The sequence below is a fragment of the Akebia trifoliata genome, chromosome 14 (assembly GCF_017979445.1).
Source record: "Akebia trifoliata isolate Shusen 1 chromosome 14, ASM1797944v1, whole genome shotgun sequence".
Taxonomy (NCBI): Eukaryota; Viridiplantae; Streptophyta; class Magnoliopsida; order Ranunculales; family Lardizabalaceae; genus Akebia; species Akebia trifoliata.
The window spans coordinates 4,546,957-4,691,135 of record NC_141388.1 but is presented as its reverse complement, the minus strand read 5'-3'; the positions used below and the strand labels follow the sequence as shown (position 1 = coordinate 4,691,135).

Sequence of the window (144,179 nt, the reverse complement as noted above, 5' to 3'; positions counted from 1 at the left end):
ATTTCTTAAAAATAAAATTAATCTATTATTTTATGTTATAACATACTCATTCATATATTAAACTATTTAAATGATTTTTTTTCTATTTAAGTTTGATGCCTGATTTCTTAAATTATTTATGACACGCAAATTAAAGATTAAAACAATCTTAATTTCGCCGAAAAACTCAGATTCTAAAGTGTGGAAAAAAAAACATTATGAATGATAGTTTTTCATGCAAACTTAAAAATTTTACAATTGAAGTAAGTTTTTCATAGGGTTCTTTTGTAATTTGTTAAAAATGACTCTTCAATGGTCATTCAAAGTTTGTTTTTATAATTTAAAAAAATAATAATAATTACTTTTAATAGAAATAATATATTTTTTATTTTTTTTTTTATAATTCCCATTGTTAAATGATCTAAATACCCTTATTTTCAACTTGTAATAGATAGTGAGAAATAGAGATGGGGTTATAGGGACCGAGGACCACATGTCCACATGAAACCCGATTGAGCACCACATTTACATAGAGCATAAAATTTATAAATTCCAAAAGAAATAAAAATAAAAAAAACACACCAAAATTGGAAAAAATCAGATTTCGACATAGTTGGATTTAAATTTAAAATTTGAAAATTCAATTCCCGTCCAATATCAAGCTCAAGATCTGGGCAAAAAATATATTTCTTTTTTAGATTTTTTTTCAAACACAATCTAAAAAAATCTAGATTGCTAAGGTGTCATTTGGGCCACGTGCCACTCGCGCTGCCAATGTAGAGGTATCCACACATTATGATTTGTATGGTCCTTGTCGATCAAACTTGTAGAGGTGTCACTCCTTCGTATGTTGTTTTCTGTCATAATGTTCATATTTTAACGTCGAACCATGGATTAGAGAGTGACCGTATCCCTCCTTTAACAAACAGGGAAAAGATATACCACATGCTACCTTGACTACCACAGTTTTCATTCTTTATTGAAACCCAGAAGATTGTCTTCAACTTCAAGCCGGGAAGGGAAGGGTTTGATCGATGGCGATGGCAAACACAACTGGTAATTTTTATAAATCTCGTTGGTGATGGTATGTTTTGACGGTGGATGAATCTTAGTTAGGCCTTTTTTTTACTTACTAAGTCAGTAAGGTTAGTCAGACCCAATAAAAATCCAATGGTGGTTGGGAATGCCAATGCAGGCCCAGAGCTCATAACCCATTCAAAATTTATCAAATCTAAGCCGAGGTGTAATCCGTGGTCCACACCACCTACGCCTAGTACTTAAGCGACGAAATAGCTGGAGGTGTAATCCGTGGTCCAGGCCGCCTACACCTAGTACTTCAGCGACGATATAGCTGGTGACGATGATGGTTCAACATCTATTTTGTAGAGTGAATGGCCGCCAGACAATAATAGCTATGTCGAATTTTACAACTGTAAAAGAATTCGGTTTCACTCATAATCAACTTACCTATGCAACAAAAGTTTGTTGTATTTATGGACCTCTCTGTATTGTACCAAAACAACAATAATTGTTAACCAAGAAAATAATTTGTGGCAAAGAGATCTCTTAATTAATAATGCCACTGTACTTCATGTGTACTTCATGTTTAGATGATAACCCAAGTCATTACTTCCAACTGTAAGACTGAATTTCATAACATGTATCCTTGATGAAAACTAGAACATTATTCAACAATTAAAAAGAGGAAAAACAAGATAGAGCAACCTCAACACTATTTCAAAATCCAAGTAGACAGAAACATTCAGGAATGCATTAGAAATTACATCAACAGTGCTTCTATCTTTCACATCTAAAGTCCAAAGTGAGTTCCATGAGAATTAAGAAATGGAAGTGAATTTGGGTCGCTCCAATATCTATGCTTCCTCACGATCTTCCTACTTTTTCAAGAAGATCAAAATCAGACCTCAATATAGAAAATGTACCGGCCTCTGAACTGCCATGTCATACATTTTGAGCTTTCAGAGGCAGCACCCCTAACTTTTCCAACTAGTTCTTTCCGAATTTCACTCAGCTTTGATTTTCAATGATTTCCTCGTGCAAGACGTGCGTAAACCACTCGTACACCGTCCCACAAACTTGAGAATCTCGTCAATCAGAATCACTGGGAATGCCACAGCCAACACCAAGAGCCATTCATTCAGGCTGAGAGGCACAATTCCAAACACTTGGGCAAGGAATGGCACGTAGAGTATCAAAAAGTGCAAGCCGAAGGAGACAGACATGGCTACAAGAAGCCATGGATTGACCCATGGGGGCATTGTCAAGAGACTCCCATCCTCAGACAAGGCATTGAGGGAGTTGAACATCTCGATAGCAACCAAAACAGAGAGAGAGAGGGTCATGGCTTTCACCTTTCCGGTCTGGAAATAGTCACATGGGTTTGCATCAAAGTCAAACACTCGATCCCCAGCAGTGAAGGGAGAGACTGTGAAACCTTCCCATGAAGGGCACTGTCCCCAGTTTGTGAGCTGGGAATAAGTGACGAGGGTGTGGCCATCACCGCTCAGGTCGATTCCCAAGAAGGAACTATGCGTAAACCATATGATGAAGACACCCACAGTTGCTAATCCAACATAGAGCCCAATAACCTGACCAGGTTCACAATTAACACATAGAGAGTAAGATTGAAATCAGTTTCAGAGAATAGCAAATCAGGAATCAAAATGAAATCAGTCGTGCGTGGGAGAAAGAAGACGGTCAAAGTACCAGATAGCGAAATAAAATCCAAGCACTTATCAATGAGTCATCACTTCTTCGAGGAGGCTTCTTCATTATATCTTTGTCTGGAGGATTGAATCCCAGAGCAGTTGCAGGGGGGCCATCAGTAACGAGATTGACCCACAGAAGCTGAACAGGAATTAGACCCTCTGGAATACCTAAAGCTGCTGTTAGAAATATAGAGGCGACCTCACCAATATTTGAGGAAATCATGTACCTGCAATAACATGAAAACAAAACCCATGGAAATGGCAATGGGGACATTCAAAATAAAATTCAACCTGAAAAAATACAACCCCCCACCCCCCTAAACACATTTTCCTTGACAATCCCAAAAAAAATATAATTATAGATGATGAAAATATAATTTTCCATAACATAAGCCTGAGCTCAATTTATAATTATTTTCCTCTACAAGAAAGATTGGTTCAATTCTGTGTTTTTTCATTAATTCATTTGGGTTAAGTCATAGATGATGATCATTGGGTTTTTTTTTTTTTTTTTTGCTAAGAAATGATCACAGGGTGTTGATTGGCTAACAAGTTAGTAAACTACATTTTTCTCTACATGGCCCAGTTTTTTAATGAAGAATATATAAATGTGAATGTTTTGTTCCTTGCTTTCCAAAATAGGAACAAGAGCAGGAGAGGATTTGGTTGCAGGATCAGGGACGAAATCATTCTTAAAAATGTAAGAAGTTATCCAACCTGTGAAGCTTTTACCAAATAACATCGAAAATATCATACATGTGCATTTTAGTTTAAAAACACAATGGAGCTTCTATTTCTAGAAGCAAGTTTAATTTAATACAAAAATAAAAACAAATAAAAAACTATAACTAATCAAACTAAAGGAGTTATTCAGGGCTTAATTTTCCGAAGAGCAAGAAAAGCCTCCATAGCCCCATCAAAACGAATTTCAATGATCATTTGCAGCAAATTGGCTGAATTGGTTTGGTGTTTGACATGCACCCGCTGTACAGAGGAATTAAACCTTTGATGAAATCACAGTGCAGTATCCGCTGTTCAGAGTAGAAATTCAAATGAGGATGGGGTGCGGAATTCAAGGTGAACCATACACCATCACTTCACTGATTAACCAATATTAACTAGCAAAGCAACTTGGGCATGCACTACCCTGGCCCAATTGGCATCTCTTCCCTCTACTATTGATGCAACTTGATGGACTCAAATAGCCCAAGCAGACGCTTTTGAAACTTGGGTTGAGATTTTTGAGAAATAGGGTTGTGCTTGGTCCAATGTCATATATAAATTGGGGCCTCCCTCATCTCTAGGCTTGGGCTAAGTTGACATGCTTTGGTTTGGGTTTGGCAGATCATCAAAGTTCAGAGGTCAGGATGGGTTCGGGCTTGGGTTGCCTCCTAACCAGCCAAATTGCACCCTAATACTAGCTGACAGAGATATAGATTATCTTTTCCCAGCCAATCGAGTACCTTTCTTCAGCCGTGTTGATGAAAACACGTACCAACTGCTCAGAACACATCTGTATTCCATCTAAACACTTAAGTTTCCTCTTCAGAGAATCGTAGAAATTCTTTTTCAGTTTTACAAAATAAAAAGTCCATGGATATCCAAGAAAAGAATATGATAGGATGAGATATTGACAATTTTCTAGTAAAACAAGTGAATCACTGGACCAACCTTTAACTGCATTTGTGGACATATCTATAAAGAAAAAAGAACGAGAGAAATACCTGATAAAAGCCTTCATATTGTTATAAATAGATCGTCCTTCGCCAACAGCAGCAACTATCGTTCTAAAATTATCATCTGCCAACACCATGTCAGAAGCTTCCTTGGCAACCTGAAAAGGAAAAGATAGATCAGTAAGATGTTTAGGAAAGAACTGTAACAAAAGAAACCAAAATGACTACAATGCATTTATGGCTCAATGTCTTCAGATGTTGAGGCAAGAGGCATGGCACTTGGCTGGCCAGTGCCTTGAGGCGTAAGCGTCATGTGCATGGGAAGCCAGCCACCACATATTTCCAAATTTCAATTCTCAAATCCACTGAAAAATTTATATTTGATTGATTGAAAGTTTAATATAACTCTATTATTTTCCAGTAACTTTCTCTGCATAATATTAAATACTACAAAAGTTTATTTATGAATCAAATAATTTCTCATATATTACTATTTCATTTCAAATTTATTTCAAAATGCTCCAATTATGTTGCATGCCAACAGCAAGAAGAAAACAAGAAAGAGAAGAACAGAAAAGATGATGAAGAAAAAGAAGAGAAAAACAAAAAACACTATTAAAATGTGGTTTTAAAAAATAGGAGAAAAAATATAAAAGTTAGCACGTGAGGGATCACGCCTCACTGTAAAGTGTACGTCTTTTGGACGACCACTGGTCTGAGGCATATGCCCGATCGTTTCAAAGTTTCTTCCTTGCATCTGAAGGAGTTTTTAATGAGCCTTGCCCCTTGTGCAAGTTAAGGCATACGCCTCATACACCATTAAACATGCTAGTTAGAACTTAGAAGGGAAAATAAAGAGTTAAGGTCATGATGTATTTTTGATCAAGAATATTATATAAAACATGCCGAAAAGCATTTAAAAGCAATGCAGCATGGCACATGAGATTATATACTACCATATTCAGAAATAATATAACATCTAAACAAAGAGAGGTAATCGTTTGGGTTGTTCCTGCCTAAATCACTAACTCAATGAAAGTTCATCACCATCTACACCTATCCCAATTACTAGGTTGGCCACATAAATCCTATTTCGCCATTTAACTCTATCATAAACCATATTTTCAGTCAAGGTATATGTTTCATATCATCTTTCGTGCTACGTCCACATCCATATCATTTTCAGCCTTCGAATTGCCTTTGATTTAAGATAAGAAACAATGTGATCAAATAGAAGAAACCCATTTAAAATTGAAAGATATCCTCATATGATATGATTGGAAGTTTGTAAAACTTCAAGAAGACAATAATGTATGGTCCCATGTGTAACAATTAAATATTTATCCGCATAGAGACTCGTAATTTTCTTCTTAAGCGAGGGTATGGATTCTGCATCATTCCACAAATAGAAAATAACCTTATCCACAACAAGATTCTATCAGACAACAATGAGAAAGTGAGCATGCAGACCTCAGTTCCAGCAATGCCCATTGCAATACCAATATCAGCCAATTTCAAAGCAGGGGCATCGTTCACCCCATCACCAGTCATTGCAACCACCTCACCATCTTCTTTAAGCAACTTCACTATCTCTTGTTTATGCTTTGGTTCAGCCCTAGAAAAGAGAAGCCCACCACTTCGCCTCAAATGACCTTTCTGATCAGGAAGATCCATGAACTCTCTTCCTGTTAAGCTTTTCAAACGAATGTCTTCTTCGGGTGCAAATACACCTATTTCGCGACAAATTGCTTCTGCTGTATTTTTGTTATCTCCAGTAATAACCATAACACGGATGCCAGCTGCTCTGCAGTCCTCAATTGCTATGTGAACCTCTTCTCGAGGAGGGTCCTGTGATGGTTTAAAGTTCAAATGCAAAGGAAAACTGATCATTAGAGAGAACAGATTGGAACAGGACTATCAAAAAATGTACAGTTGTAAATGAAATTAAAAATAACGTATACACTCACCCTCAGCCCAACCAAACCAACAAAAATGAGATCACTCTCAATACTTGAATAATTGGCTGGATTGAGTAAGAGGTCATGAGCTGGATGATCTTCATCACCATTATACGTAGCAAATTCAGGAAGCTCCTCTTTGTACGCAAAACCTAAACAGCGCAACGCAGTTGTGGACATTTCTTGAAGAGCACGTGAGATAAGGCTTCTCGAACTTTGATCCAACTGTACAACAGAACCATCAAGCAACTGGATAGAGGTGCTTCTCTCCAATAAATTCTCTACAGCGCCCTGTCAAAATGCAGCAGCATTTTTTTTTTCTTGCAAGTCAGGAAGGATTTTCCAACCTACAATGATCCCAGCAATGCACAAGAAAGCTAGAAATTGCTGAAAAGTAGTACATATTAAACTCTTAACTTAGTCATAGAAGAAAATCTTCCACTAGAAGAAATTAAATGCACATGAATCAGAATGTGACTAGACAAACTGTTAACAAACCATTTACCCCAAAAGACCAATTTGATGGGGAAGGCGCAACTATGAATATAAGAGGGCGACAAGTCGAACTGAGGCACAATACGTGAGCACATGACACCCGAGAGCGGAGGCGGATAACACAACATTCAACACTTCCCCCTCACCCATAGGGTGGAAAATTCCTTCGAGGAGACTCAAACCCGTGACCTATATGAACCTAGCTCTATGATACCATGTTGACAAACCATTTAGCCCAAAAAACAGATCTGATGGAGCAGGCGCAACTCTGAATATAAGAGGGTGACAGGTCAAATTGGGGCACAATATGTTAGCACGTGACACCCGGGAGCAGATGCGGATAACACAAAAACAATACAGATCATCCAATAGAAGCATCATTGCAGGTTGCGGTGTTAGGACAAAATACCTTATACATTTGCGTCTGCCGTACATGCATTTTCAAAATCTTACCCTTCACAAGCTTCACCCACGTGTTTTTATAACCATAAATCTATAATCATTTTGTACCAAAAACCAATGTTACCTAGACACGTGGCATGGGTACCAAATGTTGAGGTGTCAACATGTGCTTCGCACGGCAACTTTTGAAAATTTGAATATGAACACTTCCATATAAAAATGTAAAAAATATATATATAAAAAATAAAAGTAAAACATGGATGGATACAATATAAAAATTGTTTTAGAGATTATGCTTACATAAGCACCTATTACTTCCTTAAAATAGAGACAGCATAATGAAAGAAGAAAGAAGAACAAGATATGCAAATTGTTTGATATGGAATATATGAAACACATACAAATGAAATAAAACTAGAAATCTTCAAGAGCTGATTGTTAAGACAAAAAGATGAAAAGTCAAACTATATATGATAGTACCTAACATAAATTAGATAACAGACAAAGTGCCTTCTTAACGACCCAAGCATCTTTATTTATCACTGCAAAAGTTAAACTACATATGACAGCACCAAATATAAATTATTTGATATCAAACAAAGAGCTTTTTAATGACCCGGGCATTTTTATTTATATACTTTTTTTTAATAAGTATAAATTTATTAAGAAGAAAGGAAAAAAGCAAATACAACCGGTGGTCGAGATGACCAACCGAAAGAAAGTGAAAAGCTAACTATTACAAAGTGAATCCCATCTAAAAACAAAGTCCTCAAAAAATACACCATTAAACTCCAGACATAACTTGCACCAAAGATAAAGCAGCCCCAGAACATTTAAGACCAAATCATGAAAAGAAGTAGCCACCCCTTTAAAGATTCTCCTGTTCCTTTCCAATCATAACCTCCAAGTAGTAGCGAAAGGAAGAAACCTCCAAAGAATTTTCTTTCCCCCCATGAACATGGAACAGCCCCAACTTTGCAATGATACTTTTACACAATGTTTCCTAAAAGGACACTTTATTTTACCGCATCAAAGTGAGACATACTTCGATGATATCATAAGATGGTGTTGCATACATGTCTAGAAGCGGTGTGCCATGTTGAGGAATATGAGAGAATCCAAAGTGGCAACAACTATCGGCATGACAAAATTCCCCAAAGTAGAAGTACCAAGGTTAAGTTTTTATTTTCACTGATAAGTCTCTCTCAAGATTGATTTTTGAAATCAAGAAAACACGGGCACTCAGAGAAAAGGGAGACGAGAAAAACAGGTGTGGAAGTTTCATTGTTCCAATGAAAAATAAAAGAAGCACAAAAGTAACCCCTGAAGTCATAAATAACTTTTTTGGGCATATGACTTTCCAAAACAAACAACTAGATTCCCAAATGACTAAGTCTGAAGAAAAGAGGAAGAAAGAGAGAGAATACCTTCACCAATAAAGAGTTTCTTCCCGACTTTGACTTCACAATAACTCCCATGGACTTTCGATCACGGTCAAACTCAAGAGTTGCAATCCGATGTTCAATGGCATTCCACCATTGACAACAACCTTAAATAACAGAACAAAGTAGAAAGCAAAAAAAATTGAATAACCATGTGAAATATCAACAGAAAAAGGTACTTTAAGTGTATAAAGTTTCCACATACGTAATACACCACTAAAATCTGAAGATGAATGATCAAAGCCTTCAGGAAGCCCCATTTTCTCAACCAAAACCTGAGAAGAGAAAAAAAAAAATCAGATTAACTTCCTCTAACGGCCTAAGTACAGTGTGAAATTTACTTCCATAAATTTTCATTCATCGTGTAGTCAACATAGAAAAACAGTAACTGGGTGGCACTCAAGATATTCTGTCTCATAGTATGGTTGAAAAAAAAAAAGTTCCACAGTGATTCTAATTAACCTTATTGAAATCCGCAAAACTGGGGCTTACACTGTTTCCCCCTTTAGACCACATAAAGCACCAGACCTAAGATGATGTTTCTCATATAACTAAAAGTATTCTTCCATTTATTTGCATGGTTTTAAATCTCGTCCAAGACCGAGCCGACTCATCAGATTCGTCTCAGTATCGTCCACCAACGACACGGGTTGACAAGTAGCCTCAAACCTGATGCGTTTCTCAAAACTCAGTCTATTGTGTCTCAAAAGTCAGTCTATTTGTGTCATTGTTGAACGAGACATCTCAAATAAATTGAACGACCCATCCGAGACGACTCGGTCTCGGTCATGGACGAGACGTCAAATGAGTTTTAAAATCATGTTTTATGTACATCATTATTAGTTTTCTTCAAGAGAGCGTATTTCTACAAATTGTATTTCTTATAACAATGAACAAAAGGGAACTATAAAAGTTTTACCTTCAGTGCTGCCTCGGTTGGCATTCCATTAGAAATATACTGATGCCCTGATTTTGTAACACCTGCATCATTGCACAAAGCAGCAATCTTTGCCATCATTTGAAGATTCGCATCCATACGACCAGTCGGCCAGTCAACTATACTCCCATCAAAAGGACTATAGGTGGTCCCGTCCACTTTGAAGGTCCGGATTGTATCTGACCGATGCCCCATCGCCACAAGCTTTGCCACTGCCATCTGATTGGTAGTCAATGTACCCGTCTTATCGGAACAAATCACAGTTGTACAACCCAAAGTCTCAACGCTTGGCAATTTCCTTACAAGAGCGTTCTTTTGAGCCATCTTACGTGTACCAAGCGCCAAGCAGGTTGTGATTACAGCTGGCAAACCTTCTGGAATTGCAGCCACCGCCAAAGCCACCGCTATCTCAAAGTAGTATGTGCATTTCTCGAAAGAGAACGTAAAATTGCTCGGCCACCCATCAACATAATCCCAAGTTAAGAAGTATTTAACATTAATGAGCCAAACCAATGCACATATCACGCCAATTATGGCTGTGAGGGCTTCTCCGAATTCATTCAGTTTCTTCTTCAATGGCGTGTCTTCTTCACTCTGTGAAGCTTCGTGAATCTGAGAATGCACCTTACCAATCTCCGTGTCCATACCAGTCTGAGTAACCAAGCAGATACAATTTCCATTCACTACCATGGTCCCTGCAAAAACCATACATTTTTTCCCTTGAATGTCCATGTCTTCTGGAACAACTTTGGTGGTCTTGTTAACCGCTTCGCTCTCTCCCGTCAACGAACACTGATCTGCCCTAATAGTGGAGCTTATCAGACTCAAAACCCGCATATCGGCGGGGACCTTGTCACCTACTCTGAGCTCAACAATGTCACCAGGGACAAGCTCCTTCGCGGGCAGATTGGGAATTCGGTTCCCTTCACGTGTCACAGTGGCGTGCTCTGATTGGATTTCTTTCAAGGCTTCTAAGGCCTTCTCAGCATTGTTCTCCTGCCAGACCCCAACAATAGCATTCACGATCAATATAAGGAAAATTACTAGAGGTTCCACAAACGCTGTGATTTCCATCTCGCCTCCTTCGTCCCCATCGTACCAAGCGAGTACAAAGGATATAACGGCAGCAGCAAGCAGAATCCGCACCAGAGTATCGTTAAACTGATCGATAACTAGTTTCCAAATTGATGGACCATCATGCTTCTCCAACTCATTCCATCCATAGATTTTACGTCGTTTCTCTACTTCTTGATTTGTCAAACCAAATTCTCTATCCACCTTGTACTTCTCGATACATTCTTCAATATCTTTCGCCCAAGCTGGAAAGATTTTCGAATCAGAGGGTTTTGATCCATTATTACTGCGTTTCCCAAAATCTTCCCCACCTTTTCCCATTGAGATCCCGCAAAAAAAAACTCAAGAAAACAATAACCAAACAATAAGCAGCAAACAAAGTGAAAAAATGACGAATCTTCCAGGGAAATTTCTCCCGAAATAGATGAATTTCAACAGAGGAATCACCTAATCTCCTAACCTATAAGAAACTATAGCTAAGAATCAAGCTGAGATCACAGAACTGCAAAAGATCTTCAGCTTCAAATCCAGATCAAGAAAACAACAAAGCATCCAAATAAACCGAACAGTAGAGTTGGAGAAGAAGACCTGTAGATTTAGGATTTTAAAGAATTCTTGAAAGAAGAAGACGGCAGAGCAGGTATGACTTTAGGGTTTCGATGTACCAGATTTGCAGAGCATCCTTATATGCTGAGTCTGTGATGCCACTCGTCTTTGACGCTTAAAAGAAAACTTAAGAGTGCTCTCCAAACTCTATAAAGTCCAATCTGTTAATTAAAACTTAAAAAAACAGGGGGAGTCATGGACGATGGCTCGCGCCCTCGGAGAGTGCCAAAAGTTGGTCATGCCCATTCTAAGATGCCAATTCCTAAATATCTTGTGGGCCCATTGAAAAATCATCGTTGGAAAGTAGTAGAGATTTGCTATACCAAATGTGGATATTAAGAAGTTAAATCAACATAAATGGCCATGTGTTAATTACCCCCAAAATGTTAGTCAACCCTAAATATGGTGCTATTTGTTAAACTGAAAAAAATAAGTGCTGAATAGTATTAAGCGCTGAAATTTATAAGCGCTGAATTTAAGTGCTGAAAAAGTTGTTTGTTTAGATACTGAATCATGTTTGTTACACATTGCTGAAACTGATAAATTGTCTTTGTTACCCTTACAATCATATTATACATTGTTTATATGTTTCAAATGCTTATTTATTATCAAACACAATAAAATATATTATTTCTTATAAAATTAAAATACAATTTATTTTTAAATAATAAATAATACTCAAATGTTTAATTTATAAATAATGATTTCTATTTATAAAAGCCCACAAATTTCAAATTAAAAATAATAATGTCATACAAGTCACCAAAATTTGAAATCAACTTTAAAAGAACTTAATTTTGGATGAATAATTTTCGATGGAAATGAAGGATGTGTAATTATAAAAGCACCCTATGAATTAATAAGGGCAACCCACACTATAGTCATTTTTTGTTTTGTTTTATTTTATATGGGTTAAAGTTTTTGGAATATGCAAATTTTTAGTGAGGATAATCTATATGGTCTATGTAGCTACGTGGGTTTCGTCATTATGACGGCCACAACTACTAAAATTGGAGTCGCCACCATTCAAGTTGGAAGTGGGTGTGAATGGTCACCCGAGGTACATTTTCCAAAAGATGAGATCTTGGCATTTTAGTGACTCACGATGGATAAGGGGTAGTCAAACCTCGAGATTTGGGTAAGCGGCTCGGTTGGAGAAAAGGGAAGGTGTTAGGCACCCCTTTCTCCCCGCCACGTGGCGGTAACCTCAAATAACTCGGTCATTTTGATTTTTTTAAAAGAAAGTGGAAAGTGTGCCACATGGGTACATTTGTTCCCTAAGTAGGGATTTAATTTTGGTTTGATCATAGGATCATCTCATCAAGGGAGATGATCCTTGTAGATCCAAGCCTTGAGGTCCATTCATGCTCAACTCATTTAAAATAAAATGAAAAGAGGGGGATGATAGAAGAGGGAAGAGGAGAGGGTAAAAAAAGGAAAAAGGGGGGGGTGTTGATTGCTCCCACCTTGTACTCTTGGATTTCTTCTTCTTCTTTTTCTTCTTCTTCTTCTTCTTTGAATACTCTTTAGTCCTTGGTGAGTTGAGAGTGAGGTTATTTCTCTTAGAGTGAGTTGTGAGAGAGTGGTGAGGAGGAATAGATAGAGTAGATTTTTTTCTTATGGAGACTTGGTGTAACCCTTTTTGGGGTGAGAGGGAAGGTATTTATAGGTGTTTGGAGGGGGATTGGGGGTATAATGGGGTTAAAATGTGAGAGAAGGGGTAATGGTATAGGATTTAGGAGTGAGGGGTGTGAAATTTAAGGTGAAAAGGAGGGTAAATGTGTAATGAATGAAAATGGGTGAGGTTTAGACCCAAATGGGTTGGATCCTACCCAAACCCATTTGGGTAGAGTGCTTGATGGGTTGACATGAGTGATAGTTGGTGGTGGAGTGGGGGTGTAAGAGAGTGGTTTAGAGAATGAGTGTTAGGTTGGTTGATGAGGTGAGGTGTGTAGATTTAGGAGAGTGGGTTGTGTAAGAGGTTATTAAGTTAGTTTTTGGGAGGAGAAAGGAGATGATGCCATGTGGCAATCATGATGAGGGGGTGAGGTGGTGAGATTGGTTGATTGGTTGATGGGGGTTGTTTGATTAGAGAGAGAGAAATGGGTTAGTTGATTGATGACGAAGGAAGTATGGGTTGAGTTGATTTTATTGGAGTGTTTTAAGGAAAGTGATGGGTAGAGGTGTGGGTGATGATGTGGGTGGTTGATGATGTTAGATAATGGTGATGGGTTAGGGTATGGGTGAAGGTGTAGTTGGTTGTTGATGTTAGAGGATGGGGGTAGGTTAGGTTAGGGTAGGGTATGGGTTGAGGTAGTTTTGGAGAGAAGTGAAATAGGTTAGATGAGTTGTTTAGAGCATAGTGATGGGAGTGGGTGATTGGTTGAGGGAGGTGAAAGATGGTGATGACAAGTGTCATCTTTTGATGTTGAGGGGTTGATTGGTTGATGTGGGTAAGGGTTGATGGGTTGGGTTGTGGGTTGGATAGTGAATGGGGTATGGATAGTGGTTTATGGGCTTTTAATGTATTGGGCTTGGGTTTAGAAGGGTTGTGGGTTGTTTTGGATTGGATATCGGATTTGGAGATGGAACGGTGAAAGTTGGATGAAGGGGTAGGCATCCCTAGTCTCACTTTTTATTTTTTTGATTTTTTTTTTGATTTTTTGAAACTATCGATTTAATCAAAATGCCACGTGTTGGCGAATCGGGCTTCCGGGCCCGTAGGGGAATTTATCGATTTTTGCATGCGTGTGCGGAGCGACGATGTTGAACGACTGTAGGATGGGTCACTACTCTTTTTTGCAGGTCCTTGAGACCACGGGGTGGTCTCAGGGGCATCGATTTAACCGTGGTTACTACTTTTGATGTTTTGGGCCTTAGGGGCCCGTTGGCCCCCTTTTGTTGGGAAATCGGTATTTCGCATGGAGCGGGGTAGATGGGAGTGTGCCGAACCCTTTTGGTGAGCCTACTAACCCATTGAGAGGTGTTAGGGCTTGGGTTTCGGCGACAATATCATTTTTCGATGATTCGGGCCATTGAGGCCTGTTGGTCAATTTTATTGAAACATTATTGTTTTTGGGCCCTTTCGAGTGAGGGCCCGTTCAAATTGAGGTGTCTACAGTCTAGAGATCATCCTCACCAAAAATCAGTCTATTTTGAAACTTCTAGCTCATTAAAAATAGTTTTCAAAAAAAAAAAGGGACAACTTACGGTTCTTGAACTTGTTTTGATAAGGTTAGAAGTTTCAAGATGTGCTGATTTTTTATGAGGATGATCTTCTCATTGTAGAGATCATCCTCACCAAAAATCAACTAATTCCAAAACTTTTAACCCATGTAAGACAAAACAATTTAGCTATGGTGTGGGTATATTAATTTGTGGGGTGTTTATATACTTATCCATGGGATATAAAAGGTAATATCCTTTTAAGAATAAGGGCATACTTGTCCGTGTTAAAAAAAGCGAAGTGCTTACCGCTTCAACACTTTTTTTCAGCATCAAAATAGTGCTGAATTTTTTTCACTTATTTTCAGCAATAAGCACGAGTAAACAAACGCGCTATTTTGACAAAAGTGCTGAATTTAATTTTTTTCAGCAATAAGCACTGAAAAATAGCGCAAACAAACACCGCCTATGTTCTTGGGTTTTTTCGATGAAACAAGTAGGTCTACAATCTGGGTGGGCTTGCTCAAACTCAACTCAATTGATGAGAGAGCCTAGGCCTATGAGTTGAGAATAAGTTAGAATATCTCAACCCGACTTCAATTCAGTTCGAGGGTTCTGTAGTCCGATTCAACTTGAACCCAATGCTATATACTAATATATATAAATGTGGCTTGTGGACTATTAGATATTATAATGTAGGCTTTAGTTTAGTAAAATTTGTTTAAATATATTTTCAAAGATGAATTTGAAGGTTGTATGCTATTTAATTTATTACTAGTGACTTTGATTTTGATGTTGTGGTTCATTTTTAAAATATAAAATTTATTTGCTAATCAAAATGAAATGATGATTATTTAATAAGCCCAATCCCAACCAAATCACCCAAAACTCAGACTAACCAGAGCTGAACCAGATTTTAGAAGATCAAGCTCGGGTTGAGTTTGGGTTAGTGAGCTTAGGCCCGATGATCAAGTTGAGTTGAGTTCAGGTCGAGGGTTTTGCTACTTGGGTTTGAGCTTGGATTTATCCTCCAAGTTGCAACCCTATAAACAAAAAATCATTCATATTTTGAAGAGACGCATGGTCATTTTTATATATTTGTCAACTAACACTCTCAAGTCATTCACGATAAGAAAAATGCTAAAGTGATGTCCTACAACACTACGGTGGCAAATTCATAATGTGTAGAGAACAGGAGTATGGATAAGGTTCCATGCGTATGAACTAACATCGTGATTGTTATTTGTATGTTTGATTGGTCGATGTAGTTTTAATTGCCACCTAGATCAAGCTCCATCATCTTCGTCTTGAATGAGTATAAAGAAATAGAGGGAAGCAAGAGAATAATCTTATAAAGGGAATTAATGTTATTGAGAATGCGTTCATGACTCTAAATAACATCATATAGTGGGTTCGTCATTGATTCTTAGTGACTATAGGACAACTTGAGTTCGTTGCGATTTGAGAAGAAAACTCACTTCAATATGATTGGGCTCATAGACATTGACATGTATCAAGCTTGGTGACATGGTCCCTACAATATTTATCGAAGTATATGCTCATGTATTTGCTTCGACATTTTAGTGGCCTGACTGAGTAAACATTCTAGCATTTCGTTTCACATGATCTGGGAGATGAAGAGCATTATCACATGCATATTAATCTTAGCATATAACCATCATTATTCCTCATTGCTTCAATTTCATTGAGACTTAGGTTGGTATTAATTTTCAATAAATGTATGACGAAGAAAGCGTCAACTTGAAAAATTAAGTTCATCTATCATATCAATTACATATTACTTGGATCATACGATCCACATTACATTCTCAATTCGACTCCCAAAGGGGTTGGTGAGATGGCCAAGACCATGTCTCATGAAGCAGAGGTCTTGAATTCAAATCAACCCTTAGGGCCACTCGTAGGAACTTATTCAAGAAATTCCATAGTGCATGTCGAGGGTTGGGAATTGCAAATGTCTAAAGATTAATCAAGTGTTCTAAGAGGTTTGGATATCTCAATTTCGGAAAAAAAAATACAATCTCACTTCCTCAAAGCTCTATAATAGGATGTTTTTAGATAACAAGATGCATGAAACACATTACATTATTTTCAGTGTCTCTTATCACAATGGTGAGTTTTAATAGAGAAGTATGCATTGAGTGTACTTCAATTAGTATTTTACGTATTAATGATTTTGAGATTTAGGATCTTTATATTAGGTTTACTTTCTATGATATAATCTTTTTAAATACGAATGTCAATGTCCGAGACCTCTTGAGGATGTTAACATTGAGTATGAATTTGTTATTAAGAAATTTTTGTGTTAAGCTGATGATCCAATGGCATGTTGCCACGTGTATATGAAAAGCAAGTGTGATTGGTTGCTGGAGAGAAAATTTAAGGAGAAAAGTTATAAACAATTAGGAGTTCAGACTTTAAGTGCTTTTTAATACACATGGCAACATGCCATTGGTTCATCAACTTATCACAGAAATTTCGTAACAGCAAATTCGTATTTGTTAATATTTTATACCATATTTACTTTCCAATAATGTTTCTATTCATTTTATCTTTTAGTAAAAAAGACAATGATATATTGGTGTCTTGAATAATAAATGTTAGTTTACATAATAAATATTAAGGGGGCATTTTAGTATTTGAATTTAAATTTCTGATTTAAGTAAATATGACAATCAATGCTAGCAAATATTATTAAGTAGGGTCTTGTAAACATGTATCATAAGAGCACATATTAAACTACATTAAATACACTTTAGGAATAAAGCATTTAAGAGTATTTTTAGCATTAAAAGTCTTTTGAAGGCATATTTGGTAGGAAATTCAATTTTAAAGCATATTTAATGTAGTTTAAGGTGTGCCATTAGGACACATGGTAACAAAATCTTATTAAGTGAAAGATTTTGTTAATGTGTGACATTAAAGTACAATAAATACTCTTTGAAAATTAAATTTTATATCAAAAATGCCCTTAATTTTTTTTTTTATATCAAAATACCCTCAAATTTCAAATTCCAAAGTGTATTTATTGCATTTTAACATGTGCCCTTAAGTAAAAGATAAATATTTATTAAGTAAAAGATCAACATATCTTGTATCTTGCACTAAAAAACAAAGCATTTTGTTGGTGTGTATCCTAATGGCACTTGTTAAAGTGCATTTAATGCAAAAAAAAAAAAAAAAAAGCATTTGAGGGTATTTTGATAAGAAAAAAAAAATTGATGACAATTTTGACTTTCGAAGAATAATTTTCAAAGTGTATTTAAAGCACCTTAACCTGTGCCCTTAGGGTACATGTTAACAAAACCCATAAACGATATTTGAAAATATGTGCAATTTACTTGCAAAATAATCAAACTTCATTCATGTATGCTTTAGTTTTTAAGTACAAACTGAGAATTTTCATTATTTGTCTCTTTTGTCTCTCAACCAGTTCATCTAATTAGATTGCATTAAAGATTATTTTCCTCTATATTATTTTTTTTTCATAAAATATATAATAATATCATTATCTTATTATGTTATTAAGATTTAACATTAAAAATTCTATTACCATTAAGAAAACTATTTTGTCTTTTAGGAAAATGTTCTGTCGAAAAAAAAAAAACTTTCAAAATATTTAATTTTAAAACAGGTGAAAAAAAAAAAACTGGTCAATCGTCAGGCGCCTGTGGAATTGCGTGCTTTTACGTATCTTTTGAGATGGATGTCTGAACATGTGTCTTCTCTTAATTAAGGTCAACGGGAAGAGACGTGGGACCCACATTCTTATTGGTGTATATTATATTATAGAGTGGAGATCCACACCGTGAACCGTTTCTATATATACGAATAGCGTCTTACGTGGCATTATTTGATTACGAAATAAACCCATTGAACTGTGTGAGCGATTTGTTTTGGGAGACCATGTATGCCACGTAAACACTAATTTAATATACAAGAACCCGATACCGTATTAGATCTTGAGTTTTTTTTTTTTTATATGGGTGTTGATTTTCTAATTCAAAATCACAAAAAACATATTTCTCGAGATACACATTACACATATTATATATGAGTACTGATTTTGTAATTCAACATGGTGGGGTGACTCCAAAACTCAACTGATGTGTTCCTTTAAAGAATCATAAATTTTTTCTTCGAGATACACAATTGCATATGTTTTACAAGGATATGCAATTTTGCATTGCGAGAAAAAAAAAAATCTATGATTCTTGTAGGGAACACGTCGTATGAGTTTGTTAGTCACCCTTGTCAGGTTGAATTACAAAATCATTACACATTATATATCTCGAAGTATACCAAATGAAGGCTTTAAACAGAAATTGGTCCAATTCAAATCTACCTAATTAGCCACTGATGAACGGTTCAGAATTAAGTATATGTTGCAATGATACATGCTAATATTTCACATCTCCATGTTGAAATTTTTTTTTATTTGGTTTCGGCTTGCCTCCCCAGCTGACGAACTGATGACATTACCTGGGCCCACCAATATCTGAATTATGAAAGTTAAATCCGACACATATTTAATGTGGTCGGTGGTTGCTACGCCATTCCACTAAATTACAACGAAAGATCACATCACGCCTCCAGGTACCGCAAAAACTTTGATGCGGCCAGACAACTTCAAAATTTGAAAGAAACCACCTCCATCGAATTACACGTGGCATTTTCAAGGATGTATTTCAAAATGCCACTTGTCATGTAACGAGTAGGGTTTCTTCACATTTTGAAGCGGGCTGCCCACTTCAAAGTCGTACTCCATTTTGGGGGTAGACGTAGATGTGAGTAAGGATTTCACCCCTACAAGGGGTCCTGGACACACCTCGTGGCATTTAAAAACAAGATAAAAATGCAAAATCAGATTCTTTAACATTATAGAGGCGAAAATTATATGAACTTTGAAAAGTAATTATTTTTTACTATTGAATTTCAATTTTAAGTTTGAGAGTGAGGTGGAAGTTTGATAGTCATCTATTTTCAAACCCTTGGATCAAATTCAAAAGATTTTATTTTTTAACCTGAGTTTTTTCAATAAAATTTAAAGGGCTGTGGAGTTGAATTGTTGATACGGTAATTCATTTGAGCAAAACAACCCTTACTAAGAAAATGTTTCTCTAGAGATTTTTCTATAATTTGTTAGAATTGTTAATTAATAATAAAAATAAATTGATAAAGACATCTTTAATAATGTTTAAGTGATCTAAATTCGCTAATGATTTTCTAATTCAAAATTTTTCACTCGGGCTATACTTGACTGACGTGGTAAGGGCACAGAACCCTTGATCGTTTTCCTTGTGTATCTTGTAGAAAAAGATCTATGATTCTATGCCTTTGCCACATTAGTCACATACAAATTGAGTGAAAATTTCGAAGTCAAAAAATCACAATTCATCCAAATTACCACTTAGTGATTTTTGTCAAACCAAATGACCATGAGAATGTTTGGCCCACGAAAATTGATTTCATAATCGTGGGTTCACATTCTGGTCTAACTTGCATCCTTGTCATCCTTTTGATGATGATTTACGACTATCATTCCTTAGTTTCGTTAATTTGCGATTACAAGCAATTTGCGATTACAAGCAAATAGTTTAGGTATTATTATTATTATTAGATTTCAAAATTGAGTTTTTTTCCCTAAATGTTAGAATTTCATACATTTCCCCTTTTTCGTTACTTTTATATAATCTTTAAAATCTAATTGTATAGTATGTCTTCCTTCTTGTACCGTGCTTGAAAGCAATGACACGTAAGTTTCAAAATTTGTACAAAGGTTTCCTTAGTATAGTTGCTTGTAAAAATATTAGATTACGAAGTAATGTGATAAAGTGTATTGTGTTACATCCGATCAAATTTTAGAATAAGAATATCTAATTTGATTTGATTAAGAGTATAATATTTTCAATATAAACTCTATCATCGTTATTGTGATTCATTATCAAATAATATATCAATCTTCTAATTTCTCGTGGCATTAGAGCTTTGATCTTCTGATCAAGGTTAACTCTTACTTACATCCTCTAGCATGTGACTTCGCCACTCGTCGGATCACCCGTTCTACCATTCATTGTTTTTTATATACTATAGTTATTGAGGGAATTTCAATATTGAATAGATGACCGCGATATGTTGACTCATTGTTACTATTAGCCCATTTACGATGTCACATCCTTAATTGGGTAACACCACCATCGTCATTTTACACCCCTGAACTTCACATTTCTAAACATGACTTGTAAAGATGATCTTGTGTTTTTTTTTTTTTTCTTTTCTTTTGAGGGGGGGGGGGGTGTGTTAAGTGGGTATCTTGGTAGACATGGACTAGGTCTAGATCCGAATTTGACTTTGCCCAATCCATAGACCATGGTCTTGTCCAATGGCTAGTCCCGGGGCATGTGCAATGCCCGCATATGACATGCATCATGTAAGTGGATGTGTGCCTTCGTGAGTGGCCCCTGATGAATTAATGCTCATATTGAGTATTGAACTCATGACTAACATACATAAACCACTTGTAGGTTCGAAATTGCCATTGAGCCAACCCCTCAGGGTTGTCAAGATAATCTTATTGATCATCATCTTAGACAATAACAATGGGATTGAGAGTATGAGATTTTATTTTATGACTCTAAAGTCGAGGGATGCAATTTTCTTGGGATCTAACAAGTTATCAAAATTTTCAGATCAATTAAATTTTTGTATGCCCTTGCAATTAACTTTCAAAAAGTTTAGAAATGCAAACTCCTCCCATGAGAAAAACCATGCTAAACGTGGTTTCTGAATTTGCTATTTATAGACAAAAAAGTTTTTTTGGGTTCTAAAATTGCTTTCCCACTTAATTGATTGCACTAATTTGATGACATTCAAATCATTTTTGTTAGATAAAAGAAAAGACAAGTTATATAAATGATAGATTTGAATCATCTAAATAATAGTTTTAGTACATGTGCTCCAAGGTGAGTCATGCTGGGGTGACACAGGATTTATTGTGATTCTCACAATTATGACGTGGACATGCATACATAATCGTAGATGATTTTTACTCGTATCGCGAGGAAGCACATCTATGATTATGTGGTCATCCCACGTCAAACTTGTGAGAATCGCAATAAATACTTTTTGTCATTTCAACATTTTCCCTCCAAGGTCACACATTAAGATGCATTAAATGAACCTCCAAAATTTATTTTCCTACCTAAAAGGCCTTAAAAAAATACCCTCAAATACTTATTTTCAAGGTATATTTAATGCTGTGTATTTAATGCATCTTAACATGTACCTTTGGACACACATTAAGATGCATTAAATACACTTCTAAAATAAGTTTTTTTTTTAATTATCAAAAATACCCTTAAATATTGTTTCCTACCAAAAGTATCTTCAAATGCTTGTTTCCAAGGTGTATTTAATTTATCCTAACATCTGCCCTTAGACAAACGTTAAGATGAACTAAATACACTTCAGAAATAAGTTTTTCTAGTCAAAACACCCTAAAATTTTGTAGGCGTTTGGATAGGACTCCTTGGCTACTTCTGACTCTTGCGGGGAGTTAGAAGTCGTTTGGATGCGTTTGTATGAACTACTCCCTCGAAGAGTTACTCCGCGCAAGAGCAAGAAATTACTCTTTATGAAGAAGTCAAGAAAACCTATTTCTCAAAACTCTTCTTGCGGGGAGTCAAAATCTAACGGTTCGTTTTACCAAAATACCCCTAACTTTATTAATTTTCTATGAAAATATTTCTAATTCATTTGCCCTTAAATCAAACAAAAGAAACATTTATTAATATTAAATTTTTTTTTTTTTTAATTTTGAGTATAATGGATTTAAACACATTATATTAATATTTAATATTTAAAATATTATATTATATTATATTAATATTATTATATTATATTATATTAATATTTATAGTTAAACACATTATATTAATATTTAATATTTAAAATATATATTATATTATATTAATATTTATTATATTATATTATATTAATATTTATAGTTAAAATGTCAAAAATAATATAGTTTGAAGGCATATTATGACACTAAAAAACAGTTTGTCAATTTTTTTTTTAATTTTGAGTATAATGGATTTAAACACATTATATTAATATTTAATATTTAAAATATTATATTATATTATAATAATATTTATTATATTATATCATATTAATATTTATAGTTAAAATGTAAAAAACAATATAGTTTGAAGGCATATTATGACACTATAAGACAGTCTGTCAAATTTTTTTTTAAAATATTATGTCATATTATGTCAAAAACAGGCAGTTAAATTTTTTTAAAAATTTTAAGTATAATGGATTTAAACATATTATATTAATATTTAATATTTAAAATATTATATTATATTATATTAATATTCATTATATTATATTATATTAATATTTATAGTTAAAATGTCAAAAACAGTATAGTTTGAAGGCATATTATGACACTAAAAGATAAAAAACAGTAACTGGTATAATATAAGGGTATTCTGGTCTTTTTTCTAGAAGTCATGAGAAGTCAGTATGGTTTCCAAACAGACTTCCAGCACAAAAGTACTTCTGCCAGTACTTCATAGAGTTGATTGCCAAACGTCATTTCTGCACAGAATTACTTTTCCAGCTCCTCCATAGAGTACTTCAGCTTCTGTTCTTTGGAAGAGTAGTTCTGCTCCTGGTATCCAAACAGGCCCAAATTTGTTTCTTACCAAAAGTACTTTCTAATACTTGTTTCCAAGTTATATTTAATACATCTTAACATTAGTTTTTAGGGCACACATTAACAAAACCCCTAAATAATAATTATATTTATGATTAAAAATGAATTTTAAATTATTTAATCTAATGAAAAAGAAAAACATTAATAAAACTTACTATTTATATATCTTTCTGCCAAATTATGGGTCAAAAAAATATTTTACTTGTATTAGACATTACATGTTAGTGTCATAGCGATACATTAAATGTGTCTCTTTCGAGTATCGATTATCGACTGTGTCAATCTTCAGTAGCTTCGCATAATTATTTCTTATAAAAAAGACCTCCGACTATGGACACACGGCTACGGATTTGAATAATGTCTGAGAAATTGCAGTAACATCTAGAAATTATCCATCAATTTCCTTTCACATGCCTAAGGTCTATAAGATCAATTGACCTCTTGATTGAAACATGGCATTTAAATAACTTTCATAAATTATACAAAACCTTGATAAAGACATCTTTTTATATAAGAGCGTGGAATATTGGACGAAAGCAATGGGGACACCTCATTACTTGTGTATCTCAAGGTAAATGATTTACAATTTTGTGACGGGGGGTGTAGGGGAGCATATGTTAGAGGGGGGCGTCAGATTATCACGACTCTTAAAAACAGGCTTACAGATCTATAAAAAAAAAAAAAAAAAATTTGAAAAACTCAAATTTTTTTTTTTTTGGGGAGGTGTGGGCTCGAAACACATTATCTTTCATGTGTAAGATCATTTTAAATAAAATTTGAAATTACATTAAAAAACATGTAACCACACACCTAAAAATTATGGGTTTTAAAATAAAATAAAAATCATTTTTACCATATTTTCGTGCATAATTATACAAATCCTAAGGGATTCCGAATGCTACAGAGAAAATGGATAAAATTTCGTAAACTTGGGGAACTATTACGTTAGAGTTTTACACATTTTAAACAAATTAAAACTAATTTGACATGCCTCTTGACATCTGTTTTTTAGTGTATGATCCAGATTCGATCTGATCAGATCAATAAAAATTTGAACCAAATCCGATCCAATCAAATATTCACTCGATCCGAAAACCGGTCTGATCTGATCCGGTTATATTTAAAATCACCTTACTTGATATTTCAAATTACAGATTACTCTTATAGTACATTAGAATGTGATATAAATTTATATTATCTATTTATAATTATTTTTAAAAGTAAATATAAAAAAAATTAATCATTCATTAATCCTAAATTTTATAATACAGAGAAATAAATCCTTAGACATGGAGGCTCCTTTATGAATATTTGAGATACCTACATATTTTTTCGGAATTATGATATATCACTCTTGACCTTGGTCTTCTCTTCTGAACTAATAGAAAATGTTATCAATGCCCTCACGGCTCACGGCCTCACTATCATTATGGACTGTGTTATTAACTGTGGAAAGAAAAATCAAAGACTTTTAGGTCATTAAAGTCATTTTATTATTAGTTAATGAGAGAAGACTGAAATCAAGGGACTGTCACCAAATTTAAAAATATATTGGGTATCTCAAATATTCATCAAAACGTATAGATACACGTCGGGAGGGTTTTGCCATGTTTTTAAACTGAATCAAAGGATGATGACAGGCTTTATAACATGGCTTGGGAGAGTATTTTTTGCTCACAAAATTCCTCATCACAGACTCTCTAGCACATGCCACGTCAAGCCCAAGACTCTATGATTGGTGGATCTCGGATTGTGAGCGAAAAATTTCTCTTGTTCTAGTAATTCTCGTAGCAGAGTTGGGTTGCTGAGAGAGCTGAAATAAAAAAGAAATATCTGATCCCATTCGAAGAAGAAGAACTGAGGAAAGGATTCTCGCGCCCAATCTCGATGAATTTCTCAGAAGAGTGGAAATCACTTTGGTCGATCTCATCCGTCCATTCTCCACCTCTCCTCCTATCAGGTCCTTCTGCAAAACCCTTTGGTCCACTTCTCTTCACCCCTTCTCCTCAAACCCTAACCCTACTTTTCTCTTCTCCTTCTCTCTCTTCTCCAATCTCTCCTTCTTCTATATTCTCTCTCCACAAAGCCCTTCGCAACTTCACTCGACCCTCCAAAGATCCCTTCATCCTTCCCTCTGTAATCTCCTCCATCACTGCTGATTTCGATTCACAATCGGATGAAACTTCTCCTATAGTTAACAACAATCTTCAAATTCTCAGATGCCCTAACAATGATATCTTGGTTTTCTTCCCTACTGGTGAGAATTCTGATTTTGTAGGGTTTGTTAAATTATCATTGAAAGGTTCGAAACCTAAAATCATAGTTGATAATGGTGACAATGTGTTCACAGCTGATCATGGATTAGATTGCAGGATTCTTAAAATTTTAGTTATTTCTGTCACCGATTCGGGTTTGGGTTTTTCTTCAATGTCAGGTAATTCTTCTACGGTTGGGTTTTTGTTAGCTTGTACTTTGTTCTCTGTTAATTGGTTTAGAGTTGAAATTAGTAATTTGGGTTCGGATTTGGAGAAACCAATTTTAGTTAATTTGGGTACCAAAAAATTCAATAGTTCTGTTGTTCATACTTGTTGGAATCCACATGTGCCAGAAGAGAGTGTGGTTTTGTTAGATAATGGAGAATTATTCTTGTTTGATTTGGATGCTTGTTCTGGAGTTGAGAAATTGCCCATGAAGTTGAAAGGAACTAAGGTTGGAGTTTCGTGGGAGGATTTGGATTTAGTTTCAAATTCAAATTCAAATTCAAATCCGGGTACTACTAGTGTGGAGGAGAAGAATGGGTGGTTGAGCTGTGAGTTCAGTTGGCATCCTCGAATAGTTATCGTTGCTCATTCTAATGCTGTTTTTCTGATTGATTGGAGGTTTGAGAGGAGCATTGTCAGCACTTTGGCCAACATTGAGATGCTTGATTTGATTCATTCGGTAAGGAATGATAGATTTATTGCTTTTTGTAAGGCGGGCTTGGATGGTTTCTATTTTACGGTGGCGACTCGGTATCATTTACTCCTCCTTGACATCCGGAAGCCATTGATGCCTGTGTTGCAATGGGCTCATGGTCTTGATAACCCGCGTTACATCACTGTGTTCAGATTGTCAGAGTTAAGGCCAGCATTAGAGGAGGATGAATATAGGTGGGCTTCTGAGTCTGGTTTCGCCATTGTGTTGGGATCTTTTTGGAATCGTGAGTTCAGTCTTTTCTGTTATGGGCCATCTTCACCAGAGCCCCATGGATCCGTAGCTTCCAAAATTTTAAATTTTTGCAAATCTTTCTATGCATGGGGTCTTCCTTCAGAGCTTTCATTGTCGGGTTTCCAATGCCATTGTGGAGATTGTCTTTTAAGAGAGAATTTTTGTAGGACAAATCTTCCTGAATGGATCGATTGGCAGCAAAAAGAAGAAATGGTTTTGGGATTTTGTATTGTTAGTGATGATTTCTCGAATCCTCACTCTGAGGTAGATTGCTTTGGTGGATTCACATTGATTAGGTTGGTGTCATCTGGGAAACTCGAATTACAGAAATATCACGCCTCTTGGGATTTTAGTAATGTGAAGTCAAAAGAATCCGGGGAACAGACTTCATCACAGGTTGAAGATTCTCTTTTGTATTGTTTAAATGATCAAAAATATAAATTTCCTAAGAGATTTAAGTACCTGCGTCTTGACTATCTCCGTGAGTATTTGACTGGTGAACTTTCCAAAACCATGATTTCCAGAATACAAAACCTTTGTCCGGGTCCTCGTAAAACAATGTCATATACTCAAGACAGGCTTGAACTTATACGTGAAATGTTGAAAGTCGCAGGTGTGGATCAAATTGGGTCCTCTCCATCAATTGCCAATGTTTTCAATGGCATCACCTTGCCTATGAGCATATACGAGATAGCTTCAAGTCGGATGTGGGCAGGCTTACCTTTGAATCTTCAACAGTTGGCGTTTTCTAATTACTCAGAACTCATGGAAGTTCTTGTTGACCAAAAGAAGTTGCGTTTAGAATTCTTAGATGTTCCAAACTTGCCTCAATTGCCACCATTTCCCCTAAAGAAGCCTTCCAGTCGAAGCAATAAGTGGTCACACAAAGTGCAGCCGGGTGATGCACTTGTTGGTCCTGTGCTTCCTCTTCCTGTTCTACTCATTCTTGATGAGGTTAATAAGGATGAGAGCTGTTCGATCTCAAAAGACAAAATAAATGGGGTATCGGCTGATGCAATATTGACCCACCAATGCAATAAGATCAAGAAAGTGGCTAATGAAATGGTTTCATCAGGATCTGTTTCTGTACTTGATGGTTCCCATGCCGTATCCCTTGCCGATGACCGAGAGGAGAAGTGGGATGATTCTAAAGAGACAAAGTCTTTGTTCTTTTACAAACCATGTGCTTTTTCAGATAAGAACAACACCACTATAGGTCCTACACATGGAAAACCTGTTTTTGAAGATGATAAGTTCGATTCATTCATTTCCAAAACTCACGAGAAGGAGTTTATTTCAAATCCAATGAAGGAACCGGTTGGATTAGAAGTGTTCGATGACTTGTGCCCAATAGAGTTGAATTTTGATTTTCCTCCTATGAACTTTGGGTCCAAGGAGTTAAAAGGCTACAAATTGTTGAAAAGACAATTCTCAAAATGGCAGGAAGATTCCCAGCAATATCAAGATTTTCTTAGGAAATCTAAGATCCAAAAACGAGCTCCTTGATTTTTGGGTTCTCTTTGGAATTTTGGATATTTTTGTTAGTTCTTTTGCTGCTACTACATAAGTTTTATTACTCCGATGTCTATGAAGAAATTTCTGCTTGAAGGTGATTTTCCACTTCAGAAGGAAATCAACTAAGGATACTGTAGAGCAGAAATCTTAGAGATGTACCAATTGAAACACACACACACAAAAAAAAGAGAATAGAAAAGTCTCACTGTATATTAATTTATTTGGGACCATAAGGCTTATTCTGATGTATCCAATGAAAGATTTATTTGTTTTTGTTTTTTAATGCAGTTTCTTATTCCTTTTATGGAAAAAACAGGCTTAATATTAACGTTTGATCAGTGTTGTTATATTTTGTAAATTGGTTCCCAGCCTTACCACTTGATTCTCATTTACTTTTAAAAAAGCTTTGTGTTATTATATTCTTGTGAGCTGTGGATGGAATGGTGTCAAAGGTGCATGTAACTTATATGAACTATCTAACGGTAGGCTACTACGGGTATGGGTAGCATTATTTTCAGATTTTATCTTTTTGTTTTGATAAATATTTTCAAATTATTTTTAGCTTGTTCTTGACAAGCTTTAAATTAAGTTATATATGTTAATTTCATCATATAGAGACAGCTACATAAGGCCATCGCTCAAGGCTTCATAGTGGCGGTCCGATCATTGCTACAGATGTAATTATTTCCTGCCAAAGAATGGCAGGAAATTTGTTAAAACATAGTGACGGCTTGTGGCCGTTGCTTATATGGTAAACTAGAGTTGCTAAAAGTTGTTTTTGCCACCAATTTTTTTTTTCCCCTGATAATTTAGTTTTTAGTGATGGAAATTTCATTATGGTCATCGTTAATACATTTAGCGATGATGAACAACGGCCACGTTGGTTGTCGCTATGACCTTCAATGACAATTTTATATGCCTATAGCGACGTCCATGACCATCGCTATAGGTCTAGCTTCTAGTAGTGATCAGAAGGACGGACTTAGTATGTTTACTGCATAAAAAGATTTAATAACCGAAGTTTAACAATTTAGCTGATAAATGCCTTTTTAAGTATCAATTGTGAAGAAAATAGTGAAATTGAGTACTCATAAGTCATATGGAAACTTGTAAATCACCACAGAACATAAAAGCTAATTATAGTGCAGCAAGAAATTGGCATTGGAGATATATTTACACCTACACTGTTTTAAATATTATTTTGTTGTCTTTAATCTTAATTTATTCGTAATTGCACATTTTTAGAACACTTTTTTTAATTGTTGAAGAGGGACAAGTTTTATTTTTTCTTGTTTGAAGAATAAGATTTACTGCATCGATTGTGTGTGTGTATCAGTGTTTTTATTTAACACTATTGCTAATCATCATCCCATCTTTTAGACTTCTATTATATTTTTATTGCCTTTGGATATGTCTTCCATATATAATTTTATATTTGTTCAAGTTCTATTAACAATTTGTTGATGACAGTAGTTTAACTACTTATGCATTTATGTTTTAGATTTTATTTAATGAATATAGTTTATGTTGATTGAGTTTGAATGAGTGGATGATGATTGTTGCTCCGTAGGCATGGAGGTTTCCATGAATCATTTTTAGAGTCAGCATAGCTGCTCACTTATCCATCTATAATTTGGGTTGTTTGGGTTCAGACACTAACATTATTGGAGTTGCACACAAACATATAAAATACTACATATGGTATGAGATGATCAAAGAAAGGAATGCAAATTAAAACATATATATAAGGTGCCATTAGAGGCACCTTATATAATCATCCATAATAGTAAAACTTGTCGTACATAAGACTATATGGAAATCACATCTTCAACATCTTGCTCAACTCAAGCACCAACCTCCTTGAGAACACTCTCGGCAACCCCATTGGATGTCTCTGACTTCTTGTTCCCAACAAGATCCATGACACCAACATTATCAAGTTCAGTAGCATTTTCGACTAATTCAAAAGTATGCCAAGCCTTATTAGTATCCACTTTGTCCCTACTATTCTCCATTGGCCCAACGGAGCTGCTGACATCCTCAGGCTTGGATACATCATAGAATTTGTCGGCTTTGGCAACCTCAACGGGCATCATTGACTCCTCGGTCTCAATAGGCTCCTTGGTATCACTCTTAGGTGCAACATTCTCAATCCTCGATCCAATGGGCTCTTTGGCATCACTCTTAGGTGCAACATTCTCAATTCCCGATTCAATAATCTCCAAGCCTAGACCCTCCTCATAAACGTTAGAGTCTCTTTCCATTTTTGTATCAGTCTGGATCTGAGCCGTTCCGACTTCATCATTCAACTGTTGATATAGATCCTTGTAAGTTGCCTTTGACTCGACCTTATCAGCTCGAAATTTGGCTAACTCAAGCTTGAGTATTTCCTTCTCATGAATTGCAAGAGAGGCACTCTTCCGAGCCTCGTTGGCCTGGGCCAAAGCTTGTTGGATTACTAGACTCTGGATTGCAATTATGCCCTCGGCCTTTGAAAGTTGGCTCCTAAGCACGTCCAACTTGTAGGCAACCTGCAACCAAACACATATGGAAACAAGATATCATTATGGGAAGTTAAGTACCCAAGATGAGCCGAAAAACTTACCTCAAGAGCTCTTTCATAGACCGAAGTGTACATCTCGGTCTTAGCCTGCTCGGATAATTTTTCCTTGTCGGTCAAGTAGTCGAAAGACTTGGCAATGCGCTTGATGCCCAAAGGGTATGTTTGTCCTATCAGGTTGCACTTTGGGCTCGAGGCGGATGTTTGGGAAGCTGAGGTGTGTTGAGGCATCCGCACATAAAAACAATCCTTGTTGCTTGGTTGGGATAAAGGTATATATCTTGGCCCAACAGAGCTGCCGACATTCTCAAGCTTGGATACATCATAGAATTTGTCGGCTTTGGCAACCTCGATGGGCATCATTGACTCCTTGGTCTCAATAGGTTCCTTGGCATCACTCTTAGGTGCAACATTCTCAATCCTCAATTCATTAATCTCAACCACATTACCCTCATCATTCTCAATCATTGTAACCAAGCTGCTGCCTTCCTCATAAACGTCAGAGTCTCTTTCCATTTTGGTATCAGTCTCGATCTGAGCCATTCCAACTTGGTCATTCGACTGTTGATACAGATCCTTGTAAGTTGCCTTCGACTCGACCTCCTTATCAGCTCGAAATTTGGCTAACTCAAGCTCGAGTATTTTCTTCTCATGAATTGCAAGAGAGGCACTCTTCTGAGCCTCTTTGGCTTGGGCCAAAGCTTGTTGGATTACTAGATTCTGGATTGCAATTATGCCCTCGGCCTTCAAAAGTTGGCTCCTAAGCACGTCCAACTTGTAGGCAACCTGCGACCAAACACATATGGAAACAAGATGTCATTATAGGAAGTTAAGTACCCAAGATGAGCCGAAAAACTCACCTCAAAAGCTCTTTCATAGACTGAAGTGTACATCTCGGTCTTAGCCTGCTCGGATAACTTTTCCTTGTCGGTCGAGTGGGTGAAAGACTTGGCAATGCGCTTGATGCCCCAAGGGTAGGTTTGTCCTATCAGGTCGCACTTTGGGCGCAAGGTGGATGTTTGGGAAGCTGAGGTGTGTTGAGGCATCTGAACATAAAAAAAATCCTTGTTGCTTGGTTGGGATAAAGGTATATATCTTGGCTGACTATCTTTCTTAACCTTACGACGAGCACTCTGCATGGCCTTCCTGAACTCTTCCGAGTGGATCCCCGGTACAAGCTTCCTCTTCGACTGAGGTCGAGTTCGGATTCCATCATCCTTGGCGATGGGGAGGGGGACTAGATTTATGGGCATCTTGTCAAATTTTCCCTCGAAAATCTTTTGAGCTTTTGGAAGATTTTCAATAGATGCTTGTCTAGAATCCGAGCTTTGCTCATTGATAACCACCTGTGGAGGCGGCAATGAAACCGTACTAAACTCTGAACGAGTTGGCCAGGCCTTCCTTCCCCTCTGGGGAACTCTATGGGAATTGTAGCTCGGACTGAAGTGTAACTCCTGGTAATCTCTTTGCTCATGAGAGAGACCGAAAGATCGATATATCTTTGCTAGGTGTTCTTCAATCTGGTCACGAAGATCAGGTCTTTCGCTAATCCAACTATCTGCAGAGACACATAGGAGCAAAAATTAGCTAGGGTATAAAATAGCAGATATTGACAATTTGATGACACACCCGACAAATATTTGCCCGAGAAAAGGTTACACTCCTTGGGCCATGTTGATTGTTGAGGGATCATCCGAAATAAGGGCAAAACTAATTTGAAATTTTGAACGCCTTTAAGAATCTTGAAGACTTCCCTTGCCTAGTCTCAGGTTGACCCACAAGTAGATTAGGCCAACATACTTGAGGTTAGGATCTAGGGCTCCTCCAAGTGACAATGTTGAAACGAAAGTTACAAAAGAAATGTCGGACTAAAGATCCAACACATCAAATTTTTCACTGAAGTATTCTTGTAAGAGAGGTTCTATGTAAACAAAGATCCGCAAGGGTCTCCACGTGACTCCTCCCTCCCTTGTTGGTTGGATGATGTTTGAAATGATGAGGGGTTAGTTAACTATAGTAAAAATGGACGTGAAATTTCTCGTCCAAACTCTTGGCACCAGACACTTCGATGCACATGAAGGACAGTGATCGAGGTGTCACATGGATGAACTGATTAATTTATATGGCTGTCCATGCTTCTCCAAACTTCAGATCACGATCAATTTGAAGTCCCAAGAGAGGGCAATTATAGGGGTTTCAATTTTTTCATATAAGTAACAAAATATATAACGACAAGACGCTTTTGAAAAACTCTTTAATCTAGTAGCACCAGTCCCTTCCCTACTCCCTAGGTAATAAAAAACTTTCTCTTCAATGCTAGGATTTTCTTGTTAGCACCATCAACAATTAAACCACCATATATCTTTATGAGCCAAGGTCCAGTCATAGAAACATAAGTTGAAAATTGAAATAGTAAAATTTACCGTAGGCAACAATAGCTCCGAGAGTAGCCACACCCATTATAACCAGCAACACCATCGTCACCACCCATTTCTTTTCCATCTATAGAGAGTTTTCTTTTTGATAAACTTATGTAGCAAAGACCATTTGTTTATATAGAAAGGAACCAGAAGGAATGCTCTTTAGATAATTTCCAATGAGTCCATTGTAGGAATCGAACTATTGTTGCATGAAGACAAAAGGATAATTGTGACATGTTGTGTCACATTCAGGAGACGGCTGAGAGGGAAAGGAAAATTATATCCTCGAAGCACTTTGGAAGCTTTACATCCAACAGAAGGCTGAGATTTGAAGATACTTCCCTCATGATGATACCTAAGAATATGTATCCCAAGCAAGCTATACTATCCCAAGGCCAAGTTCAACTTCTCATAGTTTATAACTCTAGTGTTTAGCTTCCTATGAGAATTTGCCTTGGAATTATAGACAACTCCTACTCCAATTCCACTACTTTGTCAATTGGGATATTTACAAAAAAGTGATCAACTTTTGACGAATTTATGATTCCAGCTTACTGTTCCTTTTAATTACCAAAACATGAACGATAACGAGTTCAGAGATTTTTAAAGTGACTATTTCACAGGTTTGAAGTGACTAATCGGAAATAGTCACTTTAAACCTATTAGTCACTTTAAACCTGTGAAAATGGTTATTCACCCTTCTCAATTTATATTGGAAAATGCTAGCTTCAACTCATGGGTTAAGGCTCTCCATCAACATGACCGTTCGGATGTTAGGGATTACCAAGAAAAATGTATCCTTAGAGAAAAGCGTCTATTTTTGGGAACTGAGGTCTCTTAGAGCACCCAATTAATCCTCGGCGCACATGCAGTTCCCTCTACCCACAAGCACCAAGTAATTTTTGGGATACATCCCTGAGAGTGGCCCCTAATGTGGGAATCAAACTCAAGAGCTCCTCTTCCTGAAGCGTGTTCTTGGCCATCTCACCAACCCTTAGATGATTTAGGAAATACTGTAATTGGATTGGGCAGTGTAGATCGTTTAGTAGGCTTCGTGGCCTCTTAAGAGCTTGTTGAAATTAAATCCTTTATGATGATCTAATTCTAAAATATGATTTATTGTACCATCGTACACTTCATTAAAATGCATCGTAAGCTCACTCTAATACCCATCCTCTTAAATTATGGTGGTCAATGATGATTGTGAATTTTCTATAATCAATAGCTTTCAAGAATACGTTGATTGCAAAATCAATAGCTTTCAAATAATATGATAAGCTTATTGTTGAGATGGATGCGATCATTTTGTAGAATTAGTCGTTGTTAAAGAGTGTGATCATTGATGAAGAGTAGATTGTTATTTGTTGATGAGGTTAAGAATTCCATATTGATTTGTCTGTCCAAGAGAGATGATAGATGATGTCCCCACATACATAGAAGAGGATGAATAATTCGCTCAATTCAAATGGATCTCGATTAGGTCATGAGCAATTTACTCTAAGACCAAAACCTCATAGATTTTAATCTAAAAATGATTTAAGTCATCAAAGGGGTTACGATGGATCAATAAAAAGGTTCAATGCCAGTCACACGCTCTTTGTACGCTCCCATCACAGAACTGTACAAAACCATCAAGATCTGTCCTTGTGTATTCGAAGCAAAGGATCTCTGATTCTATGAAGGGAGCGTACAAAAAAGGGAGTCAGATTATCATGACTCTATCTATAACCATTTAATTAGAGTATGTTTTTCATTCAGGTGGACAATTCCTGCTTATATGTTAGCCAATAAAAAAATGTTTCCAAACTCCTAAAATTACAAGGAGTTTATTAATGAGAGCTTCTATTAACACACAATTTTCACTTATAACACACTAAACTACATGATAAGCATTTAATTTCAAAAGGATTGGTGCATTGTAAGTAAAAGTTGGTGTACCAATAGAATCTCTCTTTATTAATATATTCTCTTATCTCTATCCACATCATTTTCAGTTCATTTTATCATGGTTTTAAAACTTGTATATGAATCCAAACAACTTGTATTATATATATATATATATATATATATAGGTTCTTATCTTTGAATCAATTAAGGGACTTCCCTGCTTAGAGTTTCACAAACAAAACAACCAATGATCCTTGGTAAAGAGTGGCCATGAGAATGTCTACCTTACTAGACGCATCAATAGCTGTGAACACTTCCATTGCATTAAGCATAGGAGGCAAGGTGGTGCCTTGTGCTGGGGAGATGGTCACATTGGCTGGACCCACAACTGTGATCGGGTTTTTTTTTTTTTTTTTTTTGTGCACATTCCTTGTGGTACCATTCTCGGGCATCTTCTGAAGCATTTCCGAGAAGTAGAATACGACTTAGGCTGAGAATTGGGCTCTTGAGGGAAGATATCGATGGATATATTGATGGACTAGTTTGCAACGTTTTGTGCTTCCATGGCATACAATATATAACACTGCATATGGGGTACAATTGTCTGCGAATGAATATCCTTAGGGAACATGGGTGGGAGATAGATCGACATAATTTGGAAATCCTCTTGGTTTCCACTCAAGTTCCTGATGAAGGAAAATTAAACCAATAAAATAAGAACTTTCTTCTTGAATTTTCCACTTACCCCTTAATTACTAGATCTTGACCAAAAATCCTTTATCGAAATTGCTTTTTCTAGCTATTGGGTTCAACCGATTAATAAATAACTATCTCAAAAGAAAATTGAAATCCAAAACACTATCATATGGGTGGGTTCTAATTCTTATACATACAAAAATGTTAGCGTCCAAGACCTCATTAGGATGTAAGCATCTTCCACAACTTTGAATTTTCAAAAATGCCTTCATTATTTTGTTTTTAAGTCCAAAAAAAGAGAGCATATTTTAATATTTATAGAATATTAATGCTGGGGTGACATTGGATTTACTGAGATTCTCACATTTCTAATGTGGAGGTGCACACATAGCCGTAGATGCTTTTACTCGTATCTCGATGAAACATATCTACGGTTTTGTGTGCACACGTCAGAAATGTGAGAATCGCAGTAAATCCCAATGTCCCCCCAGCAAGGCTCATTATAGAATGGTATATTTAAAAGAATAATGATTTTCTGATTCCCCGACGTGGCATATTCCCCCATACGCTCCCCACGTGGCTGTGCATAGAACCATAGATCTTTTTCCTCGGGATACACAACAGCACATTTTTCTGGGGATGTACAGTTGTGTATCCCGAGTAAAATAAATCTATGGTTCTATGCAGTCACGTGGGGAGTGTATGGGGGAATATACCACCTGGGGGGATCAGAAAATCATGACTTTATTTAAATATGTCAATGGTATTTTTGTCCTTGTGCAATGAATAGTTTTTTTGAGTATCTTATTGAAATTTTTGATATTTATAAAGATGCCATTCTATTAAGTATCAAAATGCCCTTATTATTATTATTATTTTTTCACCAAAGGATCAAGTACTGAGGACATTTTCAAAAACTAAAAGTTATTGAGGATCGCCATGAGTTCTAGTTGTGTTATTTATTTGAATTTTTTTTGCCTTTGTGGATCTATTCTAAGGTTTGACTTTAACAGATCAAGATTTGGATTTTGGTTTTTGGTTTGGTGCACTATGATTTGAGGTCCTATTGGTTTTAGTTTTAAAAAAAAAATTGGTTAGGGAGCAGGGATAATCTGTTCCAGTTCTAGTAGAGTATCAATTAATTGGGTACCCATCGACACCACTAGACTCTAATGAAGTATTAAAAGGGACAGTGATCACCCGAATTCTTCACTAGAGCCAAAGCGAGTCCTGCTTCGAAGGTATAAGGCACTCCCGTTGTTCATCAGCCTATAGAAATTCGAATCCAGTCGCATTGCTTCGAGGGAAGAAATGAAGGGGACTTCTCCATCATTGGTCTTAACCAAGCATACATGAACTCGCTCACTCTTTGTTACGTAAGTCACTTCTTGGAACATTGGCTCTTCACTTAAGAGAAGAGCATTAATTTGGATTGTTTCACAACGTTATTGGAGTTGCACACAAACTAGAGTGACGGCTAAAAGTTTAAGGAACATACAAATAAAACATAAGCAACGATGATATGAGATGATCAAAGAAAGGCATTTAAATTAAAACAAACATTTAAGGTGCCAATAGAGGCACTTTGCACAAATAATTACAATCATCCACAATAGTAAAAGTCGTAGTAAATAAAACTATATGGAAATCACGTCTTCAACATCATGCTTAACTCAAGCACCAACCTCCTTGATGAAACCCTCGGCAACCCCAGTGGGCATCGCCGACTTCTTGGTCCCGACAAGCTCCATGTCATCAACATTATTAAGCTCAATGGCAGTTTCCACCGATTCGTAAGTCCTAGCCTCATTATCCACTTTTTCCCAACTATTCTCCATCGTCCCAACAAAGCTGCTGACCTCCTCAAGCTTGGGTACATCGTAGACTCTGTCCTCTTTGGCAATCTCGATGGACATCATTGACTCCTTGGTCTCCATAGGATCCTTAGCTCCATCATTCTCAGGTGCATCATTCTCAACCACCGATCCAATAATCCCAACCTCATTACCCTCATCATTCCTAATCACCGTAACAGAGTTGTTGGTCTTCTCATCATAGTCATGCTTGGTGTAGACTCTTTCCTCTTTGGCCTCAGTCTGGATCTGAGCAATTTCAACTCGGTCATTCAACAGTTGAAACATATTCTTGTAAGTTTCCTTTGACTCAACCTCAGCTCGGAATTTGGCTAACTCATGCTCAAGTATTTCATTCTCATGAATTGCATGAGAGGCTCTACATATCTCGTCTCTCACCCTCTTCCGAGCCTTTTGGGTCTCGGCCAAAGCTTGTTTGATTACTAAAATTTGGGATGCAATTGTGTCTTCGGCCTTCAAAAGTTGGCGCCTAAGCAGGACCAAGTTATAGGCAGCCTGCAACTAAACATGTATGGGAACAAGATATCGTGATAAGAAGCTAAGTATGCGGGATGGGCAAAAACCTTACCTCAGAAGCTCTTGCGTAGACCGAAGTGTACATATCGGTCTTAGCCTGCTCAGTTAGATTTTCCTTGTCAACCAAGAAGTTGGAAGACTTGGCAATGCTCTTGGTGACATAAGAGTAAGCTAGTGCTATCTGGTCCGATTTGATTGGGTTGCTCTTCGGGTGCGAGGCAGATGTTGGGGAAGCCGAGGTGTGTTGAGGCATCCAAACATCGAAAAAATTCTCATTGCTTAGTTGGGATAAAGGTATGTTTCTTGGCTGACTATCTTGGTCAAGCTTATGATGAGAACTCAGAATGGCCTCCTTGAACTCTGCCATAGGGATCCCTGGCACTCCCTACCTCTTCGACTGAGGTTGAGTTCGGATGCCATCATCCTCAATTATGGGGAGCGGGACTAGATTTTTGGGCATCTTGGATCTCTGTCCTCAAAAATTGTTCGAGCCTTTGGAAGATCGTCAATAGATGCTTGGTCAGAATCCAATTTTTGAGATTCCTCATGGGCCGTGGTAGCGATGGGTAAATCATTTATAGCAACCTGTGGAGGAGGTAATGAAACTGCGCTAAGCTCTAAACGAGTTGGCTGGGCCTTCCTTCCCCTCTGGGAATGGTAGCTCGGAATGAAGTGAAACTCCTGGAAATCTTGTTGCTCAAGAGAGAGACCGAAAGTTCGGATCATTGTTGTTAGGCGATCTACAATCAGGTTGGGTCTTTTGCTGATCGAACTATCTACGGAGACATATAAGACAACAGATTAGTACTCAATCCAACCTATAGAAAATGCATAATATGATGATCAAATTCACAATTGCTCAATATGATGATTGAATCTTGGTACCACTTTTATAGTGATCCTTTAATCCAATGATGAGGGCAAGATACTTGCTCATCGAATGAGGTAACAACATAGTCCTTTGACAGACCTCTCAGGCGCTCTGTAAAATCCGAAGTGCCTGATGTGGTCGAACAAAAACTAAGGTAAACAAGCATCTTGCTAAATATCCTTTCTGATCTCATGTCGACAGGGTCCTGTTGATACAGGATATTTTTTTTGCTAGTGTGGACAGGGTCTTGTTGACATGGCCTTAATGGTGTCAACAAGATCATGTCGGCGCTGCCTAAAAAAAACTTTTTGATTAATGGTGCCTGTAATTGTGGGTGTCTCTCCTAAACCCAATAATCGAAAATAAAGCATGGGTGCCCCAACTAAATATATGGGAGCCCTTAACACGAGGCTTTTTACAATGCATTAGATGATGAAGGTGTTATTGGTGATGGTGGCCACTCATTGAAAATTTTCTCTTCAATGTTGGGAAGCCAAGATCTTCTTGTAGGCACCATCAACAATTTACACCAGTATCAGATCTTTAGCAGTCAATATTGAGTCATAGAAAACGTGAGGCCCACAAAAACATATGTTGAGAATTGAAACTTGAACAGTAAAATTTACTGTAAGTAAAAGCTCCAAGAGTAGCAACAGCCATTATAACCAGCAACACCATCACCACCCATTTCTTCTCCATCGAGAGAGAGAAAGAGCTCCTTTTGATGAACTTATGTTGCAAAGACCATTAATTTGTTTATATAGAAAGTAACAATCAGGAATGCTCTTTGGATAATTTACAATTAGTCCATTGAAGGAATCGACTTATCGTTGCACATGGTTTTAAAACTCGTTTTGATGTCTCATCTCACCCATGAATGAGACCGAGCCGTCTCGGACGATTTGTACAATTTATTTGAGTCATCTGTTCAACAATAACACAATGGACTGACTTTTGAGAAACACATCAGGTTGGAGATGACTTGTCAATCCGTCTTGTTGTTGCAAGACATAAATACGATGTTGTTGCATGGAGACGAGGGATCATTGTGACCATCAAAGGGGTCACATTCAGGAGAATTCAATGATGAAGTAAAATATATTCTTTAGATGGCTTTTCTTGCCTTTCCTGAGAGGAATATTCTATCCTACAACAACGTTGGACGCTTTCCATCCAACAGACAGCTGAGATATGAAGATACTTCCCTTGGGATGATACATTAGAATATGTATACTAAGAAAGCTGCACTATCCCTAGGATGCTTGAAGTTACACATTCTGATAGTTTATAACTCCAATGTTTGATTGCCTATGAGATTTCCCCTTGGAATTACAGACAACTCCAATTTCAATTCCAATACTTTGTCAATTTAATCAAATTTTCTTGGAGTACTACTGGGTGGTGTAGATCCTTTGATCAGCGGTATTCGTGGCCACTAAGAAGCTTATAGAAAGTAAATCTTTCGTGATGATCCAATCCTAAAATATGATTTGGTTCATCATTGTACACCTTATTAAAATGTGTTATAAGCTCACTCTATTACTCATCCTCAAACTTATGGTGGTCAATGATTCTAAAATCAATAGCTTTCAAGAACATAACTGTCAATGAAGAGTCGTCGATTGCAAAATGAGTATTTTTGAGATGAATGAGATCATTTTGTGAGATTAGTTGTTGTTAAAGAGTGTGATCATGGATGAATAGTAGATTGCTGCTTGTTTATGACATTAAGAATTGCATATTAAGTGTGTCTGAGAGAGATGATGTCCCTACTTCTTTACTATTATAATGAGAGAAGGCAGGGTAGAAGTGGTTCGACACCAAAATTTGAGTGGCAATAAATGCCCCCCACTTTTACATTTAAATTTAATATAATCAGGGTCATTTTTGTAAAAAAACCAAGAAAATTGCAACCACAGGTCCCTAAAACCACGTTGATCAATTTCAAACAAATAAACCCTTCATATACAAGTGTGTTTTCACCAAAAGGAAACAAAAACAAGGCCAAAGGAAACAAAGAATAGTAAAGAGTAGCCATGAGAACGTCTACCCTTATTCGGCATATCAATATCTGTGAACACTTCCATTGCATTAAGCATAGGAGGCAAGGTGGTGCCCTGTGCTGGGGAGATGGTGACATTGGCTGGACCCACAACTGTGACTGGGTACAACGACACCACATTGCAATTCCCATACACCCTAGGGACCTCAGTCTGGTTCTTTTCGTGCCCATCTATGTATATCTTCACATTCCTTGTGGTACCACTCTTGGGCACCTTCTGAATCATTTCCAAGAAGTAGAATACGAAGTAGGCTGAGAGTTGGGTTCTTGGGGGAAGATCGACGGATATATAGATGGAGTCTGTAACATTTTGTGCTTCAATGGCATACAATAACACTGCATATGGAGGACAATTGTCTTCGAACGAATATCCTTTTAGCATTTGGAGGGGAGATAGATTGACATAATTTGGCATGCTTCTTGGTTTCCAAACTCGGTTGAAATCTTCTTGATGATCATTCAAGTTCCTGATGAAGAAAACTTAAACGAATAAAAGAACTTCCTTCTTGAATTTTCCAATCACCACTTAATTACTAGATCTTGACCCAAAATCCTTAATCGAAATTGCTTTTTTTTAACTATATATATATATATATATATATTGGGTTCGAGCATCTTTCATAATGCAAGTATTAAAAGGGACAGTGATTACCCGAATTCTTCACTAGAGCCAAAGCGAGTCCTGCTTCGAAGGTATAAGGCACTCCTGTTGTTCATCAGCCTATAGAAAAAGGAATATTCCAGTCGCGTTGCTTCAAGGGAAGAAATGAAGGGGACTTCCGAATCATTGGTCTTAACTAAGCATACACGAACTTGCTCACTCTTTGCTACGTAAATCACTTCATGGAACACTGGCTCTTCACTTAGAGAAGTAGTAACCGTAGCCCATAAATTGCCATCGAGCTCGAAATCAAATGTAGGAGGCTTCGAGAGACCGTCATAGTTACCGTAGTAGAATCCGCTCGAAGGAGATACTTACTGTCTTGGCTATATTTGAGAGGTAAATTGTAGCAATTGGTGGTGCTGGTGGGGAAAAAGCGTAGTGAATTCATCTGAGGGGTTTGGGTTTTGGTGATTGAGATGAGTTTGTTTTGTCCTGTTTTTATGAACTCTTGGTCTGTTCTCCATGTTGTTTCATTGAGTTCATTTATTATTTCCTCTGTTGCTCCACAGTCAATTTGCAGCCAAGAGTAACCTTTGAGAATAAGATACAAAAACCATTTAACGATTGGGGCGTAAGATTAATAAAGTTTTTTGCAATAATCCGGATGATCAAATACGTTTAGTAGATCTATTTCAATACGAAATTCGGAACCACAATTAATATCAAACACTATTTAGGGCCTGTGGGCGTGGACACATTAGTGTTTGCCTCACACCGTACTCAAACTTAGCATCAAAAACCAAAGTGATTGGTGATTTCAAGTACTTGGATTTCACTGCTAGAATCCAACAGAAGTACTGATCACCTAATGAGGTAAAAAACATGTTTGAATTTAATTTGTGTAACCCCTCTAAAAAAAATTCTGAAGCGAGGTACCTAGGCTTCTTAGAGCACCTGATATGTACTTGGGGCAGGAATAATCTTCCCCTCAAGGTAATCTCTAGGATAAATCCCTGAGAGAGGACTAATTAAGGGGGGATTCAAACTCAAGACCACTCCTTGAGCGTGGTTTTGGCCATCACACCAACTTGTCAGGGTTGTAAACTGGAAAATCCGTCGTATTGGAAATAATAATAATTGGGCCAATTAAGGTTGTGGCACTTGATGAGTTTGCTTGGTGGGGAACAAAGTTTTTTGTGGTTTTGGAACCATTAAATACACCTCCACCACCCCCCATGGGATCTTTATTAGTTAATGCTGAGCCTCATAGAATATAAAGAGCCCATGATAATGAAACACACCTAGAAACTGAAATAATAATATTTACCATCGGAATTTAAAATTGATCTATGATGTTGAAAATGAACAGCTATCAAACTCCCAAATTTAAAATTGAATTTAATGTTCAAAAGTTTTTTTCTTCAAAGTTCTTAGGATTTCGTCCTCCATAACCCTGTGACATCAGAGAACTTCCTTACTATCTTAGTAAGGAAAATAGTTTTCTTTCTTAACAAACCATGGAATGAGACCCACATCTTTTATAAAAATTAAATACCTATAATATTCTCAATTCTTTTAATCAAATGCCTGATGTTATGGTATAATGGGTATTTATTAAAAGAATTGAGGGTGTGATAGGTATTTAACCATTTACAATGATGTAGGTCCCACTCTAAGGTTTGTTGAGTAACACACTTGAAGTTGGAAAGTTTTTATAATAAAAATGAAACAGATAAGTTTGCCTCGTAAATATCTCTAATAAAATTTAGATTAAGGCTAGCCTAACTAACTTGGTAAGATTTCAAATCTTTTTAAGGATTGTCGTACCTACAAAGATTATCACATTGACAATCCAACACCGCAGCCCTCCAGATTTCATGCAAAAGCTCAGATTAAATGAAAATATTCAAAAAATAATAATAATTGGATTCACTATGTCAGACATTGCGCTGATGTGGAGGTGCATACAAAATCATAGGTACTTTTTACTCATATCTAGATGAAACACATCCATGGTTTCGTGCACACCTCCACATCAACGTAGTGTCCTATGCCGTCACTTCAGCTTTTTTCAATTTTTTTTAAGTTCTTAAAATTTTGTCCTCTACATCCTTATGATATCTGATCATGTATTTAAATATTGCAATTATGCAATCAGAATTAACTTAGTTGGCAAAGTCTTTGGGTGATGATACTAGAGACCTGGGTTCAAATCCTTCAAAGTTACTAAACTTATTACAAATAGGCTTATGGAAAAATCAAAAACTTACCATGGAAAGTGTTTTAAAATTTGCAAGAATTTAAAACTTCATGAGCAAGCAAAACCATTACCATCACCACCCATTTCTCCATAATATATATATAGGGGAATGCTAACGTCTAATACTTCATGGGGACATTAATATTGTCCAAAACTTTTTTTTTTCCAACAATATCCCTCCTTGTTTTGTTTTTTAGTGAAAAAAATAAAAGCATGTTAATCTTTTACACAATAAATACATTATTATAACATTAATAAATACATTTATTATGTTGGCATTAATTGCCAAAGCATTTACTACAAAACAAAAACAAAAAAAGATATTTAATTCAAAATACTTAAATACTCGTAACATTTATTATATAAACAAGTATTTATTGTGTAAAAGATCAATACATCTTTGTCTTTTTCATTAAAAGACAAAACGAAAAGGAATATTATTGAAAAAAAGTGTTAGATAATGCTAACGTCGCCATAAAGTATTGGACGTTAGCATTTCCCGTGAAATTTCTTGAAGGAGGAACTTGTGCTGAAGCTCACTTGTTGTATAAGAAAGGAACCACCAAGGTTGCACTTTTGGACTATTTCAAATGGAATTTATTATTATTATTTTGACGCGTGACAGGAAGAAAGGATACTACAATCTCTCATGTATGTCTCCAGCGGCATCCTCTTACCAAGGATATTTCTCAATCACTTGGAAGGTCCAAAATCAGCAGCACTGTTACATTTCCTATAGCAAAAAAACTGAATTCTATCCTGGAATTGGCTACATTCTCTATGGCAAAAACTGAATTCTACAGTGGAATTGGCCAGCTCTACTCTCGATAGCCTTGATCAGTCTCTCCTCTCTCCAAGTCACTATGGCTGCCCCATTTATAGACTCGATAGCCAGCTAGATATTCAAGTAGATAGCCATTGTCATCCCCTTCGGCATAGCTTGCAACTCATGGAACAGCAGACTTGCCTTGAATTTATTACACCTTTTTTTAAGAACGAAACTCTTAATTTGGAGAAACTCGTGGCAATATGCTCTTGGAAAACGATCCTCTAAGCCTGAGGAGGACGTTCTCCCAAGTTGTTTGATGGCCTTTGGATTCCCGTGGTAATGCACAAAAAATATTTGAAGTACCCAAAATATCCTTTTTCACTTATTTTATCTTAACTGCGTATTTCAATGATTATTGAAATACACTCCAATGATTTATGGAAAATGACAACTAGAGAAACGATACACACATCATTTTGAAGATTTAGGCAGAACTTTTGATCCTTGTTGTTCAGGCCATTTTTGTCCCCTCCTGAGATTAAGCCGTGTTCGTGGAACTGGTGATACCTTTGTATGAACTGAGTCCAAACTAAACATATTCCAAATTACCCCTTACTCAAGACCATCACATGTGTTCCTCAGATTTCACCACACCCGTGCATTATATCGAAGAAAGGAATCAGAGCCTAGATCAGTAAGGGCCCAATATTTAGGCAGTGGGAAGGAGCTGGGGGGCCCAACTATAGCTCCGACTTCTTTACAGCTCGGTCAAGACAAATCTAAAGCAATCAAGAGAAGCATTGACTCAATCTCGGCTCGGATCTACATCCAGCTCAGTCTAAGGGTGTCCAGCATAATAAGACGAGGAATTTAAGGATATCATTACTCTCCCCTCAACCAAATCCAGGCATTAAATGCGAAATCCTACAGTATTTACCAAATAAGTCCCAGAAAAGACATTCTCAACCGTAGGATCTACGTGTAGTTCATCTCAAAGGAAGTACACAAATCTCAAAGAGTGAAATCCCATAAAAGCCTCCACATGAGTATCTATTTTATTATTATATATGCATTTTAGATATTTCTTAAAGAAATTATGTAACTACTAATTCATTAGTTTCAAAAGCAATGTATTAAAACCACCAATAAAACAACGAATTCCCCACTTTTAAAAGTGGTGAATTTTCCATTGAATATATCTTTATGAAACACCTAAAATGCATATGCATTTGTGTTTGGATTGAAAGTCACACTCAAATGGTGGAACCAAATTTTTGGGATGAGCTTTAATGATAATGATAAGAACAGGAGTTCTGTTTCAGTTATATTGCTAGAGAGGCATTATGCCTCTCCCTCCTCTAGTGTATGAGGTTGATGTGACTCAAGACCTTAGCCTCCATAAATTGGTAAGAATCTAGTTCCCTTTTAATTTCCTCTTTCATGTGTACCCTAACCCTGCTTGCAACATCAAAAGCTCCTAAAGCTGAGATCTAATACATACATCACCCTCTCAAATCCTCTTCAAGCAGTCCCATATAGACAGCCACCAGGTTTCCTTATTTATTATCCCTTCAAAACAGCCCATCTCATCACACATTCATCCATTCAGAGTATTGTGACCTGACCCCAACCAAAACCTATTCATACACAATTTCTACCATACTAAACAGTACCTTTAATCCTCTGTCATCCAGAAAATCAAACAATTTCATAATTCATTAAATCCCTGATACCCTTCCCATCATTATCCTATATGTACAACTTAAAAGTTCACTTAGCTTGAAGGACCTATTCATGACATGGGTTACAGCACAACAGCATCGTCATCATTTTACACCTTATTTCAACTCTGGTCAGCGACATGACTCAGATTTCTCTGTTCAACTCTATCCAGAGCTAGATCTTCTATCAAGGCATGTGTTCAAGTCTTTTTTAACCAACTCAACCCATTTAAAATTTGACCTTCTGCCTTTTTTATAATCATTGAATTTGCACTCTTCACTAATGTTGTCATTTATCTTTGTTTTATATGCACAAACCATTTCAATCAACTCTTTTTTTTTCAACTCCTACTGGGTAATTTATTCTTGGATTCACCTGAATGGGCTTTGTTCTAATTTTTTTTTTCCTGTCCTGGTCTTTCTACTCATCCATCTCAACATCCTCTTATTTGCTATACTAATTTTATGAACAAGTGATTTTTTATTTCCTAACATTCAGTCTTTTAAAGCATAACCAACTTCATTGATATCTTGTATAAATTCTCTGTTAGTTTGATTGGTAGGTATCGATCGTGTAACACTCCAGACGTGCATCTACACTCGCCACTTTAACCATCCAACACCATTCTACAAGTAACATTGTCACCAATCTCCATGCCTTACACATAATCGAACCAAAATAATGAAAATAATCGTTTGGCATTTCCTATTGTTTAATTTAAAAATGTCTCATCCTTATGAGAATCCAAACAAAGTGCACTACATATATTTTTTGTTGGTCCTTATTTTAAAAGCATTATTAACTAACATTAGTCTCATCAACTAACATTGCATCATTTACAAATAACATATACCAACTAAGTTCACTCCCTCTTTATTCTCATCAACCAACATTGCAACATCTAAAAATAACATAAACCAAGGAACCTCCCCTTCGATATGAGAAATTAGTCCATCTATAAATAATGACAAAAAATATAGACTCAAAGCCGATACTTAGTGTAAACCTGCTGTAACTAATACTAATGAAGATGGAACTCTTTTTGTGATCATTGACTTGTTCCTTTCCTTGTTTTGTTCTTTTTTAGAGGCCATCTCGGCCTCCTTGTATTTCATCTTCCTTTTATTAATATATTACACTTATAAAAAAAAAAACTAATACTAATGGCTCGAACAACAAAACCACCTCAATAATTGACTAGTTTCAAATAAAGAACAAAACAGAAAATTGCACAAGGGACCCAAAACAACCACTTTGATGAGATGGACATGATCACCATATCACTCATATAAGTTATGTAATCTTTTAAAAAGAAAGAAACTTTAAGGGGCGGCAAAGAGAAGAAACGAATGATAGAATTTTCCTAAACAAAAGAAAATGCAAAAATCCCAAATTTACAATTTGTTTTATGTAATTATACTTTCATAAGAACTAAAACTATTTTATCTATATCGTAGCCAAAATAATAAGAGTACACCAAAATCTACCATCGTGAATTTAAGAGCATATCAAGTAACATCACCAAAGAAGCAAACACAAATAAGCAAAGAAGCAGAAAAAAACCAAATGCAAAGCTTACTCCGTACATCAAAATTAGCACAATTCCACTTGTGGAACCCAACTTTTGAAAAGCTACTGTCAGAGTAGTAAAATCCAATGAGGACCATAAATTGCTTCAAAGCTCGAATTCTTCATCCCGAAGAATTTTCTGTGCGGTCTCTTCATCCTCCTCGTCAAGAACAAAATACTCGTTTCTCTCCTCAGGGCGAAACATATAAAATATTACCAAGTAGAAAGCGAGGCTCGCAATTTCCTCGGTCGCATTACTCACCCACTGATACTTATACACAGAAATCGTCCTGAGTGCGTACACGATAACTCTCGTAAAATACAAGTACCCAATCACAACAAAATAGAATTTCTTGAAAAGTGTCAACTTTGCCAAATTCCTTGCAGCCTTCCCATCCGTTTTTGAAGTTTCCTTCAAGGATCTAACCGACCAGACAATGGGGAATATAACCGCACAACAACACAGAATATCGACGAACAATAAAACTTGATTCCAAGTAACCCAATCCTTAATAAACGGACCTGTTTCACCGATCACGACAGATGCCACATTGGCGAGAACCTGAAGTGGGATAACAATCATCAACACTTTCTTCTCTTTCTCTTGCAAGAATGGTTTCAAGAACGACCACCCGGTACCGATGAGAACGATCACAGTGAAGAGTAAAGTAACCCTAATGAATTGAAAAATGTAGAACAAAACATCCCAACCGTGTGGTGTACCTGTGACCTTAACATAGTGTTTATCTTCCGCCGCACAGATCAAGTTCAAAGCTTTCATCAAGATCAATCCCGCCATTAAAAGATGGATTCGATGCATAGAAAGCTTGTTTTTGATACAGATGTAGATCCAAAACCCTAGAAATACTAAGTAAGCTAGAAAGAACAAGAAGTAGAGTATGGGTAACTGGGTTTGACCTGCTGGAAGGTAATCTTTGACTCCTGATTCGAGATTGTAGATCTCGGTCCGTACGTTCATGGTGACCTGAGATCCCGGAGCGCAGTTGGAGTAGAACAGACTGTACTCGTTAGGGTCGGTGATTGGGTAGGAGCGGTTGAAGTTGGGGGTCTGAGATAGAATCAATTCTTTGAAGGTGAAGAGAAGTTTGATGTATTTGCTGTCGAGGACACAGAAATTAGGGTTTTGTTCGATTTCCATGAGGACTTGAAATAGGGATTGTTCAGAGAGGAGGAAGAAACCGAGACGAGAGAGGTCTACTTGAGAGAGAGTGTAACTGTAGGAGACTTCGCTGAGGGTGACCGACACGTGGCCGTAGTGGGTGAAACCGAATTTCTCGAAGAGGATCATGGGACGGGAGTCGGCCATGATTTGTAGGTTTTTTATCTCTGCGGAGGAGAATGGGAGGAGAAAGAGGAGGAGCGAAATTGAGAGGAGAAGGTTGAGGGCATTTTCGGCCATTTTTTTGTGAAATTCTCAGAGACGAATTGCAGAGAGAGAGCTTTGGAGGTCTCTTGCCTTGCTGTTTTGGTTTTAGTGCTTGATCTATTTCTTGTTGCAGCGTGAGAACAACGAAACAAGGGAGAAGGATACAATGGTGGATGAAATGAAATACCGAAAATGCCCTTCGTCTATCTCTTTTTTCCTTTTTGGATGATTTAGATATACCCCTTCACTTTAATGAATATTTTAGATACCCCTACGCTTTTGCTCTGATGGGATGTGATTATGACTTCAGTCTTTCTAAATAAACTAATGAAAAATGACTTAAATACCATGATTTTTAATCTTATTTTTTCCTTCTCAAAACTAACTATTTTCAAGCCCATCTACTTCAACTTGGCAATTTCATGACCAAAATAGAAATTTTAAAGAAGTACAAGATCATGAAATTTTGCATAGAAAAATCAACGATTTTTTATAAGATAATAATGTAAGATTTAAAATTATAAATTTCAGATGAGGTTGAATATATTAAAAATAATTTATTGTAGAAGTTGAAGACCTTGAAGATGTCTAAGTTTGGTGAGAGGTTGAAAATGAGGTCATTTGGGGTTACTTTTGATTAGTCTATTATATGGGCATGTCAAATGAATAGAACATAAGATTACCTCAAATATGTGGTGATATAAATTACTATCTATTTTTTTAAAGGATGCTTAAGTCCTTCAATATTATCGTGTGTGATGTACAAATACATTTTCACAAGAGAAAATATGTAGGTATGAATCATAAAGAGTCTGACTAGCCTTACTAACTTAGCAAGGATTTCACCCTTACTAAGGGTCCTTAGGATCTCAATGTGGCATTGAAAAACATGATTCTGTTCTTAAGGGTTGTAGGGGACAAAATTCTATGAACTTCAATATATATATATATATATATATATATATATATATATATCACTGTTGAATTTTAATTTTAAATTTGGGAGTTAGGTGGAAGTTTTGTAATCGTTCATTTTTAAAATCTTGGACCAAGTTAAAAAAAATTGTTTCTTGAAATTTTATTATTTGATTATGAGTTTTTCCATGAAATCTAGAGAGTTGTAGTGTTGGATTACTAATGGGGTAATTCATTTTAACAAAATGACCCTTAATAAGATTCAAAATCTTACTATGTTAGTAAGGAAGATGTTTCCCAATCAGAAAATACTAGTATTTATAGAGAGTTGCTATTGACACCCAAACTTACTTATTACACCCCAATTAAATATAAAGAAAATAAGTGGATGAGTGTAGTAAGTAAAGTTGGGGTGCCAATAGTCAGAGGCAAACCCAGAGAATTTTACTTGAAGGGCTGAATTATTAGTATCAAGATGAAATTAATTAAAAAAATTATGAATAATAATAATACATAGATAAATTCCCAACGCGTGATCACGTCTGACAAAATTTCAATTCCGACTCATTGTTCATTTATTTTAATTCCCAAAACATGAATGTGAGATCATAGGTTTTTAAAGTAACAATCTCGCAAGTTCGCTACTTTTAACAAAATCATCACTATATAAATCAGCAAAATTGTTACTTTGAAAAAAAATATCAACGAGATTGTTACTTTAAACCTGTGAGACCGTCACTTGAAAAACCTATGATCTCCCACTTCATGTTTTGGGAATTAAAATGAATAATTATCGAGAACCAAAATTTCGTGATATTTAGCTCACGAAATGGTAATTTACCCTAATGTATATACTTTGTTGTAATAATTTTATTATTATATATTCTTATCGTAAAATAACTAGGGTTAGATTATCTATAGGAACCATAGAGATAAGAAATCTTACATGATATATAAATATTCATCATTGATGTCGTTTTCAGATGAATCTCCATCAATTTTTAAGTTTTTGGTGAAGAAAACCGATTTGCTAGAAATGGTGATATATATATATATATATATTATATATATATATATATATATATATTGCAACTCAAAAGAGAAAAAGTATAGAAGACGAAATGAGTACAAACCCTAACTATCTCATGTCCCTTTGACAAAAATATCCTTTATTTTGAAAAAATCTCCAAAATTGCTGAGTAAATTTGGCTAGTTTTAAAATCACAACTTGCTGAAGCCTATAACATGTTAATGAAACTATGATCAAAAGTACTTTCGTTACTTATTTAGGAAGTTTCAAATCTTACTAATAGTTGTTGAGCTTAAATAAATAACCAAATTAGCAAATCCAACACCACAACCCTCCAAATGTCATGAAAAAATCAGATCCTAAAATAGAAAACATTAAAAAATATATATATATTTTTTGAACTTAATCGCAGGTTTTGAAAATGGACGGATATTGAACTGCCATCAAACTCTCAAATTTAAACTTAAAATTTAACGGTGAATAGTAACCTTGGTGTTTTGTTTAAAAAAAAAAAAAAACTTTATAAAATTTTTTCTTCTACATCCTGTGGCATCGGATCATGTTTTTTTTATGCTATGAGGTGAAGTCACTCTAAGTAAGGCTAGCATTTCTCAAGTGAATGAGTTTTTTTTTTTAAATATAAAAATTATTGTGGGGTCCACACACTGGGGAATTGGATATGTTTTTGGATGCCGTGATGTGAGCTCACCGACTCTGAGTAAGATTTCAAATCTTACTAGGTAACTAAGCTTAGTCTTTCTCAAGTATGAAAGAGCTTTACTTTTTTATTTTTAATATAAAAAATTAGTATGGGGGGCCACACACACTGTCCACATGGATCAAGAAAGAATTTCTCAAGATTTTACATCTAAAATAATTTGTGAGGGCCACCAATCTACGCACCATCCACTCCTCATGTACTTCAGCTTGAGTTAAGTATATGAAAAATAGTTTTGAAATTTTTGTGGGGGCATAGCCCCCATTTCTTCTAATATAGTTCCGCCCCTCCCAATAGTAGCTCTCTATTTTTATGAGATAAGAGTACTTAAAGACCATCTAGAAAATATATCGACGACGCCTCAAAAAAAAAAGTGTTCATATTCGACATCTCACAACCATCGAATTTCGTAAATTTTGACGGACCATGTCGTTAAAATTTTCATTATCGACTTTTTTGTTCCAACGAGTCGAAACCGTCAAATTAGTAAAGGATGAGAGAAATTTGATGGTTCTAGACCGTTGAATCTAGAGAACATCATAAATTATCGAATTTTGATTTCTAAAGTTCTTGACCCTTTAAATTTTCTTATAAAATTATTTAGTTTTTACATGGTGACTACACCAAAAAAATTGTACTTTTCTACATACACACAATTTTGAATTTTTGCACTCGATCCCCTCAAGAGTAATGTGGTGATGGTATCATAAATCCATTCTAAAGCTCAAATCAGTCTATGTGTTTGTGTGTGTGTGCGCGCCAGAGAGAGAGAGAGAGAGGACCGTTGTAGCTCATTTATCTTGTAGAGAGAGGGCTACAGAGGTTTGAAGTTTGGGTAACCATATGAAAGTAAGAGAGAGAGAGAGAAAGAGATGAAAGAATGGAAAGCGTGGTGCAATTTGTTGATGAGAGGGACAAAGAGAAGAAACCTAAGATGATAGAGATTTGAAAACGTGGAAGAAAAGAAACTGAGAAATATTGAAGGGTGTGCAGTTTGTTGAGGTTTTGAAAAGGTTAAAAAACTGAACTATACAACATACTAATTGTTGTGTACAAGTAATTCGTCCCTATTAATATAAATATTTTTTATAGTTGGGTATCCATGTAGACAACGGATTGGCCCATATTTGGGGTTGGTTCGGTCCATAGATCATAGTCACACACACGGGGTAAGTGAGGGTGTGCCTTCGTAGGTAGTCTGTGAGGAATTAATGCTCATACTGAGTATTAAACTCACAACCTATGGACATTAACTGTTTATTGGTCTGAACTAACCATTGAGCCAATCCCTCGAGACATGTTCAATGCCCGCACATCACACGCACCAGGTAAGTGAGGGTCCCTATTTATATTGGTATGATCACTTGCTTTGTGACTGGGGCACCTCTATATATCTTGCATTTGATGAATACTTGTGATGTAATTCGTCCCTATTTATATTGGTGCGACCACTTTTTTGGGAGTTGGGTACCTCCATACATCTTCCATTTCAACTATTACTTGTGATGTGCAACCAACCACTTGTGATACATGTGTAAATAACTCGTCCCTATTTGTATTGGAATGACCACTTTTTTTCTTTTTTAAGGGGTGTGTTGGTGTGGGTGTGGGCACCCCTATTTATTTGATGGATGCGACAATTCCTAATGGGTTTCTTTCAAGTATTATCCTTTCTCGACATAATCTTTATTGAGATATAAATTCAAGATATTATAGTAGATTCAAACCACTAAAAATCTTTGGTTTATAAATCTTTTTCATTGGCTTGTGAAGAGTAAATGAGTGTATTTGAATAATTTTTACTTAAACAATGCAAGATGATTGATTATTGGAAAGAAAAACCCAAGACTTTTGGACATGTTGAAAATAAGCGTATTGGACCATTTTTCGATCAATAAGAAAAATCAAGGGAAAATTACTTATAAGACCCTCTTGGAGGGATTTTTTAAAATAGTCCCTAAATTTTCAAGAGTTGCTTGGTAAGACATTTAGTATACATTTTCTTTCTAAATGGTTCTTGGACTTCATCTTCCACATTTCTCACGATTCAATATCTTGACCATTCGATCTCATCGTTTTCATCTAAAAATTAAAATTTTGACATCTCCATCGAGTTTCGGAGACTCCATTCCGTTATAAAGGATTTAAGAAATAAGAAGAAACCATTTTCAATAGTTTTTTCAAATATTTTGAAAATGTACGTAAAAAAATTAAGATTTTCTCATTTTTTTTATAATGAAAATCGATTAATAATTGATCTTTTGGGTTGAAATCATTTAAATAAGCCAAATTTCCAGTTTTTAGTCAATCTTTCTATGTATTTTAGTTGAAAATTTTTGAAAATTGAAAATAGGTAGGCTTTACCAATGTCAAGTTCACCACTTTTTATTAAAAAAAAAAAACAAAATCGGGAACTCGATAGTAATTAAAAAATTATCGAGTTCAACAGTAAAGAAAAAGTGGTGAACTCAACAATAAATAATGATGAGTTCGACAATAAAAATGTGAACTCAACAATAAATAAAAAAGCGTCAAGCCCAACAATAAAAATTATGAATTCAACAATTCGAGGGATCATTAAAATGTCTAGTCAAGTTAACACACAAAACTTAGGGATTATATAAAAAAATCCCCTTCTATGAGGGTCCTTTAAGTAAAATTTTCCAAAAATCAAATACCAGCGGACTTATGTTTTGGAAAATAATATAAGAGCAACATCTCAAACATTCGTTAAAAAGGTAATTAGTTTTTTTTTATTTTTTATTTTTTAATAACAAAAATCACTTAAATAGGTACAATGAGCCATTTCGCTGGGTCTATTATGGGGGTGAAAATTATAGGCCCTTAGGATTTAGGACTATATAATAAAATGCATGGAAGTAAAGGGTATTTTTGTAGTTTAAAGAAAATACAAAGTTTCTAAAGGTCATGCAATACATATGATTTCTGGATTATTTACACGTCTGACTCTGTCGCTTATCGTCACCCAATCCAACTTCCAACAACACATTTTCTCTGAAAAATTAATAATAACAGATAAAAGAGGCGAAACAGAAGTCTTTCCAGTCCTCCTCAGCTGTCAGGGCTACCTCTCTGTCTTCTTCTACCGATCATTCGGACACTAATTCTTCCATTTTTAATCTGTAAGTCAAAAAATATTTGATTTCTCCATTTCAATTTTCAAATTATTCTCAATTTTTCGATTTAATCCTCCTCGCATTCTTCAATCTTGAAAATCTGGGGTTATTAGGGTTCCAATTTGATGCGGACATGATCATTTTAAAGTCTTTTTTAAGTTATCTTTTGTGTTCTTTAATTTATTATTCGACGTGGATTATTGGTGTTTCGTTTAATTTGGTAATTTGATCGCTTATGTCATGCATTTTTATTTTTTATTTTCATTTTTTGACTTCAATTTCTCATGCAGATATCGTGAGTTTTAATCAAGAAGAAATGACAAAATAAAATTGACAATTCATCTGTGGTTTTGGTTGTTGGAAAGATTAATTTATGTTAATTTGTCAGATTGATCGATCCAAGACGAATGATTGAGGTTTCGGGGTTCTTTTAGGGTTTTATAGCGTTTTTTCCCCCAAATTTTCTAGGTTTTTTGCTAAAAGACAATATGAATGTGGTCGGCAAAGTTGGGAGCCTAATTTCCCAGGGCGTGTACTCTGTAGCCACCCCTTTCCATCCCTTTGGTGGGGCTGTCGATGTAATTGTTGTCGAACAGCAAGATGGGTCCTACCGTAGCACACCTTGGTACGTGCGATTCGGTAAATTTCAGGGTGTTCTCAAAGGCACCGAAAAGATTGTTCGTATCTCTGTAAATGGTGTCGATGCTGGTTTCCATATGTACCTAGATAATTCAGGTGAAGCTTATTTTGTAAGAGAGGTTGTGCCTGGTAAAGATAGCAAGAATGACGAAGCTGTTAAGAAATCAGATAATTTGCAAGTTACACAAGAGGATAATAATAATGTGGGTAGTAGTGATAATGAGATTACTGTTAGTTTTTGTCGAAATGAGAGTGGCATCTCTAATACCGAGGAGGTTCAGTTCTCGGATGAATGTGTTTCATTAAGTACAGAACAAATTGAGAATGATGAAGCTGATAATGAGAGGAAACTATATGAATTTCAAGATCAGCAATCTTCTAATGTGGATTCTGTTGGATCATCGGCTTACGAAGCTTATCGTTATGGTAGCTTAGAGCATGTTGAGGATTTAGTAGAATCTCAGGGTTCAGATTCGGAAGTGGTCTTGATTAGTGTGGACGGTCATGTATTAACGGCACCCTTATCTTCATCGGAAGAGAATATGTATAATGTACAGCTAAGTACTCCACAGTTTCATTTGGGTCCTGCGGACGGAGCTGAATTTAGAGGAAATGAAGAGTTTAGTACCGATAAAGATACATGGGCTACGGATTATTTAAGTGAATTTAATGTGTCTGCACCTAATAGTGCATCGGAAGGTGGTGTCCTCAATTGTGATGGCGAGCATGATATTAGTATAAATAGGAAAGATGTTTTCAAAAGCTGCTTGGAACTTACAAATTTAACCAATCATGGTGAAGATGCTGAATCTCAAGATATGGGTTCTCCGTGCATGGAATTGGAGGTGAAAGACAACATTGTTGATTCAGAAGAAAATTCTCCTTTTAGTATTCCAGTAATTGAGGAAAATGAAGATGAATACAGTGCTGGGTTAGTTCCACATAAAGCTGAGATCTCTAAGAACAGTGCCTTGACTATTGATAATTCAGATTGCTTGGGGTCAGATAACATCCCTCTTCATTCTGTTTATAATGATCCTGAATTGAAGGATGAACAATTTGGTTGGGCACCAGAAGCACAAGGGGGACAAAGTAGTCCCAGAAGATCTGCACCGGAACAAGAATTTAATGCATGTAAGATAGTGGAACCTTGGACAAGTAGTTCTGGTGAAGGCATAAGACCCAATGCAGGCATGGGTAAGGATCTCCCAAGTTTTTCGTGGCTTTTAACTGAATATTTATTTGGTTTCACGTAACTCTCTTTTGGCTTGCAGGATTTGAGATTTCTCTATGTGGAAAGTCACTTCATGCGGGTATGGGGTTGGGCCTTGCTGGTGAAGCCTTTGATGCACACCGCATATCTGAGGAGGAGTTCAAAGTTTCTGCTTCATATATTACTAAGAATGAAAACCTTATTGTCAGATTTAGAGGAAGTTATTTGCAGTGGGAGAAAGCTGCTCCTTTCATTCTTGGAATGGCTGCATTCGGTTTGGATTTACCTGTTGAACCAAACGATGCAATTCCCGTTGAACAGGACAAGAAACCAAAGCCCGAAGAACACAATCCTGGAGTCACCTCTACCCCGTCTGGCCGCAAATGGAGGCTCTGGCCAATCCCATTCAGAAGGGTTAAGACCCTTGAGCATACTAATAGTAGTTCATCAAATGACGATGTATTTGTCGATTCTGAATCTGGATCGCAGAGCCCAGGTGGAGAACCAACTCCAACATCGAATGTTGTTTGTCAGTCTCCTCATAAGCAGCTCGTTAGGACAAATATTCCCACTACTGAACAGATTGCTTCATTGAATCTGAAAGATGGTCAAAATATGATAACCTTCAGTTACTCTACCAGGGTCCTAGGAATGCAACAGGTCTGCCTTATCCTCTAAGGTTTAGTGTTCATGGTTTAAAGATTATAGTTGACTCAATAACTCTTTTGCATGCCATCTGCTAAGTAGTATTTCTCTTCAACAGGTTGATGCTCATATCTACTTGTGGAAGTGGAATACCCGAATAGTTATCTCTGATGTTGATGGGACAATTACCAAGTAAGATTTCCTTATATGAGTTATGCTGCTTTCATGTTTGTTATTGCAACATACTTGAAGTGACTATTTTGGAAAAGATGACATCATGTATTGTCTGCAGCATTGCTTAAAGATGACCTTAACATTAAAGTCAATGTATGGGAGAGTCATGTGCACTTTTAGGCATGTTCCTGAACTGCCTGTGATGATATCATAATCAAAGATGTTTTCTTGTCTCTCATTTAGGTTGGGTTAACACCCGTTCCTATCCCATACATACAAGCAGACATTTTTAACTTTGATGAATGTTTTAGTGATCTTAGTGAAAACTATATAACCAGAATGAACAAGATCCATCTAACATTTCACTAAATTGCAGTGCCTTCAATTCTTTCTTTGGTAGTGTAATTAGCATGCATTAATCTTTATGTTTATTTTCAGGTCTGATGTCCTAGGCCAGTTCATGCCTTTGGTCGGGAAAGACTGGACCCAATCTGGGGTCGCACGACTTTTCTCTGCAATTAAGGTTTGTCATTCACTGTTTTATATTTATATTTTGTGTTTGTGTTTCATCTTTTAAGGTCCGGTACCACTATTAATTATAACTTCAATCATGTTTTGAATAGAATGCTCCATTCATTCCTTTTCTCAGAACTTGTATTTCAATATTGTCTTGTAGGATTGAAACTTGATTCTCGTTTATATAAAAAAAATTCCTATCTGTTATATCCTTGTGAGATGTGGATGGAATGGTGTCATAATGACTTTTTTTTTTTCTTTCTTTTTAATTTCTCCCTTTCTCCTTATGAAAGATGTTTTCTTGTAATATCAATTCTTATAACTGCAGATGGACTATCAATAACATGAGATGTTAATATTTGGCTTTACGATTTACTTATAATGGATTCCAGTTTTATTTGGTCTTTTTCAGCGTGATTTGTTATGAGGATAGCCATGTCTGGTTTGGGGGATACTGGATTGGAAGGTTCTGTCTCTGCTTGTGCATTATGCATGGAACCATGTGCACAGGGATTGAAACTTACCTTCCACTAAGTCATACTAGGAGATCTCACATGAAAATCGTTGAACCAATCAAATCTTCCTACTGATATGAGCTGGATCATTTCTTGAACTGTGCACCATTTTTTCCCTGATTCCTCACACAACCCGTACACAATAAAGGAAAAAAAAAGTCCAATTGTCAACCTTTGCTAAAAGATCTCCTTGGTGGGCCTCATTATTGGTGTTCCTGAGGTTGGGGGCCTGTTCCACTACAGAGAAGGCATGAAAGATACCTTCTTCCCTTCTGCCCAGATATAGCATATTAATTTTTCCATCAGACTGGCTTCTGGAAGTTTCTCCTTTTATTATTTAATTTAGACTATTTTTATCAGGCTATGTGCATAGTGGAATTATTTTGGGAACTATATGAACTTATTGGGGTGCTTTATTTCATGTTTCTTTTCAAAAATATAGTTATTATCTTTTTTATATTGTGAGATTGGATATTGATTCTTTACCGCATTTAACTGCAGGAAAATGGTTATCAGCTACTTTTCCTGAGTGCACGTGCAATTGTACAGGCATATCTAACAAGAAGTTTCCTCCTCAACTTAAAACAGGTATTAAGATGCCCTCGTTTCTTGCATTCCTGATCTCTCTTGTTTAATCTGGGGGCTATGGCAATTGTGGCGTTTCTTGCCCCCACCCCCTCTCTTAAGTTATTGGTAAAGTTCTTCAGTAAGGCATCTTCCATTGGTGAAAACTGAAAAATGCTTGAAATATAAAACTTAGTTAGGATGACATCAACTAATGTTTGGCTTCTTGGTGTCAGTGCAGACTCAGGTCCTCTGTCCCAAGTAGTTTTATTTATATTCAGAATTTATATATGCTTTTCATCTGACTGCATCCAAACCAAATGGTGGGACTGTAGATTTCTCACCTATAGTCCTTGGTTCTTTGGTTTATCAGAAGCACTTGCTTTTTAGGAGTTTAAGGTATACCTATTATGCTTTAATATCTGCTATGCATAACTCATAACTATGTGATTCTTGCAGGATGGAAAAGCTTTACCCAATGGGCCTGTTGTCATTTCTCCCGACGGATTATTTCCTTCATTGTACCGGGAAGGTGAGGTCTCATTGTGCTTTCTTATTGATTGGGTTGTCACTAAATCAAGTAAGACAGATCATATTGTAGAAAAAATTTCTGAGAAGCCAGATGTGGCAAGCGGTGTGAAATCTGGTTCCTCAATATTGAATGATACCATAGGATCTGTTTGGTTGCTTTAACAATTAACAAAAAATTAAAAAGTAAGTAATATTATATTGATGATGAATGGTGATAGTACATATATAAATAAACAATTTCTCAGATATTAATTTAAAATTTTGTGGATTGCATTCTATCCTCTCTTTATTTTATTTTATTTTACCAAGGATGGATTTTTATGTCAACTATTGACGTATTTTAAATTCTCATCCAGAATAATCTCACATAAAAAGGAAAGATAGAACTCATAGAGTAGATAGCTCAAATATCAGCCATGATGATTTATACTTTTTGGTCATGGGTAGGCTCTAGAGGTAGCATCAGCCATCAAACATGATATAATCAATCATGGTCATGCTTGAATAACTAGGAACGGTTGCCATGGATTTTTGTGTTTGTATATCCAAGCTCAAATAATTGCTATAGCGATAGGAGATTTTCAACGTGAAAACAGTAGAATTATCTTAAAACTCTCACGTCAACACATGTTTCCCATGAGTTTCATGGGAGTTTGTTTTTGTGGTGTGGACCATTCAAGGTGATGGACACCGTTATCTACAGTATAGCACATTATCAGCACCTATTAATTCCACCTTAGGATCATAAGATTAAGATAGCCTTCACTTGATTTGATAGGTAATCCTCTCACCTGACCAACAAACGGCTACAGATATATTTACTTAATTTATTGTTATTTTGCACTCTAGTGTAGTTCTAGAAACCAGTCTCCTGGTAAGGGAAAAAGTTGCGTCATGGGATAGCTAAAAAGGCATTACATTTCTTTTTTTATTTTTTATTTTTATTTGATGTGCTGCATCAGCAAGGTGGCATGTGATTGCAAAGCAGCTATTAAAAACTAATGTAATTTAGTGTATGGCGTAGTTGCATCCTCATAATGTGATTGCTTGATAAAGGATGGTGTAATGTTACCCCCTCACACGCACCCCGTTATACATTGCCAATTCTCACTCAAAAGAAGAAAATCAGAAACATATAGTCCATATTCCACCTGGAGCAATCTGGTTTTTCATCCCTTACCAAGTGAACATGTTTGTAACCGATCCAAAGAAAAACTTTTAATTGATTAGTATGCCACCTACCTTTTAGTTTCTAGAAATATTTCTCTTCATACTTCATCATTTTTACTTGGGAGTTTCGTTTCCTTATCGATGACAGTTATACGAAGGGCACCTCATGAGTTCAAGATTGCGTGTTTAGAGGTAAGTTGTCTGAGCTGATTTATCTGTTTTTTATAAATATTCTGTTATTTAATCTTTATTTGAACAGGATATTAAAGCACTCTTTCCTTCTGAGTACAATCCATTCTATGCGGGCTTTGGGAATAGAGACACGGATGAGCTAAGTTATAGGAAAATTGGAATCCCAAAAGGCAAAATCTTTATCATCAATCCTAAGGTATCCATCTCTCTCCCATTTTTATTTGTTCAGCCAACTGTTATGTTAATTAAAGGAATTTTTTCTCCAACTTAATGTCCTTCCTCAAATTTGCAGGGTGAGGTGGCCATTAGTCATCGCCTTGATGTGAAGTCATATACTTCCTTGCACACACTAGTCAATGACATGTTCCCTCCCACTTCACTGGTTGAGCAGGTGGTGGCTTCCCATCCTGTAGAACTAGAACACAATAACATCATTTTCAAAGAGAGATTCTATTGCCACACCAACTTTTGCTAATGCCACCCCAATTCATATGTAAAATCACCAAAGAATTAGCACACATTTGGGGGGGCATTAGCAAAAGTTGGTGTGACAATAGAACCTATCTTTTCAAAACTTAGAAGTTCATTCATCAAACCATTTGATTGACACCCGAGATGCTTGATGTCTTGTGCAGGAGGATTTCAACTCATGGAATTTCTGGAAAGTGCCATTGCCGAATATTGACTGATAAATCTTAGATGGTTGAAATGCTCCGTTAGACACGAATGCAGGGCAATTGCTCCTTAGGCTTGGAGGCCCCCCCAAAAAATCATATTTAGAGGCAACAATGCTTCTTATTTATCCATCGATACAGATTAAAATATGTTGTTTTTTCTCATTGTTTCTTCACTTAATCTATTTCAGTTTCTTATGTTGTAAATTTTGATCTTCTGGAATTTTTGGGCATTATATTGGCCAGAAAGATCTCTTATAGAATAAAGATTTTCCTTGATCCCCATCCCCTAGTTATGGGCAAGGATTGATTGTTGTCTTTCTTCTACGGATTTGCTCCAATTTGGGTTGTTTTGCCATTGGGGAGAGTCTGACATTTAGCATTTGTCGGCTGTTGAATCCCAACCTAGGAAGATCAAGTCTGGAACAGAATTTCCAAATTGGATCTCTTATTTGAATCCGTGCGGCCATAGGCTCAGTAAGGTCCTGCTACCACCTCAACTGGCCTGTTTAAGTATTTAGATGATTTTTCAAACTCTTATCCCTCTAGAGTTCATGGTTTAATTTAGAACTTTTTTTTTTGGGGAATGAATTTATAAATAAAGCACAATTGAAATCCCATGATTATGTCTGCTTTTTCCTCCTTAATTTTAAATTTCTTAGATTTCTTACAATTTTGTACTACATGATCATGTCCATGTTTCATCAGTCCATATGTTGTTCTCTAAGAGATAGTCCCACATCTTATAGGAAAAATACTTGACAGCTTTAGCAACCATATAAAAAATGATGCATTGTGAAAGAAATTCTTAATCATTTAAAGCCATTGGTGATCATATGGCCTTCAGTTTACTTTTTGGAAGGCTTCGCCTGTAGGTTAGGCCTAATCTAGGAGAAGCTCAAACAATATAAACTTGCAAAAATCTTATCTAGATTTTATGATGCTTATGGGTTTGTTGATTTAATACGAGATTTTGGTTGTTTGGTTCGAGAATAATATTTTCAAAAACTAATGAAACAGTCACTAATTGGATCAAAACATAAGGGGTTTTATAAGGGTATTTTGGTAAAAAATAATTTATTAAAGGATATTTTCGATTAAAAAAAAGTGTATTTATTGCACTTTAACGTGTGCACGTGTAAACAAGACCCACCCAAACTATAGAAGGATAAAAAGCTAAGATGAAAAAGTGCGTTAAAAAAATCTAGGGTATGTTTGAAGAACGCGTGTTCACGGTTTGAGAGTCCAACTCACGAGTTGTTGAATTATGAGCATTTGGAAGACTAACTCGCCAACTAGTTAAAAATCGAACTTTTCAACTTTCACCCTAACAAGTGAAAGTTGGCACTTGTGTGAAACGACCTGAAAATCAGGTAAAATCTAGTTATTCCTCTCTCTCTCTTTCTATACAAATTCGTGGTGTTTTCTTTCTCCTATGTAAATCCATGGAGTCCTATTTCTTCTAGGCTCTCTCAGTCTTCTCTCTCTCTCTTTTTTGCTATGGATTGTTGAACACTGAAACCCTCTCCTCTGAAATCTCCGCTCCTGACATTTCCATATTCGATTCACATCTCTCTCTCTCTCTCTCTTCTCTTCTTCTTCTTCTCCTTTTTTCTGATTGGAGGTGCATAACCGTTGTGTATGATTTGGGGAATTTGAGGAAGTAGGGTAAATAGGGTTTTGATGAACTGAAATTTACAAGAGAGAAAAATAAACTATTTGTTGTTGGTGAATTTTCAGTAACCAAACACCAAAGTTCTTTTGAACTCTCATATTCTCTCACTTTCAAAAGTCGAACTCTTGAAAGTTCAACTCTCACTTTCAATCTTCATTTGCCAAACATACCCCTAATCTTTATTTGAATTTCTTCTTCCATCGATTGAATGGGTTTAGTGCAGCGGAAATGTGTTTAAGAAGAAAGAATAATTTATCAAAATGGTACATTGTAGCAATTAATTTCGAAAACGGTAAATTTATCATTTTTGAAATTATTTTTTTTTATCAAAATAATATAAAGATAAATTTTTGTATAGAAAATACCATTTTTTTTATTTTAAGTATGCGTTTACAATTATAATATTCACAATAACTCAAAATCCAACAAAATTTTAAGATTCACTCTCTTGGTCGACGGTAAAAATAGGAAAAAATCTAGAAAAAAAAGAAGATTGATTTCAGTCAAAATTAAGAAAAGGTTATTTTCGAAAATTTCTTTTTTTTTTTTTTTAAATACTATTTTTATCGATTTGGTAAAAAAAATTAATTTCGAAAACGGTAAGTTTATCATTTTCGGAATTAATTTTTTTTATACCAAATCTGTAAAAATAGTACAAAAAAATCGTTTTCAGAATTAATTGCTAGAATGTACCGTTTTGGTAAATATTCGAAATGTTATGCATGTTTTGGTATATCTACCTCAAAGAAATGGAAACGTGAGCTCTCATACCTAAACAAGATAATGAACCTATGATCATTGTTTTAAGTCTTGTTTATGAACGATATCGAGATGACTTTTAAGTAACATGAAAAGATCTCAACTCATAACATGAATCAAATATAGATTTTGGATCCAAATATGAAATTGCCCATTTTCAATACGCTATGTCCTTGGAAGCCTCACTATTTCTACAACAATCGAAGTTTACTTTCCCAATCACACTAATGATATTTGTGACTTTTTTGTTGAATTGGTGTCTGTAATATTCATGAATCCAAAAAAAAAAAATAATAATAATGATTTTCTCACTCCCCCTCTAACATATACCTCGTAGATCATTTGCCTTGGGATACATAGAACCATACATCTTTTTTTTGTGTATCCCGAGGCAAATGATCTATGATTTTATTATGGGGATGTCAGCTCATCACGTCTCAAAACAAAATGTTATGATTTTTATGTGTTTTATCGGTGCCCTACAAGTCATTACAAAAGAACTTTTACAATCAAATCTCTACTAGTATAGCGAGAGAAAATGGAATAGAAGTGCATGGGCACAAAAGTTTGGACCTTACAAATGCCCTCCCCCCCACCCCCAACACACACATTTACTTTTAAATGTAGAGTCGTGATGAATGCACACGGTTTTAGTACAAGGCTGACATAGCAAAGGCACAAAATCATAGATCTTTTTCATTAGTTACAAAAAGATGTGTGATTCTCTACCCTTGCCATGTAAGCCATGTACCAAAACCACGTGTATTCATCATTATTCTTAAATTTAATATAATCAAATATCATTTCATGTAATAAGTGAACCACAGTTGCAAAATTATCATGTAATAGAATAAAAATGAAAGAAAGCAAATTAACAGAGGAAAAATTCAATAGAAGCTCTCTTAATTTAGCACATCTTGGGGTGCTCTTAGTAAAAATTGATGTGACAATAGAAGCCCTCTTAATTTGATTATCTCACGTGGCAAGAAACACATTCTCACAAAAGGAATAGGTAGAGTTCGCTCCAAAACAATTTTCCAACGTGTGAACGTGACGAACGACAGCGAGAATAAATTGAAAAACGAAACTCAAGATGCATTTCCGCGGCAAAAAAATTCCTGAATAAACCAAAAACAGTTGAAAAAAAAAAGAAAAATCCAACTTTTTTCCTGTCCCGGCCAAGTGCTCGAACCTTCGCAGTTCTTTCTTTCCTTCCTTCCATCCATCCTTTCTTTCTTTTTCTCCTCCAAACCCTAAATCATTATGACCTTCTCCTCTCACTTTACAATAAATTTCTAAAATTGTAGAAGCTATCATCTGTAATGAATTTCTAGGGTTTGATCCACTTGAGCACAGATGGGTTTATCAATAGAAGAAGGTATTTTTTTTAATTATTTGATAAGATCGAATTTCAATTAACATTATAACATCAAACCTATCGATCAATTTCTGAGAAAAATTTACCTTTTTTTTTCTTGATTGTGTTGATCATCTCTGTAATTCATGGTGGGTTCTGAAGGAGGAGAGAGGGATTTAGAACAAGGACTGAATCTAACCCCGATCACGAACCTAAAACTGAACCCATTGGCTGAGATCTCGGCAACGTCATCACCTTCGTCGGCAACGGCTCCGGCTCTGGTTTTGTCAAATTCGGGTAAACGAATCGATCAGGCTGGGAAGAAGAAGTATGTCAAACAGGTTACTGGCCGGCACAATGATACTGAGCTACATTTGGCTGCCCAACGAGGGGATGTTACGGCAGTGACGCAGATTCTCGACGACATCAATGCACAGATGGCTGGAACGTTGAGTGGAACCGATTTCGATGATGAAGTAGCTGAGATTAGGTCGGCTGTGGTGAACGAGGTGAATGAGTTGGGAGAGACGGCGTTGTTTACTGCCGCCGATAAGGGGCATCTGGATGTGGTGAAGGAGCTTTTGAATTATACGACTAAAGAGAGTATTTCTAGGAAGAATCGGTCTGGCTTTGATGTGTTGCATATAGCTGCGAGTCAAGGGCATCAAGGTGATAATTTTGAATCGAATTCGAGGTTTTTTATTTCCCTCAAAATGACTTCAGTATAATTCTGTCTTTTGCTTTGCAAAATTCGATGTTTAATTGTAATCCTTATTGTTGGAATTTCTCCAAATTACATCCCTGGCATACGAAATTAATTGAAGAGAATGAACAAGAAAATGAAATCAACCACAACAAACGGATCTATGAGGAAAATCCAAAATTAGGGAAAAACCATGGAGCCACACTTATTTCACTGTGCTCAAAAGGCCAAAAAGAATTACAATTACTTCTCCTGCAGAAAAATGACTATAAATACCCCTAATGAATTAGGGTCAGCATCCTACCATTGACAATACATCCTTGTAGGCCAGTACCATCAGGCGCTACCCGAGTTAAAGTAAACGTGGATTTGCAAAGTGAAGAAGGGATGAACATTATGGTTTAGCGATGTTTGTAAAGGACAAAAATATAGAAGCTATGTTGCATGGTATAATACCTCAGGCCCACAACAATACGATATTGTCCTTTTGGGCCAAAATCCACACGACTTTAAAACGCATTGTACCATGTAGGGTTTAGTTTGTCCTTATATCTTAGGCTTTAAATGTTCTCTTACCTGATGTGGGACTAATCACACTCCTCCTTGCTATTCCATCCCACGACGTGAAGGCTCTATTTTGACCTCACGCGGTCTCCGCAACTCTTTCTACGTCCAGCCAATAGCACGTCGGCGGCGCCGTGACACATGGACTGGACTCTTTTTAAAGGGTGAAGTACCCATGTAAGTTGGAAGTTTTAAAGGAGCAAGATATGAAGACCAAAAAGAATGTTGATTTGAAGGTACAATTAACAAAAGACATGGATTTAGATATAATTAAATAGAGGAACAAGATTCGTTTAGTTATCTCCCCAGATTTTGGGATAAGACTTTGATGATGATGATGATGAATTTCTTCCATTTTATTTTTCGAGAAGCTTCATTGCTGAAAAGTGAAAATTGCATTGATTACTTGTATATTTTCTCAGATTTATTTTCCAGTTGGTTGCTTTTCTCTTCCTTAATTGATTGCCAATAGACTTGTCCTGACTACTTTTAGACAGCCGTTGTCCAGGTCCTATTAGAACATGACCCGGGACTAAGCAATACACTTGGACCATCAAATGCAACCCCTCTTATATCTGCAGCAACAAGAGGTCATGCAACAGTTGTTAATGAATTGCTATCAAAAGATTCTAGCTTGCTAGAGATCTCTAGATCGAATGGGAAAAATGCATTACATTTAGCTGCCCGACAAGGGCATGTTGAAATTGTAAAAGCATTACTCGACAAGGATCCACAATTGGCAAGAAGGACTGACAAGAAAGGGCAGACTGCATTGCATATGGCTGTAAAAGGGGTTAGCTGTGAAGTGGTGAAATTGCTTCTTGAGGCAGATGCAGCTATTGTGATGCTCCCGGACAGGTTTGGTAACACAGCATTACATGTAGCCACCAGGAAGAAGCGGGCAGAGGTATATCCTTCATGATACTGCAATTTTATCTTTGTATCATTGTCTCGTTCCTTGAATTCAGACTAACCTAATTTTCTGATGATTTATCTTAAATTGTCTATATATATCATTCAAATAGATCTCATGAACTTTTAGATATCTTAGCTTTGTTTGAATTTCTCATTGAACTTCACTAGAGAATATGCTTAGAATTGTGTTGGCTCATCTTTTATCTTCCATTCATCCTTCAAACTGTAGTTACCAGAAAAGAAAGCAGGCGCAAGGAACAGCCCCAAACATTTTTTCTATGGTGCAGAAAATGGGTGTAATAAGTAAAAGCCTAATTTGGTGGGATGATGATAAGGTTGCATGCATCTACCTATTTTACAGTGAGTGTAGTCCCAATTTCCTAGACAAGGTTCCCCCCCTTAACATGCATCGACCTGAAACTTCCAAAAGTTGGGGTTGTTTAGGTTGGTTCTAGGTACAAACCAAAAAATCACATTGTTTTCTTCTTTGTAATCAAGAGTTTCATAGAAAAATTTATGAACAATGGTTTTAAGACATATTAAGGTGCCAACAAATCCTTCTTGGGTAAGTTGGAGGTTTGATGAGTAGACACCTAGTCTTTGGAAGATTGTGGTTTCTAGAAAATATGCATAAGGTTCCGTCACCATTGGGATAGGACTTCGAAGAGGTATTTCCAAGTTATACTTATAATTTTGAAATGACACATGGTGTGTTGATGGTGCCTTTCATCTTGAATGACCAATGCTTCATTTCATTATCATTTTATTTAGTACGTTTAACTTATATGTTGCAAGTTTTTATTTTTTCGGTTCCACATTTTGGCTTGAAATCCATTTAGGACTTAAGAACTCAATATTTTGAACCATGATGGCAGCCCATTTATTATAATATTAAAGTGTAAAAACTGAGCAATCTCACTTCTTGCAGATTGTGAGTGAGCTGTTGCGCCTCCCAGACACCAATGTGAATGCACTGACCAGAGACCACAAGACAGCCTTTGACATAGCCGAAGGACTCCCCCTCTCAGAAGATTCTTCAGAGATTAAAGAATGCTTGGCTCGCTACGGAGCTGTCAGGGCAAATGACCTGAATCAACCAAGGGACGAGCTGAGGAAAACCGTGACACAGATCAAGAGAGATGTCCATACCCAGCTTGAACAGACCAGGAAAACAAACAAGAACGTCAATGGAATCGCCAAAGAGCTCAGGAAGCTTCATAGGGAAGGAATCAACAATGCCACCAACTCTGTAACTGTGGTGGCAGTGCTGTTTGCCACTGTGGCATTTGCAGCTATCTTCACTGTACCCGGCGGTGACAATAATGATGGAACAGCAGTGATGGTATCCCGTCCCTCTTTCAAGATCTTCTTCATCTTTAATGCTGTTGCACTCTTTACATCCTTGGCAGTTGTGGTGGTTCAAATTACACTTGTTAGGGGAGAAACAAAATCGGAAAGGCGGGTCATTGAGGTGATCAACAAGTTAATGTGGTTGGCGTCCGTATGTACATCAGTAGCATTTATCACATCCTCTTATATAGTGGTGGGTCGGCATTCTCAATGGGCAGCAATCCTAGTTACAGTCGTGGGGGGCGTGATAATGGCAGGAGTTCTTGGCATCATGACTTACTGTGTGGTGAGGTCCAAGCGAACCCGTAAGATCAGGAAGAAAGAGAAGAAGAACTCAAGGAGGAGTGGATCCAACTCATGGCTTCACTCTGAGTTTTCTGATTCAGAAGTCCATCCTATTTACGCCATTTAATTTTGTTTTGGTTTTTTCCCAAAAAATATTTTTTCGCAGTAAAACCTTGGAACACTGTATATAAGGAATTGAGGGATCAGAAATATGCCTGTTAAGGGTAGTGAAACGGGGGATAATGAGGCCATCTTTCAAGAAAAGTGAGAAAAGATCATATATGTTAATCTTCATTTAGTGTGGGGCTATGTATGTCTGGGGAAGAAATTTTGTTCAGCTTTTGATAGATTTCTCTTATCAAAGAATAAATAACTTGAACCGTAACTTCAGGGATGTTAATGCCTCCTTTACTTGGAGATCTAGAATTTTGATGGCCAATAATGGTCGTGGAAAAAAAAACACATTTGGTTGATCTTCTTGTTGTCAATTTGGAAATTATAACTGGACCATTTGGTAGTTTCTTACCGAACTCATTCAAAACAAATTAGTAACAAGTTGTCTGGTTGATTCGATGATTTTTGTTCGATAATGTATTTGTCATTGAGGTACCTTATTCTCGATAATGTCTTATCGATTGAGTTACTTTTTCTCAAAAGGGTGGCAAAAAAGTGTGAGTCATTCATGAAAACAAAAATTTTAATTTTGACTACGCCATCATCTTGTTTGGTAAAACACCCAATCAATATTTCTCCAAGTTGGGACGTTAAAGACATTTTGTCTGGAAAATTTCTTTTCATCTCGTTGCACCTCAGAGCTTTCGTCTCTTTTTTGCCCTCTTTTTATCCAATGAGAATTGGACACGATGACTCATCATGTTTCTTCACATCCCAGTAATGTCTTATGAGAGCATTATATACGGTATGTATATGCTCCTTGCAGTGAACCTGTTCGTTCCACAACTTATAACCGATTCATTGCATCGGAACCGAAATCCACCCGATATTTTCCGTGCTGTTTTTTTGCTGCACCTGAGAGAGAGAGAGAGAGAGAGACTATGGAGGCTGTTACGAGCTCTGAGGCTGTCCATCCTCCTCCTTCATTCAGATTGCTGTTAACGTGCCCCTATGGTCTCTCTCCTGCTCAGGTTAGTATCTCCACTCCCTATGTCTCTGTCTCTCTGTCTCTCTCTGATTAACGGTTTTCTTTTAATGAAAATTTAGGTTTCTGTGGATTTCAGTGCATCTTATGATAGAATTCCCCATCCGGACATTAACTTGGAAAACTCCATATCTGAGGTGACCTTACAATCTACAAACATAGCTTCTTAAATCTTTATCAGACCTGATTTTACTGTATTTATTAATCTTCTTTTTCTTTTTAACAGATTTGGAATCGAAAGATTCAAGAAATCCCATCGTTATTCAATGGCTCAAAGTTTAGGGTATGTTCTTCCCCTTTACCTGCAAGTTTGTATGGTTTAATTGTTCATTTGTTCTAAATGTTGTCACGCCTTTTGAATTGTTTGTTTGGTTTTTCATTTTTTATGAATGCCATCATCATCATCAAATCCTTATCCTGAAAAATGGGGATCGGTGATCCTGTTCCTCCCTTCAATTTCGTCTAATGTCCATTCACGTGTGTTTAAATCCACCTCACTTCCTCAATCAGCTTTCCTTTTGGTCCTCTCTCGCTCTCACTCGTAAAACTGTTTAACTCCAAGGAAACAAACTTAATGGGGTGTTTGGTTCGGATTCTAGAATCTTATTCTGGCTCATAAATCCGATGCATTGTTTGGTTTCAATTATCGACCTGATTTTTTCATAATTAGAAATAAAAAGCATGGAGAATCAAAAACAGTTTTGAGGCCGTTTCTCTTGATACTCACACACTATCCACTTATGATGAACTTGAAAGACATGTTGCAATAATAATAATAATAATAATAATATAAATAATAATAGTAGTAGTTTAACAGCAATAATTCACTTGAAAATGAATAGAAATTAGTTAAATGCGCCCCTTTTTCAATCTCTTTCCAAAAATCTTTTGTTTTTCTCTCAAAAAATCCATTATCTTCAATCTCTGGGAAAAATATTTTCACTCTCATTTTTAATCTTAGGATGTGCAATTGGGTAGTTTTTTTTCCCACCAGATAGTTTTCATAAATAGTTTTAGGCAAACGATATTATGGTTTTTGGAAATCAGTTTCTATAATCTGATTTGGACAATCCATAATAGAATCAAGAATCATGTTCTACAATCTGAATCGAGAATCATTGTTCCTGATCTCTAAGCCTGTTTTTAATGAGATCAATAACTCGGTGATAGTGAGAATTGAACCCACCTCTTTCTTTATGTTCAATTATGTTTAGAATTAAACATTTTACTGTGTGCCATTTTTTATTGGAAGTGATTAACTATTACGATTGGATTGGTTTATGCATTATACAGTATGGAGGTCACGTGTTGCACAATGGAGGTGGTTCTGATCAAGATTTCCGTGTATGTCTACACCTTGGTTTAACAGATTACAGGTCTCTCCATTTCTCTCCTACATACACATTTCTATTCTTTTTTTCTTTTTTAGCTCCAAATTGTTGATTACGTTTTGACAGCTTTCGTACTGCAAAATATATTTAAGGACTTCGAAGTATAATAATGTCAATTGCATTGATGTAGAATATCAAGCTGAGTGATTGTTGTTTAGCATCCCTAGTTTATAAACACTATGATTAATCTCTCTTTATAGTGGTTTTATTTATACTGCAAATGATCTATAGTGGAGATCTTATCAAGTGTCATTGTTCCACTTGTAGAAAGCCACCTTAGATGGAATCAATAATTTACTGGAGAGGAAGAAGACCCCTATGGTGAGAGTGCTCAAGAAAAAGGATGGATCCAAAAATGACCGGTAGCACTCTATCGCCAAACTTTATTTGAGAATCTTCGATTCTTGAATGCTCTCCCTACATAAACTCACAAGTAGAGAAACCAGATAGCTGATTGGCTAGTTGTTAATGTTTCAACTAAGGTTAGGAATCGATACGCTCATTGGCTTTGAGCACCCGGCCAAGAATTTGACTTTCTTTCATGAAAGTCTCTTGGAAAGGAGAGTTAACTGAGCACCATAAACTTTCATTCTAAACGCCACATCCTTAGAATTATCTTATACATACTTCCCTACTGGCGAATTGCTTCATAATCTTTTTGAGCCTATGCCCCTCCAAACTTAGGTACAACTGCACCTGTATACATCACAATGGCATGGTTTTGCTTGGGATGTTTAGATTTCTCTTTCTCATTGAATGCAGTTGTTCCATATAATAAATCTTTTTGATATCTATGCATTCTTTCAGGACTTTTGTGTGCACAAACTTAAATACTTTGTGGGAGAAATTTCTTGTTCCTTCAGAAGGTAATTTTACATGCAATTTCATGATGGTCAATCGATTTCTCTAAACTTGTTTTTCTGTTTTGGGGGCCATCTCGGCCTCATTTGTAATATTTCTCGTTCAAATATTTATAATAATTAAAAAATAAAAAATTGCATGCAACTAAGAATTAGACTGCAAAAATGTTCATTTTGTAGTATTTCTTTTATCGTACTCTTTAGACCTTAACCTTCCTATTACATTACTACGGAAGTATAATAGTAGTTTTTAAACATTTTTTTTTCTTACACACACACACACAGACATGTATGTTTTTGGTTTTGTTCAATGAATAAAATCACATAATTTTTGAACCTCTTAAGAAAAAAAATCTGGGGAAATTTTATCTTGTTTACTTTTGAATTACTCTTTAAGATTACCTTGATCTTTTGAATAGTGCATAAGATATTCATTCTTAGAATAATCTATAATATCTAACTAAATTAGAAATGCTGCCTTATAGATGACTCCATACAGTGTCAACACACCTCAAGTCCGTTGGGTAATGGTGCAGTTGTAGAAACAGCTGATAAAAAGATCCTTGTGTTGCAAAGAAGCAATAATGTGGGGGAGTTTCCTGGACACTTCGTTTTCCCTGGAGGCCATCCAGAGGTAAGCTGTGAAATTTGAGAAAAAAAATGCCAATTAACTGTTCCTTATAGTTATGTCAATATGATAATCTAGAAAGAGAATAATGCACGCATGATGTCACATCCAAATTATCTTTAATGACTATCTAGAATGTCAATTTATGTGAAATAATTCACTCCATATTCCTAAATACTTTAATGAATCTTTCGCATTTTTTTTTCCTTTAGCAATATCTTTGAGGATTACTATCTTTTGCTAGTGTTTTGGAGTTTGGGCCGCACAGGTTGCCTAGGCTTCTACAACTAACCTGCATGGTTTTTGTGGGGCCTTTAGGCTTGGGTTCTCGGTGTGCCAGTCTATGTTATGGCTCAAGTCATTTAGGAGCAATTGTTCTGATGTTTATGTAGATAAAATGTTGGTCATTGTGATTTCTAGTGTTTTTGAGCTCCTATCGCTCTTCTTTTGTTCCTTTCTTGAGAAATAATACCTATTATTTAAAAGTGAGTAATGTTCTTATGGTTGGCAGCCCCAAGAAATTGAATTAATTGCACACCAAGACTTGACAGATGTTGAGCATATAAACAGGAAGATTTCTCAGGAGATGTTTGACAGCATTATTCGTGAAGTAGTTGAAGAAATTGGAGTACCTACGCACTCTCTGGTCAATTTACATGACTCATTTTAAATTGTGTATATTTTCTAGTAATTCATTGAAAGTTTAAATCTGCCGTAGTCCACTTCTGATGTTGAATTATTGAACTTCCGAATACAGAGCAATCCTGTCTTTATTGGTATATCTCGTAGAGAGTTGAACGTTAGACCAACAGCTTTTTTTTATATCAAATGTAAACTTGAGTCAAAGGAAATTCAACAACTATATTCCAGTGCGCAAGATGGCTACGAGTCCACACAGCTTTATACCGTTTCAAGGGTTAGTGCATACTGTATTTCCTATAAGTTTCACACTAAAGTTACTTTTTATGAACTATTTATACTTATTTTACTTTTACAGAATTAGTTTGTGTATTTGTGTTCACTAACAATGCTTAAATTTCAGAGTGAGTTAGATCACATGGTGTCTAGAATGCCTGGCTGCCACCGAGGTGGATTCGCTCTCTATGAGTTGATGGTGGAAGCTGTCAAGGATAGCTGATTGAAGAGAGCAGGCCATGACAATTGCTTTTCAATTGTTTTTCAATGACACTTGGCCTTGACTCTCCATATTTAACTTTGGAACATTTTCTTCGGCAATCCAAGTAGAATCAAACCATAAAGGTTTAAGGGCGAATCCTCGATGTAGTTTTGTTCTGATTTACTCTGTTTCATCTTCTATGTAGTCCGACTCAAAAAAAAAAAAAAAAAATGGTCATACATATGCTTGATGTGAAGCACATACACTTGACTCTGAGGTATTTCTCATTCTTTAAGAGAACGAATATTTGGGTAAGATCAAGAATCCCAAGTTGACTTGATTAATCCAGACAGTTGATTCTAAACATTTAAAGGGGAAAAAAGCATGACAAAGACCACTCGGAACGACTGTATGCTTCCGCATTATTTTTGTTAAAAATATAATTAAAGAATATTAGTTAGTAACTAAGTGCACATGTGATACAATTCCAATTAATTCACGAAAAACACCTTGGTGTTAATGGTGTGAAAATTCTAGTCCTTGTCTTTGGTATTGTAACACAACCACCTTTTGTAATCGACATCCACGGTGCTTATGATGTGGCGTCTATTCTCAATGTTGGACGCACACAACAAGTTAGCCTCAGGCATTTTCGTGTGATCATGCAACACCACCCTACTTTGTTTAAGGGGTAACCAGCAATCAAAGAGGCAATCATGATCCAACCCACATGGGGATGCCTAAACATTGGTACACAACCCATGTTCTCTTCAGGTAATTTTGGCAGCACTCGAGTGTTCCTGTATGCGGTGGTGCCTTCATATTCAAATCTATGCCGACCATTTTGAATTGCTTTTTTTTTTTTGGTTCTTTTGTTCGTTTTATAAGATTCTAGTAGAATCTTTACTCAAACGTCTCACTCATTCTCTGGGCACACTCACAACGACATTTTAGAATCTTTACTCAAACGTCTCACTCATTCTCTGGGCACACTCACAACCACATTTATACAAACTAATATCAGGATGTTCAATTTCATTTTCATTCCATTCTTTTTTTAAGGTTTCTGTCTTTTCCTTTGTTTTTCTTCCTAGGCAGGATAAGGTCAAAGAATCTGAATGATTGCAGAGAAAACGTTTTCATGGTAAAATGAAATTCTTTAGGAAAATTAACTCCTATGTGTAATTGCATCTCAGAAAATGTCAAAAAGAGAGATGGGTTTAATTGTTAAGAGAGAGTAATCAGGAGAGAATAATATATGTTCATGGAGGATAGGGTGGGAAGATATATTCCCTCCTAGAAGTATTAATAGACCCTAAAAGAATGAAGATGTAATATTGAATTTGTAATGAAGATAAACCCATTGTGAATTCACCTCAACTTTAAATTGTATGCAATTTAATGAGAATAATCACAAAATTTACGACTGCTGCAACCCCCCCCCCCCCCCCGCTCTCTTTATCGGTAAACCAGTTTTTAATGAGTTCGATAACTCAGTGCTTGTGGAATCAGCAATCCCAGCAGCTTATTATACAGTTAATCATCATCATTATCATTATGTGTTATCCAAAAGAGTCGTGATAATCTGACGCCACCCTCTAACATACGCCCCCATCACAGAACCGTAGATCATTTGCCTTGGGATACACAAGAAAAAGATTAATAGTTCTGTGTATCCCTGAGGCAAATGATCTACGGTTCTGTGATGGGGGCGTATGTCAGAGGGGCATCAAATTTCATTATTCTATCCAAAATATTGTGTCCACAACACATAGTATACTGCTTCGACAATATGCAATGATGCATCTGATACTTCTCTTGGTTTCAACTTCAAATACTTGTGGTGGGCTTACATTTTCTAAGAAATTTTTGTGTCAGCGACACGGTTATAGCAACATCATTAGACACATTAAGATGGGAGAAACTATATTGATTTGTTGATGAATTAGATTTATTTGACACTATGTATCAGTTTTTGGACACGAGTGCATGTGTCCATGTTGTTACAAAGATGAATAAAGGAGAGGGGAAATCTAAAAGTTTTCTCCCATTTCTCTCTTATTTTCCAAATTTTGAATGGCCAGTATAATTTGTACTAAAGGACATACATTTGAATGGTGTGTGTCTGGGTAAAATTACGCAGACAGTTTAAAGGTGACAAGCTCCTTACCAAAAAAAAGGTTCTGGTACTCTATAACCATATCTGCAAGATAATAGTGAGTTGCTTTGCATCTCCCCTGACAGCACTCACATGCTCCACTTGTTCTTTGGTTCAAGCACCACTTATATTTGTTTGGGTTTATCATTGAAAGCAACATTCTTCTTTGGAAATCTTAGCTTGTTAAATGGTGATCAATCATCTTTGCTTTATCACAAGCTTGACATATTGCTTATGAGGAACGGACATGGAGAGCGACAAAGAAATTGTGACCGATGAAGTCCATCATATTATTTGGATTTAAGAAATTGGGAAGCTAGAAAATTCACATTTTATGCAATTTGTTAAAGCGAAATTGAATTGAGGCCACTTGTTTATTGTTCAAGCAGTGCCACATATATATATTTATTCAACTTTAGTGAGGAAAGAAACATTGGTCTTTAGAAGGCTTGACTTATTAAATCGTGAATCTCTATGATTATGTAGAAGAGTTTGCGTAAAGGTTGACTTAAGGCTACTTAATTCCTTGTAGGAAACAAAGGGGTTGATTGAGAACTGAGATCACATTCCCTACTAATGGGCAGAGAAGAAATGAATTATTCTCACCAGATTCTTGTAGTGTCACAAGGTTTTGGACATGAAAGCGTCAAATAACAGTACGATTGTGCAACGTGTACCTTGGCAACTGGTTCCCCCTCCCTCTTTTTTTGCATTTTGTTTCTCAAGAATGAGAACAAATTCCTTAAGTAGCCTTGGACTCACATTTCCATGTGTCACTATTGTAGTGGTGGTAGACACTCAAAGCTTCCTACTATAGGTGACCTTAGATGAACCCATTCACCCCTACTATTTCTAAAGCAACCACCAATCTTTTGAAGGCCCCAGATCAACAAGTGAGAACCCAATCAAGCTTTCATCAATAGAAAGGAAGAAAAATGAATGAATTAAAATTATTTTAAGTTAGAAAGAATTTGCAAAATGAAGGTTCTAAATGGAGGAACACGATTTCTCCGGTCTAACTTAAATTTTTTGGGATGGGACTTTAATGATGATGCGCATTGAAGTTGAAGTAGTTATATTATTCTTTCTCAGGCTTGGTTTAGCCTTCAACTTGCACTAAATCCCTAGAATTATAAATCAAATCCCATTAGGTGTAGCTATAAATCAATTACCACTTTGAGAGACTCAATTATGATATAGAGTGACTGTTAAGTATATGAAGCCAAGAGGGTATGTGTATGATCATTCATAAATATATTTGTTTTGCAATTTTTTTCTGTTCATCGTGGAAATCTGAAGAGAAAAAGGACAATCTGATGTAATTTTAAGGAAAAAGATTCTAAACCTTTTTAGGAAGCCTTGGATGTTGGGGGTCCTTGTTAAAGTTCTTATCAGCTCTTTTTGTACAGCTTAAGAACTTCAAACAGTTGTTCTTCTTTTTTTCTAAATACTTTCTTTGTCAATAATTTGGCTAACATCTTCACTTGATTTAAAGTTCACTACCCTACTTGCTAAATCAAAAGAAAAAATGGAAAAAAAGAAGGCTCTTGAAAGGAAGTTTGTCTGCCCTGGAAGATCTCCATTCCCTTTTATTTAATTATCAATGAAGGAATCTTATTATTTTTAGTGGGTTTCTATGAAAATGATTAACATAAGAAGGTGTCTCACATGTTAATTTTCATTTTTTCTAATCAGAGTCATTTTTTTTTTTACTTTTGTTCCCTTCTTTGTAAAACTACTGTTGTTTAATGATACCTTTCTTTGCAAAAGTTTATGTTAATTTGTGAATAAAACCTGTGGTGTAAGTTCACCACACTGATGATCGTCGTATTAAAATCAATCCGAAACATGAAGTTTAGATATGTAATCTTTCTTACAACTGATTATGGTTGGTGATGGGTAGAAGATTAGTAAATTTCTTTCTTTGGTTAAAAAGAAAAGGTGATAATAGAGGAATGTTCTTGAAGAACAAAGGTAAAAAGGTGAAATCATTTACCTTCTTATAATATGAGAATATGCATAACAGACTTTTGTAAGAAATGGATGATTGGGTAAAGCTTGAAACAAACACTCAGCAAAACTAGTACTACTGTCAAAAGAGTCTAGTTTTCACTGTACTTACTTATCAAACAAAAGGAAGTGATGGTAACTTTTCTTTTTCTCCAAATTACTCTCTTCTTTAAACTTGGGTGGATATCGATAATCAACAAAAACAATGCTTGAAAAGCCTGACATTGTTAAAGTTGAAGGTCCTTCCTTTAACATTTTTGGAGTATAGTTAAAAGGTAACTGTTTTTTTTTTTTAACACAAGGTTTCCCCTTTTCTTAGGAAAATGTGCAAAGTTATCTTTTCCAGTCATAGGGGAAGTAATAATTTTCTGTTAACTAACTTTGATTACAAAATCAATTGTAAAAGCAGAAATAACCCATGTTAGGAAAAGAGAGTTACTATTGCCACACCAAACAGTGTGCAATTCTTTTAGTGATTTACATAGGAGTTGGTGTGGCAATAGCAGCTCTCCAGAAAAAAGAAAAAGAAAAAAGAGGTAAGAAAAACAAGAGAATGGGTGCATTTTATGTCCTGCAACCCACTGAGAAATATGGAAACGTGCAGAGTTTGTAAGACCACCATGGACCATGTAACAAATTGTGACGTAAATTTCCAAAAGATAGGAAAAAATCTCATAGTGCATCAATAAATTAAGCCTCCTCAATTGAACCTTAACGCTTTGTTTGGGTTGAGAGAAATGAATAGAAAAGAAACTCGTCAAAAGAAAAGAGGAGAGAGAGAGAAGAAATGCAGTTTCTTTCCATCTTAGTTTGATTAAACAATAGAAAAACTTATGTTTCAGGAGAAAAAATGGTAGAATTGTAATTTTTAGTGCTCTTATTAATCATAAGCATTTCTTTTCTCTCAATTTCTCTCCGATTTGGAGAGAAAAAAAGAGAGGAAAAACTAGCCCATTTTTCTCTCCATGATTTTTCTCCTCTCGTCACTTAACACTCCTAACAAGAAAAATTGAGAGAAACTCCTTTTTTTTTTTTTTTGTTCTTTTCTTTCCATTTCTCTCAATCCGAACACACCGTAAGATTCTATCTTCTCCATCCTTCAAATCTCACAAACAAGATAAGATTTTTAGGGATGTTGAAGTCGATGAGTTTTTGGGAAGAAATTAATCGAAAAACATCATTTGTATTATCATCGAAATTTCCTGCAATTTTTCTAAACTTTTCTCAATTTGTACGAATTAAATTGAATTGCCGAATCCAAACTTGATTACTGTACTATTGTCCAACCATGAACTCTTTTCATTAGACAAAGTAGTTCGATAGAAAGGAAAAAAAAAGCTCGCTATATTCACCTTCAATGTCCTAATACACGGGGTGTCAACAGCCCGGTTCTCAGCTTATCCTTTGATAAGTTTTGAATAAGTCTGGTTTGATCATGCAATTCAATTTGGGCCTGGCGTCGCACAATTTTTGGGGTCATACTTACCACATGCCCAAAGAAAAAATTAATTAAAAATAAGGGAAAACTAAAGAGTTGTTCTTCACTTTCTAGTAAAAAAAAAAAGCGAAGTCAAGAGTGATAAGTAAATCAAGAAGTGACAACATTTATAAGTAGAGTAATCTCTAGTTTTTCTTTATTTATCAAATCGAAAATTTATTGGTGATTGTTCTAATAGAGAAACTGCCCCCACAAAAACAAATATTATAGTTAATCCTCAATTTAGAGAGAGAGAGAGAGAGAGAGAGAGTCTCAAACATATCAAATATTATAGTTAAGAATCTCAAACATATCAAATATTCTAGTTAATCCTCAATTTTTCTCTCCCCTCAAAATGGGCATTTTTTTTTTTTTGTTGAGATATCACCATCCCCTACACAGTCCTGGCCTTTCTTGATTCTCACAAGCTGCAATCCTTGAAGCAGACAATGAACAAAACCCAACCTCACTTACAGACTTTCTTGGACAAAACAGCTTCTGAGACTCTTTACAATGAGCAATGGCTCCATGAATTGAATTCTCAATCTCCGAATTCACACTATTGCTTCTCTTCAGCAAATTTATCTCATAAAACCCATTTGAATTACCACCACTAGATACTGAAGACGAGGACGATGATAAAGATGAAGACTTAGTCGCTAAATTCTTCTTCATAGCCCATGAGAATGACTTCCTATGACTACTAATACTAGCACAATTATCAATCATACTTGGAATTTTGTATCTTTCCCTCTCAATTTTCTCAAATGGGTTTTTCTTTGCCACCTTCATGGACTTGTTTGCATTCCATTCGGACTCTTCGTCTCCATTCCTCACAGCTTTAGTACAGACCTGATCAGAAGATCCTAATTTAGTAAATAAAGTTTTCAGCTTTATACCCAGAGAGGATTTCTTGATAAATTTGAGCTTCTTGGACCAAGATTTGTGGTTGTTATCTTTGATGAAACTGCGTACTTCAGTCGAGCAATCGAAGATATTCTCATCTGGGTTCAGTTCTTTTTCTTTTGTAACCATACATGGACCAGAAGGAGATATATTGGAGGATTCAAATGGAGCAATAATAGCTGTGGTGGGGTTGTTTTGTTCAAAGGGCTGTGTTTTGTTGTGATGGGTAGTAGTGTTTGGTGAGGAGTTATTATGGAGGAGGAGGTTTTGAAGCATTTGTAAACGTGGAGGGAGGTGAAGAGGTAAGAGAGTCCCTTTGTAGAAGAGTTCATCAGCTGGGGATGTTGTTGGGGGTTCTTTGTTAAGAGAGATTGATGAAGACATTTGAAATTCAAATTCTTTGGATGAGGAATGTGGAGGAGAGGAGATCATGGAGTAGCACAAGTAGGTGGAGAAAGAACTGACTTCCATGTCTATGTACTCTTCTTCTACTTCTTCTGCTTCTGCATCTTCACTTAAGTCTAGATTTCTAGCCATCTCTCTCTCTCTCGTGTGTGTGTGTTTGTGAAGAGCAGAGCACCCTTTGAAGTGGTGGTGGTTGTCAGGAAAATTTGAATACCGCCAAACGACAAAACTCTTGGACATCACACAACTGACTTTTTTATGTAATAAAAAAAAATCAGGTGATTTATATAGGAATTGGTGTGGCATTAGTAAAATTTGATGTGACAATAGTAGCTCTCAAAAAGAATAAAAAATGGTAAATTACACTTTGACCCCTATAGTTTGGCATAATTTCATTTTGACCTTTTAATATTTTGATAATTGCACTCACCTCCCCTTTCACTAAGGGGGTTAAAATTCAGATGTTATTTTACTATTTTACCCTCTCATTTTATATTATTTTTTATATTAAAAAATAAGTGTTAAAACAAAAATTAAAATGCCCCTCATCTAGGGGGTTAAAATGAAATTATGCCAAACTACATGGGGTCAAAGTATAATTTACTCTAAAAATAATTATGCTTGTGTATTAAAACCAATAACTTTTGAAAAAAGACCATAAATCAAGACATAATTTAAATAGCATGCAAAAAATCTTGCATATATTGGCAAATGCATGCGAAACTTTGATTTAAATTGCTTAAAAACTTGAGGAGTCCTGAATTGGTTATCTATTTTTCTGGAGTGACCTCAACAGGGGACACCTTGATGTGGTAGTGTGTGTATGTCTGTAGATGCGTTTTACTCGTATCTTGGAGAAATGCATTTACGGGCATGCGCACACCACCACGTCAAGATGTTCCTCGTGTGTTCCTCATTGAGGTCACTTTAGCATTAATCATAGTTAAATCATTTTTATTTTTTTTTAAATTGACCAAGTCATCCAATTTATTTAAGGGTATTTTAGAAATATCCACCTATAAAATTTGTGGTGTTAGGTTTACCCCCTTGCAAAATGCAAGATTAGGTTTATCCCCATTGACTATAATTCAAGGTTTTTTTTTCTTGATGATTTAATAATGAAATTTTAATTTATTAATTTAAGTACGAGTTGTGATCATTTGTCTTGGGATACACAAGAATTAGATTTATTGTTTTGTGTATCTCGAGGCAAATGCTCTATGATTCTGTGATGGAGGCGTCAGAAAATCATTACACCTAAGTATTTAAGGAGTATGTTGAGAAAAAAAAAAATCAAAATTTCACCATTAAAACATTAAGAAAAAACAACATTGACTTACAATCAAGAGGTTAAGCCCAATCTTGCATTTTTCAAAAGGGTAAACCTAATATCACCAATTTTACAAGGGGGTATTTGTAAAATACCCTTTATTTAACCTAACCAATGTCATTTTGTTTCGTTTCCAAGTCTGGTGTCTGAAAGTTCATGTTTTTCTTTTGATAAAAATTATTATTTTTTAATAATTTAAATATTTGATTGAACCAATTGATTTTTTTTCTATTTTTTAATAAATTATTAACTTTTAATGATTTAAATAGTATGTTATTATCTAAATGCAAATATGATCTTAATTCTTAATAAGTCGATGATGAAAGGAAATGACCAATGTCAACGTTACATTAAGCAAAATACTTTACCAAGCCAACACGGACCCTCACTAATAAATAACTTTAATAATAAAAGTGGTTCGGTCCTTTTGAGTGGAGAACTTGGGGAATCAACTCATAATTTCCATCACCTTCTATCAATATGAATATAGGACAGTCCACCAGGAATCTCCCCAATCCGTGCGACGACTAAAACAAGAAAGTTTATCCATTCTCAATGCCCTTTATTATTTAATATATAAGATCAATGCTGGAGTGCCCTCAGTGGGGGCGATACGAGTCAAATGCTTCTGCAGACATGATGCGTGTGCCCCCACATCAAGGTATCCCCGTGTATCTCCTTTAAGGTCACCCTATCACAAGTCTATAAATACAAACTGATACTTTTGTGACCATACCATCTAAGGTGGCGTTCAGAAGCCTTAAAGTGAGTCAAACATTTTTTCAACGTATTATCCTCACCATAGGGATCATCCTCAAAAAAAATCAGCCTCTTCCAAAACTTCTAATCCTATCAAAAGTGATTTACAAGAATCACGCAGTCCACGATTCTTTAATTAGAGCTCATCCTCACAAAAATTCAGCCCATTCTGAAACTTCTAACCCATGTTTTTAAAAATGTTTGACTCTCTTTAGGGCTTCCGAACGCAACTTATAATATAACAATTTTTTGAATAAGAAAGATTTGACTCATCAGTATCTGTCGAGACAAATCATCAATTTCAATAGACACAGATTCCAGTAAATCGCTTATGAAAATCATGCTCAGATCTTACAAGTTACAGCAATTGAACATGCTCAGAATCAATCCCAAAGGGTGGCCATGTGGCTAGCCGATCCTTGATAAGGTCCTCAGGAAGAGTAGATCAAGTGTTTGAAACCCCACAAAGCTATGAATTTCTTGGGGCCACCCTCCAGGTCCGTTTGAACAACCACCCACCCAAAAAATAATAATAATAACAATAAAAATAAAAAAAAAAAAAAATGGTCATATTGATTCTGAATCCAATCCAATTCTTACCAGATTGGTCCCAGATTGAATTTGATTCAATCCGTTGATGGCCCTAATGACCACATTCTCAAAACTAAGTAAAAGTGGAAAAGAAAAAAGAAAAAAAAAAGCTCCCATCTGTTCCAAAGAACTCACATTATGAAACTTACACCTGTAACGAATAGATTTATCTATGCTCATGGAAAGAAAATATGCCGCTAAATGTAGAAGAAAAAATTACGTTCAAGAGAGTTGCATGCAGCTTACATCTTGTGTACACAACTTTGACTTGGTTATTATACACCTCAAATCAATTTTGTTTAATGGTCATCGAACTCCCAATCGGAGATCTCCTCTGCTGAGTTGTTTTTGCTAATCTTCCCATATTCCGATTCCAGTTTTGCAAATTCTTTGGGATCCAATGATTTTGTTTCCTTAGGCACAGAGGTCTGAGGAGGTTCATCTTTCTTGGATGTCACTGTGTCAAAAAACTGTGCAGGAGGAAGAGATCGATTCTTTTGCAAACTCTTGTCAGATGCTGTCTCTGCCCTCGGTTTTGACTCTATTTCCAGAGTTGGTCTCTCAATGCATTCAAACTCATCTCTTATTTTCTCAATTGCATCGAAAAGCTCTTTGACCCTAGGATCATCTTTACTGCAACATCAAGGATCATGTTTCAGGTTTTCAGGAGATTGGATGTATATGCACGACAGTACATATACAAGGTTCATTTATCAAAGAGTATAAGTAGAAAATTGAAATGATGATAATACCTGGATGTTTTTCCCTGTTGGGTGTAAAACAGCTCTTTCATGTTGGCTACTACACCGAATGTGGTTATTATCTGAGAACAAATGAGTAAAATGTTTCATGAATGATATTGCCTGAGCCAAGTAAATCAAAAACATGAAAAATTATTAAGAAATTTGTTTTTGTACTTGGTTGTCATTGAAAATGACATCCATAGGCTTTCAAAAGAAAATTTAAGAGGAATTAGTAAAAATTTTGATGAAAAAAGGAATTTTTTTTCTTATGGGCGAGGAGAATCTAGGTTTGAGAGAAATTATCAACTGAAAAATATAGAAAATCACTCATCAACAAAAAGACAAAACATTCATGCAAGTCTGCATGCTCAGGGGGACACAAAAGAGAGAATAGGGGGGTGGGGGGGGGGGGGGGGTGATAAAATGGGTCAGATTCAATTTGGATCTAAGAATATCCATATTCAGATCCAGATAAAAAAATTTGGATTTGGACCCAGACCTGGTTTTGACTCGAACCATACTAGGACCATATCCGAACCCATCAGGTCGGTCGGTCAGGTTGAGTTGCATTCACATACATCCCTAGATTCAGATCAGTCGTGTCGGTTAAACATATTTGACTCTTTTTTATTTGGATGCACTCCAAGGATCCAAACCTGCTAAATTCAGCTTTCGGATAACTCGAATTTTGGGACAAGTCTTAGCTATTTTAGATGAGAGAGAGAAGCTTCATAAAAGGACTAAGCAAACACATGCATACCTTTGCTTCAGATTCCAGATATTCCTCTTCAAGTTTTTTCCGTGGGTTAATTACTTTTGTATCCCCACTATCGACATTAGTTGCATTCTCTGACCTGGCACAGTACGAAGAAAGGGTTTTGAGGAAGAATTATAACTATTACTAACCATTCCTATACAACAAAACTATATTACCCTTCATTTAAATTCCTCAAATTCTCCACAAATGTCCTGATATGGCTGATTGAAGGTTCCAAATCTCCCTACACAACACAAAATGCTTAATACCAAAATATGAAAATTTCCACCCTTAGGTATTGGTTGGCGAACAGACCTATAACTTTAATTATTAAATTGTGTACCTTGTAATTAGAGAGGTGATGAATGACCAAGTTCATAAAATAGTCTTCATGTTTCTCCAACTCGTCACTTGAATATTAAAACAAGCAAAAGTTAACTAAAAACTCAGGACATTCTTAGCGGCAATACAAGGTTCAATAGAGTGTGAACACAAAGCAAAACTAAATCATAAAAAAATATATATAATATGATAGAACCCAGAAGAAAACACAAAACAGATGTACCTACTTGGCCTGCTTATCCTTATCTTCTGTGTACGAGGACTGGAGAACCCAGGTGTCTTCCAGGAAACTGATCCATGCATCAACAACATCAGCTTCTACTCTACAAGAAGCAATGGATCTTGACAGCTCATCTTCCTATATTCAAAGAAATTTTAAAAGCCAGCATGTTTCAAATATCTTACTGATGAGAAGGGCTAAACTGTTCTATGAAAAACATTTCCAAAAATTGGTACAAAGGCAAAAACATTATATTATAATACTTTTGATTTCAAGTGTGCGTCAATCTGATTGCTTGCTTCGTCAAACTGCTCTCTCTCTTCTCTGGTATTGTGAAGGCGTGCACGAGCGGCAGTCAAGGAGACATTAATCTACAATGGTTGCCCCAATCATAAAATATTATATATCCTCTTCATCAATATTAGTGCAGCCATTTTTGCTTTCGAACAACAAAAATTAGTAAGCAAGTACCGAGTCTAATATTTAAAAAGAATATGAACAGAAGACAATACCTTTTTCAACTCAGCTTCGAGTTCATCTCTTTGCTTCTCGAGAGTCGAAATCTCAGAAGCCAATTTCTGTAGAATGGACATGTAATAAAATAGTGATCTCATAGGCCGTATACTTTCTCAAGTCTTATATCCAAATTCCAAATAGGTAGGACTATACATATTAAACTTATCAAGCAACAAATTTCGTGTCTTTTCTTTTTACTCTGATACGTAAGAGAATAATTCCCATCATCCACAAACTTATACATATGATGAGCAGTTCTTTGGATACATAATTGTCATAAAAAAACCCAGCCTTACTACATAACCCATGATACATGAAATCAGGCATTCCAATCTAAATCCATAGTTATAAGTAATTATCTTAGGTATTTAGTTCCAAACAGTTTCTAAATCCGCAAATAATTATCTTACTTATGTACATTCAGGCATCTTATAATCGTTGTAACAAAACAGAGCATAATTTCGATAGTGGTGTACCTTCTCAATTTCTATAACTTCACCAGCTTTGGCCATGCGAAACTTTAGCGCCTCTTCTTTCTGAAGCCTACTCAAGAGTATAGAAGGAAGGAATTAGAAATAACGTATACAAAAGAATTCAGCCCCGAAGATGACAGTAAAGATCATTTGGATAGAGCAACTTATTCAGTAAGAGTGAATAATTTTATTATATCTGGCAGGGAAAGCCATGTCCTCTGAACGTTTCTCATTTCAATAAATCCAATATGCACACATACCTTCCCGTAGTTAGAAAAACCAGAATACAAGTACGTTCGTGTAACAGATGAATAGCTTCTAACAGAACTATTGCTGTTAGGATGCCGTTTAAGGGAGTTCATCTTTTCTTAATGCCAGATTATTTCATATTACATATAGCTATTTAGTATAAAGAAAGCTAGAGCATTGCATTTGTAATATGATGGTCATCGGTTCAATTCCGATAGCTGGCTTTTCTTTCTTTGGTCTATCTTTTACTGTAGGTTTCAGGATTGCTTTACAAATAGATTCTTTCATCTTAAGATATAAATAAAATAAAACAAAGAAGCATTGAGATATATCTTCTTATCATAAGAATTACAATAATTGTGTGTCTCTTCTTTCCTGAATATTTACGCTGCAGCCAGTCTTGTGGGCATAAAGAATGTTACAATAAACAAGTCATTTTAATTGTTTAACTACTGTATTATGCACATACTATTAAATTACATGATACCATCACATGGCATCAGCCACGTTGGGCAAGTTTCAGACTAAAGTGATTAGCAGAAAACTTAATTTATAACATGGTCATGACTGGAAATTATTAGGTGCATGAGTGCATCGTAGTAATCTGTTTCTGAGAAACACAGCACATTATTCTGAGACAAAAAAAAAATTACATGATTCAAGAAAAATAAACCTTACAAAATAAGAAACAAACAATAAACCTCATATACAACTTTAGACCTGTGATCTGATATACGCTTTTCCGCTTTCGAGTTGGAATTCACAAGAGATTCTGATAAGACCTTCAACTTATCAATCTGCATATTAATTGAGCATATGAAATTGGTAATAGAAATTTAAAGAACTACAACTAAAAATCAATTATTCTAGATTAGTGAAAAAATGTCAATTGGATTCTGTTGATTTAAATTTTAAGGTGAAGCATATAAGAGGAGATTTGTCTCCGTGAATTCCTGCTTTATGTGTAAATCCAGCGGGGAATCTCTGGACCATTTGCTTCTTCATTGCAAGTTTTCCCATTATATTGTCTTTTGTTCTTTTCTGTTTCCAGTGTCTTGGTGTTTCCCTAGGTCGGTTCTAAGTGTTTCCAAAGTTGGAGGCCCTTGGACATGGCTGGTAGAGAAAGGTTTTCGTGGAATCTTGCCCCCCTCTTGGTTTGTTTGGGTCTTTGGAAAGAAAGGAACAGGAGGGTCTTCAACGGAAAGGAGCACTCTTCAGGAAGCCATCTTTGGTATTCTGGGTCTATGTACCATTGGTGTAAGCCAAATAAGGAGTTTAGAGGTTTCTCTTTTGAGGATTTTCCTTTTAGGTGGGACCTTGTAAGTGATGAGAGGATTTAGTGGTGGTTGGTTTGTTTTTTGAGGTAATCGTGTCCTCCATTAATAAAAGTTTTTATTTACCCAAAAAAGAAAGAGAGGTTACTTTGTAACCCTGGTACAAAATAAGAACAAATAGCAGGACCAAAAATATTGTTCTCCGTCAAAATCTTTTTTATCAATAACAAGAGTGAAGAATTATATTAAAGATCTGTATAAAGGAAAGGAAAATCATTCCCATAGCAATCAAGTACAAATTAAAGATATTTGATCCTTGTCAAAATTATAGATAGATCAACATCGTTTACATTCTTGGTATCCAGGTAAGTCTCAGTCTTGCCATTTTCTTTATATAATGTATATGAAGAAAATGGCAAGACAAATTGAAACAAAGCTGAGACAAGCACTTAATGCATCATCCCAGCCACCCCCATGATCAATAGGTAAAAATATACATGGAAAGAAGGTGGAGATAAAGCTTTCTGACCACATTTAGAGAAAGTTCAGGGAGAAATAGAAAACAAGGACCTAATGTTCTCTCGTAATAGAATAGGAATAGTCTAGGATCGGATGTTTTTTGTGGCCTTACTTTTCCATTTGGAATATAGGAAACATGAAAACAAAAACAAACAAAAAAAAACACAAAAGAAGAAAAAGGAAGCATGCCTTTTGAGAATGAATCTCAGGTGAGTCCCCATTGTTTAGGGATTTCTTCTTCAATAAGAGAGCTTCCAATCTGGAACAACATTGAACTTCTTCTAGTGCTTCTTTTAGAGCCTACATGAACACATGGTCATAGCATAACCCATGCGTTGTAGTAAGTAGGTATGCAGACAAAACAAATGCAGAAAAACAGTAAGATGGTCTCATATGGATTAGATACAGAAGGAACATGGAAAGGACTCTAAACTTTACAGGTACTTGTGCACTAGCATGAAGAATCTTAAAAACTTGAACTAGATTGATTCCTAACATGGGAAAGTTAATCAATGAGAAAGTTTACAACTTGAACAATGTTTACTCAACCATTTTAACTACATCTTAAAAACTGAGCATTAGCTAGACTCTTCCAAAGAATTGTCATTTTCAAAGAGTTTTGATATATTGGTACATCAATGTCAAACTCATGTACATTGACATGGCATTTTAGGTATCAAATACAGTGGCAGCACCAGCCACTTTGAATATGATATCGATGTGTATCTCAACACCTAAAGAACAAAAACTTAAAAGAGTGAGAGAGAGAGAAGAAGAAGGAGGCAAAACAAAATCATGAATCACCATTGAACAACCAGAGTTTTAAAAGTTACTTAAAAACAGGAAATCAAGCAAGCATGGTATAAAATACCTCATGGTTAATTAACGATATTAGGTCTCAAATAGTTATTGAATTTATGATCTAGATGATTTAAAGACCAATAACCTAGAGACCCCATTACCATGCTAAAACTTTTCTTCGCAGATGTAAATGACATTGTCTCTAGACTCCCATCAACTGACATATGATCTAGAAAAGAAATTTTAAAATTACCATGATATTTCTGTGAACCTTCTACCTGAAATCCTCCTTGCAGTCTTACTAATTACCACATATATATAACTTGAAAAAAAAAACCTGTCAAGTTCACCTCTAGAGTTGTTTTTTCTTGATTCTCACTTGAAGGCGCCAATGATGCCTTCACTCCACCAAGTTTTTTCTGCAGAGTTGAGGCTTCAGAATCTACTCTGTGACCAGAAAGCATATCCAGGAACAAATAGAAAGAAAATCAATCAATAGTAATAACTTGTTTTCCTACTTAATAGGTAATAACTTAAACATTTACCAAGCAATGTAACCCACGTATCTGAAATCACAAAAAGCTGAAGTCAAAGTGAAAAAAGAACACTTATGCCTCATATCATCAAAGCCTTATCCTTGGAATTCAGGGCAGGCTCCATGAATCTTGTTCCTCTATTCAATGTTGTTTAATGTCATGTCTTATGTTAATTCAAACGTGTTCATATCTGCTTTTACTACATCAATCTATGTCCTTTTTGGTCTTCCTCTTACAATCTTAGAACCTTCAACTTGCATGTTCCTTCTAACTAGAATTGTCATCGGTCTTTGTTGCATATGACCAAACCATGTCAATTAACTTCCCCTTAGTTTATCACTTATTGAGGCTACTTCTAATTTTCCTGATCTTGATCATTTCTAATTTTATCTTCCTTGAGCATTCCACTCATCCATCTCAACATCCTCATCTCTACAATTCTATATTTATGAACAAGTTGTTTCTTGATTGCCCAACATTCAGCTCCATGTTGTTTCTTGATTGCCCAAGTTGTTGGTCACATAGCACTGATGATTCTATAGATGACTTTTAGTGTGTCATTTTGAAAGTTGCACTCCATAGATTCTATCTTGGTCAAACTTTGCTAATCGTGCAAAGTTTGCCCTTCAAGATTTTGAGTTTGTCTGTAGTGAGTTAATGGACTACATAAGTCTGCTCAATTAGAGGGTTTTTTCTTAATAGAATGCACAATCGATTTGTACTCTCCTGAGGCAACCAGGCACCTACAAAAAATTTGCAAAGGGGCAACCAAGCACCCGACGGCTACAAATTTTTATTGAAAATTCCTAACCGTTTTTTTTTTTAACGTTGGTGTTGTGTATCTTCTTCTAAATTTCGTGTATGTTCTGAATCAGTACAAAGCGAGGAGGTTTGTGACTATCCAAACAGTCCTTTTATTTAAACTCTTTTGCTTAGTCAAATTAAATCACAATTCTCTCATCTCCTTTTCTCTTTATTTTTCACTGTTTAATCGCCATTAATATACATATATCCTGCATTGTGAGAGCACACAATTTAGTTGAGTTCGAAGTTACGTTCTGATTGGAGTACACCCTTGGAATGTGGGTTGTTGTATCCTGCAGAGCGGGTGCCTACAGAACTATGGTACCATAGCAAGGGCAAAATTCATTTTAGGACAATGCTTTGTGCATGCCTCAACCTATAATTAAAGGTTAAGTATTTTTTTTATTGCATTCAATTCCGAAATCAAAAATTTTCTCAGACTTCTTCTTTCTCTTTTCATAGAAATTAGTACCCAGTTTCCAACAGAAATGAGCCAGTAAATATGAGTAAAACATCAATACTCATAGAGTACTCAAGAGAAAAGAGAAAATGTTCAAACATGTATGCAAAGTTAGACACTCGAGGTGAGATATTTGTATTGGAAATAGAAAAGTATGGAATTGGAATTGTATAACTAAATGCAAAAGAACTCTACAAATAACATTTTTAACCACCTTGCAAGATCAGCGTTTAATTTCAACCCAGAAATTGCACCTTGTGCAAATTGGAGCAGTTCTTCCCGCTTTACCTGAAAAAGAACCCTAGGTTAACAAACTTGCATATCTTCATATGCCACAGATTGTTAACCATATTGTACATTTTACTACATAGATGAATAATATATTAAGAACTATTCTTTAGAACTTAGGAACAATAAATAAAAAATGATTGTGGAACCTATCAAATATAAATAAATGATAATTGAGCATCAGATAAATCAATCTCCTATAAAGAACAGGATTAAATGTCAAGCAACAAACTGAAGTTACAAGCAAATAGAAGTAAAAACATGTTAAACTAACATTTTGTAATCTTCACCAAATTCATGGACTAAGCATAAAAGGTTGTGATCTAATAGAAGGGAATGTTTGTATTACCTTGTGCAGTTCAATTTTTATTACTAAAAACCCATCTAAGAAATGCATGGATTAGTTCCTTGACCAGAGCCCACCGCAATTGACTCATGAGTCATAATAGAACGCGACCTAGATCATGAGCACATCACTCCTTTTTCACAAGATCATAATACCCATTAAGAATTGTCTCAATATCCCCTTTCCTTATTGCATGCCAACTATTTATTTTGCGACCAATCCAAATCCAATTGGACTTGGGCTATTGATGATTGATCCCAACCATCCATACAACCAAATGTCATTGAGTTATATATGGAGAAACAAAATTAATTTATACCATCTGTAAACTGGAAATAATCAGTGAAACCCCCATGTTCAAAAGGCAACTGAATTTTGAATTCCTGAACTGTAGGTTTTCTTCTCTTGAACATAAATAGAATCTCTTAGGAAATGTCAAACAAATCCATCAAACAAGATTTCAAAAGGGAAGAAGAATATCTACGCTAACAGAGCTAAAAACAAGAAAAAAAAAGTGTTTTTTCAGTCTGAGGAATGGGCTTATGGACTTTTTTTAAAAACCATGGATTAGATCAGTAAACTGTATATTTGAATGGAGGAAAAAGAGCTTCAAATTGTAGCAATCGGCAAAGAAAGATTTTAAGTTGCAGCAACTGAGTAACCATGAGATAACACTTGAAGTTGCAGAGTACCGTGTTATTATTCTAGTTCCATTAAAATGAGTAAGGTGAAAAAAAATTTCCATTAGAAAGATTCTCACAATTTCCACAATTTTTTATGAAATGCTAATAATTAAAAAATAAATAAATAGAAGACTATGTTTTCAGGGTCGTGTGCTCCTTACCAATACTTCATCTTGGTAGCTTGCGAATGCCTTTGCCAACTCTTGTATGCTGCTCAAAATCACATTGTGAACTTCCTTCCCTCCTGTAAGACAAATTCTACAACAAGAGAGAGAGAGAGAGAAGAATGAGGTTTAAAGATCTTGTTCTCGTTCAGCACTTAATAAGTGAAATGAGACATTGGAAAAATGAACAAAAATGGGAAAAAAAACATTACGTCAAAATATGTTTTAATCTTCAATTAATCCAAATTATGTTGTTTAGTAAAAACATGCATTTTCTTGAAATGGAAAACCATCCACCTCTATCCATATCAACCCATCAGAGCCCACCGGAGCCATTCCATCACCTGAGCCCAACAGGCCTTAAATGTTGTTCTTGATTCCTTTACTATTGATTCCTTAAGGTGAAAAAAAAAATCCATGTCCTCCCTGTTTTTAGCAAAGAACAGTCTTTTGTTGTTACTCATGGGGATAAGTTGTAAGGTTGATTATGCATTGCTCTTACAGAACTCTGAAAATCCTCCCAACCTACGATCTTATCCACTAAATCACAAATGACTGTTTCTCAATCTTCCAAACTCCACCCAAGAAATCATAATCGGCATTTGGCTTCTACGATTCTCCCTTACCAATGGCTTCCCAAGTATCCGACTCCTATGTGCCTTTTCTTGGGAAATCTGCCTTGATCCTATTTTGCTGACCATATCATTCATAAGTTTAGTGAACTCTTTGATTGTGGTATGTCTATCTCTCTCCTATTCCTTCTCTCTGATAATGAAAGTTGAAGTACCTTGTCCACCATGGGCCATCCACTTTTGTTGCCTCCCTGCGAGAAACATACTGATTGGCTCCCTCCGATATCCATGTATTCACTCAGACACTATCTTCCATACTTGTATACATGCCATTCAGCCAACTTCACCATCTGATACCATTTTTTCCTTCATACCTTCCTATCGGCTTTTTTTTATGACGTAGGGTATCCCACACCCCTGGGATGGGAGTCATGGGACAATTGCATGCCCTGACCCTGCAGAAGGAGAACTCGACCACAACAAGTGATCCAGTCCCCAACTCTGGTTGTCAGAAGACACCAAAGGACTTGAGGATAGGACTCTTGAGTGAAAAAGCTGATCCCAAGCAGAAACAATATGTCAAACATATAATGGAGCATTTTCTTACTTATCTTTAGTCCAACTCCATTAAAACTTCTTGATGATCTTCAGTCCACATATCAAATACTAATTTCATGAAGCTCTTATTCCGCTGAAACTCATCAGAGTTTGCTTACAACATGAGAACTTAAAAAACTGTTTTGCTTCCACAAGCCTGATAATAGATGCTCAAAACCTTGATTCAAAATTTTTTGACCTGACCTAAATACCAAATGTTCTCCACATGGAGAGAATTGTGAAGCCACCTTAACATATTCGCAGCCTCCTTTTTTTTTTCTTTCGGAAATTCGCAAGCCTTTATACCAAGGCCTGGTTTCCTTATTTTTCTAATGTTTTTAATCCTTTTGATATTTTCTAATTAAAACATTTTTTTAATCAATGAAAATTACCCAATAATAAAAGATCATCAATTGGTCATTAACTCATTGGATTTCATTTTTGCTAATTACTCACAATAATATAATACATAACAAGGACACTCCACATACTCAAGTGTGAGAACTTGCAGACACAATTTACTAAAGAAATTTTCAGAATGTTTTGTATTCAGCTATTATTCACATAGTGGGCAAATGTAATGTACATTACTTCAAAATTGTATATTTCTAGTAAGTGCAGGGTTAGGTAGAACCAACCAGACCTGAAATAATGAAACAATTACACCTGTTGGTAAAGATTACTCCTCGCATCCTCCATTGATGTGAATAAGTTCAGGATGAAAAGAGGATGGATACAAGGTTAAATCTTCACTAGGTGAAGTACAAATTGAAGCTAGAGAATCTGCTCCTCTATTGACATCTCTCTCTAGGCATGAGATGTGGAAAAGGACTCCAAGAAAAATATGCATGATTAATTGATTTAATAAGATGTTTTGGACCCACACAGAATTGACAGCAAACGATAATTTTCTTGAAGCCCCTCTGGACATCAAGGACCCACTGCAATTCAGGTAACCCATCCCCAACTTGCCTAACAATGCAAGTGATAAAAAGGTTTCGAGTCTACACAACTTCGTGCATAAGCACACTCAAAGAAGAGTTGGCTTGTATTTTCACCCAGTGCCCAACAAAAGATGCAGTCAGAGGATGTCAGGATTTTTCTTTTATAGGAGTTTTTCTTGGGTCATGAGGGTACAATGGATGGCCAAACTGTATGGACATGACGACAAAACAGAGGAACCACATCACTAACGAATTTGCACAACCATTCACCAAATGAGCTTTTACAGCTATTATAGTGAATTCAGATTCTATTAAATCCACACACTATCTCAACCAAACTCCACACCATTCCACCAAGCAGATTTCCTTTAGTTATGTGGATAAAGTTTCACATGTCTACTCTCATTCTGTTGTTCGCTCATTTTTTGCAATAATTCCACAGACTTCCATGGTTCCAAATTTTGCAATAACACGTAGCCTTCTATAAAGCACAAACTTCCATGAATGAATTCTAACATTTCCTAATCAAATTTTACACTGAAACTAAAGTTTACAAAGTCAATCACGAGAAAAAAGAGGGAACATTAATCAAACAATATTTTCATTGATTCTAAAGTGAAGAATTTCTCATCCAATCAACAAAAACTAAACAGTAAAAGTCTAAATCCCACCCTATCATATCCTATATATGAACAGACATTTTAAGACTAGAATAAAGTATTCAGACAAGAATAAAAACAAGCTCACCCAAAAATCTCTAAAAGTAGAGAAACTTCTTCCTCATCTGGTGCTTCAAGAATCTGAGTCATAGAAAAGAGTTAACCTGCGGTTAACCTCCATGATCAGCAAGTAAAAAAGGCCAAATTTAAAATTCAAACAACATCACACAAAGAATTAAAGGTAATAAAAGTAACAGTAGAAATGCCATCTTCACCATTCAAGATATTGTAAATAGGAGGCTATATATATTCACTTACTTAGGAACACTGGTGACTTAGACGATCTTCTTGCTAGAGTAGGTGCTCACAGAAAATCTGGGTAATGGAAATGCTTTTCCTTATGCTTTTTTTATTTTAATGTGATAAATTTCTTAATTGCAGACTAAAACATATAAGAGAGGTTGACTCAAAATTATCAAGGCATAGTTTGGGAAATTCAATTACAGTGTTGATATTCTGTTATTATCATGTTTCTGTAGAACTAAGAAAACAATCCGCCTCTAACCCAGAGCTGGTGAGTGCATAAAGACCATGTAGCGTCTACTCCAAGAAGTATGAGGCTTGGCTAGGCAAAAAGAGACACTTTTTCCCAAGCCAAGAAAATATTAGGCTCCATAAGGTTACGCCCAGAAACTGTTTTCCACGAAAAATAGTATTCTCTGTCATTCACTGTGGATATTATAGAATTTTGGATGGAAAATTTTTCTTGGGCCCACCCCAATAACAGAAAATTTGTGGACCATTCTTTAGGGTTTTTTCTAGGCTGCCACCAAACATCGAAAGTACATTTTAAGAAACAATCAGGATATTTTATTCCTTCCTAGAAAAATCTGGGCATTGCCGTTAGGTTTACAAATCCAATCAAAGTCAGTAAACATGTATTTTCACAAACAGATGATGGGCAACACTACTAATGATACATTCAGTGATATTTTGACCGTTTTGATTTCAGTACTGACTCAGTCGCTGATTTTCTAGTAAGTGTGGAGTCTGCTCCCTGATAGATTTATACTAGATTCCAATGTGACAAATTTTGTTTTGTTTCAGTGGAGTTTCACACATTGATCAAGAACCTAACTCTCATGCTGATGCAATTTGTAAAATTATAATAGGGATCGTGTATCACCATCTGTTATTTCATAGAAAATCCTCCCCCAAAGCTACCCCCCCCCCCCCCCCCCCCCCAACAAAAAAAAAAAAAAAAGGAAAAAATACACACACAGATGCACACGTGCGCGCACACACTCATAATTGCATAAGTATCTTTTAATGATAGCAAGTAATCATCTTATAGGCCAAAGCAGAATATTTATTAAAAAAAGTACTATCCGGAAAAGAAAAAAAAAAAAAAAGAATGCCCATAGATCATTTGCATTTATCTAACTCACCATAGACATTGTCATGCCTTCAAGAGCTTGACTATGAAGGAACACATCACGAAAGTTCATTGGTTCACCCCCCAAATCAGAGTCATAATATAGGACCTGTGCATAACAAAACAAAATGGATAAGCAATTTAAACAATAAGGAAAGAAACATTTTCAATTATCTTATACTTTCGGAGTTCATGTAATAATTGAGCAATAAGCATTCAACTATTTGAGCACCTATACATGTTATAACATCTTCTACGGGAATGCTCACTATGAGAAAGTATTAACAATAACCCAAAAAGTACTTAATTTAGAGAAGCTCAAGAACGATGGATCACAAAGTTTGTTTGATATTTGACGCATTAAAGCAATCAACATAAGCTTCAATTCCACAACATTAAGCCTTCAACTAAGTACTGACCGTTGGACAAACTCATAGTTGGAAAAGCATATTAAAAACACAAGTAAAATCCAATTACTACTATAATCAACTAAAAAGATGGACATACAAGGAAAATAAAGAATACTAGGCTTTACTTACGAGAGAAGGTTTTGTTGGAGAATCCTTGAATTCAATAGAAGCATAAGGTTGTTCCTTATCATCAAAAGAAATGCCAGACAATCTTTCAATTTCTTTAAGCGCAACCAACCATCTTCTCAATAATTGAATTCTTTCTACCCCCCTTAAAGAAACAGCTACTTCTTCCAATCCCTTAACAGTAAGCTTAAAGCTTTTAAAATTTCGAGTTCCCTGTAACATTGTGCGAGTTCATAAATAAAATATCAAATAAAAATACTTAAAAAGAGGGAGGGGGGAGTGCCTAAGAGAAAAACAAGAGTTTATGTGACAAGACTGATTCAGATGTGGAAACAATCCATCATGATGAGGTACATAAAATATAAACTACTTGAGATATAAAAAAAATAATAAGTATTATTCAATGAAAAAATATAAGAGTGGAACTAAAAACAAGTAAATGATCCATTAATGCGAATTCGACGATGTAAAGCTGCTTTGTTAAGAATTTGGTGGTTCTCACTCTCCGCATTAAGAATCTTGACAATGCAAGATTCATGTCTGACAATCATCTCAATCTAATAATTCCACAAATGCGTTCATTTCTAATCTTTCTTAATTTCTCCACATATATATTTATGCTAAGCTCGATCTAACTATCGTCTTATTACGCAATATCGATAATTTTTTATCAGATATTTTGATCGAATTTTAAAGCAATAAAATGATTAAATGAAATGCAATTCCGATCGGATCAAAACAGGAAAATAGATAAAAGGCAAGAATGGATGAATGAGAGAGAAGTTGAGAAATTACAATGCGATCTTGAAAAATCTTGGTACCCTCTGCGACAGCTTGACCCGCATGTTGGACAACAGAGTCAGCGTAATTTCGAACAGTGCGAGTGAGGTTGTTCTTGCCTCCAACCTCAACAGCTTTGCTCACAGCAGATCTCAACCACGACATTAGTTAATTAGATCCTCTGTTTTTAGGCAAAATTCAATTAGTGAGATTGAATGGTGAGTGAAAATTGGATTTTCTCTTGTTTCGCTAAGGAATGAACGAATTGATGAAGAGCGAGAGAGAAAGAGAGTTACAGGAAGAGGAGAGGTCTTTGCTAATTTTGGAATCGTGGAAGAAGAGTCGCGTTTCGACATCATTAAATGAAGGAGAAGGATTCAACGTCTCCGCAGTCCGCGCGTAATTTGGACGTTTAGGACCCAGATCTGCTTATGTCGCGGAAGAAGGGTCGTGTAGCTCTCTATTTTATTTTAGAGTTGCTATTGGCAACCCAACTTTTACTTATGACAGTTCTTAATTTCTTAAATTATTTTAGCACACCTCCCATTAAAGATTAAAACACACCATTCAAACATTGCAACGGTTTGACTTAAAATATTATCTTAACATTATGACACTCGTTCAAATAATTTTCAGAATTTCTTCGCCATTATGATCATGTTCATATAAAATTTTAGCTTCTAAAAATAGAAATCTAGTAAAATAAATTAAAAAAATAAGAAAAATTTTACAGGCACCCCAACTTTAACTTATTCTCAACCTTTTACTTATTTTCTTTATTTTTAATTGGCGTGTAATAAGTAAAAGTTGGAATGCCAATAGCAATTCTCACTATTTATCCAATTAAAGATTAAAGGGAAAATCACTAAAAGAAGATTAAATATTTAAAAAAAAAAAAAAAAAAAAACTATGTTTTTAAAAATTACCAAAAACAAATTAAGTTGTTGCACCAACGTTTTAATGTGTTAAAATACATTACTTTACAAAAAAATACTCTCTGAATGACTAAAACGCTAGACTATTCAACGTTTTAATTACTTGTTTTAATACTCAAAAATTTACTTTCATTTAAAACGTTGAACAATCCAATGTGTTACTAAAATGTTGGACTGTCAAGCGAATTAATTTGTTTTTGATAATTTTTAAAAAAATTAAGTTTTTAACCTCTTTTAATGCTTATCTCAAGATCAAAAGCACTCTCTTCAAACATTATAAAGGTTTGGCTTAAATTATTAATCAAAGTTACAAAACATTATAATACTAATTCAAATAATTTAAGTAGTTATTTACGATTAGAAATAGGCTCATGTAAAATCCTAATTCGAAAAATAAAAATCTAACAAAAAGAAGAAAGAGAGAGAGAGAGAGAGGGTTACCATTGGCACCCCAACTTTTACCTATTCTCAATCCTTTATATATATATATATATATATATATATATATATATATATATATATTAAATTGAGGTGTAATAAGTAAAACTTGGAGAGCCAATAGCCGTTCTCTTGTTGTTGGTGAGTTTTTATTTAGACATACCCCCTCCAAATTTTGGAGAATATTTGAGATACCCCTATATTGTCAAACTGATGGCAAAACCCTTGGATCTCAAACTTTTATAAGAAAATAAGAAGAAAATGACCCAAACATCCTTGTCTTCAACATGTAGCCAATAACCCCCCTTTGTCTTCTTCTTTAAAGTAAGTCATCTTATTCTCAATCCTATATATTCTATCTGCATTTTAAGCTTCAAATCTCAATGAAAAATAAGATTTTTGAAAAAAATAGAAAGTAATGAAATTTGGGATACAAACGTTAAGGATAAGTTTGGATTGAGATAAGTGGTGAGAAGAGAAACGCATTAAGAAAAGATAAGAGAAGGGAAGAGAAGAGAAATTCAATTTCTCTCCACCATGTTTGGATTTGGGAGAGAACTAAGGTTAATTTTGAAATTTTAAAATATCTTAAAAAAGATTTAGAGGCAGAGAGTTGAAATTATAAAATATTTTGAAAGACTTTTTCTCCATTTCTCTCCTCTTCTTTTCTCTCCACACTTACCAATCCAAACAAGATAAATGGAGAGAAACTCATTTATTTTCTCTTCTCTTCTCTCCATTTCACTCAATCCAAATACATCGTAAGAGTTCTCTCAGCAACATTAAGGATAAATTGAAAATAAGATTACAGCAATTAAAAAACATTACTATAAGGGTTAAAGCGCATGAAGATGATAAATTTTGTTAGAAAAATAAAGAATATTTCATTAGTGGTTTAAGAGTACATTGAGATCAAGGAGCATATCCTTTAGAAAGAAAGAAATTATAAAATAAATTGGGCCTCCAAATTTCTTATTGATGTTAATAGGGATGTTAATTGAGGCAGGAGATTCTCTGTAGTACTTATTTCATGGAGTACACCTGTGCTACATTTTGACCGTAGAGACGATGCCTCAGAAAAAAAAAAAAAAATTTTAAAATATGAAATTTCAGTGACTGTGCACTTTAAAGTCTTTGCTCAACCCAAAATACATAAATTGGGGGGAAAAGATTGCATAGACCAAGGGACCAGGTAGAGCTTGCACGGAGGTCCACATTTGAGCCACGTGGATTACTCTCAAATGACAGCCCAGCCTCTTGTTTATTCCTTTGGATTGGGCTTGAAAAAAATCCTAAAAAAAAACCATTTTTTGTGTTAGATCTTGAGTTAATTAAAAATGAATGCTGATAAATTGACATAGTTTTGATTCAGGCACGACGTGGAAGCATATAACTTATTAAAAAAAGAGAGAAAGTTTCTCTCTCTTGCTTGTTCTCTACCCACATATTTACTTTTTTAGATTTCAAATCTTAAAAAGGATCGTTGGGCCCACATTGATTATCACAATAACAATCCAACAACACGGCCATCTAGATTTCATAAAAATATTCATATTAAAATTAAAAAAATATATATTATTTTTCGAACTTGATCTAAGGTGTTTAAAACAAACGGCTACCAAACACCTAAATTTAAAAATAAAATTCAACAATAAAAAATAACTATTTTTTATTTTTATTTTAAAGTTCATATAATATTATCTTCTACATCCCCATTTCATCGGATCATGATTTTGAATATCACAAGGTGATTAGATCTGAAAGTTTCTTTTTTTCACTATGGGCAAGAGAAAGAAACTCTATTTTTCTCTTTTTTATTTAACTAATGATTTTTGAACTCAACCTAACAACCTAACTCAAAAACTCACCCACGTGTTATGCGCAAAGAACAGTAGATTCTTTTGCTCGGGATACACAACTCCAAACGGCAGGTCAATTGTGTATCAAGGGGGACAGAATCTACGGTTCTATGCGCATGCCACGTCAACGAGTTTTTTGAGTCACCCTGTAAGGTTGAGTTCAAAAATCAACACTCCTTTTATTTTTTTAATAAATTATGTGCTTCCACATCACCTTGGGATACATGACTCCCTCGAGATACATTTTTTTATGGGAAAGTGCAATCGTGTATCCTGAGATGTACAGATCTACAGTTCTCAAACTTGTCACATCATGGAGTCGATTGAACATGCCATCTAACAAGTCATATTATCATGACTCTTATAATAATCACCTTAGTTAATATTTTGATTAAGTTACAAATTTAAAAAGGTCCTTACAATGTATTAAATGATAAAACATGATATAAAATTAGATTATCCCTTTAAAATAATTTATTAAACATTTAATTATGCATAAATCATAATTATACATGTGTGTTTGCTCATGCCACTTACTATTTGTACATAATAATATTTGGATACCGACCGGCATGGTGTGAAATATTTTATATATGTGAGGTAAATTGACCAATTGAATCATTATATATATATAAGGTGTCACGTATTACAATCAAATATTACATGCATGTTTAGTCATTCCTCCACAAGTCATTATCAAGAGAGAGGGCACCACCAAGCAAACCAACCTATCATATCGTGGACCATATCCTCTTGGCCTTGTTAAAGATGGACACAATCGATGCAAAATGCACGAAAAAGGATAAAGTTTGGTTGTTTGGGGAAGAGTTTCACATTATATAGGCATCCTAAACCAATGCTGAGGGACATATCTCCACTCATGCTTGTGGGAAAGGAACTGCAGATGTGTAAAGCTTTCGTGAGAAGAGTACTCGTGTACTTGTATATGCATCACAAAGTCCCGACACATGTTAATATAATTGATACTGAGTTCATCAATTATGGATACAAAATCTTTTTATTTTTATTTTTCACACTTCCATAAATAACGCATCAAAAGTCATTAAAAAAGATCATCTCCTTGTGGCGGTCGACATTTTTTCATCTCCTTCGAGTTAGTCTGCACCCATTTTCTTATTGTATACATCTTGTCCCTTACACCTCTTTCATATTTTAATTTTTTTCCATTGATTTAAGAGTCACGATAATATGACTTGCCATGTGACATGTTCAATCGATTGCCTGATGTGAACAAGTTCGAGAATTGTAGATCTATACACCTCGAGATACATGGCTCCCTTCGGATAGACTTTTTTTATGGGGAAATGCAATTGTGTATCCCGAGCCATATAGATCTACGGTTCTCAAACTTGTGACGTCAGGGTGTCGATTGAGTATGTCATTTGGTTAGTCATATTATCACCATTCTTGAGTTAATGATGTGATTAAACGATTATTGACTTGATTTAAGCAGAAGTGATAACCATGTCAGTCAACTCCTAGCTTGATATATATGTTAAATTGCAAATGTTTTGAAAATTACTATTATTATTCAAGTAATAGAATTTAAATATTATTGTGAGTCAATTTTTGATCTCAAGTAATTTTTACATTATGTTCATTGGGCCGGCTAATACGTACTCCAATTTCAAAAATTCACAGATGGCCCTTGCCCCTTAATAAATTAAGTTAATTTCACCTTGATTAAAATACAACAAAGAGTTCATAATTCTAATCCATCAAGCAAAACATTAATGGTGAGAATTGTTCTCCAGTGTCAAATCTTGTATACTGTTTTAGAAATCAATGCAAAATACTGGCATCAAATTAGGTTTGAGAACTACATCAAATGAATCATTGAGATGAGAGTGTAGTATCTAGAGATCAAATCTCTAATGGAAAGAATTCCCAGTAAACATTTACCTTCCTATAGGGTGTTTATTTTCTAAAGAATGGTATAATTTTTGGGGATACATTTTCTTGGGTATTAATTAGGAGTATTCTCCTATCTTACCTATCTTTGTTTGAGGAAAAAATTGGCCTCGAACCACGTCAAGGCTCGATCTCCATCAAACAAACGGTTGATATGGGATTACTCTATCAATTATTAAGTAAATGTATCCTTATAAAATTCGTATTGATCTTAATCATCTATTTAACAGTTAGAGTGCACCAAAAATGATGTTTGATATAAAAAAAAAATCGTTTGCTAAATGGGGAGCTGAAAAAAAACAAAATATTGATTTCCCATGGATCAATTTCGCTAGGGAGTCCGCAGGGAATATCTTCCCATCCCAGCAATGCAGCTTCAACTGTTTGAAGAATTATATCTATTTTAACCCCGTGAAAGGTTGGCAAGTGGTCTTCAAGAAGTAGAGGTCTTGAGCTTAAATCACCCTTTAATTAGGAGTCACTCTCAAGGATTTATGCCAGAAATTACCTGATACATGCGGGGTAGGAGAATGCATGTGCCCCAGCTTTAGTCCGGTACTCTAAAAGGACAAGACAACTCCATTACAAAAAATGAAATACATTCATTTGAAGAAAAAACAAATTATATGAAATCGACACACGAGTTTTGAAAAATATAGGTAATCTTTTAGACCATATTTTCCCATCTAAAGAGTCCAAATTACAGAGTCAGCGTAGTTTCGAACAGTGCGAGTGAGGTTGTTCTTGCCTCTAACCTCAACAGCTTTGTTCACAGCAGATCTCAACCACGACATTAGTTAATTAGATCCTCTTTTTTTAGGCAAAATTCAATTAGTGAGATTGAATGGTGAGTGAAAATTGGATTTTCTCTTGTTTCGCTAAGGAATGAACGAATTGATGAAGAGCGAGAGCGAGAGAGAGAGAGAGAGTTACATGAGGAGGAGAGGTCTTTGTTAATTTTGGAATCGTGGAAGAAGAGTCGCGTTTCGACATCATTAAATGAAGGAGAAGGATTCAACGTCTCCGCAGTCCGCGCGTATTTTGGACGCTTAGGACCCAGATCCGCTTATGTCGCGGAAGAAGGGTCGTGTAGCTCTCTATTTTATTTTAGAGTTGCTAGGCACTCCAACTTTTACTTATGACACTCCTTAATTTCTTAAATTACTTCATCACACCTCCCATTAAAGATTAAAACACACCATTCAAATCTTTCAATGGTTTGGCTTAAAATATTATCTCAACATTTTGACACTCGTTCAAACAAATTTCAGAATTTCTTCACCATTATGATCAAGTTCATATAAAATTTTAATTTTAAAAATAGAAATCTAGCAAAAAAAAAATTAAAAATTAAAAATTAAAAAAATAAGAAAATTTCTATTGGCACCCCAACTTTTATTTATTCTTAACCTTTCATTTATTTTCTTTATTTTTAATTGGGATGTACTAAGTAAAAAAATTGGAATGCCAATAGCAGTTCTCATTATTTATCTAATTAAAGATTAAAGGGAAAATCACTAAAAAATGATTAAATATTTTAATTTTAGAAATTTAACTTTCATTTAAAACGTTGGACAGTCCAACGTGTTACTAAAACACTAGACTGTTCAACAAATTAATTTGTTTTTTTGATAATTTAAAAAAAATAAAATAAGTTGTTCTTTTTTTTTTTTTTAAATATTAAAATGTTTAACCCTCTTTTAGTATTTATCCCAAGATCAAAAGCACTCTCTTCAAACATTACAAAGGTATGGTTCAAATTATTAATCAAGGTTACAAAACATTATAACACTCATTCAAACAATTTAAATAGTTATTTGCAATTAGGAATAGGCTCATGTAAAATCTTTATAAAAAAAATATAAGTCTGACAAAAAGAAAAAGAAAGAGAGAGAGAGAGAGGGTTACCATTGGCGCCCCAAGTTTTATTTATTCTCAATCCTTCATATATATATTTAAAGTGAGGTGTAATAAGTAAAACTTGGAGAGCCAATAGCCATGCTCTTTTGGTGAGTTTTTATTTAGACACACCCCCTTCATGTTTTGGAGAATATTTGAGATACCCCTATATTGTCAAACTGATGGCATAGCCCTTTGATCTCAAACTTTCATAATAGAGTAAGAAGAAAATGACCCGAACATCCTTGTCTTCAAAATGTAGCCAATAACCCCCCCCCCCCCCCCCTTTTCTTCTTCTTTAAAGTGAATCATCTTATTTTCAATCCTATATGTTATATCTACATTTTAACTTCAAATCTCAACGAAAGATAAGATTTTTGAAAAAAAATAGAACGTAATAAAATTTTGGATACTTTAAGGATATGTTTGGATTGAGAGAAGTGGTAAGAAGAGAAACATGTTAAGAGAAGATAAGAGAAGGGAAGAGAAGAGAATAGAAACTCAATTTCTCTCCACCATGTTTAGACTGAGGATAATTTTGAAATTTTAAAATATCTTAAAAGAGATCTAAGGGCAAAATTAGAATTATAAAATATTTTAAAAGGCTTTCTCTCATCTTCTCTCCACTTTTGGAGAGCAAGAAAACTCACCTATTTTTCTCTCATCTTCTTTTCTCTCCTCACTTAACAATTCAAACAAGAGTAATGGAGAGAAACTCATTTATTTTCTCTTCTCTTTTCTCCATTTCTCTCAATTCAAACACATCGTAAGAGTTCTCTCTGCAACATTAAGGATAAATTGCAAATAAGATTACAGCAATTAAAAAACATTACTATAAGGGTTAAAGCGCGTGAAGAGGACACATTTTGTTAGAAAAATAAAGAATATTTCATTAATGGTCTAAGAGTAGACTGTTGTCAAGGAGCATTTCCTTTAGAAAGATAGAAAAACTTAAGAATTATAAAATAAATTGGGCTCTCCAAATTTCTTATTAATATTAATAGGAATGTTAATTGAGGTAGGAGATCCTCTGTAGTACTTATTTCATGGATTACACTTGGGGGGAAAGAGTGCATGGACCAAGGGACCAGGTAGAACAAGCACTGAGGTCCACATTTGAGCCACGTGGACAATTGCATTGGTCCAATTGACGGCCCAGCCTCTTGTTTGTCGTTTGGATTGGGCTTGAAAAATATCTTTAAAAAAAAAAACAATCATTTTTTGTATTGGATCTTGAGTTAATTAAAAATGAATGTTGATAAATTGGCATAGTTTTTGCTCACACACCTGACGCATGACATGGAAGTGTATAACTTATTAAAAAAAAAAAAAAAAGAGAAAGTTTCTCTCTCTTGCCTGTTCTCTATCAGCATATTTATTTTTTAAGATTTCAAATCTTAAAAAGGATCGTTGGGCCCACATTGATTATCACAATGACAATCCAACAATACAGCCATCTAGATTTCATAAAAATATTCATATAAAAAAAAAATTGTTTTTCAAACTTGATCTAAGGTGTTTAAAACGGGCAATTACCAAATACCTAAATTCAAAAATAATATTCAATAGTGAAAAATAACTTTTTTTTTTTTAAATTTTAAAGTTCATATAATTTTATCTTCTACAATCCCATTTCATTGGATCATGATTTTAAATGTCACAAGGTGATCAGTTATGAAAGTTTCCTTTTTTCACTATGGACAAGACAAAGAAACACTCTTTTAATTTCCTCTTTTTTATTTGATGACTAATGATTTTTTAGCTCAATCTAACAAACTGACTCAAAAACTCATCGACGTGTAATGCGCAAAAAACCGTAGATTCTTTCGCTCGGGACACACAAATGTACCCTCAAGATACACAACTGCAAATGGCAGGTCAATTGTGTATCATAAGGGATATAATCTACGATTCTGTGCCCATGCCATGACGGTGAGTTTTTTGAGTCACCCTATCAGGTTGAGTTCAAAAATCAACACTCTTTTTATTTTTTTAATAAGTTATGTGCTTCCACATCAAGGTGCGTCAGTTTCGTGCGTCAAAAGTACATCAAATTATCACCACTCTTTAAAAATGGGCGGTCATTGAACTCCTAGACTTAAAATTTAAATTCAACGGTGAAAAACAAATCTCTTTTTTCAATTCTATTATTTTTCTTAGAGTTCGTAAAATTTTATACTCTACATACATGTGGCCCCTGATGTATTTGGGCACCAAGTTGACATGTGGTCCATAGAGATGAATGGTCCTTTGACTCATATAACCCCATCTATCTATCTCTAAACCCTGAATCTTAGAGGGTTGATGATTTTTTCTTTTTTGGTCCAACGTGACATTCTCTCAACCTTTTAAAAAGTACCACAGGGTACTGCATGAAATAAGTACTACAAAGGATCCGCTCCCGTAAAATGAACGTCAATCAGTCACATGAACATTGGGACTCGTTATAAATAATTTCAATAACCCTTCAAAGCTAATGATTTTAACCTTAGACCAATATCTAACATCCGCCTAAATGCTAGGAATTCCCAAGAGATTATCTCTCTTGAAAGAAAAATTTGTACTAATCTTTAGAAGATTAGGGTTGATGTCTAGGAAATCTATGTTTTTTTATGTTATCTTAATAGTCAATTAATGGAAGATTTGAAATATCTGTACTATAACTAGAAGTTGGCATACCCAAAAGTGCATGTATCAAAAGGGCTTATTTGAAATTTAAGATATTAATTTAAGAGTTTTTTAAGATTACATAGTAAAAAGGGGATAATTTTGTAATTTTGAAAATTAAGCAACATGTAAATCCTTTTCTTGATTTTTGACCAAAATAACTTCGATTATATTAAGTTTAAATTAATGTTAAAGTGGGAGCATTCATGGCCACTCAAATTTTGGTGTCGAACCACTTCTACTCTGCCACCTCTCATTATAATTGTAAAGATAATGAAAGAAGGCCAACTAAAGTATTTCAACACAAAAATTTGGACAGCCAAAAATAGCCCCACATTTATTTTTAATTTTATTATTGTCAAAATGTATCAAATTGCAATTTCACGATTTGTAGAATCAGGTGAGATTAGTTTTTAAAATTACAAAATACCCTCTTATTTGTTATCCTTAAAATCACTTTAGTTAATATTTTAAATTACAAAAATACCTTTGCAATGTAAAATTACAATCCATTTAAATACTTTTAAATGAAAATATTTTTATTATTTATTATAATAAGAGTCTTGATTATATGACTCGCCAGGTGGCATACTCAATTGACTCCCTGATGTGGACAAGTTCGGGAGCCGTAGATCTATACACCTTGGGATACATGACTCCCTTGAGATACACCTTTTTAAATGGGAAAGTGCAGTCGTGTATCTTGAGGCGTACAAATCTACGGTTCTCAAACTTGTCACATGTGACAAGTCATATTATCATGACTCTTATGATAATCACATTAGTTAATATTTTAATTAAGTTACAAATTTTAAAAGGTCCTTACAATGTATTAAATGATAAAATATGATATAAAAGTAGATTACCCATTTAAAATAATTTATTAAATATTTAATTATGCATAAATCATAATTATGCATGTGTGTTTGCTCATGCCACTTACTATTTGTACATAATAAGTGACGTAAATTGACCAATTGAATCATTATATATAGAAGGTGTCACGTATTATAATCAAATATTACATGCATGTTTAGTTTAGTCATTCCTCCGCAAGTCATTATCCAGAGAGAGGGCGCCACCAAGCAAACCAACCTATCATATCGTGGACCATATCCTCTTTGCCTTTGTTCAAGATGGACACAATCGATACAAAATGCACGACAAAGGATAAAGTTTGGTGGTTTGGGGAAGAGTTTCACATATATAGGCATCTTAAACCAAGGCTGAGGGACATATCTCCACTTACAATGCTTGTGGCAAAGGAAGTGGAGATGTGTCCAGCTTTCGTGAGAAGAGTACTCGTGTACTTGTATATACATCACAAAGTCCTGACACATGTTAGTATCAATGATACTGAGCTCATCAATTATGGACACAAAATCAATTTTTATTTTTCACACTTCCATAAATAACGCATCAAAAGTCATTAAAAAAGATCATCTCCTTTGCGGTCGACATTTTTTCATCTCCTTCGACTTAGTCTGCACCCATTTTCTTATCGTATACATCTAAAATACAACAAAGAGTTCATAATTCTAATCTATCAAGCAAAACACTAATGGGGAATTGTTCTCCAGTGTCAAATCTTGTCTACTGTTTTAGAAATCAATGCAAAATACTGGCATCAAATTAGGTTTGAGAACTACATCAAATGAATCACTGAGATGAAAGTGTAGTATCTAGAGATCGATTCCCTAATCTGAGATGAGAGTGTAGTATCTACAGATCAATTCCCTAATGGAAAGGATTCCTAGTAAACTTGTAACTTCCTTTAGGGTGTTTATTTTCTAAAGGATGGTATAGTTTTTGGGGATACATTTTCTTGGGTATTAATTAGGAGTATTCTCCTATCTTACCTATCTTTGTTTGAGGAAAAAATTGGCCTTGAACCACGTCAAGGCTTGATCTCCATCAAACAAACAGTTGAGATGGGATTACTCTATCAATTATCAAGTAAATGTATCCTTATAAAATTCGTATTGATCCCAATTTCCAATTATCTCAATCATCTATTTAATAGTTAGAGTGCACCAAAAACAATGTTTGATATAAGAAAAATGGTTGGCTAAATGAATGGGGAACTGAAAAAAAAACAAAATATTGATTTCCCTTGGATCAATTTCGCTAGAGTCCCTAGGGAATATCTTCCCATCCCAGCAAAGCAGCTTCAACCACCCCTTAATTAGGGGCCACCCTCAAGGATTTATCCCAGAAATTGCCTGATACATGCGGGGTAGGGGACTGCATGTGCCCGAGCTTTAGTCGAGTACTCTAAAAGGACAAGACAACTCCATTACAAAAAATGAAATATATTCATTTGAAGAAAAAACAAATTATATAAGATCGACACATGAGTTTTGAAAAATATAGGTCATCTTTAGACCATTTTTTCCCATCTAAAGAGTCCAAATTACAGATCAGAGCAGAGAATCATAACGAACTGTGCAATCAATGTTCAACCTTCCCCAGCACCAACAGTAGCGTGTAGTGTCAGTTCGACAGCTTGGCATAATTAACAGAGGGTACAACATTTAAAGCGTTGTAGGTTGGGAAGCTACTCTCAATGGGTTTGGAGGTGGTGGTGTTGCATTGTACCATAGTCACAAAAAGAAAAAAGAAAAAGAAAAAAAAAACACTTCAATGCATAGCTGAGGTCAGTTTGGTAGGTTTGGAATTTAAGTTTCAAAACTTGGTTTTTGATGGAGTTATTAATTATGGAGGTGATCCTATTTACTTTGAAAACGACTTTCCTTCTGCTAATGTTTCTACCATATTAGCTTATGGGGTCATATTACCATTAAATTTAGCCATTCGATCAAAATGAGTAAAAAGCTCAGATAAAAAGCTGAAAGTTTAATTAATTAGTTTTCAGAAAAATTTGTTAACCAATTCTTCGAAGGTGTTGGATTGCTATGTTGGTAATTAATTAAGGTTCCTAACTATATCAATAACACAATTTGGGTTTGAAACATGCCTTCACCTACTAACTACTAACCGCGTGCTAACTTGCTTACTTATTAGAAAAAAAAAAAAAGCTGAATTTATTTTATTTTATTATCAATTAGTGATAAATCAAATTAATTGAGGGAATTATTCCAAGAATTTTATGTAGAGTCGTGCTGGGGTGACACAGGAGTTACTGTGATTCTCATAATTCTGACGTGGAGACACAATGTGAAAAAAAACCCAAATTTGATGGTCCTGGGCTGTCAAATTTCATAAAATTCGACTGACAAAAGGGTTGAATTGGGGTCAAATTTTTCATTGTCAAATTTTTTTTTCCAACGGGTCGAAACTGTCAAATTAATGAAGGATGGGAGAAATTCAACAGCTCTAAGCAATCAAATTTGGGAATATCTTGAATTTCAACGGTCCTAGACTGTCAAAATTCAATTTTTAAAATTCATGGGTCTTGGCCCGTCAATTTTTTCTATCGAATTTTCCAATTTTCACATAGTGAGATGCAAACATAACCGTAGATGGTTTTTACTCGTATCACGAGGAAACACATCTATGGTTATGTGCACATCCCATGTCAGACTTGTCAGAATCACAGTAAATACCCTCTGTCATTCCAACATCTTCCTTTTATGTATATTTTGTTAGTAGTATAGAAATATTCAACAATGAAGCTCGTATTTAAGATCATGGATAGAGTTTTTTGATGGATATATGCTGCCAATAAACTGAATTATGGATTAGTTTTTTAACAAAACGCCATTTTAGAGAGAATAATAGAAGGCACCACAGTTTTGTCAAATAGACATGTTTCCTTTAGTAACCATTTTGGAGATGAGAAGATGGGATTATAAAATAACTTGTTGAAGAATGAATTATAAAAGACACAACAGATATAAAGGAATGAATGAGAAAATTACTTTTAATTAGGGCACATTGAGAGGGTATTATTCCACTCCACAGCCATTTGTTATACTATTTAATATACCAAGTCCTTTCTATCGATTATAGGGTACACATGGAGATTATGTTGGACATTACAATTGTGAGTTTTCATCTTACAGAAATGTAACATTCATAATCTCCTCGAAAGTTGACTTGCAGTCGAAAATACGGACAATAAAATTGCTACTTCATATTGAATTTTTATGTATAGTGGTGAAAATTACAAGTTGTAGTTTGAATTATCCATCACGATCTCCATGTGATCAAATATCGTGTCTACTTGAAGTAATGAACCATGCCGGTGAATGAGGATCCTTGTCTATACATACTTGAAATATAGAACTGTAACCCAAATTTTCACACAGATGAAAGTAAAATTACTAAGCATAATCTTAAAAAATGTGTGGATATAAGATATTCAAGATCATACACACAAAAAATAAATAAAAGGAAAAAAAAAAAGACAACATTTAGAAGAAGGCTTCAACTTAATAAATGGCTTATAATTCAAAGAGAAACACATCAATTGCACTATACCTTGAAACCTATTAACAAATCCAACATATAAAACAGATATTGAGAGGGAGCTTAATTTCTCACCTCTGAGAGTAAATTAAACTTAGGAAAAATAAACAAAAATAAAAAAATAAAAACTTAGTTATTTTTTAGATTGAATGGGTCTTCATCATTGATCCACCCATACTTCTCCATGAAAGGGTTAGCTAGGGTTTTGGGAGGGTAACTCCCAATGCAATCCTCCCAAACATTCTCATTTTCCAAATCCCTAGTCACCACCCATAAACAACTATTACACTTGAAACCTGCACCAAAACTTATCATCAAAACCCTATCTCCCTTCTTCAACCTCTTCTTAGCTTCCATGTATCCCAACACATACCAAAGACTACTAGCCGAGGTGTTCCCATACCTATGAAGTGTCATCCTCGCCGGTTCCAAATCATACCTACTAAGGCCCAAATTCCTCTCCACGCCATCGATAACGGCCGTACCGCCTGTGTGGACACAAAAATGATCGACACCAGTTTTAAAATCTATAGTTGCTTTGGTTCCTCCACCACCACCTTTCTTGCGTCGAAAACGACTTACTATAACATAACGAAGTAATTCACTTAATGGAAGTATCTTTGGTGCCAATTCTCTAAGATTCTCGACGAATGCTCGTGTAGCAGACTTGGGGAGATTCTTGCTGAGATGAAATCCTGCCCGTCCATTGTCGTCTTCAGTTTGCAAACAACACTGATACGCTTCGTCGCTAGCACCCAAATGGGTACGAACCATACATTTCAGTCTCAACATCGCTTGATCCTTAAATCTTCGATTGTTAGTTAAAAGAATCGAACACCCACCAGATCTAAACAAACAATTAGCAAGAATCATAGATCTATCATTACCACAATACCAATTTGGTGCGAGAGATTCTGAAGTAACAACGATAGCAAATGCTTTTTTAGAGTTTTTAAAGATGCTTCGAACGATATCGATCGATATAAGACTAGCACTGCAACCCATACCAGACAGATTAAAGACTTTAATATCTTCTCTCATTTTGTAACGGTTGACGATCCTTGCAGATAGAGAAGGTGATGTGGAAAGCATAGAGATATTAACGACTAGGATGTCGATGTCGGATGGTGAAACGTGCACCGACTTGGCGAAGAGTTTGTCGAGTGTATCATAGAAGAACTCTTCCATTTCTAAGATGGCGTCTTTGAGATTTGGGTTTTCTTCTAAACCAGAGATGATGTTTCTTGGTGCGTAAGTTTCTTCACCAATGCCAGAACTAACAATGGCTTTCAAGAGAAATCTGTATTCTTGAAGACCTAAGTTCTTGTTACGTTTGATGATGTTTCCACAGAATTCGGTATCAACTTTTCGATCATCACTAGGTTTGAAACACTCGTATTCTATTACATAACAAGATTGATCTCTCCATTGGTCGATTAATTTCCATAGGAGGAAGAATGGGTATAGAAGAGATAACAGAAACACTAACATCAAGATCTCCATGAAAGTGTTTGTGTTTTTGTGTGTGTGTAAGAGAGAAAGAGAGAGTTGTGGATTATTTTGATCACACAAACACATTTATATAGTGTTTTTTATTTTTTATTTTTTATAAATAAAAAATAAATGTGAGATTTATCCGTCAGACCCAGCTGTTGCATTTTTATTTTTAAAAACCTCCCTTGGAGTCTAACAACTCCAAGTAAACCCCATTTTATAAAAAATTGTTACCCAACAACATCCAGACTCCAGAGCTTTGATCCACATCATAAAATTCAAATTTATGCGATTAATTTATGACTTAACATAATTTGGAGTGATTGTGGAAGCATAAATTTGTGACATCCTAAAATATGACGTGATGTCAAGGGTTATAATGGACACATTCTAATAACTTTAAAAAGAAATTCGAAAAAAAAAATAATTTTCACATTTTAATTTTAAATTTAAATTTAAGAGTTTGGTAGCCAATCTTTTTCAACACCTATGGTCAGGTTTAAAAAAGTTATAATTATAATTATTTTTCTTTTTTTGAACATGAGTTTTTTCATGAAACCTAGAAAAAAGTTGTTGCTGACAATGCAGGTGGGTAGTAAGGTAGCTATGATTGTATAATTCATAAAATAAGATTTTTCCAAGTTCCAACCTTAATAAAGTAAGGGAGTTTTTGTTATAAAATTGTAAACACATGGGAGGCTGTTTGAACTTTTAAAACAGCTTCATATATCTCAACTCCCACCAACTTTAATGAGCAAATAATTTCCTATTCACGAGAAAGTGTTTGAACTTTGAAATCGGAGTAAATGTTTTTCACTTTGTTTCTGTGGGCGTGAATGTAGTGGAAATTTTGCTTATTAAGCCACTCACAATTTGACATGTATGTCTAACTTTTTTATTTTATAAAATATTTAATAAATAGTTTTGATAAAATGAAATTTATTTTGAGTTGTAGCTACGCATGTCAAGTGGGGAGTGGTTCAATTTGCTTTAGAAAGTAAAGTACTATATCGAACGGGAAAATTTACTGATGCGTGCAAACTTTTTTTTGTTAAGTTCTTTCTTTTTTTCCATCTCAACCGTTTGACTAACAACCAATTAAGATTAAAAAGTCCGAGCAGTAATAATGAGAACACGAGTACTGACAAGTCTTTCGAACTTATTTGGTAAACAACATTGATGGTGTTGCTAGGGATTCTTTCTTCGTCATGATTTCAAGAAAGTTGACAATGATCAGGAGTGGTGTCAAGATTTTCTTGTAGTGGGGGCAAATTATGATTAGTTGTATAGTTGAAGAACTTGAATGAATGATTTTAAAAAAAAATTCAAAGATTTTTTTGTTAGAAGTTGAAGAAAATGATATTTAGGTCATTTTCAATTAGTATATGAGAAGGTCTGGTCCAAAGGCAATGTCATTAACAAAAAAAATTGAAAGGGGAAGGGGGCAAATGGAGAAAGAGGCGAGGGAGTGAGGACAAATAGGACATGTAATTAGTTAAAAGTATAGAGATGTCTCAAAGTTCTATGGGGGCAATTGCTCCCACCACCTCCTTACTAGCTCCACCTCTAACAATGACATAAAGCATGAAGTTATTCCTAGGGATTCGTCACCTTTTGTGCCATGAACTAATATTTATTCAAATCCCTAGAAAAAGAGTAGGACTAGCCTGACTAACTTAGTAAGGAAAAAAAGCCTTACTAGGTGGATGAGCTATGGCAAAGCCCTTTTTACTAGGAAATGGTCTTTTTTTCTTCTCATTGCAATTTCGATGTGGTCTCTAATGTTATTTTAGACTATATAAGCCGAGGCTAATGCTCAGTAACGTTTTTTTTCTATCCCTCACTCACAATATAACTAAGCAATATTGTTGTCGAAATACATACATAAAAGTATAGAGTCAAGATAATATGATGCCCCCCTACACCCCCATCACAAAATCGTCAATTAGTTGCTTTGAAATACACAAGAAAAATATTTATAATTATGCATATCCCGAGGTAAAAAATCTATGATTCTCTGATGGGTGTAAAGGGTGTTTGTCAGAGGGAGCGTCAAAAAATCATTACACAAAAGTATAAGCTTGAAGGAGCTCTCCAGATAAAGGTTAGATTACAGTGCGCCACATCATCAATTCAGTGATAACCGTTTGTTTAATTTTGACGGGTTCAAAGATCATCTATTTTCATATACATGATATGAGAAAAAATAAGACATATATATATATATATATATGCGTTCAATGGCAAACTGTTTGACAAATTTTTTGGCAAAACATTTTTCAAAACATGAGTTAGAAGTTTTGGAATGGGCTGATTTTTGGTGAGGATGATCTCTACGGTGAGGAGATCATCCTCACCAAAAATCAGCCCATTCCAAAACTTCTAACCCATGTTTTGAAGCTGAAAAATCGTGAACTGTCCATTTTTTGTAAATTGTTTTTGATGAGGTTAGAAGTTTTGGAATGGGCTGATTTTTGGTGATGATGATATCCTCACCGTAGAGATCATCCTCACCAAAAATCAGCCCATTCCAAAACCTTTAACTCATGTTTTGAAAAATGTTTTGCCTAAAAGTTGGCCATTGATCGCAGGTTCAAGGGCCATATGAGAAAACATATGTAAAAATTTTCGTTTTTAATAAAATTTTAAAATATGGGTTAGAAATTTTGGATTGAGCTGATTTTTTGTGAGGATGATCTCTATGATGGGAAGATCATCCAAAAAAAAAAAAAAAAAATCAGCCCAATCTGAAACTTCTAACCCCATTAAAAGTGATTTAGAATGTGGACCGTCGATTTTTTACCAATTTTTATCACTAATTTGTAAATCACTTTTGATGGATTTAGAAGTTTCTGATTGAGCTGATTTTTTGTGAGGATGATCTTTTCATCATAGTGACCATCCTTGCAAAAAATCAGCTCAATCCAAAACCTCTAACTCTTATTTTGAAAAACGAAAGTTTTTTCATATGTTTTCTCATATGGCCCTTGAACCGCCCCCATATATATATGGGTCAGGTCCGTATACCCCTATTATGACTCACATTGCGACACATCGTTTTGTCTTGTATGGGAAAAAATGTTTGGAATGGGCTGATTTTTTGTGAGGATGATCTTTATGATGAGGAGATCATCCTTGTCAAAAATCAGCTCATTATGAAACTTCTAGCCCTATGTTTACAAGTTGAAAAATTTTAGATCGTCCAATTTTTGTAAATCAATTTTGATGTGGTTAGAAGTTTTGGAATGGGATGATTTTTTTCCAGGATGATCCCCTCATTACAGAGATCATCCTCACAAAAAATCAGCCCATTCCTAACATTTTTGCCCATATAAGACAAACGGTGTGTCGCAATATGAGTCGTAATAACGCCATCCTATATATATATATATATATATAGATATATATTTCAAGTCTGATCTAAATCACCTTCTGTCAATCATCTTTCATCACCAAAATAATAAATTTAGAAATTATACTAGTGGCACATGGATCTATGTAACTTGATCTTGGTGAACAACAATGCCTGCTAAAGGATCTACGCCATCTGATCTAAGAACATTCTAAATTGAAAAAAAAAAAAGTATTGGGTTGGAGTTCTTTGAAACTTCAAGCTGATCTATCACAATTCCTTCTTATCATCTCTTTCTCCTTGAACAAATCCTACGTCATTTAATCTTGTGGTCTCTTCCTCATTATTAGTTTATTTTGTGAATCTGCAATACAACAGATGTAGTGGAACAAGAACAAATATATCTTAATATTTTGAACACTCTTGTTATTTGTCTAATGATAAAATGACACGTTGACACATAAGCGGTTGACATGGCAAATGCATAGAATCGTATATCTTTTCCTTGTGTATCACGAAGAAAAGGATATATGGTTTTGTGCACTTATCACGTCAACCACGTACATGATAGCGTGTCATTTTATCACGACTCTAGTTATTTTTTTAAAGGTGTTTCCTTCCGATGTATAGTGGCATTGAACATTATATTTATCTTTTGAAAATATTTAGGTTAATGATTTTCTGACTCAATTTTTTTTTCACTCAGTCTGTATTCAACTAACGTGACAAGGGCACAGAATAGTTGATATTTTTTCATATGTATCCCTTAGCAAACGATTTATGTTTCTGTGCCCTTGCTACGCCAGCCAAGTTTAGAGCGAGTGAAAAAAAAAGTCAGAAAATCACAACTCAATATTTTAGTCAATACTATTTATGTTAGAAATTTAATGGTGTTGGATATTTTAACTAACTTTGGATACATTGCTTAATACAAATTAATTAAAAATATATTTTTCATTGGTTGGTAAATGAAATATTTTTTGTCATTTAAGTCAATCAAATTAGAAATAACTTGTTCTTGTTTATTCAACCAGTTGTAAATATATATATATTTTTTCACTAGACAGGTTAGTGGTTAATAATTAATAGATGAAGGCAGGCTTCAGACCTACGTCGTGATCTCATCTTAGACTACAACTAACTTAGCAAATTGTCCAAGCAAATACTGATGTAGAATTATTTTTCCATTAATGTTGCGGTGACATTGGATTTATTGTCATTCTTACATTTATGATGTGGAGGTGCACACATAATCGTAGATGTGTTTACTTATATCTTGAGGAAACAACATGTACGGTTATATGTGCATCTCAACGTTAGAAATATAAGAATTGCAGTAAATCCAATGTCGTCCCAGCACAATTCTATAAGATGGAAATTTAGAAAATATGTAACCAAATTGAAGAAGTAAAATTTAAAGAGAATTTCTCATGTACTATATATACAATCAATGCCGCTAATGTTGGTGTATAATTCCATTAAAAAAAATAGGGCCACACATGACATATTCATGAAGTTCTTTTCTTGGCCTCTACGCCATTACTATTTGTTCGAGTCAATGCTCTCCAACTCATGATGAACTTACATCAATTTCTTTTGAAAACGCATCATGTAATACTAATAGTGGTGGGACTGTATTTTGCACATGCCATGCCTGTGACATTGCAAAGATTACTCGATGATGAAATAATTTTTCATGATTGATCAATCACAACCGTTGGATTAGAGTTTAGTAGGATGGATTGATTTTGCTTAGAATACATTCTGATAACGATTGAATTTAAACTTGGATGTCCAATTAGTCCACGGCAGTGCATGGATCATTAAATTATTTTCTCCAACTTGCATTAGACATGACCATCGAAGTCCTTCGAAAGTACGAAAAACTAGTGGTTTGAACCGACAGTCCTATTAGGTTCAACCTTACTTTTTGTAAAATTAATCCAATTCACTTTGAACCCATACTTCAGTATTGTAATAGATTTTTATAAAGAAATTAAATTTTTTTTTAGACTTAAAGGAAAAAAATTGAAAGATTTCTAGAAATTTTTTAGTTCTTTCCTATTATTTCCATCGATTTGTAAAAGAGTTAATTTTTTTTTTGATCAATTTCTATTTTATATATTTTAAAATTATTTAATAAATACAAACTGGTTTGATCAAATTAAACCCCAAAAGAACCTATCTCAGACTATTAATTAAGCAAAATTTTGATTCTATTTTTATAACATTTCTCAAAACTTAACCCACGTCACACAAAATGATATAATGCTCCTCCACAAATGTTTGTGTCCCTATGGGACACCCACACTTTTAAAGCTCAAACCAAAATTTGCGGCTCGTAACTATATTTAAATATATATATATATATATTATATATATATATATATATATATATATATATATCGAATCTTTTGGTGAAATAATAGGTATTAAAGGATTGGTAGATAAAGCAAGAAAGTGGGGTCTTATCCTAAGATACGTTAAGGCTACTTATTTCATATTAATTTCTATGTAAGCTGTCCATTAGAATGATACAAGTGAGACACAACACATGAAAAAAGTTGAAAGGCTCTCTATGTTTTAAAACAGGTGGGGTCGATAATGCTTAATAGAGTTTTGAGTTGATTCGGTATGCTATTTGTTTGAGCCAATTATTGGGTTCACTCGGAAATTAAACTAGCTTAACCCGAAAAGTTGTTAATTTGGAATGCAAACTTGTAAGAGTTATTTTGTTAATCTTAAGTGTAGGTGGCGTGTGCAAACGCACAAACATAATTAGGATTTAAAGATGATTAAAATTTTTTATTATTATTTTAAAAACTCGAAGTAGGTATCTAATTTTATACGGTGGAAGTGTAGATAAATCAATCTAAGAACAATAAAGAAAAAATAAATAAAATAGGATGAAATCACACACAAAACACAAAGCTTTTTACGTGATTCCTTCAAGATTGAGGTATGTCCACAGAGAACACCAATTCTATATCGTAAAAAGAAAATTTTGTAGTTCTAAATTACATTCATAGGTGCCTTGACTATGTTAATAATGGTGAACAATACTCTTTCTTAGTCAGTACCATTAGACTCGACAAACCATAATATGAAGGACTTATTTAATTTAAAATATTAATTAAAGTGATTTTAGAGATAACATAATAAAAATAATAATTCTATAATTTTCAAGACTCTACTAAGTAACTGAGGTGATTATAGGGTTGTAATTTTATTTCTATTTTGATGAAAATGATCTTGATAATACAAATTTTGTGTAAAACTAGGTCATTTTTTATATAAAATAATTATAAATTAACTCAAAAAAGATATGCCCTTGACACAAAAAACTTCTTTGATTTTATACACTGCACAATGTGAAAAAAGTCCAGATTTGATAAATAAAGGGATTAAATTGGCATCAAAATTTTCATTATCAAGTTTTTGTTTTCAGCAAGTCGAAATTATCAAATTAATAAAGGATGGGAAAAATTCGACAATTCTAAGTCGTCAAAATCTAATTTCTAGGATTTGTGGGCCTTGATCAATCAATTTTTTCTATCGAATTTTTTAATTTTCACGTAATGCATGTCATGTCAGTTGAGTATCTTTTTTTTTTTTCTTCAATATTGTAAAGATGAATTGATGTGTAGAACAAATTAGGTTGCTCTCTTTAAGATGTTTCAAACTTCTAAGAGATCAAATAAAATGCAAGCAAAAGTATTCGTCGGTGTCGTTAAGACATAACAACCATAGAGTTTTATTGTGGATGAGAATAATTCTGAACATATCATAGAACAAGATTTAGGAAGATTTTCATATTTGGAAGAAAATAATACAATGATACAATGAATGGGGGTAAGTGGACAGATGCAATGGTCACATGTTTTCTAAGATAAATAATTAATAATAAAAAAAAACTATACAATATATTTCAATTTTCAAGATAATTGTTTGCCACGTCACACTTACCCACTCACTTGCCCAACCGGATCTGACACAACTCTACTTGTCGTGTGTACTTTGAACCAGCTTTCCAGAAAAATGTGGACGTCCTTTGGACCCAACTCAATAAGCAAATTTCAATTTTCAAAATATTTAAAAAAACATTTTAAAATGAAGATGAAATATATTCACAGTCAATGTGAACACAATATTAAAATCATAGAATCAATGTGAACAAAATAAATGCATTTCACACTGTTATTTTATTTAGTTTAGCTTGACTCATATCCTTACAGTAAGACTTAGATGCGATGATAATGTTCTTTGTATGAAAAAATAAAATAATAAATACAATTTTAAATTTTAAATTTTAAATTAAATCTTATAGTTTTTAGTAAATTTAATATATTTGTTGATTTGACTGAGTTGACTCGAGTATGAAGGACTTGAGACTCGGTGGACATCCAAGTAGAGTCCAATTTTATGAGTGATGAGGGAAGAAAATCATGATTTCCTAAAGATTTTTTTTGCTAATCGAGTGTCCGGACCAGCTTGCGCGCACCACGACTAATCTCGGGGAAGACTATCACAGCAACCCACCACCATGGTCCTTTAGTTAAATCATGAGAAAATCCAAGAGGGGAATCGAACCCGTGACGTGCGCCTAACCCACACTTCACGTACTCGCCCTTTCCACTTTAGGCAACCCATGGGTGGATTGGTTTCCTTAAGATTGCTTTGTAGGGAATCTCAATTACCATCTCAGTCACATATAGAAGATCACAATTTTCATTTTCTTTTAGGATGTGTTTGGATCGAGAGAAGTGGAGAGAAGATAAATTCATTAAAAGAGATTTTAGGGTAGAGTAGGCATTATAAAATATTTTAAAAGAATCTATCTCCATTTCTCTCTATTTTTGAAGAGAAAGAAAAAAAGTCATTTTTTTCTCCAATTTTTTTTTCTCTTCTCTCTCAGCTTAACAATCCAAATAGGAAAAATGGAGAGAAACTCATTTATTTTCTCTTCTCTTCTCTTCATGTCTCTTAATTTAAACACAGCTTTATAATTGAAAGGTAAGTGTCGGTAGAATGCATAATAAATGCATTATGAAGACGTTTCAACAAAAATAGAGAAACACTTCATCTGCATGTGATGCGTTTCTATTCTTCAAAAATATGATTCACATAATTAATACTAAAAACAAGCAAACCTCAGATTGACCATGACATTAACAAACAAAAAAGAAACATTGCATCTTCGCAAACTGTCGAGATGATAGGTAAGTTTCTAAGTGGCACGTTAAATACAACTAATTTAAATAGTTGAGTAATAATGAATCTTGGACCCCTTTTCCAAATCTCACCAATTAAGAAAGATTTGACTGATTGGCAACCCATTTTAAGGGTCGTGTTAACATCAAAATATATACACTTTTAGAAATTGGAATCAGAGGGTATTTTGATAAAAAATGAAGAGTCGTGATAAATCGGCGCTGCAAAAACATATGCGATATGTTCATGGCTGACGTGACAAGGGCATAGAACCATTCATCTTTTTTCCTTGTGTATCCCGAAGAAAAAGATCTATAGTTCTATGTCCTTGCCATGTACAAAAGAAGTATGTTTTGCCGCATCAATTTATCATTAGTCAAAAAATAATTCTTTTAAGAGCATTTTCGATACAAAATCCAATTTCCAAAGTGTATATATTGCACTTTAACGTGTGCCCTTAACAATACCCATTTTTTAATTGTATAATATACCAATTTTGATCATTTTGAAATTTCTACACAATGCAATCCTAAGTCACTTTTCTAACACAAATCTGATTTCCACCTAAATCAGTTGGCCGACATTAAAGGTGAAACAGAAATAGAGAGAAAAATAGAAAGACCACTTGACAAGGAGAGGGAGAAAGATGGGTCATTTTTGCCTGTTTGAAAAAGGAATCCTCTATAATAGAAGGAATCTTATATTTATAGGACCCTCCCCTCCTTAGGGTTACGTACGTGGGTCAAGAAATTGCTTCACAGGTTGTCAAGTTTTTAAATGGCCCAACGATATTTGATTAAATGACTAATTTGGCTCAATGCATGGTGGATCAGATGAGCCATGCCCAGAGTGGATATTGAACCATTGCAAAGGCTTTAAAAGACATGTCAGATAGAAATACTAGTGCCAGATTCTTACTTGTGTAACACTAAGACCTAATTTTTGCCGGTCTACTCTTTGCCATAACTTTGCTAATGAGTCATGCATGTTGCGCAACCTTGAGTTTAAAAGACGCATTTAAAAGTATTTATGGGCATCACATTAACACCAACACCATCTACAAAAGAGTAAGATTTTATAATAAAACGTGAATTCTTGGATACCTTGATCTAACGATATATTCGCTAAAACAATAAAAAAAATTGAATGAAGAAAACATGAGAAATGTAGTTCTGCAAAGTGATAGAGGAGAGAGTTTTACTAGTTTTGAGAATGGTTTGCTAGAATATTTCTTATTTGTCAAAATATTTCAACTCACATTTTCACACATAAACTATAAGTTATAGAAAATAATAAAGGTAAGGTTGGAACTCATATTTGCAATGTAACGTCAAAGTTTGATCCAACATCAAAGTTTTGAAAAGTTTGTGTTCATCCCAATCATCAAAATGTAGAAAGTGTTGGGGTAGTTTATCTATCGAAATCAAGATTTCGTACAACAGGTAATTAATTAGATTGAAAAAACAACTACTTTTTTTCTTTTACTTATTTATTATTCTTAATAAGATTATATTTTTTTCGAAATTTTAATCTTAGAACCATTGGCTAGTTACTTGTGTATATGAATATATTTAACATGATTAGACTTCTAACCTATATAACCAAGCATGGATTGATAGAAGTGACATTTAGTGTCGAAGATTTAATAGATGTAATGAATCAGAGTTTTAATATATGAGTTGTACTGGAGTGACCACAATATTGTACCTCATATCACACATCCTGACGTGAAAGTGTGTAGAAACCACATATTCTTTTTGACTCTCATCTCAATGAAAATCATGTATGATTCCTACACACTTTAACGCTAAGATGTGTGATATGAGGTACAATCTTGAGGTCACTTCAGCATTATTCTTAATGCATAGCATAACATGCACTGTAATTTTCTATCTTCTTGGGATCTTTTCTACCATAGTACCATGCATGGGTTCCAATCGACCCCAACTACATATTGATCACTCAAATCTTACCAAACATCGCCCACAAATAAATAATTAATGAATTGTGTGGTTGATTAATATCGTTCACATGGAAATATGTAAAAGATGATATGTATATCGAAACAGGTGTTCGTCAGGTATCATCACCTTCCATGCCAGAGGATAAAGTGTACTGATGTGATGATATGTTGTAATGGTCCCCGTAGAGTGACACCGATGCACATGTCCATTTATTTTTTGTTTCCAAGTCCCTATTGGAAAGGTAAGCTATTGAGTTGGCCAACCAACCCCAGTCTTGATAAATTTTGTTACTATATTTATTGAAGTATATTTAGTTTTCTTTCCAAATAAACTTTCGATTTCATTCAAATCTGAAGACGATCAGATATTTACATTACTATGAGATGATATATGCACGTAAATCACAATCCAAGGCATTAATTTCATGGATTGTGACTGACATGTAAAATATTAGATCAGAAGAGAGTTTCAACCCTTCACCCTAGATGTATACGATCTCAATTCTATATTTTTTTTAGTAATCTATTAAAAGTTATGTGGGGCAAAATAGATTTTTACAATGTAAAAGTTTTTGAGAGAGACAATGTGGTGCTTCTCTTTTTAGAACAATTACATTCTTTTTTTAGAACCAATTTTTTCATTTTTTGTGAAATTTTTCAAAATTTGTAATGTATAATTTGTACATCGTAAAATGGATCAATTATGCATATAGGACGTATCTCAATGATCAATTATCAAATATTCTATTAATTGTAAATTTTTATTATTTTATTTTTAATTCTAGTAATAGAATAATATATAACAATTTAATTTATGATTATTAAAAAATGAAAATTTTGAGATACCTATTTAGAAATTATTTTAAGTTAATTTCATTGAACTAGTGTGTTCTAGATTTATTAAGTATTTAAAGTGGGTCAGACTGTTACGTGGCATGCAAAAGAGATGGGAAGTTAATTTACAACCTAACTTCCGGGAGTATTAAAACTAACTTAACATTAATAAGGGTTAAGAGATGGGAAGTCAGTTTACAACCAAACTCCCGGGAGTATTAAACTGACTTAACATTAATTATAATAAGTATTAAAAGTAACTTAGCATTAATTAGGTATTTAAAGTGACTTAAAAGTAATTAACATTTAATATTCCCTTTTAATTTGCACGATTGTACAAAATAATAAAATAAATAAATAAATAAAAACTTTACACATTAAATAATGGCCTTGGGATCTCGCATGAGACGCATGGTTTTTAAACTCGTTCGAGATCGAGACGTATCGCCCGAGTTAACTTGGTATCAGAGCTGAACGAGGCCAACTCATAAAGTCATTTTTTGACTGAGTTTTATGTCTCACAATGCAATTTTTTGAATTATCTCACGGGATGTCTCAAACGTATCGGAAAACTCGTCCGAGACGACTCGGTATCGGAGTTGAACGAGACGAGACGCAATACCGAGTTTAAAAACCATGATGAGACACTCCTCATGACAACAGCAACATTTGCTAACGCCAACCCAAAGGTGTGACAATGGTGATTTACATACGAATTCGGGGGTGGCATTATCAAAATTACGTGTGGTAATAGAATCTCTCAAAATTAATTTGATTAGTAATTTATGGCCACTTAAATTTAGTAATCCTGATGATTTCAAGCCATATCAAATGGTGTAGAGCTTTTGATCAAACTAGGCCATCATCAATTCATATTGATCACTTATTTATGTATTTTTTTTTTTGTTTATATAATAATTTGACTTCTGAAGTTAAGAATAATTATGTTTTATGAAATTAAATGTTGGAAAAATAAAATAATTTATCATGTTAATAAATTTAGGTTAGTAGAAACAAGGATGTTGAAATGGATGTATTTAAGAAAATATAGAAATAATTTTAATTATGGATAGATTATGAAAAACTCAACTAAAATAGTTTGTATATGTTTGACAATGAGGGTTCTAAAAAAGTGAGGAAGATTCAAAAGAATATGGATTGGTATAGTAAAGGACGATATAAATTAACGAAGTTCAATAGCAAAAAAAAAAAAGTAGATCTCGATTCAATTAGCTAATCCCAACTTCTTGGGATACAATTTTGATGATGATCCTCATAATATTTTTTTTAAAATTAAATTTGAAATTTCTTAATTTTAAATCAGGTGCATTTAATTTAACCAAATTTTCTTTAATATTATAACGAGAGAATGTAGAGTGGACACAAAAATTCAGATTCCAAAAATACTGCACACACGCACACGATGGTATTTTCAAAGTTACAAAATGTCATTTTTAATATATAATCTTCAAAATTATCCATTAATTAATCTTTTAAATTACAAATAAGCCATTCATATACATGTGTTTGCATATGCTATCTTCTATTAAGGCCCTTAATTAAGGTATAGGTCTCACACCATAGTCAAAAATATGGATTCATTCTTTTTTTCCATTCGAACGCGTTTGTAAATAAATTTTGAAGATAAGGTTATTAAAATTATGAGTCATGCTGGGGTGACACGGAATTTACTGCAATTCTCCCAATTTTGATGTGGACATGCATACATAATCGTAGATGGTTTTTACTCGTATCGCAAGGAAACACATTTATGATTATGTGTACATCCCACATCAAACTTGTGAGAATCACAGTAAATTCTTTTGTCATTTCAGCATTTTCCTAAAATTATTTCATCCTAAGTACATTTAAGATAAGGGTATTTAAAACATTTCACATCCCATATTAACTTACCCTCTTCTTCTTTTTTAATAGTCGTGATAAACGGACTCAAAAAAATCCACTCGAAATTCACTAACTAAGGTGGCATGTGCACAAAACCATAGATCTTTTCCTTCGGGATACACAAGGAAAAAGATTTATGGCTCCATACACACATTAACGTCAGAGAGTGAATTTCAAGTGGCTCTTTTGGAGTCAGGTTATCTTTAGTCTTTTCAATAACTTTGATTATACCAATCAATACCTCAGCTAGATAGATGATTTTTAGGCTTCTAACGATTATTATACAAGTGGGCAAAATCATTGTTGCTAGTCCGAGACCCAACCATCCATGGGCCTCTAGGCCCAAAATAACTTACGACACTCTTTTAAGCCCATTGATCAACAATATTTTCCCCACCCATCATGAGCTTATAAATTGGTTAAATCCATCCTCTCATCAGCAAAACCTTGAACAGGGTCTTGTCAAAGCCCATGATGAAAGCCCACCAAGAGATGGGCCAAGAGAAGCTTGTGTTACAATGGGTTTCATATTAAGCGTCTCAAGCTAATAATAATAAAAAAAGAGTCGTGGTTATATGACTTCGCAGATGGCATACTCAGATGACTCTGACGTGATAAGTTTGGATACTTATAGATCTGTATGCCTTGAGATACATAATTGCACTTCCTCATAAAAAAGTGTATGTTAAGGGAATTGTGTATCCCAAGGCATACAATTCTACGGTTCCCAAACCTTTCCACGTCAAGAAGTCATTTGAGTATGCCACCTGATGTGTCATATTATCAGGACTCTTAAAAAAAAAAAAAAAATTTAGATCTTATAGCTTTCATGTCTGCCATGTGGCTATGGTATATTTGGTGGACATCAATCCATTTGTGAGCAAACGACATATATGTCGACCTAAAGCATATAATTCTACACCCAGATCCCTCTCTATCGTAAGGTTTGCTTTAATTAAATTAACATTAACGACGCGATCTATTGTCAATTCTGGCATGTCTCTAAGAACTAAGTAGTACAAATTCTTTCAATTTGTCACCTATCATTTGATTTGTTATAAAAATAGACAAATCCTTATTTCCATTATGAATAGTGATTGTATGACTGGTCATTGTAGTTATAATGATTGGTGCCCTAGACAAATTACAATTATTTCTTTTTTTGCCCTTGTGATTGAGAAGATACAAAGGTTTCTTATGCCACGACAATGAAAGCACTTTTTCATTCTTTCATATAATAGGGGATTTCACTTAGAAAAGAAAATGTTTTATTCTAATGAATTTGGATCCATAACCATGAGTTTCAATGTGTGAAATTTTGTAGCACTTACCAGTAAGGCCTGATCAATTAGTATTACACAAAAGAGATCCATTATGACACCACTCCTTCAAATCCTCGTGCCACTTTGGGACTTCAAATAGTAAGTTACGTCCGATATGTTTGATTATTATTGGTGAAGGTAATACCATGATCATATCATAATATCATAGAAATCTAGTGAAAAAGAAAGGGTAAAAAAATCTATATATATATATTTAACCATTCTTGGAATGGAAGTTGGACTTCCTTTTGATGCTTTCCTAAAATAAAATGACCTTATTTTCTTTTTACCCATTTATAAAGAACTTGAAATTTTTTAAGGAAAGTTTGAAAGAAATATTAACTAATTCTAAGAATTTTTAAAGAAGGAATAAAAAGGTTTCTAAAGGTCTTAAAAGACAAAAGCAAGATGAGTTATCACAATAGTTAGATTTATAAAAAGAATAATGAAAAAAAAAAAATTACATGAATGTTTTGATTAAAATATCATGTTTCTAAGATTTTTTTAATATATACATATATATAATAGTAATTTTATTTATAGATAAAAATTTAGTGACCGTTATTCCTTATTTTACTTATATTCTTCGTCCTTGCAAGAAACAAATGACATCGAAGCCTCAAATGTTTGAGGGGGTACTAAAGAATGTGTGCTCAAAGACGAAAACATATATATATATATATATATATATATATATATATATATATATATATCAGTAGGAGGTATCGGCCAAGGTGACTTCAATTTTCATTTAAACTAAGTCAGTGATGGATGAAGAATGATTATGGCATAGGAGGCAACAGAGAGGATTTGATGGTAAGAGCGAGCATTTTTCATCGAGATACACCACTGGACCCAAACCTCAACATGGGTCTTTAATTCACTATGAGAGGGTTTGGTGCTGGATGGATTGGTGTTGTTAGCTAGCCATCTCAAAAGCTAAGGACTGGGACATTGATCTTTAGTAAGCAAAATTGGGCAGGATGCATAAATGAAAAGCCCAAAAAATATCTAGGTCGAACTAGGGATTGATAAACTGGAGTAAGGGGTTACAAAAATAGAGTTGGCAATGATCCAAAATATATCCGATATTGGAATAAGTCTGAACTGATTTGAAAAATTGGATTTTCAGATTAAAATCTTAGATCCGACTCAATTTCGGACTAGATTCAGATGTACCCTAATTCGTTTACAAAAAACCTGATCTGGACATATTTGAATATATATTTATTCTTAATTCTATATAAATATATATAGATAACATGTTTTAGATATTTTGGTTTCTTTCTATATTTGTAATTAAAAAGTGGATTTTTTTTTTTAAATTGTATATAATTTTATATTTTTAAAATTTTTTGAACATTAAGTAAGGTATGTGTTCTGAACGGATTGGATCGATTCTAGATTAAAGATGAAATGAAATGGATCGGATTTAATTTATATATTAATTAATCCGATCAAATCAAGTACATGTTTAAAAAAAAAAAATTATTCGATATCAGAGTAGTATCGATCCAATATCGAATCAATCCATTACCAGCCCTACGGAAAAGTAAGGGGTAAGAGACATCAAATGTTTTTTTTTTTTTTTTAATATTTTTTTCTTTTTTGATCATTTAATGAGAGATATTTGTGACATGTGGCAAGATTTGAGGTGTGGGAGCGGGATTTTAACTTTAAACCCTCCAATTGTGAGTATGAGATTTGGATTCTTTAGGCATTTAGGATCGTCACTGATCGTTATCCCTTTCGTAAGAAACAGAAAAACAAAATAAGGTGTGGGGGTCGTTTTCTTATTAGTTTACCAAAAATATATATTAAAGGTTGCCATTTATGGGAACAGTTCACGGCCGTCACAGGGCAGGTCCTCGTAAGGATGGGAACGGCCCAAATGACCGTTATCCTCATGAAACGGCCGTTACATCTTCTATAAATCACCCGCCAAATCAGATAGCTGAGATCCAAAACCCAACAAATACGAAGATGTCGTTACCGTACGGTCATGTCGACTGCAGCTTGAGAGCCCTGGCCGGTCAGGCCGAGGGGTTTGGCCGGTTCGCTATCGGCGGTCTAAATGGACCGGTTTATCATGTCACCACTTTAGCAGGTCTTCTTCTTCTTATTCATTTCTCTTCAACTGTTTTCTAGCTCTTCTCCATGTTTAGGGTTAGGATTTTATCTGTTTTGATCGAATATGTTCACGAAATTACGGCTTCTTTTTATTTGTAGTATTTTTTTTTTAAAGAGTTTAATTGGGTTTTGATTTTGGTATGCTTTATATATAGCTCAATTGGATCTTCGTTTTGTTATTGTGGTTTAGAACTCAATTGGGTTTTGGATCTCTTAGAGCTCAATTGGATATCTTTTGCCCCTTTTTTTGTGGATTCTGTAATATGGGTTTGTTGATTTTGATTTGTTTTTCATTTGTAATGTTCGTTCATGAACGTGAAAGATTAAATCTGAAACTTAAATATTGATTCTCAAATACGGAAATAAAAATAAAGAGAATCAAAATCTGAAAATAATGCCCAAAATCCATACCTCCGGCCATTTACTTCGCACACACACCTTCCACTGATTTTCTGTCTCGTTTGGCACTTCCAAACTCGGATACACTCACGTTAGATGGTGTAGACTAAAGAAGATTAAGATAGAGTGTGTAGTTTGGGGACCAAACGGTTCCTTTTATAACCAAACTTGGTCGAGGCTTCCATCAAGCACTCGACCACGTTTTGGTTTGTTGCCACAAACAGATACTTAGTGGGTCACGTCTCTAAGCCTTAAGAGACGTGATGAAGAAATCGTGGATGTGGACCACCTAAAGAGCTCCGAAAAATGAGGTTTTATGCTCTGCCGAGAAAATCGGAGCTAACATTCTCCCACTTGGTCCACAATGCAAATGTCTTATCTTAAACCCATCGATAATCTGTATTAAGTAATGAATACATGAATCATGGCGATAAGTCCTCTAATGACGAGTATTATCTTCCATGTATTACAATGCATTTATTTCTTAATATTATACTTAATGTGGTAACATTTCTTAATGAATAAACCCTATGTTTATTCTGGTCCAACACAAATGAAGTTTCTCAAAATAAATTAAGGTGCACATAAATATGAGAAACATTACAATTAGAAGAGTTTCATTAAATAACATTGTTCATACAATGAAAAACTACATAATGGAACCAAGTCCCATATTCACTACATGATCCTTGAATTTCAATGGTGGCATGCCTTTAGTCAAAGGATCAGCGATCATCAATTCAGTGCTAATGTGCTCAATGACCACTTTCTTTTCTTTGACACGTTCCCTTACAGCTAAATATTTAATGTCGATATGTTTACTTCGACTTCCACTTTTGTTGTTTTTAGCCATGAAAACAGCAGCTGAATTGTCGCAATACATTCTCAATGGCCTAGAAATAGAATTCATAATTCTAAGCCCAGATATGAAACTCTTAAGCCATACACCATGCGAAGTAGCCTCAAAACAAGAAACGAACTCGGCTTCCATAGTGGAAGTGGCAGTTAAGGTCTGCTTGGCACTTCTCCATGATACAACTCCACCGGCCATCATAAAAATGTAACCTGATGTTGATTTGCGTGAATCAACACAGCCAGCAAAGTCCGAATCTGAGTAACCAATAACTTCCAGATTGTCCGTCCGTCTATACATAAGCATGTAATTCTTAGTTCCTTGAAGGTACCTCATCACTTTCTTTGCAGTTCTCCAGTGGTCTAAACCTGGATTACTCTGATATCGTCCCAACATTCCCACAACAAATGCAATGTCAGGTCTTGTGCAAACCTGAGCATACATTAGGCTTCCGACAGCAGAAGCATATGGAATGTTTTTCATTTGTTCCCTCTCAAGATCGTTCTTCGGGCATTGGTTCAAATTGAACTTATCACCCTTCACAATGGGAGCAATACTTGGTGAACAATCCTTCATCCGAAATCTCTCTAAAACCTTATTGATATAGGTTTCCTGCGACAAACCCAAGATACCTCGAAATCTGTCTCTATGGATCTTAATGCCAATGACATAAGACGCCTCACCCATATCCTTCATATCAAAGTTTTTAGAGAGGAATTGTTTCACCTCATGCAGCAAACCCTTATCATTGGTTGCTAGCAAAATATCATCCACATATAAAACAAGAAAATAAATTTTACTCCCACTGACCTTCTGGTATATACATTGATCCATAATATTTTCTACAAAACCAAATGAAGAAATTACATTATGAAATTTTAAATACCATTGACGGGATGCTTGTTTTAAACCGTATATGGATTTCTTAAGCTTGCAAACCAATTACTCACCATTACTAGAGGGGAATCCTTCAGGTTGTTTCATGTAAACCTCCTCCTCTAGATCTCCATTAAGAAATGCCGTTTTCACATCCATTTGTTGTAACTCTAAGTCAAAATGGGCTACTAATGCCAAAATAGCACGCAAGGAATCTTTCTTAGATACAGGAGAAAAAGTCTCCGTGTAATCGATTCCTTCCTTCTGAGTGAATCCCTAAGCAACGAGTCTTGCCTTGTATCTCTCAATGTTGCCTAATGAGTCTTTTTTTGTCTTAAAGACCCATTTACAACCAATGGTTTTTGCACTATTAGGCAAAACAACAAGGTTCCAGACTCCGTTACTCTTCATAGAATTCATCTCTTCCTCCATGGCATTGTACCATAATTCTGATTCTTTGCAACTCATGGCTTGCGAAAAAGATTCAGGATCATTTTCGGCTCCAATGTTGTAGTCAGATTCTTGCAGATACACAACATAATCACCAGAAATTACTGACTTCTTAGTTCTAGCAGATCTTCTTAATATCGCATCATCATCTTCCTCGGAAGTATGAGGTTCAACTTGTTGTTCAGAAGTATCAGGCAACTCTTGAACAACCTGATCTACCGGAATGTTGTCAACAGCTTGTGGAACTTCAATGACTGGTTGTTCAACACCAGTTTGTACTTGAGGGGCGCTGTGAACAATAACCAATCTATCACCTGAAGTGGAAGGTTGAGACTCTGAATGATCATTCTCAGAACCAATAGTCCTGATTTGATCGCTCCCACTGATCAAGTCATTTTCAAGAAACTTTGCATTTCTTGATTCCACAATCCCAGTGCTGTAAGATGGACAAAAAAAATTGTAACATTTAGACCTTTCAGCATATCCAATGAAATACCCACTAATGGTCCTTGGGTCCAGTTTCTTTTCTTGTGGATTATAAATTCTTACTTCAGACGGACATCCCCAAACGCGCATATGTCGCAAACTCGGTTTCCAACCTTTCCATAATTCAAATGGCGTTTTAGAAACAGCCTTGGTTGGAACTCGGTTTAATATATACACTGCCGTCTTAAGTGCTTCAGCCCACAAGGAATTAGAAAGATTAGAGTTACTTAGCATACTCCGCACCATGTCCAATAATGTTCGGTTTCTTCTTTCTGCTACACCATTCTGATCCGGTGAACCAGACATAGTGTATTGGGCAACAATCCCATGCTCTTGAAGAAACTTTGCAAATGGCCCAGGCGCTTGTCCATTCTCTGTGTATCTACCATAATATTCTCCACCTCTATCTGATCTCACGATCTTAATTTGTTTGCCGCATTGTTTCTCTACTTCAGCCTTAAAGATTTTAAAGGCATCTAATGCTTCATTCTTGTTATGAAGCATGTAGAGATACATATATCGTGAATAATCATCTATGAAGGAGATGAAGTATTTCTGACCATGTGAATCCATGTCTGGACTACATATATCAGTGTGTATGATTTCTAATATGGCCGAACTCCTATTAGCACCTTTCTTTGACTTGTTGGTCTGCTTTCCTTTTATGCAGTTCACACAAGTCTCAAAATCAGTAAAATCTAGAGTACTAAGTACCCCATCATTTACTAATCTTTTAATCCTCTCTATGGAGATATGACCTAATCTCCGGTGCCATAATGTAGAGGAATCCTCATTAATAACACATCTTTTAGTGCCAGTTTGAACATGCATAGCATTATAAGTGGTATTGTTTTGTAAATTAATGCAGTAAAGACCATCAGACAAAATACCATTCCCAACACAATCAGATTTATAAAATAAATTAAATGATATTTCTGAAAAGTGAAAAGAATATCCAAAAGGTACAAGTCTTGAAACTGAAATCAAGTTTCTAGAAAAACTTGGAACATAAAAGGTCTTTTCTTATTCTAAAACAAAACCACTACTTAAAGTTAAACAGCATGTCCCTACAGCCTCCACATGTGAGCCCATCTTGTTTCCAGATAAGATGCTTTGCTCACTTCCCACTGGCTTCCTTAGGTTTTGTAAACCCTGCAAGGAATTCGAAATGTGGATTGTTGATCCAGAATCAATCCACCATGTGTTAATATTTACATTAATCATATTAGATTCATAACAAACAAATGAGATTGAATTACCTTTATCCTCAAGCCATTTCTTAAATTTGGCGCATTCCTTCTTCACGTGTCCCGTCTTTTTACAGAAGAAACACTTGAAATTTTTCTTGATATCAGATTGAGGAGGTATTTTACCTTTCCCTTTCTGATTAGTAGCCTGAAATTTGCCCTTTCCTCGCGTAGCCAGCATTGCACTCTCACCCAATTCCATCATTAGCCTTCCTTCCTCTTGAACACACATGGTCATGAGTTCATTAATTGACCATTTGTCTTTATGTGTGTTGTAAGAGATTTTGAAGGGCCCGTATTGATGCGGAAGGGTATTCAAAATGTAGTGCACCAGAAAGGACTCCGACATTTCAACCTCGAGATTCTTTAATTGAGCCACAATATCCCTCATATGCATGATGTGCTCACGCACACCTTTGACATTTGTGAGCCTTAGGGATGAGAACTTCATGACTAGGGTACTTGTGAGTGCCTTCTCTGAAGTGACGAATTGATCATCAATGGCTTTCAGCAAGTCCCGGACATTATCATGCTGATCTACAGAACCACGAATACCAGCAGAGATTTTTGTCTTAATGAACATTACGCTGAGGCGATTAGATCGCTCCCATTTTTCATAAAGCGTAATGTCCGCGGTAGAGCTGGTATCGGAAATTGCAGGTGGTTCGTCTTTCCTAATAGCATAATCAATGTCCATCCATCCTAAGTGAAGGAGAATTCTCTCTTTCTATACTTTATAGTTATCACCCTTTAATTCGGGAATATCACATCGGATATCAGAAAAATTCGCAGTTTGTGAAACTGCATAAATTAAAAATTACATGTTTATGTTAAAATTGAGACCTAAATAATTTCATGTTTTACCAATGTAAATCATGCTTAAAAATTTAGTCTAATGATTAAAAATTACCTGTGGGCTAAATTTTTAATTCAAAAGATTCAATCATTTTTTATGATAGAATAAATCAAATTATTCACTTAATTCGTAATTATACAAGGTATATAATTTGATGTATATTCTATCTTAAATTAAACTTTATGATAAAACTACCAAATTATTAATTCATAATTTCTGTGGGTAAGTTATGAATAATTTGATATTTTACCCTAATTAATTATATAAATATAATAAAATTTCCTGTGGGATAAAATTTATTATATTAAGTATAATTAATTACAATTAATGTCTAAATAAACTTTATGTGATCCTAATTAATTATAGTTTTGTTTAATTAAAGATGCTGTGGCTATTCTCTAATTAACTAAAATTATATGGATCACTTAGACATTATTCATTTATGCTTAAAATTATTTTACATAAAAAATTAACTGAAACTAACATGTCATTATTATGCATAATCAATCCTATAATTTTAAGCATAAATTTTCAACCAATTTTTTTTTTTTTTTTTTTGCATAATTAATTTAAGCAGAATAATTAATTCATGCAAACATATATAAATCTAAATAAATTGCATACAATTAAATAAACTGAATATCATATGCAAAAATAAATAAATAAATAAATAACAGATAGGCACGTTGCTAAATAAATGCCTAAAAAATTATAGAAATTATTTTATTTATTTATTTTATTTATAGAAATTTATTTTCTTCAACTTTCAGTCTATCCGAATCTATCCGATTTGTATCCGATTTAGATCCGATTTCTATCCGATATCTATCCGATTTGGATCCGATTTCTATCTGATATCTATCCGATTTGAATCCGATACAATTTATTAGATAAAACTCCAAAAGATTGTTTAAAAATTACATAGAAATTAGAAATCTAATTTTTCAACCGATTTCTATCCGATTCCTATCTGATTTGTATCCGATACAACTCAGTAGCCAAAATCAGTCTCCAAATCAACATTTTAACACCAAAATATACTTTAAAAATACAGAAATTTTAGAAATCCATTATCCTTATGATTTCTAACATTAATAAGCTAAAAAATTCATGCAAAATCCGAGAATCGCGAATTTCCGAATGCAATAAAAATAAAAAATAAACATCAAGGCAGAGATTATGGAGGCTCTGATACCAAATGAAAGATTAAATCTGAAACTTAAATATTGATTCTCAAATACGGAAATAAAAATAAAGAGAATCAAAATCTGAAAATAATGCCCAAAATCCATACCTCCGGCCATTGACTTCGCACACACACCTTCCACTGATTTTCTGTCTCGTTTGGCACTTCCAAACTCGGATACACTCACGTTAGATGGTGTAGACTAAAGAAGATTAAGATAGAGTGTGTAGTTTGGGGACCAAACGGTTCCTTTTATAACCAAACTTGGTCGAGGCTTCCATCAAGCACTCGACCACGTTTTGGTTTGTTGCCACAAACAGATATCTTAGTGGGTCACGTCTCTAAGCCTTAAGAGACGTGATGAAGAAATCGTGGATGTGGACCACCTAAAGAGCTCCGAAAAATGGGGTTTTATGCTCTGCCGAGAAAATCGGAGCTAACAGAACGTTTGTACATGAGGATGTATAGATTGGGTTGCAGCCCATAGTTTGATTAGACTGTAAATGAGGATGTATAGATTGGGTTGGAGCCCATGTATAAATTGGACTCGAGTCCGTAGCTCAGTTGGTTCACCACCATGAGCTTGGGTTCTTGTGTTCAACCCGGCATATACACCCATGTGGTTGTTAGATAAGTAGTTAATAAGAGGGAAGTAGTTCAACTGTACTAATAGATCATCTTTAACAAGACTTACATTACTTACCAATTACTGGATTCATTGTAAAGGAAATATTATGGGAGAAAGTGTGTGTTTGTTCAAGTTAGTGAATTGGGATGATAGTACATTCTATCGGAAGTTTGTTGAGTCAGGACTTGCAATTGGTTTGTGCTTAATTGGGCATATCTACTAGCTTGATGTTTACAAAATTTTGTTTTGATGACTTTGGCTAAGCGTTCTAAATTATGAGGCAGTTTTGATCAATATCTGGTCCTTTTATTGATATTACCAGTGGAATTGTTTTGGAATATTAGCATTGTGGACTTCTTGTTTAATTGGTGCAAACAATTTTAACGAGTTCAGGGTTTGAAGATTTCTTGTTCAGGTGGAATCTGTTGTGCAGAGGGTGATTGCTCCCTGGGTGTCGGGGACTTGTTTTTTGCTTGTTTTCGTTCTGTTTTTGTTGCCTTTTGGCCTTTGTTTGTTGTTCCTTTCTGTGAGGAGTCCTTGTCCTCTTTTCAATAAAACTTCTTGGTTATCAAATATATATATGTATTGTTTTAGAATATTATTTTGGCCTGCCAAAATTCATTGGAAAGTGCCAATAATTTGCACCGTGGTCCATTTAGCTGTTAAAATTTTGATATGGATGATTGCTTCAGTATATTTATGGAGGTTTTTACTACTTTATTTGGGTATTGGATATAGGACTAAGTTACGATTCCTAATTCTTTAACTATTACAGATGATGGGCCTGGTTCACTCCGTGATGGATGCCGTAAAAAAGAACCACTGTGGATTATCTTTGAAGTTTCGGGCACCATTCATCTTTCGTCTTACTTGAGTGTGTCATCCTATAAGACAATTGACGGTCGGGGCCATAAGATAAAATTCACGGGCAAGGGTCTACGGTTGAAGGAATGCGAACATGTTATAATATGCAATCTGGAGTTCGAAGGTGGTAGAGGACCGGATGTTGATGGCATTCAAATAAAACCCAAATCAAAGCACATATGGATAGACCGTTGTAGCCTTCGTGATTATGATGATGGACTAATTGATATAACACGAGAAAGCACAGATATAACTGTGTCTAGGTGAGGAGTTGATCATCTCATATTAAGAAATTAATGCCTGTATGGAAGCTAAGAAAATATCTCCTTCAATGAAAACTGTATACAATTATTTTTCGGAAATATTTTGAGGAAAAGAAATTCCAAATAAAAATCTTTTATACTTCCATACAAGACTTGAGAGAGTTGTTTTTTGGTGATTAATGTCTGTTCTTGATCAAGTTACGTGGTTTCTGCCCCCAGATGTCACTTTTCGCGGCATGACAAGACAATGCTTATTGGAGCAGACCCCACTCATATTGGTGATAGATGCATCCGGGTGACCATTCACCATTGCTTTTTTGATGGGACCCGACAGCGACACCCTCGTGTTAGATTTGCAAAGGTTCATCTGTACAACAATTATACCAGAAATTGGGGCATATATGCTGTTTGTGCTAGTGTAGAATCACAGGTGCGAAGATATTTAATATCTGCCATTATTTCATTTAAATAATTGTAACATCTAGAGACTCTCTCCTTGTTGAAGTGTTTGATAATTTCTTATTTGTTTTTGTTTTTATGCAGATTTATTCTCAGTGCAATATTTATGAAGCAGGACAAAAGAAGGGGACTTTTAAATATCTTCCAGAGAAGGTAGTTGTTCAAGCCCTCCTATAAATTATTGATTTTTTTTTTCCAATAGTTCTTTATATGGATTTCGGCTAACCCGACAAATATAGAGTGGGAAGCTTTTCTCTTTTGTGCTATATTGAGGCTATTAGCATAATATGGGGTAAGATGCATATTTATTTGTTGCTGTTTAGAAAACCTTTATTGCATGTAATCTTTGAAGCTGGTCATATCCTATCCTCCAGTACTGGTGGAGCCCTGTACATTTTCTTATTACAGCAGTTTCATGAACTAGTTATGGGATCCCTGAGGACGTCTGTTATAGTCCTTTCCCCCTTTGCACTCTTCGCACATGCACGCACACACGCCCACATGCATGTGTGGATGCACGTGCACACATAATTCCTTGCAAAAAAAGAAAAAAGAAAAGCAACACTCACCCTCACTTTCATTTGCTCATTATGATGATTATTAATGTTTTCTACTTGTTTGTCTGATTAGTTCATTTGGAAGATACTAGAACATCCCTAGTGTTTGGAACAGTGCTCTGATTGGGATGATTAGAGTAATTTGAAAAATAATGAAAAAAGTTATTTATTTGGAATCATAAAGACTTAAAAATAATATATGAAACCTTGTTTTCCCTTGTCTGGATCTGGGTTACCGAATTCGCTCATAAATAACTGAACCGCAAACTGGTTCACGGTGTGGTTCGCTCTTGGTTCGTGAAAAGTAGGTAACCAAGTGACTTCATCATTTTATCCTATTTGTTTAAATCCCCTTCCACATATTAACAATATTTGAGACATCCTCCCCTTTGACCTTAGTTATACTAATAGACTCATGAAAATTGACCAAATACCCTCTTCTACCTGTAAAGAAAAATTTCAGATTTTTTCTTTCCAAAATCTACCATCTTCAACATATTTTTTCCCTTACTCATCATCTCAACCTTCAAATACCCTCATCTCTGTCTACCCCTACAAACCGGGTTCATTCTTGATTGGCAAATTACTAACCCGAATTCGAACCAAGCGAACTCATGAATCAGGTAACATAGGTCTGGCATTGTATTTACTTCAAAGATTTGATCACTATGAGTCGGGACTCAATTGAATTTGATGAATCAATATTTTTGTCGTTGACATGGATCTCTAATCGTAGAATTACTTTCCTCATCATCAATCAAATCATTGTCCGTGACTGAGGATTACATTATGTCATCAATCTATAGGAAAGGGGAAAAAATTCATAGGAAAAAAGTTGGAATGAAAGCCCCCATTATCTATGGATGGCAAAAAGGTCGTCTGAACCTTTGTTTTAGATTCTAATTGCATGCATCTCTTTCCATCTGTTTTTTTAAGCTTTTTTATGTCAAGAATGATGTTTTGAATGGTTTCATTCAGAAACATCTGTCAGTTCGGGAATTACTAAATAGGGCACTATAGTGGTGCATTCAATCATTGGAGTGTGTATATGCATGTGTAAGTAAGGGGGACATCTCATATAAGTTAACTTTTTTGTTTTTTTGTGATAGTGCTGGTAAGTGGTACTATTTGCTGCAGTGCCAATCAGCAAGAAGTTAAAAATGTAATATTTTCAGTTGGTGGAAATTAGCAGATTTAATACCTTGTAGAAAATCAATATGTGCTTTTTTACTTTTGTGGGTGCATCTATGTGCATCCTTCCTTTTTTTTCCTTTCCTTGTTCTTGTTAAACTTTTGGATGCTCATGCCTGTCATGGGGATGTCAAAACCATTATGAAAGGCATTCAAGTTGTGATTGGTTTTCTTTTCATCCAGAGATGTCATTACATCAATAAATATCAATCACATCCTTCTAGCATCTTTCTTGCTCCTTTTACACGGCATTTGAGTTTTGATCAAACTGATGCGCATTTGCAAGTTCTGTGTGGGATGGGTGATTAATGTTGATAGACCTACTCATTGATGTCAGGCTGCAATCATTTTGTCTTTAAGCTTTGATGCTCGGGCATCTTTATGGGTACTTAAACTGGAACAGGTCTTGATTACAGATTTCAGAAATTAAGTCTTTGTATGAAATAGGCATGTGGAGTATTGATTCCACAACCTAGGTTCAAAAACTTGTTGAATCCACCTTCACACTGACCACTAACCCTTGCTCGTGTTGGAAAAAAAAGGATTTGGGGGGGGGGGGGGGGGGGGTGTAATAAAATACTGAGAGCCATGTCAGTCATTGGTCTTGTGGACATTGACACCATGGATCCCGCACAAAAATAGAGAAACATCAAACTACTCGTGGGCTACATTATTTAATTGGTCTCATGAGTTCCAACACCGTGGATCCACAAGTAATGATGCTCAAGTAATGCTTAAAAAGTAGCCACACTGAGTAAGCCAAGAAATACTTCTGGAATCCATTGTGATTGCGTTGAACTGGCAAAACATTTTAATATGGTGATTTATGCTTAGTATTTTGGTGTTCTATATAACATGGGTAAGATCTATTTTACTCAATAAAGTTAACCCATATTTCATTTTATCTTTCATTAGATCATCAAGGAACTCAATAGCTGAACAAAATAATGAAAACTGCGGTCTATTACAAAGTATTTCTGGTTTCTTATATTTTGATGAATAGATCTCCAGATTGCTTCTTTCAAATGTTTCTCGTCGTTGAATTTATAGAGTGAGGTTTCCTCATAATTTTTGCAGGCAGCTGACAAGGAAGATACCTCATCTGGCTGCCTAAGATCTGAAGGGGACCTTTTTCTATGTGGAGCTCAAACGTGTTTAATGAAAAGTGGTGGCGAGGAAAGCATATTCCATCCAAGTGAATTCTACCCGACATGGACAATGGAGACTCCGTCCGAGTCTCTAAAAGAAGTTCTCCAACATTGTACAGGTTGGCAATCCATTCCTAGGCCGGCAGAGCAGACAGCTGTGGTGGTCGCATAACTGCCTCAGAAATACACTTCTACCTTCGTTTACCTACCTAAAAAAATATATAAACTTATACTAAGTGTTTGTTCTTTCTCCTTCATTTCTAAGTGTATTATGTGTGTTGCAACAAATATATGTCACCCTCTATGTTTGGACATGTCTATTTATAAAATGTGGACTTTTGAGTATTTAATTATTTTTTATAAGCTTCAATTATATTATTGGCAATGTAGATTTCTAATTTAAATGGAATGCCTTAGAAGGCAGAAATTTGCCAAAATTGACTTCTGGGGTCCAAGTATTACTTTTCGAAATAAGCATGTGATTTTGACTTTTTTTGTTTCCCTGCAAGTACTTTTTTATTGAGATTCGTTGGGTAAAGAAAGTTCTCAAATTTCCAACATTTTTTAAAGGGAAAATTACTTAAAGGTCCCTCGTGAAAGGGTTTTTTTTATGAATAATCCTTAAGTTTTGTGCCATAGTTTGATATGACATTTAGTAAAAAAATTCTTTCTTAGTGGTCTCTCATACTGTCGAGTTCACAATTTTTATTGTCGAATTCACCACTATTTACTGTTGAGTTCACCACTTTTTATTTACTGTTGAATTTGACACTGGTAAAATTTACCCATCTTAAATTTTTGAGTTTTTCCAACTAAAATTCATGAAAAGAATTACTAAAAATTTGAGATAACGACTTGTTTAAATGATTTGAATTCAAAATAACCATTCTTAATCGATTTTCATCTAAAAATTAAGAAAAAGAAGTGGAAAAAATCTTATTTTCTTACATACATCTTCAAAATATTTTTTTAAAAAATCTTTGAAAATTGTTTTTTTTTTCTTTCTTAAATCATTTTTTGTAAAATGAAGCCTTTGAAAGTCGATTGAGATGTTAAAAATTCAATTTTTGGATGAAGATGATGAGTTCGAACGGTGAGATCCATGGACGATTTAGAAAGAAAAGTTTACTAAATATCCTGCTTAGCAACTACTGAAACTTAGGAACAATCTTGAAAGAAATTCTTTCATGAGTGTCTTTTGAGTAATTTTCCCTTTTTTTAAAAGAGATATATCAGGCAGACCTCCTGTAGCAATTTTATTACAACTCCCCTACTTTAGCAAGTTTGCTATTTGCGCAAACCATACTTTATGAATCATATTACTATGACTAATTTTGATCTTACTAAGGGCCATTGGGCTCACATGGACAATCAAATTAGCAATCCAACAACTCCTACCTTCAGGTTGCATGTAAAAAATTCAAATTCGAGAGAAAAAATTAAAACAAAAAAATCTTTTTAATCTTGATAGTAGATGTTGAAA

The 144,179-nt window shown here is 35.0% G+C and overlaps 9 protein-coding genes and 3 pseudogenes across 14 annotated transcripts; 5 read left to right on the top strand and 7 right to left on the bottom strand.

Annotated features, from left to right (window-relative positions):
* Positions 1 to 1,605: 1,605 nt before the first annotated feature.
* LOC147385692 (calcium-transporting ATPase 4, endoplasmic reticulum-type-like) lies at positions 1,606 to 11,518 on the bottom strand. The gene is made up of 8 exons (XM_086422602.1): positions 9,601 to 11,518; positions 8,887 to 8,956; positions 8,667 to 8,788; positions 6,352 to 6,633; positions 5,855 to 6,232; positions 4,433 to 4,542; positions 2,707 to 2,935; positions 1,606 to 2,588 (listed from the first exon to the last, which is right to left on the bottom strand). The coding sequence occupies exons 1-8, from the start codon at positions 11,011 to 11,013 to the stop codon at positions 2,004 to 2,006; spliced, it is 3,189 nt and encodes a 1,062-aa protein (XP_086278728.1). The 5' UTR covers positions 11,014 to 11,518; the 3' UTR covers positions 1,606 to 2,003.
* A 13,410-nt stretch (positions 11,519 to 24,928) lies between these two features.
* Positions 24,929 to 28,936, top strand: LOC147385691 (TATA box-binding protein associated factor RNA polymerase I subunit C). The gene has a single exon (XM_086423594.1). The coding sequence runs from the start codon at positions 25,100 to 25,102 to the stop codon at positions 27,923 to 27,925; it is 2,826 nt and encodes a 941-aa protein (XP_086279720.1). The 5' UTR covers positions 24,929 to 25,099; the 3' UTR covers positions 27,926 to 28,936.
* A 765-nt stretch (positions 28,937 to 29,701) lies between these two features.
* LOC147385690 (uncharacterized) lies at positions 29,702 to 33,292 on the bottom strand. The gene is made up of 4 exons (XM_086423596.1): positions 32,918 to 33,292; positions 31,355 to 32,052; positions 30,540 to 31,280; positions 29,702 to 30,465 (listed from the first exon to the last, which is right to left on the bottom strand). The coding sequence occupies exons 1-4, from the start codon at positions 32,994 to 32,996 to the stop codon at positions 29,779 to 29,781; spliced, it is 2,205 nt and encodes a 734-aa protein (XP_086279722.1). The 5' UTR covers positions 32,997 to 33,292; the 3' UTR covers positions 29,702 to 29,778.
* Positions 33,293 to 40,678: 7,386 nt separating this feature from the next.
* On the bottom strand, positions 40,679 to 47,424 carry LOC147385689 (putative LRR receptor-like serine/threonine-protein kinase At1g07550; annotated as a pseudogene). Its single transcript, XR_015171719.1, has 2 exons — positions 41,473 to 47,424; positions 40,679 to 41,287 (listed from the first exon to the last, which is right to left on the bottom strand). The product of XR_015171719.1 is annotated as a putative LRR receptor-like serine/threonine-protein kinase At1g07550 (transcript).
* Positions 47,425 to 47,647: 223 nt separating this feature from the next.
* LOC147385688 (protein CANDIDATE G PROTEIN-COUPLED RECEPTOR 7 pseudogene) lies at positions 47,648 to 49,275 on the bottom strand (annotated as a pseudogene).
* Positions 49,276 to 54,766: 5,491 nt separating this feature from the next.
* Positions 54,767 to 62,085, top strand: PAH1 (Lipin family protein). Its single transcript, XM_086422324.1, has 11 exons — positions 54,767 to 54,937; positions 55,222 to 56,767; positions 56,845 to 57,443; positions 57,547 to 57,620; positions 58,041 to 58,125; positions 59,135 to 59,221; positions 59,657 to 59,729; positions 61,047 to 61,090; positions 61,158 to 61,286; positions 61,383 to 61,481; positions 61,726 to 62,085. Exons 2-11 carry the CDS (start codon positions 55,420 to 55,422, stop codon positions 61,777 to 61,779), a joined length of 2,592 nt encoding a protein of 863 aa, XP_086278450.1. The 5' UTR covers positions 54,767 to 54,937; positions 55,222 to 55,419; the 3' UTR covers positions 61,780 to 62,085.
* A 3,218-nt stretch (positions 62,086 to 65,303) lies between these two features.
* Positions 65,304 to 69,860, top strand: LOC147385686 (ankyrin repeat-containing protein ITN1-like). The gene is made up of 4 exons (XM_086422326.1): positions 65,304 to 65,576; positions 65,718 to 66,224; positions 67,320 to 67,729; positions 68,666 to 69,860. Exons 1-4 carry the CDS (start codon positions 65,555 to 65,557, stop codon positions 69,497 to 69,499), a joined length of 1,773 nt encoding a protein of 590 aa, XP_086278452.1. The 5' UTR covers positions 65,304 to 65,554; the 3' UTR covers positions 69,500 to 69,860.
* A 145-nt stretch (positions 69,861 to 70,005) lies between these two features.
* On the top strand, positions 70,006 to 74,891 carry NUDT9 (nudix hydrolase homolog 9). 3 transcript variants are annotated; one of them, XM_086422328.1, is made up of 9 exons: positions 70,006 to 70,517; positions 70,611 to 70,668; positions 70,758 to 70,814; positions 71,825 to 71,907; positions 72,730 to 72,788; positions 73,268 to 73,416; positions 73,922 to 74,056; positions 74,168 to 74,326; positions 74,453 to 74,891. In XM_086422328.1, the coding sequence occupies exons 1-9, from the start codon at positions 70,498 to 70,500 to the stop codon at positions 74,546 to 74,548; spliced, it is 816 nt and encodes a 271-aa protein (XP_086278454.1). In that variant the 5' UTR covers positions 70,006 to 70,497; the 3' UTR covers positions 74,549 to 74,891. The 3 variants fall into 3 exon arrangements, with proteins under 3 accessions (XP_086278454.1, XP_086278453.1, XP_086278455.1); XM_086422327.1 differs by having other exon boundaries at positions 70,594 to 70,668; XM_086422329.1 differs by lacking the exon at positions 73,922 to 74,056 and having other exon boundaries at positions 70,594 to 70,668.
* Positions 74,892 to 80,344: 5,453 nt separating this feature from the next.
* LOC147385684 (putative membrane-associated kinase regulator 4 pseudogene) lies at positions 80,345 to 81,746 on the bottom strand (annotated as a pseudogene).
* A 2,598-nt stretch (positions 81,747 to 84,344) lies between these two features.
* Positions 84,345 to 99,293, bottom strand: LOC147385683 (uncharacterized). Of its 3 annotated transcripts, XM_086422578.1 has the most exons (19): positions 99,158 to 99,293; positions 98,877 to 99,042; positions 98,085 to 98,294; positions 97,559 to 97,654; positions 96,199 to 96,251; positions 93,336 to 93,432; positions 92,072 to 92,145; positions 90,408 to 90,504; positions 89,446 to 89,556; positions 88,184 to 88,260; positions 87,218 to 87,284; positions 86,738 to 86,803; positions 86,489 to 86,596; positions 86,233 to 86,363; positions 86,007 to 86,073; positions 85,840 to 85,907; positions 85,667 to 85,760; positions 84,916 to 84,986; positions 84,345 to 84,796 (listed from the first exon to the last, which is right to left on the bottom strand). In XM_086422578.1, exons 2-19 carry the CDS (start codon positions 99,024 to 99,026, stop codon positions 84,463 to 84,465), a joined length of 1,971 nt encoding a protein of 656 aa, XP_086278704.1. In that variant the 5' UTR covers positions 99,027 to 99,042; positions 99,158 to 99,293; the 3' UTR covers positions 84,345 to 84,462. The 3 variants fall into 3 exon arrangements, with proteins under 3 accessions (XP_086278704.1, XP_086278703.1, XP_086278705.1); XM_086422577.1 differs by having other exon boundaries at positions 98,877 to 99,293; XM_086422579.1 differs by lacking the exons at positions 98,877 to 99,042; positions 99,158 to 99,293 and having other exon boundaries at positions 96,199 to 96,274; positions 98,085 to 98,126.
* Positions 99,294 to 112,966: 13,673 nt separating this feature from the next.
* Positions 112,967 to 114,579, bottom strand: LOC147385682 (3-ketoacyl-CoA synthase 12-like). Its single transcript, XM_086424334.1, has one exon. It carries the CDS (start codon positions 114,523 to 114,525, stop codon positions 113,152 to 113,154), a length of 1,374 nt encoding a protein of 457 aa, XP_086280460.1. The 5' UTR covers positions 114,526 to 114,579; the 3' UTR covers positions 112,967 to 113,151.
* Positions 114,580 to 130,869: 16,290 nt separating this feature from the next.
* On the top strand, positions 130,870 to 143,066 carry LOC147385681 (putative pectate lyase 4). The gene is made up of 5 exons (XM_086422887.1): positions 130,870 to 131,210; positions 138,990 to 139,341; positions 139,561 to 139,771; positions 139,885 to 139,953; positions 142,626 to 143,066. Exons 1-5 carry the CDS (start codon positions 130,937 to 130,939, stop codon positions 142,866 to 142,868), a joined length of 1,149 nt encoding a protein of 382 aa, XP_086279013.1. The 5' UTR covers positions 130,870 to 130,936; the 3' UTR covers positions 142,869 to 143,066.
* Positions 143,067 to 144,179: the final 1,113 nt, after the last annotated feature.

Bases quoted from the DNA above. Each gene is read 5' to 3' on its own strand.
- LOC147385692 (XM_086422602.1), bottom strand. From the start codon at position 11,013: ATGGGAAAAGGTGGGGAAGATTTTGGGAAACGCAGTAATAATGGATCA. The intron at 8,957-9,600 runs GTAAAACTTTTA...TTCTCTTCTCAG, and splicing joins CAACCGAGGCAGCACTGAAG to GTTTTGGTTGAGAAAATGGG. The intron at 6,233-6,351 runs GTGAGTGTATAC...AAACCATCACAG, and splicing joins TTGGTTTGGTTGGGCTGAGG to GACCCTCCTCGAGAAGAGGT.
- LOC147385691 (XM_086423594.1), top strand. From the start codon at position 25,100: ATGAATTTCTCAGAAGAGTGGAAATCACTTTGGTCGATCTCATCCGTC.
- LOC147385690 (XM_086423596.1), bottom strand. From the start codon at position 32,996: ATGGAAAAGAAATGGGTGGTGACGATGGTGTTGCTGGTTATAATGGGT. The intron at 32,053-32,917 runs GTAAATTTTACT...GTGTCTCTGCAG, and splicing joins CGGAGCTATTGTTGCCTACG to ATAGTTGGATTAGCGAAAGA. The intron at 30,466-30,539 runs GTAAGTTTTTCG...GTTTGGTTGCAG, and splicing joins TCTATGAAAGAGCTCTTGAG to GTTGCCTACAAGTTGGACGT.
- PAH1 (XM_086422324.1), top strand. From the start codon at position 55,420: ATGAATGTGGTCGGCAAAGTTGGGAGCCTAATTTCCCAGGGCGTGTAC. The intron at 58,126-59,134 runs GTTTGTCATTCA...ATTTAACTGCAG, and splicing joins GACTTTTCTCTGCAATTAAG to GAAAATGGTTATCAGCTACT. The intron at 61,091-61,157 runs GTAAGTTGTCTG...TTATTTGAACAG, and splicing joins TCAAGATTGCGTGTTTAGAG to GATATTAAAGCACTCTTTCC.
- LOC147385686 (XM_086422326.1), top strand. From the start codon at position 65,555: ATGGGTTTATCAATAGAAGAAG. The intron at 66,225-67,319 runs GTGATAATTTTG...ACTTTTAGACAG, and splicing joins TGCGAGTCAAGGGCATCAAG to CCGTTGTCCAGGTCCTATTA. The intron at 67,730-68,665 runs GTATATCCTTCA...CACTTCTTGCAG, and splicing joins CCAGGAAGAAGCGGGCAGAG to ATTGTGAGTGAGCTGTTGCG.
- NUDT9 (XM_086422327.1), top strand. From the start codon at position 70,428: ATGGAGGCTGTTACGAGCTCTGAGGCTGTCCATCCTCCTCCTTCATTC. The intron at 70,815-71,824 runs GTATGTTCTTCC...TGCATTATACAG, and splicing joins TCAATGGCTCAAAGTTTAGG to TATGGAGGTCACGTGTTGCA. The intron at 74,057-74,167 runs GTCAATTTACAT...TTCCGAATACAG, and splicing joins GAGTACCTACGCACTCTCTG to AGCAATCCTGTCTTTATTGG.
- LOC147385683 (XM_086422577.1), bottom strand. From the start codon at position 99,026: ATGTCGTGGTTGAGATCTGCTGTGAGCAAAGCTGTTGAGGTTGGAGGC. The intron at 98,295-98,876 runs GTAATTTCTCAA...ACAATGTTACAG, and splicing joins AGATTTTTCAAGATCGCATT to GGAACTCGAAATTTTAAAAG. The intron at 86,364-86,488 runs GTATTATAATAT...CTTTGAATATAG, and splicing joins ACGCACACTTGAAATCAAAA to GAAGATGAGCTGTCAAGATC.
- LOC147385682 (XM_086424334.1), bottom strand. From the start codon at position 114,525: ATGGAGATCTTGATGTTAGTGTTTCTGTTATCTCTTCTATACCCATTC.
- LOC147385681 (XM_086422887.1), top strand. From the start codon at position 130,937: ATGGGAACAGTTCACGGCCGTCACAGGGCAGGTCCTCGTAAGGATGGG. The intron at 139,772-139,884 runs GTGCGAAGATAT...GTTTTTATGCAG, and splicing joins GTGCTAGTGTAGAATCACAG to ATTTATTCTCAGTGCAATAT. The intron at 139,954-142,625 runs GTAGTTGTTCAA...TAATTTTTGCAG, and splicing joins TTAAATATCTTCCAGAGAAG to GCAGCTGACAAGGAAGATAC.